General features: G+C 45.8%; 1 protein-coding gene across 1 annotated transcript; it reads left to right on the forward strand.

Moving 5' to 3' along the window:
• Positions 1-5,974: 5,974 nt before the first annotated feature.
• Positions 5,975-60,146, forward strand: LOC120396092 (ovostatin-like). Its single transcript, XM_039521007.1, has 36 exons — positions 5,975-6,092; positions 8,120-8,303; positions 10,146-10,302; positions 16,929-16,981; positions 17,470-17,490; positions 22,157-22,325; positions 23,650-23,734; positions 27,261-27,375; positions 28,761-28,875; positions 29,151-29,260; positions 30,020-30,178; positions 31,547-31,771; positions 32,405-32,462; positions 33,478-33,623; positions 34,082-34,231; positions 35,689-35,859; positions 37,907-38,024; positions 39,337-39,427; positions 41,406-41,634; positions 42,406-42,532; positions 43,834-43,937; positions 44,747-44,798; positions 45,436-45,519; positions 46,632-46,808; positions 47,092-47,173; positions 48,271-48,427; positions 48,912-48,986; positions 52,667-52,832; positions 53,320-53,540; positions 54,139-54,354; positions 54,487-54,611; positions 54,897-54,987; positions 56,589-56,657; positions 57,880-57,982; positions 59,234-59,309; positions 59,765-60,146. Exons 1-36 carry the CDS (start codon positions 6,028-6,030, stop codon positions 59,814-59,816), a joined length of 4,398 nt encoding a protein of 1,465 aa, XP_039376941.1. The 5' UTR covers positions 5,975-6,027; the 3' UTR covers positions 59,817-60,146.
• Positions 60,147-105,258: the final 45,112 nt, after the last annotated feature.

The raw sequence follows: 105,258 nt of genomic DNA on the forward strand, positions 1-105,258 counted from the left end.
CCCCATTCTAATGGGGTTGCCAAGGCTGGTGTTAGACATACTGGGGTCCAGGGCCCAAGCCCCACTGCCTGGGGCTGAAGCCAAAGCCCGAGGCCCTCCCCTCCCCCCACCCAGGGCAGAAGCCCTTGGGCTCCAGCTTTGCCCCCACCCCTCCCCCCACACACACACTCTGGGTGGTGGGGATCAGGCGGGATTAGGCTTTGGTCCCCCTCCTGGGGTCATGTAGTAATTTTTGTTGTCAGAAGGGGATCACAGTGCAATGAAGTTTGAGAACCTGTGGTAGACATATCCCGTGTGCCTGTGCATTCTACCCAAGCTGTTACATCAGAGATGGCATCAATACTGGGTGTTGTTCCAGTCCCTGGGGTGGTTCCCCTGGAACTTATCAGTCACTGACCACAAGTTGTTGAAGCAGTGGTGGTAAAACTGAATTCACACTGGGATATAGATATCTCCCCTGTTCCAGATAAATATGCCCTTTCTGAATACAGCACAGCCTGTAGTCAGGCTTCCTACTGACACCAGTAGATAGCTGGAAAAGGTAACAGAGGGTGAAATGCTAGCTGGAGAAGGGGAAGGAAGTGGTAGGATGGAAGGGGAAATGGTGTCGAGAGAGAGTAAAGGTGGATAGAAAAGATGGTTCTAATATCCTGTGAAGATGTCCGCCATAATTTTCCCTCACAGTTTTTATATCCATTTGCGGAATTAATTTTGTTATGTGCATCAATATGGAGGTGATGTGTGGTGGAGATGGGGCCGAGGGGTTCAGAGTGTGGGAGGGGGCTCAGGGCTGGGGCAGAGGGATGGGGTTCATGAGCGTGAGGGCTCTGGCTGGGGGTACAGGCTCTGGGGTGGGGCCTGGGATGAGGGGTTTGGGGTGCAGTCTGCTCTGCCCTCTCTCTCCACAGCAGCCCGTGTCCAGGGGAGAGAGGTGCCTCTCCCCACCACAGCCCTGCACACCTCAACTTGCTCCCTGCCCACCCCTACCTCTGGCCTCTCCAGGCCCCTGTGACTGTATGCCTGAGTGGCCCTTGATAGCCAGCTGTGTTGCTGTGCGGCCATGCAGTTTAGAGGGAACTTGGGTCCATCCTTTCCTTTAGACTGCTAACCAGGGCTTTGTAACATCCAAAAAAGCTGCTTCCAGAAAATACATTCCAGGTCTTTCTCTGGGTAGGCTATGACAGAAGTTTAATCAGTACTGCCAGGGTACCTGTGCAATGCAGTTGTGATCAATAAAGAACATAAGAACATAAGAACATAAGAAAGCATCCATCTCCATCCTCTGTATTATGTGAATAAGTAAATAACTTTTCCTTATCCACTTTCTCAACATCACTCATGATTTTATATAAGTCTTCTCTTTTCCAAACTGAAGAGTCCTAGCCTCTTTAATCTTTCCTCATATGGGACCTTCTCTAAACCCCTAATCATTTTAGTTGCTCTTTCTAGTGCTAGAATATCAGACCACATCTGTACACAGTATTCGAGATGTGGGCGTACCATGGATTTATATAAGGCAATAATATATTCTCAGTCTTATTCTCTATCCCCTTTTAATGATTCCTAACATCCTGTTTGCTTTTTTGACCGCTCTGCACACTGCGCGAACATCTTCCAAGATCTTTTCCTGACTCGTTGTAGCTAAATTAGCCCCCATCATGTTGTATGTATAGTTCAGATCATTTATGAATAAATTGAATACATTCTGAGAATTTACCATTAATTCCTACCTTGTTCCCTGTCCTTTAAACCAGTTCTCAATCCATGAAAGGACCTTTCCTTTTATCCATGACAGCTTAATTTTACGTAAGAGCTTGGTGAGGACCTTGTCAATTCTTTCAGAACTCTTGGGTGAATGCCATCTGGTCCCGGTGACTGTTAATGTTGAGTTTATCAATTAATTAAGCCCAGAGTGTGATAAATAAATGTCATGTCTCAGTGCTGGAATGCAATGCCATTCTATTAATCAGAAACAAGCTATGGAGAAGAGCAGATGGAGTGATGTGAGCTAAATGGGTTTAGTTCAGATAACCCTGACCTCTGCAGGAATATCTTGCTTTTCTAAGAGAAAGAAGGGGCATAAAGTCATCCTCTCAGCTCCACTGACAGAAGAGTGCAGGACCGGCTCTGGGCACCAGAAAACCAAGCATGTGCTTGGGGAGGCACAATTTTAGGGGCAGCATTCCAGCCACCTTTTTTTTTTTTTTTTTGCTTCGGTAGTCATGCTCTCAATTTTTTTTGTTTTTTTGTTTTTTGCTTGAGGCAGAAAAAAATCTAGAGCCAGCGCCGGAAAAGTGACACTAAAATCACTGATGTTTCCAAAACTGACTCATCCTGCCAATAAATTGAGACTCTGAGATCAACTCCTGAAGTGCTGGCCTTCCCAGAGCCACACTGAGTACCATAGCTAGGGTCAATAGCAAAGCAGCAGGTGTTGTACAACTATTTCATTGGCTTCATCAGGAAGGAGAGACTTTCATTATTTCAAAACTAATTATCATTTCTTGCATCAAAATAACTTTTAATGGGTGCTAACACACCTTGAAATTGTGTAACTGAGGTACTAGCAGAAGGTGTGGCCATTACGCCAGGCATTGAGCAAATTAATAATATTTGCACTGATAACAGGGGATAATCCAGTATCCAGTGGTTACAGCAGAAGAAAGTGACTATATACAAATGGCACCACCTTATTCACTATATTGTGTCTATGCCTGACATGGCTGATTTTACTCTACTTGGTGCTTACAAAGCAAGCTGTGGAAGAGCAAACTGGATGCTTTCCTGGCTCATGCACCATCCTCAAGTGCCAGCTGAGCTCAGCTTGCAGAATCTCTATTTGCAGAGATTGTCGTGAAGCTGGAAAAGCATAGATGGATTTTGAGATCTCTGGTTCATTTTGTGGTAGTTACAGAAATAATCTCTTGACTTTTAAATGGAGTTACACTAGGGCTGATTGTTCCTCAGGGAGGGTAAAGGTGGGACTCCATAATGTGGAATGGGGTGCTGTGTGCTTTAGGGCTGGGTTTTTTGTTGGTTGGTTGGATTCTTTAAGAATGTTGCCCAGGATTAGAGATGGACTCACAATAGATTTCTGAATCCAAACACACCTGAAGTTGGGAGGATACACAAAATCTGAACCTAGATGCAAATTATACACATTACATATCTTTATAACGGATTGAACCCAACACTCTTAATCTGAACACCAAACACTTGTGTTTATGTTGTGTGTTTGAAAGCAAACTCCAGATCCTAATCCTGTGTTTTAACCTCATCTCAAATCACAATATAGCCTCACTATAAAATCAGCTGTTTCAGTTTGCTCATCTCTATGGCCTGTGATAAAGAGGAGGTCAGACTGGATGATCACAATGGTCCCTTCTGGCCTTGGAATCTATGAAATGTATTATGAAAAAGTCACATGGGCACTGTGTTTATTAACTATATGCAACATGCAAGCCTTCTGGTGCATTAAAGACAATTAGAGGGCTCACAAACTATTTAAAGGGATAGTACCCTATTTTTTTAAAATTATAGCCTGTGATTTTGAGTGCCCAATTTGAGAAACATGATTTTTCAGAGGGCCTCAGTACCTGAAACTTCTGTTGAGGTAAGCAGAATTGAGTGTTTAACATCTCTTGAAATCAGGTTTGTAGTCGCAAGTTGGACACCCAGAATGATTGGCCACTCTTGACAATTTTGGCCTTAGAATGAATAAGGCAAAAATTATCCAGCCAGGGTATCTATTTTGGCACCTTCAGATTTCTTTGATTCTGAAAGCCTACTTGTAGGCACCAGCAGCTCTCCAAGCAACCTGCTATTTAGGACACTACCTAAAAAATTCTGGAGCTGCCAGTTACGATAAATATATTTCTTTTCCACACCCCAGCAAAGAAAACAGGATTTTGCTTCAACACAGACTGAGGCTGTATATTGTGTACGAGTCACAGCTCATAGCCATTTCATCACAGACGGAGAATAGACCGATGAATTTTTGGACTCATTACCACATGATTCACAAAAAGCAATCCATTAGAAGGGTGTAGAAAAATATTTTCTGACATATGAAGGGTGCCACTTTGCAGATCTTCCTGGCTGAGTCAGACAAGTTTTGCCTTGAGGTGTAGAAAGTGTTTGCAAGAAAGAAGTTTGCACAAGGCAAGAGTAGAGGGACTTCATTTTTGCCTTAAACCAAGGGATAGGTTTAATCAGTGACCCTCAAAGGCATATTGTCACAAGGAAAAAAATAGTAATTTCTTGAAGAAGGGAAATTCTGAAAAATTTCAATTTGGAAACATTGATAATGTCAAATAATTTTGTTTAAAAAATGTCAAAATATTATAATATAAATTATATATAATAAATTTAAAATTAACATGTAATTATACTATAAAAATTGAAACAAAATTAATCAAAGTGATAAAGTTGAAACAAAACATTTTATCTCATCAAAATGAAACACTAATATTATCAAACTGAAATAAGAAAGTCAACAGTTTGTTCTAACTTTTTCACACTGAACATTTCCTCAACATTCCTGCAAAATGATTCAATCAAAACTGAATTTTCCAACACAAAACTCTATGCTGAAATTTTTTCAAACAGTTTTATTGAATGTGCTCTCAGGCTTCTCTCAGGTTTTTCCAGAGGGTCTGGTTGGAGGAGGGTGTGATGCTGCCAAACCAGGAGCCAGCTCATGCCAATGCCCCAGCCTCACTGAATGTTTGCAAATGCATAGCCAGGCCAATTCACTTGTGTTTTAGTCTAGATCAAAATTATGATTAAATGTATGAGAGTGGTATTTGGTGTTTAATCTTCAAGAAAACTAAAGGGATGTTACTTGCATTGTTTTCATTTTTCTGTATCCCATTATAATGTAATAGCAAACATTTACTCCTGTAAATGAATAATCCATTGGATGAGAAAGAAGCCTTGTGGAATGTAAATGAAGAACTTGAACAGCAAAGTGCTAATTTCAAAGTAGATGGTCATTGTGTGGGATGACTGGAGGTCAAACACTCTAAATTCATCCCTCACTCTTCCTTAAGAGGAAAAGCTCACATGGGTAGTGGCCCTGTCAGTTTGTTTTCTGTGAGAAGAAGCCGTAAGTCTGGATTCAGGGAAAGAACCTTCCTCTCTGGACTGTTTGGACTCTTACAGGGAAATGTACCAGATGCAAAGCAGAGCTCCCCAGAAACACAGGCAATGGGCACTGTTGCATGGTGGTCCCACTTATTCTCTGCCTGTGGCGCATATTAGGTTAGACCCCTGATGGCTGTAATACTTTGGTGTTGTTTCAATTGTTGGGTTCAGTGTGTGGGTGCTGAGTTGTATTGGTGGCCTGTGATGTACAGAAGATCAGACTAGATGATCTGGTGGTCCCTTCTGACCTTAAACTCTATGAAACACCATGGTTGCAAATTCAGTTTGTAGGGCCTTAAAAAGTAAATAAATGAAGAGTTGCCTTTCTTCCATCCTTATGTGTTTGAGCCACCTTTTAAAAAAATGAAGGTCATTTGGGATTTTCTTCCCTTTTCTTGTTGAATTTAACCACACCCCTTGTGCATGTTATCATTATCATCCACCATTCCAGGCCTATGACATAGCAGTGTTGTGGGAGCTTTGTGTTCTGATGGAGCAAACAAGCACTTCAGCAATGAAACATGTTAACAAGCTGGAGCATTAAGGAATCTTCAGCTGATGACAAGCCCTTTTGCAGAGAAAATCAGAGAGGCAAGCACAAGTGAAACATCAAGAGAATCAGGAAGTGGCTTGGCTTGTAAAAATGAATTCAGTGGCAACACAGGAACTTCCCTAAATTACATTTATGAAGCAACACCTGAAAGGGTGTGAAGAAAGGCAGGATAAAGAGAAATTAATCTATGCAAATTTTTTCTTTGTCTTTTCATTGGAATATGAGTGAGGAGGAGGAGACAGCCACGGGCATTTTAAAAGCCAGAACATATGCACTCTCTGTGGGAGAGGTTCACCTTCAACTTTCCCTCTTCATCTCCGTGGACGACGATGTGGTCAAAGATTTTTCTGAGTGTGCTTGTCTTTCATTTGACTTCTGCAAAATCTCATGGGCCGTAAGAGATCACATATTATTTGCTTTTACTATATATATCACATTATTTTTCCATCATTTAATTTGTTCTGGGGGCATTGTTGTATGATGCACTAAGACTTTTGTCTCTGGGAGATTTGGGTTCAAATTGCAGCTGAAGGTGTGGCTGAAATGAATTTGGTGGATGTTTCAGCTCCTTTTCACAAAATTGGTATGAAATCTGATTTGTTTAGTAGAGATCCAGGACTGTAATAACAGGGACTAGTGCAGATGAGAATTGAGGTGCAGCAGCAGAGATTTGGAGGAGGCCTAGGACTAGATAAGCAGACAGCACTGATGGTCAGGTAGGGGGACCAGACGTCCCAACAAAATTGGGACTGTCCCGACTTTGAGGAGTTTGTCCTGCATCCCGACCAGAGTTGGGTCAGGATGGCATTTGTCCCGATATTTTGTTTCCTGGTCTTCGGCGGCAGTTTGGCGGAGAGTCCTTCAGTCACAGACAGTCTTCGGCGGCATTTCAGCGGCGGGTGCTTCTGTCTTTGGTGGCAAGGTTTTTTACCCACCACTGAAATACCACCGAAAACTGTCCACGACTGAAGGGCTCTCCGCTGAATTGCCACCGAACTCCTGGATGGGTGAGTGTAAAAAAAAAAAAAAAAATCAACACCCTGTGAAAGTTCATGGGACTTGGGCTCCTAAGCACTTAAGCATTTTTGAAAATGTTACTCCTGGTCTGTTCTCTGAGGATTGTGCAGTCTAAGCCAGGCAAGCTCAGTGAAAGATGAAATCAAGAAAAGAAGTGGGAGGGAAGGGTGGGACCAGGATTACAACAAAAATATGATGTGATTCATTTTAGGTTGCATGTCCAGTTTCTCAGTTCTGACTTTTATTTTAATGAAAGAACCAAGGGAGCAGGGGAAAGGCTAGCAGCAGAAGCCTAACCAAACAGAGGAGGGGCTTGAAGGGCAAGGGTGAGGATGCCCTGGGAGAGGGAGCCTGTTCTAACCATAAGAGGCAGCATTTAAAAAAAAAGACATAATAGCAGGAGAGAAAGTAAGAGGGGTGGGAAGAGGATAGAATGTGATAGAAACAAAAGCTGAGTTGGGTAGTCTCTCCTCCTGGAATAATCAAGCATTGCATGCCAAGACTGAAGTGCATTTCCTGTGTATTATGGCAAATAAGTTGTGACATTTCAGTTCCTTTCTTGATGGAAATGTGCCCAGATCTACCACCACAATTAGCATTAACTGGTACGTTTGTTGATAGTCTCAGAAAATAAGCTCATGGCTGACTAGGACACAGAAACAGAACTCTCTACCAGGGGATAGTCTGGTGGTTAGGGCACTAGATGCGGACATGGGTTCATTTCCCTGTTCTGCTACAGATTTTCTGTGTGACCTTGGGCAAGTAATTTAGCTTCCCTGTGATTCAGTTCCTCATTTGTAAAATGGATATAACAGCACTTCCTTCCCTCACAGAGGTGTATAAATCCATTGGACAACATGAGGCGCTCAGATACTATGGTGATGAGGGCCAGATAAGTATGGTACATACCACCCCTCAAGCTGGTCCCTCCAGTTCAGGTTTGAGGTGATGGGGTGTGGAGAATCATCTAATAGTGGAATAGCTTGAGGGACCACACATTGTGCTCACTTAGGGCCTGATCCAAAGCCCATTAAACTGGAGTCTTTCCACTGATTTCAACAAGCTTTTGATCAGGATCCCCAGTAGCCACTTATGGAGAGTCTACACTGGCAATGCTAAAGCACTGCTGCGGCAGAACTTTAATATGGCTTGTGTAGTCACGTCAAAGCCCTGGGAGACAGCTCTCCCAGCACTCTAAAAAAACCACCTCCACGAGGGGCGTAGCTACCAGCACTGGAAACGTCCCGCGCTCAAGGGTGTGTTTTTTCACCCCCTGAGCGAGAAAGTTGCAGCGCTGTAAATTGCCTGTGTAGACAAGCCCTAAGTTTTTCTCCAAATGTATGTTGTTGTGGGTCCTCTCCTTTCTGCTGGCTGACCTGGCTGTTTGGCTTCGTTTATCTGTAGTCAATATGTCCTGATGGTCCCTTCGGTGCTGCAGAGCATCTCTCCGCAGAGACTGTGTGTACAGCTCTACAACCTCAGTGAGCCACTGTCCCTGAATGTTCACTTGGAATATCATGGCATCAATACCACGCTGTTTGAGGAATCTGTGACAGAAAATAATTTCTTCCAATGCAGAGAGTTCAAGGTATTTAATATTTTAATTCAACTAGAGAGAGACAAAGGGGGACGCATCCCTCCTGTGGTCCAAACTGATCCTACTCTTGAAGAACAAGAGGAGAAAGGCTCAAGGAGAATGGAGATGGGAAATGAAAAACAAGACACAAAGTATGTCTACACTGGAGCTGGGGGTGTACGTTTCAGCTCAAGGAGACATACACTAATTCTGATCAATCTAACACACTAAAAACAGAAGTGTAGCTACAGCAGTACGAGTCGCAGGAGGCTAGAGCCGCCCATAGCACAATCTTGTCTGAACTCCCAGGTACATACTCAGGTGGCTAGCCCCTCCTGCTCTTCATGCAGCTGCAGCTAAATTGCTCTTTTTAGCATGCTAGAGCTGGAAGTTATACCTCCAGTGTCAATGTAGATGTACGCAAAGACAGACTGCAGGGAAAGGAAAAAAAGATTAGAAAACGAGTCTGAGGAAGAAGAAAAATCGATTAGAGTGGGGATTGAGAGAGAAAGAGAGAGAGAGATCAGGGAGTGTATCAGGGGAAGACATTTGACTTTCATCCCAGGGTGCAGGCGGATTTGGCTCAGTCTAACCTATAACCTGTTGGAACACACTAGTCTCCTTTCTCATTACAGTGCAGGGCTGTGGCTAAAAGCCATAGAAGAGCCCATGGTTAGGTGATCCCATACACAGCAGGAGAAGCACTTCAGAACTTCCTAATAGCCTGACAGCCCTGCACATCAATACTGTCAATACATAGTAGTCTTGCGAAACTAGGAAACATTTATGCTAGTTGTTCTGTGTGAGGATTTGACTTGTGTGTGGAGTCTACAGCCTCGGGACAAAACGAGGACCAATCTATAGCACAGACTGTAAGGGGCCGTGGAGCTGGAGGTAGGTAGACACACACAGGCTAGCTTTGGTTGAGCTAGCACACTAAAAATAGCAGTGAGGCTGCAATGGCATAGGCAACAGCTTGGACTAGGGGCCTGAGTACAATCCCAGCTGAGATTCTAGGTCTGTACTTGGGGCAGCTAGCCCCACCCACTGCTTGTATTGCTGTGGCTACATGATTTCTACTGAAGTAGCTCAATCAAAGCTTGTGGTGTACGTTTGCCAGACCTGGAAATTAGACCTCCAACTGCAGTGTAGACATACTCTTAGAGCTTGTTTTATTGGCAGACAGACAATCTATCTTCAAACTCACCGTAAAAAGAACAGGAGTACTTGTGGCACCTTAGAGACTAACACATTTATTTGGGCATAAGCTTTCATGGGCTAAAGCCCACTTCATAGGATGCATGCAGTGGAAAATACAGTAGGAAGATATATATATATACACACAGAGAACATGAAACAATGGGTGTCACCATACACACTCTAAGAAGAGTGATCAGTTAAGGTGAAGTGGGTATTCACCCACGAAAGCTCATGCTCCACTACGTCTGTTAGTCTATAAGGTGCCACAGGACTCTTTGCTGCTTTTACAGTTAAGGTGAGCTATTACCAGCAGGAGAGAAAAACCACTTTTTGTAGTGGTAATCAAAATGGTCCATTTGCAGCAGTTGACAAGAAGGTGTGAGGAACAGTGTGTGTGGGGGGGAGGGGGAAATAGTTTTATTTTGTGTAATGACCCATCTACTCCCAGTCTTTATTTAAGACTAATTTAATGGTGTCCATTTTGCAAATTAATTCCAATTCAGCAGTCTCTCGTTGGAGTCTGGTTTGAAAGTTTTTTTGTTGTAATATTGTGACTCATCGTGACTCACTTAGAGGTCAGCACCCTCACTTGGGAATCCATCACATAGACGGACCCTAAAAGACTTTCTGTTTTGGTTTTTTGTTCTCTCCCAGGCTCCTCTGGCCACCTCTGACCCTTTGGCTTTCATCACTTTCTCTGCCAAAGGCCACACAGTCCACCTGTCAGAGAGAAGGTCAGTGGCAATTCAGAATGTGGACGGCATTGTCTTCATCCAAACGGACAAACCCATTTACAAACCTGCACAGACAGGTGAATGGGGGCAGGGGTATGAGTTAATTATTGAACTGGGAGTGTCAGGGGGAAAGGGGCAGGAGTTAATTATTGAACTGGGATGTCAGGAGGCAGAGGGGCTAGGATGGAGTATCATTGCTAAGAAGGAGAAGAACTGGAGCAGGATGTCCATAATCAGTCCTTGGGATGGTCTCTGGCTGCAGCCCCAGGTAGGGATCATCAAAAAACTGCGGGGAAAAACGCTCATTCATAGAATTTTAATGCATAAATAGCGTTTATATGTTCCTAATTGAATGAATTTCCTCTGAGAGATCTTGTGGCTTTCTAGATTTACAGAAATCCATCACTTCAGGAATATCCAGATCTTTTGTTGGTTATGCTTATCTGAGTCTGAGATTCTGATTCAGTCATCATTTCTACAGGGTGTACAGTACAAAAATAAATAAAGAATAAAGACAGTGAGATGTGTCCAGAAGAGAAAATCAATTCTTCTTCCTACTCTATGGTTTCTATCATTGAACACATGACTGGGTTTTCTTCTACTCTTTTCTTTTGGGGAATGTTCTGATGAAGAGGTGAGTCTTGGAGCATGACCTGAAGACAGCAAACAGTGAGGGATATTTTTTTCCAATTCATTTAGGAAAGGGTTCCTGTGGTGGGGTTATGACTCACCGGCAAGGCACCTCCTGCTGGTTGTCTCGGGAATTAGCTCTTCCAGCCTGGAGCATCCTCTTCAGGCCAGTGTCTCGCCTGCCGCCGGCCCCCGTGTCCCTCCCAGACCCTGGTGCCCCTTTGCCTTGGGGTTCTGCCCCCTGGCAGTGTCCACACACTTTGGGTCTCCCCACCCAGGGCTAGTCGCCACCTAGCCCCCACTCACTGGGGCAGACTACAGTCTATAAATCACTCATCATCGGCAAGGGGGAGTTGGACCTGCTGCCTTCGCCTGCCCTGGGCTGCACCTCTGCAACCCCAATACTCTTCTCGGCCTTTAGCAAGGCCTGGAGCCTTGGTGGGTTCCAGGCTGGAGCTCCATAGCTCCTCTGGCCTTCCCCCAGCCCTGCTCCACTCTAGGTACCCTGCTCAGCTCCCAGGCAGCCAGGCCTATCTCTCTCCACAGCTAGAGAGAGACTCTTTTACAGCTCCTGGACCTCAGCCCTCTTACAGCACTGGGGCATGACCTCAGCTGTGGCTGCTTCCCCCAATCAGCCTAGCTTTTCCCAGCCACAGCCCTCTCCAGCACTGCTTTTAACCCCTTTTCTGCAGGAGTGGGGTAGCCACCCCACTACATTTCCCGAGCTTTGTGAGTGCTGGAGAGGAAGGATGGTCTACTGGTTAGGGTGCTAGTCCTGGATTTGGAAGATGCAGGTTCAGCTCCCTGCTCTGCAACAGACCTCCTGTGTGACCTTGGGCAAGTCACTCAGTCTAGCTGTGCCTCAGTTCCTCATCATTGGGGATAACAGCACTGCCCTATCTCACAGGGGTGTTGTAAGGATGGATACATTAAAGATTGTAAGGTGCTCTAGTACTATGGTGATTGGGGCCATAGAAGTTCCTAAGGTAGATAGAGAAGGCCCTGCCAGTCCCTCTACATTTCTACCTGGGCTGTTCTTATGGTGATGAAGTTGCTTTCCTCTTTTCAGATGTTTCATATTTTCTGGAAAATACCTTTGGAGCAGAAACCTGTGGTGCTTCTTAATACAAGCATCATTTGTTCTGAAGTTAGAAATAACCTCGTTCAGCCATATTTGAAATATCCAAGCATGATTAACGGCCATGCAGTGTTCTACTCACTGCAGGATGGCACCTCCTGCTGGCCATTCTGGGGATTAGCTCTGCACAGCTGATACCCCTTCATGCATTTGCACCCCATCTCTTCTCCCTCTGTCTGCAGCCTCTCTCTCACGCCAGGAGCAGCTGTTGCCTCTTTGTGACTTGGCCCTCCCTTTCCAGGGTATCACAGTCTCTTTTTATCCACAGGCTTGGGCAGTCTTTCCATTCCCTGCCCAGCCAGTGCCACTTCCACAGTGGCTGGTAGGGGATCCCAGGTCCATGCTCTACTCCGGGTTCCAGCTCAGGGACCCTCTAATCAGCATCTCAGGTCTGTTCCCTCCTGGACCTTGCTGACTCTTTCCCTGAGCCTTTCCTACCTGTCTGACTTCCACCCCTTCTGGGTTTGGCACCCTCTCAAGCCCTTTCCTCTCAGGATCTAACTGTAGGTTGCCTGCCTCTATAGCCTCCAGACACACCTCCCTTCTCACAGGGTGTGACTGCAGCCTACTTCCCTGCAGCCCCTTTCTGCCATCAACTCCCAGGCCTTATAGAAGCCTTGCCTGTTTTCTCACAGGTGAACTTCCTCCTAATTAGCTCCCTCCACACAGCCTGAATCTCCCTTGTTTGCTGCTTAACTGGCTGATTAGGCTTGCCTGGCCTAATTCAGCCCTCTCAGAGCCAGTGTGGGGAGTCCACCCCATCACATTAAGTACAGTTAATTTGTGATTTTATTTCAATGAAGGGTTTTTCATTGTTGCTGTACATCACAATAAAACACATAGCAAATAAAATGATGCATGATAAACAGTTTGAATAGTCCACAATTGATTTAGGGTGGGAAAGTCAATTATTGTCTCTTCTTCCAAATGTTGAATAATTTTATCTTTCCACTGCATCAAGACTTAAGTTCAGGATATACAATAACTAATATGTAGGCTAAAATTACCCCTGGTATAATGGAGCATAAGAACATAAGAAAGGCCGTACCGAGTCAGACCAAAGGTCCATCTAGCCCAGTATCTGTCTACCGACAGTGGCCAATGCCAGGTGCCCCAGAGGGAGTGAACCTAACAGGCAATGATCAAGTGATCTCTCTCCTGCCATCCATCTCCATCCTCTGACCAACAGAGGCTAGGGACACCATTCCTTACCCACCCTGGCTAATAGCCATTTATGGACTTAGCCACCATGAATTTATCCAGTCCCCTTTTAAACATTGTTATAGTCCTAGCCTTCACAACCTCCTCAGGTAAGGAGTTCCACAAGTTGACTGTGCGCTGCGTGAAGAAGAACTTCCTTTTATTTGTTTTAAACCTGCTGCCTATTAATTTCATTTGGTGACCCCTAGTTCTCGTATTATGGGAATAGGTACATAACTTCTCCTTATCCACTTTCTCAACATCACTCATGATTTTATATACCTCTATCATATCCCCCCTTAGTCTCCTCTTTTCCAAGCTGAAGAGTCCTAGCCTCTTTAATCTTTCCTCGTATGGGACCCTCTCCAAACCCCTAATCATTTTAGTTGCCCTTTTCTGAACCTTTTCTAGTGCCAGAATATCTTTTTTGAGGTGAGGAGACCACATCTGTACACAGTATTCGAGATGTGGGCGTACCATGGATTTATATAAGGGCAATAATATATTATCAGTCTTATTCTCTATCCCCTTTTTAATGATTCCTAACATCCTGTTTGCTTTTTTGACCGCCTCTGCACACTGCGTGGACATCTTTAGAGAACTATCCACGATGACGCCAAGATCTTTTTCCTGACTCGTTGTAGCTAAATTAGCCCCCATCATGCTGTATGTATACTTGGGGTTATTTCTTCCAACGTGCATTACTTTACATTTATCCACATTAAATTTCATTTGCCATTTTGTTGCCCAATCACTTAGTTTTGTGAGCTCTTTTTGAAGTTCTTCACAATCTGCTTTGGTCTTAACTATCTTGAGTAGTTTAGTATCATCTGCAAACTTTGCCACCTCACTGTTTACCCCTTTCTCCAGATCATTTATGAATAAATTGAATAGGATTGGTCCTAGGACTGACCCTTGGGGAACACCACTAGTTACCCCTCTCCATTCTGAGAATTTACCATTAATTCCTACCCTTTGTTCCCTGTCCTTTAACCAGTTCTCAATCCATGAAAGGATCTTCCCTTTTATCCCATGACAGCTTAATTTACGTAAGAGCCTTTGGTGAGGGACCTTGTCAAAGGCTTTCTGGAAATCTAAGTACACTATGTCCACCGGATCCCCCTTGTCCACATGTTTGTTGACCCCTTCAAAGAACTCTAATAGATTAGTAAGTTACGATTTCCCTTTACAGAAACCATGTTGACTATTGCTCAAGAGTTTATGTTTTTCTATGTGTCTGACAATTTTATTCTTTACTATTGTTTCAACTAATTTGCCCGGTACCGATGTTAGACTTACCAGTCTGTAATTGCCGGGATCACCCCTAGAGTCCTTTTTAAATATTGGCGTTACATTAGCTAACTTCCAGTCATTGGGTACCGAAGCCGATTTAAAGGACAGGTTACAAACCTTAGTTAATAGTTCTGCAACTTCACATTTGAGTTCTTTCAGAACTCTTGGGTGAATGCCATCTGGTCCCGGTGACTTGTTAATGTTGAGTTTATCTATTAATTCCAAAACCTCCTCTAGTGACACTTCAATCTGTGACAGTTCCTCAGATTTGTCACCTACAAAAGCCAGCTCAGGTTTGGGAATCTCCCTAACATCCTCAGCCGTGAAGACTGAAGCAAAGAATCCATTTAGTTTCTCCGCAGTGACTTTATTGTCTTTAAACGCTCCTTTTGTATTTTGATCATCAAGGGGCCCCACTGGTTGTTTAGCAGGCTTCCTGCTTCTGATGTACTTACATTTTGTTATTACCTTTGGAGTTTTTGGCTAGCCGTTTTTCAAACTCCTCTTTGGCTTTTCTTATTACACTCTTGCACTTAAGTTGGCAGTGTTTGTGCTCCTTTCTATTTGCCTCACTAGGATTTGACTTCCACTTTTTAAAGGAAGTCTTTTTATCTCTCACTGCTTCTTTTACATGGCTGTTAAGCCACAGTGGCTCTTTTTTAGTTCTTTTACTGTTTTTCTTAATTTGGGGTATACATTGAAGTTGCGCCTCTATTATGGTGTCTTTAAAAAGGGCCCATGCAACTTGCAGGGATTTCACTTTAGTCACTGTACCTTTTAACTTTTGTCTAACTAACCCCCTCATTTTTGTATAGTTCCCCCTATTGAAATTAAATGCCACAGTGTTGGGCAGTTGAGGTGTTCTTCCCACCACAGGGATGTTGAATGCTATTGTATTATGGTCACTATTTCCAAGCGGTCCTGCTATAGTTATCTCTTGGACCAGCTCCTGCACTCCACTCAGGATTAAATCTAGAGTTGCCTCTCCCCTTGTGGGTTCCCGTACCAGCTGCTCCATGAAGCAGTCATTTAAAGGATCGAGAAATTTTATCTCTGCATTTCGTCCTGAAGTGAAATGTTCCCAGTCAATATGGGGATAATTGAAATCCCCCACTATTATTGGGTTCTTAATTTTGATAGCCTCTCTAATTTCCCTTAGCATTTCATCATCACTATTACTGTCCTGGTCAGGTGGTCGATAATAGATCCCTAATGTTATATTTTTACTAGCGCATGAAATTTCTATCCATAGAGACTCTATGGAACATGTGGATTCGCTTAAGATTTTTACTTCATTTGAATCTACACTTTCTTTCACATATAGTGCCACTCCTCCCCCTGCACGGCCTGTTCTGTCCTTCCGATATATTTTGTACCCCGGAATGATTGTTTCCCATTGATTGCTCTCAGTCCACCAAGTTTCTGTGATGCCTATTATATCTATATCCTCCTTTATCACAAGGCACTCTAGTTCACCCATCTTATTATTTAGACTTCTGGCATTTGTGTACAAGCACTTTAAAAACTTGTCCCTGTTTATTAGCCTGCCTTTTTCTGATGTGCCAGATTCTTTTTTATGTGACTGTTTATCATCTGATCCGGCCCTTACATTATACTTTTCAGTCCTCTGCTCCTGACTATAACCTGGAGATTCTCTATCATCAGACTCTCCCCTAAGAAAAGTCTGTGTCCGATCCACACGCTCCTCTGCAGCAGTCGGCTTTCCCCCATCTCCTAGTTTAAAAACTGCTCTACAACCTTTTTAATATTTAGTGCCAGCAGTCTGGTTCCACTTTGGTTTAGGTGGAGCCCATCTCTCCTGCATAGGCTCCTCCCATCCCAGAAGTTTCCCCAGTTCCTAATGAACGTGAACCCCTCCTCTCTACACCATCGTCTCATCCATGCATTGAGACTCTGAAGCTCTGCCTGCCTACCTGGCCCTGTGCGTGGAACTGGGAGCATTTCTGAAAATGCCACCATAGAGGTCCTGGATTTCAGTCTCTTCCCTAGCAGCCTAAATTTGGCTTCCAGGACATCTCTCCTACCCTTCCCTATGTCATTGGTACCTACATGTACCACGACCACCGGCTCCTCCCCAGCACTACACATAAGTCTATCTAGATGCCTCGAGAGATCCGCAACCTTCGCACCAGGCAGAAGCTGAGAGATGAATATGACCACGTGTGTTTATTTTTTAGATATATTTGACCCCAGCTGATTCATGTAGGAAATAATTTAGTTGATTTTTTTTTCACCAGTTAAAATAACATTCAAATACTTTTTGCTTCTCCAATAACTCAAAAGACTTCTCTGTAACACTTCAAACTTTCCTTCAATGATGTGTCTGAAGAAACTTAGTTTCAAAACATATCTTAGAAAATGGTATTCTGCTGCTAACAGTGTTCATTTTTTTTCTTTCCCCACCACCTTCTTGCTTTTCAGTGATGTTCCGAGTTGTCTCTTTGGATAACAGTTTCAAACCTGTTCAGGAGACGGTGAGTGTGACTGGGAATCAATATTTTTCAAGGACCTGTTATAGATTCACTTAATCAGACACTATCTCACCTTTATATAGGAAAACGGGCTGAGTAGATCTCCTGATGTCTCTAAAGTGAATATACTCCTTGGATTCACATCACTAGTCCCTGACCCACCTTTACATAGGGGAAAGGGCCTGGGACCTCCCTAGAGAACACAGATCTGAAGGGGGAGAGTCATCTCACCAGTCCCCACACCAAGAGACTGTGGAAATCTGTAAATATTTTAGACTGTCATCTTCACGGGCAGGTGACATTAGGGTTGTATCCTTAACCCACTGAACTTCTGGTCACAAGTTGAGATAGGGCTGAACAGAAAGCTTGTGCCAGACTTGTGCACCCAGAAAAGGAGCAGCCACAGTCTTGCCTTATCGTCCAGTTTATTTCCAAATCAGTAACTAATTTCCTTGAATTCTAATCTGTTTTTTGCCCTTTATCTTTTTCAGTATCCCCTGATCATCCTTCAGGTAAGAGGTTCATGGTACTATAAAACATGACTTACTTAGAAGGACAGAGCTCTCAGCTTTCTGAATCAGAGTGTTTGCTTGAGAAATTGTCACCCTGAAGGCGTATTCCTCCCATGATCCCCATGGGAGATTGGTGCAGATGGATGTCACGGACTCACAGATCGTGCCCACTCTTGGCCCCATGCGGTCCGTGGGGGGTGCCCCTTTCAGTGAGATAGCCCTTCTTGGGGGTCCACTCTCTCTCCGGGTCAGGCCCCTCCACCTCCAGGAGCCGCACCTCTCTGAGCCTTAGCACTCCTGTTTCTCGCCGTGGGCCCCCTCAGGGAGTCCACGCGCTCTGGACCCCCTGGGCCTCCTCACCCCCGAAGGGGTTGATGCAACCCTGTTCTCTAGACCGGAGTGACTCTCAGCCAGCATAAAACAGGAGGGTTTATTGAGAGTTGAACACAGCTCAGGAAACTCTCAGGTCCTCAGGCCTGGCCTCCCTCAGCACAGCATATCCCAGTCCCCCTGCATCCAGGTGGGCTCTGCCTGCTTCCCCTCACCAGCCCCGAGCCCCCCTGCTTCCCAGTTGGGCCTCTGATATCCCCGGCCCCAAGCCCCGCCTCTGTCCATTGTCTTCTCTCCAGATAAACAGGGTCGTAAACAGGAAGGCCTGGGTCTCCTCTCCTCTCAGCCCTCCTCTGGCCCCTCTGGCTGGAACCGGCTGGTCAGGTCACCAGGGTCCTCTCTCTGAGGCCCATTGTCCTCCCACTGGCCAGAACTGGCTGTGTCTCCTGAGCTGGGTCTCCGGGTCACCAGGTCACCAGTCACTGGGGTCTCCATCCTCCAGGCCATCAGCTGGGGTCCTGAGTCCCTCTTCGGTCCTCTGTAACAACAAACTCCCTCTCCCCTCACTTCATTAAACCAGTAACACCCAGGGACATTGAGTCCCACCCCCTGTGCATGCAAACCACTGGAAAACACAGAAAACCCCAAGAAACTCCCCCACTTCGTCACAATGGAACACGTGCAGAATATGTTTAGAATGAGTGTCAGGCACTGAGCATTGCAACAAATTGTCAATAAAGGGTCCCAGGAAGAGAAGAAAAAACAATTTCCCTTCATAGGTGCATTAGTACTATCATGTACATGATGCTTCCTGAATAAGCTAGGCCCCGCTATGGTTTTCTTTTATACAAGAAAATCTGATTAGAATCAAAGAAGGGAGCAGGGTTTTTAATTTATATCATGGTGCATTAGCTTCCTCACTATTATAGGGAGGAGCCCTGGTTATAGCGGATGTGAGTCAGGAAATCTAGATTCTTTTCCCACTTCTGCCACAGACTTTATGTGTAACCGTGGACTGAACACTGGTGACTCAGTTTTCCTATCTGTAAAGTAGGAAATAATAATAATAATTGTCTCCTGGGATTATTTTGAGGCTAAACTTCATGAGTGTTGTAAGGCATTTTGAGATCCCCAGACAGATGGTGCTCTGTAACTACAAAATATAATAATAATAATAATAATAATGAATATATTGTTCCATACACTCTATTATGTTATATAGGAAATAACAACAGAGGGCTAGTTCCTTCTCAGAAGTTTTTGGTGAAGAGTGTAAACTACAATAGTAAAAACTCATGTATTATTTATTGTTAAAACATAGATACTTATTGTAAACTACAGCATTTAAATCCAACACCTATATCACTGTTTATCCCAGTTAACATCCAGCCTTCCCCACCTCTCCTCACTGACCATTAGGACGGGTGTAATTTTCTGTGCTTTCACAGCCAGGAGTACCGCTCCTCAAAAAGGGATTTCCCAGAGTGATGTTAGCATCTAAGTTATGTTGACTCTAATGGCAATGGAATAAAGCAGGGTTGAGTAAATGAAAACTGACTTGCAAACAGTAGAGGGAGCCAGAGGGAAGGAGTCCACAGAACTGAGGCGCATAAGGCAAGTGGTAGTTGTGAGGGGGCTTGAATAAAGAATCCAGTTTAAATTTACCTCAGACTACAGCAGACTGGCTGATGTGATGACATCATTCCCAAGCTTACCATGTATGTGTATGAGTTGTCTTTCCCTGTAAGATCATGTCCTAGAAAGGGCAAATGCGGATAATACATAGCTCTTACACAGTGCTTTTCACTTGTGTATTTCAAAGTACTTTGCCGAGGAGGTCAGTGTTAATATACCCCTTGCACAGATGCGGAAACAGGCACTGAGCAGTGAAGTGATTGCACAAGACTACCCAGCAGGCCAGTGGCAGGACTGGGAATAAAATCCAGATCTCCTGAGTCTCAGTCCTGTGTTGTTTCAGGTAGATTGGCAGTTTGTATATCCAGTATCCAGTGTAGCCTAATCTGAGGGTAGTTTAGTACACAAACAGTCTGATCCTGGGAAGCAACAGGGGTTCTAAGCACTTAGCATCTATAAGACCAAGTCCTTAGTCACATCCTATATGCTAAACCATCCCCCCACCTCCCAGATAGGACCAAGTATAATAAAAAATCCCCCATGCTAACAGATAATGAGGAATGGACCACAGAACAAACAACAATAACAACGAAAAAGTAGCTTAGGTACAAGTGATTATGACTTGATCCAATTTATAATGTGCAAGCAGAATAAAGTCTAGACCAGAAATATGTATACTTAGTGCTTTAATAGGGCCAATTTCAGAAAGCTGAAAACAATTATGAACCAAATAATAATTTGGGAGAAAGTATTTAATAGAAAAATGTGAATAATAAGTGGGAATAATTTAACAACATCTTACTAGATGCTCCAAAAGCCACAATTGAAGAAGAAGACCATGCTGGTTAAAAAGCTGACCTGATTTAGAAGAGAGAAATGGCCAAAAGAGTACAGAACAATAAGAAGGACTTTTTAAAATATATTGGGCACAAAAAAAAAATCCTAACAATCATATTGGTCCATTACTAGATGGAAATGGTAGAATTATCAATAATAATGCAGAAAAGGTGGAGGTGTTCAATAGATATTTCTGTTCCATATTTGGGGAAAAAAGAGATGATATAAGTCTCATTGTATGAAACCACTTTTTCCATTCCACTAATATTTCTTGAGGATGTTAAACAGAAGCTATAAAGTTAGACAATTTTAAATCAGCAGGTCCAGATAACTTGTAATGAAGAGCTTTAAAAGAACTGTCTGGGGATCTTGCTGGATTGTTAATGTCTTGGAGCACTGGGGAAGTTACAGAAGACTGGAAGAAAGCAAATGTTCCAATTTTTATAACGGGTAAAAAGGACAACCTGGGTTATTATAGATCTGTCAGCCTGACATCAATCCCAAACAAAATTATGTGAGGGGTTAATTGAATCCCGGATGTTACTGGACTTGATTAATAAAGAATTAAAGGAGGATAGTAAAATTAATGCAAATCAACATGGACTTATGGATTATAGATTCTGTCAAATGAACTTGATACTTTTTTGATGAGATTAAAAGTTTGGTTGATAAAGGTAATACTGTTTATGTGATATACAGTACTTAGAATTCTGTAAGTTGTTTGACTTGGTACCACATAATATTTTGATTATAAAACTAGAACAAAACAAAATTAACATGGCACACATTAAATGCATTAAAAACTGGCTAACTGATAGGTCTCAAAATGTAATTGTTAATAGGGAATCGACATCTAGCAGGTATGATTCCAATGACATGGAAGACAGCATAATCTCATCACTGGTAAAGTTTGCAAATGACACAAAAATTGTGGGAGTGGTAAATAATGAAGATGAAAGGTCACTGAATCAGAGCAATCATGATCACTTGATAAACTGGGTGCAAGCAAACAATATGTGTTTTAATACAGCTAAATGTAAATATATATGTCTAGGATCAAAGAATGTAGGTCATACTTGCAGGACAGGGGACCTGTCCTGGGAAGCAGTGACTCTGATAAAGATTTGGGAATCGTGGTGGATAATCAGCTGAACATGAGTTTCTAGTGTGATGCTGTGGCAGTAGAGCTAATGCAATCCTAGGATGCATAAACAGAGGAATCTTGAGTAGGAGTAGAAAGATTATTTTATCTCTGTATTTGGCATTTGTATGACCGCTGCTGGAATACTCTGTTAAGTTCTGGTGCCTGCAATTCAAGAAGGAGGTTAGCAACTGGAGAAAGTTCAGAGAAGAGCATCTACAATAATTAGAGGATTAGAAATCCTGCCTTTTAGTGTTAGAGTCAAGGAGCTCGACCTATTCAGCTTAACAAAGAGAAGGTTCAGAGGTGAGTTAATTACAGTCTATAAGTATCAACACAGGGAACAAATATTTAATAATGGGCTCTTCAATCTTGCAGACAAAGATATAACATGATCCAATGGCTGGAAGCTGAAGCTAGATAAATTCAGACTGTAAATAAAGTGTACATTTTTAACCATGTTTGGTCAACTTACCAAGGATCATGGGAGATTCTCCATCACTGGCAATTTTAAAATCAGGATTTGATGTTTTTCTATTTTGGGTATTTTGTGTAAATTCTATGGACTGTATTATACAGGAGGTCAGACTAGATTATCACAATGATCCCTTCCAGCCATGGAATCTGTGAATCTATGAAATGTAAAGGAAGGAAGAAAAAAAAGTGGTAGGGCCTTGAAGAAGATGATAAAAGCATCTGTATTTATCTCCTCACCCCTACTAGGATCCCCAGCGCAATCGGATCTTTCAGTGGCTGGATGTAACATCCAAGAATGCCATTGTCCAACTCTCATTCCCATTAATCCAAGAGCCAATCCTGGGGAGTTATGAAATCATCGTTGAGAAGAAGTCAGGTGACAAAACGTATCATTGGTTCACTGTGGAGGAATATGGTAAGCACCTGCAGTGGATCTCATCTGCACTAGTTAATTATGTCTTATATGGCCAAGTCCCACAGCCTGAGTCTGTGAGGGGCTGTTTGTCAAACACAGGCATGAGGTAGTGCAGACCTTATATACTGTATAACATAATTTTTCTTATTGAATTCACTGGTTAAGACAGATAAGCCAAGACATGAAAGCAGGGAGGAGAGACTGAGGCCATGGGGGAGATGGATAAGTGATGAGTATCCTGATAAATACTGAGGAATGTGGCCTACTGATCAGAGCAGAAGGCCATGAGTCAGAAGTCTGGGTTCTTTTTCTGGCTTTGTCACTAACTTGTAGTGTAACTTTGGTCAAGTCATGCCACCATTTTGTGCCTCAGTTTCTCCATCTGTACAATGGGGAAAATATTAAGTTAAACCTCATATTACCATGTGAGGTTGGTATTGCATGTAAGGCATATACTGTGCTCTAGAAGTCTAAAACTATTATTAAACAGAATATATTAAATTAGAATATATTATTATTTAATAGAATGCTATCTGGCAGCTGTGGTGGACTGCAGGGTAAACAGTGTGGAAGGATACTGTGGGCAGACAGAAAAATAAAAGCTACTAATGCCTGATGAGCTCTCTAGTATCTGTCATTTTACATATGGAACAACTCCATTGATTTATTTTCTTCTTATGAATTTGCCATCCCTCATCTTGTCACTGGGGCTTTCACCTGTCTCCTGTGAGCTCGTTGGGCAGGGCTTTGACAATCCCAAGCTTCCTGTGTTAGCGGGGAGAGCTCCTTTCCCACCCCTCCTTCAGAAAACTCCAACCTACTGGTGTGTCTACTTCCCTTGGGACACTATACTCCTAACCTTCCTAATGGAGTAGTGTGGGCTAATGGATCAGCACTGCCCTAAATACCATGAAATGTTGGTTCTATTCTCAGGTCTGCCACTGTCCTGCTGGGTGACCTTGGGCAAGCCACTTTAATCTTTCTGTGCCCCAGTTTCCATACCTGTAAAATGAGGATAGTGACACTGACCTCATTTGTTAAGTGCTTTGAGATCTACAGATGAATATGCTTTATAAGTATTATAATAACAGTGATAATACAGCTCCTTGTAAAGAATTTTCATACTATTAAACCTAAATTTTCCTTTTCTAAGAACATCACCCCCTTACTCCTAGTTATACCTGTCTGTATCCCTCTTAACAATTAATCTCTCTTTTTGGTGTTCATACCCCTCAAATGCTGGTGCAGTTAGGTTTCCCTGTTTCTTCTTCCCCCCTCACACCTAAGATGTCACTTAGCAATGATATTTACCTTGCATTTTCAGTGTTGCCAAAGTTTGAAGTGACGATCAACGCACCAAAGAGGATCTCTTTCTTGGATCGAGAACTCAAAGTGAATGTTTGCGCTGTGTGAGTACCAAATAGGAAAGAGTGTAAATTCATACAAGCAGCAAGATTTTGTGGGTGGAGCACACAGGGGCGGCTCTAGCCATTTAGCCGTCCCAAGCACAGCGGCACACCACGGGGGGCGCTCTGCCGGTCGCTGGTCCCGCGGCTCCAGTGGACCTCCCGCAGGCGTGCTTGCAGATGCTCCACCGAACCCGTGGGACCAGCGGACCCTCCGCAGGGACACCTGCGGGAGGTCCACTGGAGCCGCCTGCTGCCGTCCCGGCGACCGGCAGAGCGCCCCCCGCAGCATGCCGCCCCAAGCACGCGCTTGGCGTGCTGGGGCCTGGAGCCGCCCCTGGGAGCACAGGACTGGAAGACAGGAACTCTTGAATTCTAATCCTGACTCTGCTAATAATTCTTGTGACCTACAGCAAACCTCTTAACCCCTGCATCTGACTTTCACTCTCTCTTAACAGGATAATAATATTCACCTGCATTATGCATCTGGGGCTGTGAGGATAATGTTTGCACAGTAGGTTGAAGACACAAAGCAATATATATGTACTAGGTGTTTTTATTTATCACTATAGAGACATAGGAAGGGGAGAGAAAGGAAAAAAAGAGGGTAGGAGAGGTACATAGGTTAGTAAATTAGGATGTCTAGCATTAAGGTCCCTGTGTACTTCACTGTCACGGATCCACAGGATCTGTTCTACACTCCATTTTTGAACAGTGTCTTGGAGGAACCCCTTCAGTGTGCACTCTTCCTTCAGGAGAGGCCCTGCAGCCTCACCGCCTCCGAGACTGAGCCTCTGGGCTCCAGCACTCCTGCTTCACACCGTGAGCTCTGTCCAGCGAGTCCAACTGAGACAGACTCCTAGTCAGAGATTTGTACACTCCAGAGACCAGGGCACCTCAGCACGTATCTGCAGTGACACCAGGCAGCCTTTTCAACACAGAGTAGGTTTTATTAGGCAACTGGGACAGAGTATCGGAATTCTTTATATTGGTACAGAGAAATGAAGGCTAAGGCTATATCTACACAAAAGACCTTACAGCAACACAACTGTACCAACGTAGCTTTGCTGCTGTAAGATCGCCCGTGTACCTGCTCTATGCCTACAGGAGAGAGCTCTCCTGCCGGTATAATTAAACCACTCCAATGAGCGGTGATAACTATGTTGGCAGGAGAGTGTCTCCCATTGATGCGGGGGAGGGATAGCTCAGTGGTTTGAGCATTGGCCTGCTAAACCCAGAGTTGGGAGCTCCATCCTTGAGGAGGCCATCTAGGAAACTGGGGTAAAATTCTGCATGGGGATTGGTCCTGCTTTGAGCACAGGGTTGGACTAGATGATCTTCTGAGGTCCCTTCCAATTCTATGATGTAGTGCTGTCCACCCTGTCACATATGGGTGTGTTTTTTACACCCCTGAGTGACATCAGTTTTACCAACAAAAGTGCTAGTGCAGACATAGCATAAGACATAGTTCTTCCGGCCTAGCCAGTGCAATTAGCTAGCCAAGCTGCTGTGGAATCCATTTCTGGCTTTGGCTTTCTGTGCCTTTGTAAGTCCCAGGTGAGAGCAACCCAGCTGCTCCCAAAAATCAACTCTTTATCCCCTGCCTGTCACCTCTCCAGGGGCGGCTCTAGCTTTTTTGCTACCCCAAGCACGGCAGTCAGGCAGCCTTTGGCGGCTTGCCTGCAGGAGGTCCCCGGTCCCACAGATTTGGTGGCACGCTTGCGGGAGGTCCGCCAGTCCCACGGCTTCAGCATACCCGCCGCCAAATTGCCACCAAATCCACGGGACCGGTAGACCTCCTGCAGGCGCACCGCCGAAGGCTGGCTGACTTGGAGCGCTGGTGCCTGAAGCCACCGCTGCACCTCTCAGTCCTTTGTTCTGGAGCTGGCGAGCTGGCCTCTGCTCAGCTTCCCTGTTGAGAGATGTTGGGTTGGGGGAGACCTCTTTCCTCTTGTATTTTGATTGCTAGCTGTCAATGTTCTGGAGGTTTCAGAGTGGTAGCCATGTTAATCTGTATCAGCAAAAACAACGAGGAGTCCTTGTGGCACCTTAGAGACTAACAAATTTATTTGAGCATAAGCTTTCATGGGCTAAACCCACTTCATCAGATGCATGGAGTGGAAATTACAGTAAGCAGTATAAATATTACAGCACAGGAAAAGATGGGAGTTGCCTTACCAAATGGGGGATCAGTGCTAACAAAGCCAATTCAATTAAGGTGGAAGTGGCCTATTCTCAACAGTTGACAAGAAGGGGTGAATATCAAGAGAGGGAAAATTAATTTTTGTAGTGTTAATGAGGCCAATGCAATCAAGGTGAACATCACCCATTTCCAACAGTTGACAAGAAGGTGTGAGTATCAACAGAGGGAAAATTACTTTTTGTAGTGACCCATCCACTCCCAGTCTTTATTCGGGCCTAATTTGATGGTGTCCAGTTTGCAAATTAATTCCAGTTCTGCAGTTTCTCATTGAAGTTTGTTTTTGAAGGCTTTATTGTTGAAGAATTACCACTTTTACATCTGTTATTGAGTGTCCAGGGAGATTGAAGTGTTCTGGAGGTTTCCATTGTCTTCTCCGATTTTCCGTTGATATGGGTTAGCCTCTGCAAGTCCTTTAGTGACCCATACGGTTCATACCAGATGGCTAGGTGACACACACCTCATGTTTCCTGCATTGCTACGAGAATAGACTTAACCCTTTAGCCCCCACTGGGTAGCAATGCCATGTACAGGGGGAAACTATGGCACACATTGGATTAATAAAAAGATATTACAGAAAATTCCCATTTCATCACATGCAGAGCCATGGTAGAAAAGGGACCCTGGCGGCTCCAGTCAGCACCACTGACTGGTCTGTCAAAGTGTAGTTGGCAGTGCAGTGGGGCTGAGACAGGTTTCCTGAGTGCCTTGGCTCCGCTCAACTCCCCGAAGCAGCCAGCATGTCCTTGTGGCCCCTATGCACAGGGACAATCAGGGAAGCTGCACGTTGCACTGTTCTGAGTGCTGCCTCTACAGCTCCCATTGTCTGGGAACCCTGGCCAAGGGGAGCTGTGGGAGTAGCACCTGCAGTCACAGGCAGCACACAGAGCAACCTGACACCCCCTACTTCACCCTGAACCCATTTCTAGCCCCACCCTGGAGCCCTCACCCCTTCCCACACCCCAACCCCTGCCCCAGCCCAGTGGAAGTGAGTGAGGGTGGGGGAGAGCAAGTGACGGAGGGAGGGGGGATGGAGTGAGTGGGGGCGGGGCCTCAGAGAAGGAGCGGGGCAGGGGTGAGGCAGGAGTATTTGGTTTTGTGCGATTAGAAAATTGGTAACCCTAGTCCTGTGTAAGGCAGTAATGACATTTCCATGAGAAGCAGGGAATGAGGAGGGAAAGATGTCTGAAGCCTGAGTCCAGCTGAACTAGCCTTATCTGGATTTTAGCTTTTAGTCCATATTGTGTTACAGCCTTTACTGGTTTCCTGACAGCCCTGGCAACTGTGATCTTGTGAGCTGATTCATTTTTGTGTTTCCTCCTCCTCTAGCTATACCTATGGCCAGCCTGTGCAGGGGAGAGTCCAGCTCAGTGTGTGCAGGAAGCACTATAACGACAAGTGTAATGAGACTCCCAAAGGATTCTGTGAAGCTGTTACTGCACAAGTATGAGATGGGCCTGCACTGCTCTTCTTTTCTTATAAATGTTATCATCCAGGGCATCGCACGGTGCCCGGAGGCTTTATTGGCACCCTTTCCTATTTCTTGGAGTGGGACTAGAGGCACTGTGAGATGAAGGCATGTTTTTCCCAATATCTCAGTGGCATGGTTGGAGGCCTTTGGATGCAAAGGTTTTTTTAATACACTGTGGATGAATTTGGCCCATTATGTATGGGAGCCACAGAGAGGTGGGTTAGACTGGGAGTGCAGTGACTGGGCAGACAAATGCAATGACTATTCTACATTTGCAGCCTCAGACACTATAGCCTATTTATCTGAGTGGGGCACTTTAGCCAGGACACTGGGTTTTTTTCTTCAGCAAAGAGTATGAATCTACAACACCCTATCCCAGGAATAGGAGTGCTAGTAGCTGAATTATGTTTTACCAGATTTAACACCAAAAATGTTAGCCTGTTGATTCAAAGAGAAATAATCCCACTTCAGGGAAGAGGTTAGGAGAAAAGTAGTCACCTCTTCTCTTTGATAAACAGATCTTTATTGCTCTTGTTTATGTATTGAAGACAGCCTGCAAAGGGTATAAACATTGACCTTGTGCCTTTTTGCTTTTTGTTGTATTAACTTCATAATGTATAAGGAAGGCCACCAAGGTGTGATTTTTTTGTTCCTTTTCCCTAAAACATTTTTTTCTGCATCTTCTCTCTTTCTCTTTCTCTTTTTTTTTAAACTTTAGATATTCAGATTTTATCTGCCCTGGGAGATTCCATCAAGAAAGAGCGAACTAATATAATTCTGTCATTACATGAGTCAAGAGAACGAAACTGAGAGTGGAAGGGATTTGCAATCAGACTATTAAAACTTTATGGCCAGATCCTTAACTGGTGTGAATTGTTGTAGCTACATTAAAATCATTTGGGTTTACTCACATGCTTTAAAGTTAAGCATGAGCATAAATACTTTGCTGAATCAGGGCTAGAGTACTCAGCACTTTGCAGGATTTAACTTTTGCTGAGCCAACTAAGGGCTTGTCTATATGGGAAGATATTCCAGAATAGCTATTCCTGATTAACTCTCTGTGGACACCTTTATTCTGGACCATAGCCTGATCTACACTTAAAAGTTAGGTTGACCCAGCTACACTGCTCAGAATGTGAAAAATCCACACTCCTGAGACGCAGGTGGTGAAGGATTGGTTAGGTATGGAGCAAGAGAGGAGCAATAAGACAAGAGCAAAGAGGTAGGTGAGGGAGATGAGAGCAGGGGTGCTAGGGTCTGAAGAGCTTTACAGATGAGGTCAAAGAAAAGTTGTTTGACCATTCAGAGAACTGGGCTCTTTCCCTATATGCTCACTGGGTGGTCCCTTCACTTTTCAGCTGGGGAAGGATGGTTGCATCACGAAGGTCATCAACACCAAAACGTTCAAGCTTTATCATCCCAGGATGTTCTGGTTCCTTGAAGTGGAGGCGATCCTCACAGAGGACGGAACAGGTAACACTGGTGGGAAAGGAAATTAGAATATGGCTGAGGTATGGGCGGGGGTTGCAGGCTAAGTTTGAGAGGCTACTTTGAGATCTGGTAATCTTTGATGGGAATCTCTGATGGCCAAGGATGAGACTCAGTTCACCCTCAAGTACCATTTTATAAGCATAATTATCCCCTCCAGGGTGCTGGAGGCTGCATTTGATCATTCAATGCAGCTTTATTTAAAACCATATGTTCCACCCAGTTCTGATTCTTGTCTCTTCTTCTTCACCCTTCTTCAGGCGTGCAGATTATAGGTGCTGACTACATTTCCATCTACCAGGCAAGGGAGAGAATGTGGTTTAAGAACATGGACACGTACTACAAAAGGGGAATCCCTTACTATGGAGAGGTAGGACAGCAGAGAGAAAATGTCCTGGGCAAACTCTGAAGTCACAAAAGTGATCTTGTGATGCTGTATATGACCATCCCTCTACTCCCAGTGGCAGGTTCCCTCGGTAACACCACATGGCAATAGTCCCCAATACACAGTTCTCTCATTGCATTAGGGGCTTTCAGAGAAGATGAGGAAACCTGTCTGGGCCATGGAACCTTGCGTTATCATGTGTGTGCATGGGGCAAGGGTTTGTACAGTCAAAATGACATGAGCCCCGTGGGGACAAGGAAGAAAGAATTCATACTGGGGGGAAGGGTCTTTGTTAAGGCACCAGATCAGTTCCGAGCCCCCTAAGCACTGCAGGTTTCACAAGCTAGCATCCTGAAAAGAGCACCACCTTTGCAGCCATTCCCAGCAGGCCCAGCAAGCAAGAGTCTGAGGTCAGGATTTGAATGCTGGTTTATACTTAATCCTGTATATAAACCCTTCCTTCTCTCCACAGCAGGGATAGTCCATCTGACTTCCTTTGTCCCTCCTGTGAAGCTCCACAGGGAATTTCCTCTCCCTGCCCTTCGCAGAACATACAAAATACTCTGATGTGTTTTAAATATACTTGACTATTTGATGACACCTGCTGCTATTCACTGTAGCCTCCACACAGGTTGTCTTCAATACCGAAGGCTTTGAAGCCAATCTAACATATTAACGGGAGGAAGTGGGGCTTTACCTGTCCTGTATGTTTGCTGAACATCTTGGACACCTTTATTTATTCAGATTCAGATGGAAAATGAGGATGGCATCCCTGTTGCAAACGAGACCATCAAGCTAGAGCTCAATGAGAAGCATGTCGCTGACTATATCACAAATGAAAATGGCACTGCTCGGTTTTCCATCGACACCTCCGAATTCTTTGAGCCCAGTTTTAAGTTGAGAGTAAGTAAATGTGAGATCTAAGAGGAAAGGCTCTATTCCCCCAGAGGGTCATTCAACTGGGGAAGGAGGGAGAAGCAAGCTGACATTCTGATGGAAAATATTGTTCCTGGTGAGTTACAATGTGTGGGGAAGTAGCTGATCCCTCCAGGAACACCTGCATCCATGGGGAGGATAGTAGAGAAGAAGGAAGGGGAAAAATGTTTTTAGAGGAACTCAATGAGCTTATTTTCATTTGGTCTCCCAGTCCTCATCCAGCAGCAACCTCAGATGTGGTTATCTGAAAGGATGACATGAGGGCAATATATTCATCACTGAAGATGATAATCAACTCATTTTAATATGATGGTTTCAGCTGTTTGCCTCTATCCCCTCATTGTGTATCCATCTTCTAACTGTCTCCTCTCCATGGGCAGAGAGCTCTGCCGTCATTGGGATGAAATCTCCCCTCAATGCCTGCAGCCCTCGCTCCCAGCTCCAATCTTTCCAACTTGCTCTGCAATTTGGTACTGGCCCCTCCTGTGTGGTTGCTGCCTCCACTGATTTTGGTGTTGTCCCCATGGCCCCGCTCCCCTGGCTGGAGCACGAAAAGCAGCAAGACCCTCGGCCCCGCTCCCCAGCTCCCTTGGTTGGAGCTCAGCAAGCCCGCGTCCCAGTTCCCCCAGCCAGAGTGACGGCCAGAGTGTGGCAAGCCCCAAGAATGGCCTGGCTAGGGGGACATCTAGCAGACAGCATCAGTGCTTGGAGAGTGACAGACTACACCACTATGAAGTGCTAGGGCTCAAGCAACCCCCAATTCCTTCCTACCTTCTCCTCCCTCCCTGCCTCTTTGTCTTTCCAGATCCAACCTGGATGCACTGACCTCCAAAACCAACTATTTGTTTTGCTGTTGCCTCTCTCCCTCCCTACTGCTCCAGAGACACATACATCCCTTGGCACGTGCGCACTTTCCCCTGGCATGGGGAGAAGAGAGGAAGCAGCAAATCCAGTCTGTCTGGGACTGGTTCAGTGCTAGCTCTGCAGGGTCCCCTAACAGCTTATGCAGCCATAGCCAGCCCCACAAGGATGTACAGTGACATGTCTGTCTAGGCCCACCAGAAGAGTGGACGTGTTAAGGACGCCAGAGGACTAGCACAGCATGCAGCCTACCTGGACTGGACTTGCTCTGCAGGAATGTTCACACAAGCTCATACACAAAATATTGGTAGAGCTATTAGACTAAATATCCTCTAAAGACCATTTCCCATGGCTTTACGCAGATTATCTTAGAAACAGCTGTGAATAAACATTTCTGCCCCAGCTGCCCTTTGACATTTGAATTTCCTCTTCATGAAATCCTGTGTTTGCTTTTTTCTCCATTTCTCTTGTTAGGCCACATATGCAGTAGATGACTGTAGAGACCTTGTCCGGATGGACACTTACGAACCTGAGACGACCTACTACATCCAGCGCTTCTACTCCCGCACTAATAGCTTTGTGAAGCTCGAGCACATCCCGGAGATGCTGAGCTGTGGCCAGCAGAGGAGGATCATGGTGCACTACATTTTGAACAAAGAGGGATACAAGGATGCCACCAGTGTGAACTTCTACTATATGGTAAATGTTGGGTGGCTGCTCTGCTTCCCTGAAAGCCTCTTTGTTTTTAACCTTGTTTGAGTATTGATCAAGTCAGAAATATATATAACCTAGACAAGTCAGTGGTAAAAAATCAGAACCTAGACATTGTCTTGTCAATGGGTTCCACCAGGGCTCTGCCTGTTTAAACTTGGAGCACATTAAACATTGATCTCTAAAGTCACCCAGGGCACTGTGAGCACCAGGAAGTGGAGATCATAAAATTACCACTGGGGAGACTATATTTCAGTCCCTTGTGCTGCACAACTGCCATGCAGGAGAGGCCAGGACAAGAGTCTCAGGGGATACTGCAGGGCAGGACTGAGGGGCATTGGCAAAGCTGTGTGGGGAGCCCAGCACTGGACTAGCAGAAGGAGGAGAGGAGCTGCAGGGCAGGACAGAGGGGCATTGATACAGTTGTGTGAGAGGAATGGGGGAAACTAGCAGAGGATCTGCCTGCAGCTATGTCCATCTCTCATTAGGCTATCCAGCCCTCATTTTCATGAGCACCAAACATTACAATCCTGATAATCACTAAATAATAGATATTTACTAGCCCACTGAAACAAATTTAACTTTTTCTGATCCCATCTCATGGTATCTTTTTGTGCACAGGTGATGTCAAAAGGCAAAATTGTTCTGAATGGTCAACAGCAAGTCAGCATCACAGATGGTAAGTGCTGAGATGTTAGAAAACAAAGATGTGAACTCCAAAGCATAAGTATCTTGAGTGAAATGGGCTAAAATTGAGTACAGCAGTTGCCTGGAATCTGTTTCCATGTGGTGTTAGTTACTAGACCTATCTCCGACATAAGCCACAATCACAGCATTATTAGCACTGGAAGGGGACTTTAGTGCACCATGTGGTCCATCCCCTGGCATCACAACCAGATTAATCCTGTTGTTCCTCAATTGAATGATTAGCTAGGAGTGATACTTGGTGTGAATTTGTCCCTTTTTTTCTCTTTAATTTCTCCTCAAGGGGCATTTGCAAATTGTTCACTATGACTCCTCATTATTCATAATTTGAAGTATGTGAATGATCACCTAAATCACATGGTATTGTTTCTGATCCCCGACTGGATGACTAACCTGTCCTTAGTAGTTGGTTGTCAACACTAAGTTTGTACATGTTTTACTCCTGGTGTAACAGAAACACCCATGTTATATGTTTCTCACTCCATCCTCTTCCAGGTACTGGTGTAATACACCAGTCTAGTGCAAATAAGGCTCTCTTCCTCTAATGATGATAACAGCCTGCTACTATACTATCTCAGCCAGCTAAAGGACCTCTCCTTTCACTCAGGAGGTAGTGTCCTGGGTTATTTGGTGCTGAAGGTCCTGAGTTCAATCTCTGTGGACAGTATCTCAGTGTGTGCCATGCGTGTAGCACTCACACACACATTTTCCTACCCAGAAGTGAAGCTAGTAGAATTCTTCTCTGACTGCAGCTCACCTCACACTCTGCAAAGTTCCTGGTGCTCAACATCTTAACGTTGGCATCTGCTATCTCACTGAGGGGAGCAATTTGAAGTCTGGTGAGAGCTGGGTCTCCCAATAGCCAACTATCTCATTTTAAAGAAGCTTTTAGCTTACAGGCACAAATGTTAGCTCACCCACTAAAGCCGTGATTCCTCCTGTCTCTTCTCTTGGCTTTTCCTACTACTGGCTTCATGTTCCTCCAGTAGCTCCATATGGAACATTCTTCATCTCACTGACTGGCAGTGAGAAGCTGGCTCCCAGTGCCCGGTTACTGGTCTACACTCTGCACCCTGGTGGCGAGCTGGTGGCCGATAGCACCAGACTCCAGATTGAGAAGTGCTTCAAGAACAAGGTAAGAGCTCTGCTTTCTTTTCGAGGCCCGCCCCAGGTTGCCACAGGCTCAGGGAACCGAGAGGATGTGATTCCAGCCCTGCATTCAGGCTTCCTTTCATGAGCAGAGAGCAAAGAAAGTGCAAACACACCTGAACAAGGGAATGCCAGCGGTGAAGAATAGCAGGGAGACAGGAGATGCTTATGTTAGGGATGTGGATGGATGTTCAAGCAGAGTGAGGACTGCCAGTGAAGGTGGGGCGAGAGAGCAGGAATGCTTTGCAGGGCCTCTGAGGTCATGTCTGGCCCTAAAACAGGGACTTGGGGAGATTCTGTTTGATAGTGAGGCCTTTGTCCCACAAAGAATAGAAGGAGGCTGTGAAGAAGAGTGAGAACCTATTTATCATCTCTCCATGAGATTGATGTTTACACATTAAAATGATTCTCCTAAAGGGCTCTGATTTCTCTGCTCAATTCCAGGTCCAGCTGCAGTTCTCCAAGAAGCAGGGGCTCCCAGCCTCTAACATCAGCCTTCTCCTTGAGGCTGCCGCCAACTCCTACTGCGCCCTGAGGGCTGTGGATCAGAGTGTCCTGCTCCTGAGACCTGAGCAAGAGCTGTCTGCTGACACTGTAAGCCCTGCCGCAAATCGTCTTCTCTCTCTACTCAGAGAAGTGCAGAATATTGTGCTTCTCAAGGGGGTTTATAGCTTAACATGGCAGGGAAGTGCCAAGGAACAATTCTGAGTTCTGCTTCATTACGGTGCTTCCAAAGATCTTCCTCCAGTAGCCACACACTGAGGTATGATAGGATGTAGCTGGAGTACGTACCTCCAGGCACAGAGAGAAATCTTCAATTATGCTGTTGCTAATTGCAATATCTTGGTTACTTCTCTGCAACACATGGCTATCTAGTCTCAGTTCATAGGTGGTCTACTGGATACCGAACTGGACAGGGACCAAGACACCTGAGTTCTCTTCCTGGTCCTGCTATAGGTCTGCTGGGTGACCTTGGGCAAGTCTCAGTGCCTCTGTCTTCCCATCTGAATAATGATACTGACCTCCCTTTGCAAACTATTTTGCGATCTACTTATGAAAAGTGCAATATAAAAGCAAGGTATTATTGTTCTTATATGGGAATACCAGAAACCTGCATCACCAGGGCCACTTAAAGCACTTAACATTGGTATATAGTCTAGGGAAGTAAGTGATTATGTAAAATGGCATTTTCTTACTCAAGTAGGCCTGATCCAACACCGTAGAAGTCATTTGACTCTTTCAGTTAACTTCAGGAGGCTTTGAATCAGGCTCCTTGTGCAGAAACATTCAGGCTCATATCTACACGCTTTAATTAGAAAAATATGTTTGCTGATTTTTGCTCCCATGCACTCTGCAGTGCCAGCACAGCTCAGAGAGAAGGTGATGGAGTCTATTCCTTCTTGTGCATCATCAAGAGAATTGATTACTAAGTTCCAGCCAGTTACAATTATGCAAACCTACTGCAAGTAATAGGATTGCATAGATGTCGCCAAGGGCCTGCACTGTTTGTATTATTGATGAGGATGCTCAAGAAAGAGACAACCCAGCTTGACGCTAAGATCCCAGGGCAAGTCTGTGGAGCTAGAAATTTGAAAAGGAATCTGGAATTGTTGGGAAACCATAAACCTGGAGCCCTGGTACCATTTCTACAGAGTCACTTTTCAGATAACCATACTATAATAGAAGTGGTTTTCTCATAAAGTTGGAGCATACTTGTACTGTGTACATTGGAGGAGATTTCTGAGGTGGCCTCTTAAAGCAGGAGGTTGCATAATAAGGGTGGTCTCTTCTTCACTGTGTTTTCTCTCTTGTGGTGCTCCAAAGCCGCTGTTAGTCCACTCTGTATTAAGAGGCTGAGCATGTGAGTCTAATACAGCCTCAAGTATCCCAGGACAGTTTTCTTACTGAGCTGGAGCACTTCTTGTATCTCTGTTGAAGGGCAAAGGTTCCAGCTTGGAGTTTGCTCATGCCTGGTAAGTGCCAGTGGTGACACAGGATTTTACACCTCTGACGTTTCCTTGTGCTCACCTGATTTCATCCCCTCCCACTAGGTATACAATCAGCTCCGTGTGCAAGAGTATTATGGCTATTACTACAACGGGCTCAACCTGGAAGATGACAATGAAGAGCCGTGCATCCCAGTCACCGACACCTTTTTCAATGGCTTATACTATGTGCCTGTGAACGTTACTCGTGACGGGGATGTCTATGGTGTTTTCAGGGTATGTCTTCTGAATATTTCTCCAATGTTGCTGTCATTGTATTGGCTCCAGAAAAGGTACAGCAGAGGAGGGAAATGTTGTAGAAGGATTATGTCTCAGATTTTAAAGCCCCGCTTAGGCAATGCCTCTCCCCTACTAGGAGGAGGGTGGATTCACTGGAAATGTCTGCCATATCTCAGGGGGTCCTCTGTTCTCCCCCTGCAGTGACTTTTGTTTAGACTGTCCCCTGAATTATGCTCAGTTATATTTATTGTGTTTGAGACCACAGTGTGGTAGCCATTTTCTAAAGAAGTAACAAATCCTGTTCCTAAAAGCGTGCAGTCTCAAAGACAACTGATAACTTCCATTCAGTGTGTAGCAGTTGTCAAAAAGGCTAACAGAATATTAGGAAATTTTGGATAGAAAATAAGACAGAAAATACCATGATGTAACTATATAAATCCATGATCCGCCCAAACCTTGAATACTGTGTCCAGTTCTGGTCACTCCATCTCAAAAAGTATATAACGGAACTGGAAAAGATTCAGAAAAGGACAACAAAGATAACCAAGGATATGGAATGGCTTCTGTCCAAGGAGAGACTAAAAAGATTATGTATGCTCAGCTTAGAAAAGAGATATGACAGACGTCTATAAAATCATGAATGCTGTGGAGAAAGTGAATAGAGAATTATTATTTAGCCCCTTCACACAATTCAAAAAACAGCAGCCCTCTGAGGAAATTAATAGGAAGAAGGTTAAACACAAACAAGAGGAAGTATTTTTTCACACAGCACACACCTAACCTGTGGAACTCATTGTCAAAGGATGTTGTGATGGCCAAAATTCTAACTGCATTCAAAAGAGAACTGGATCAGTTCATGGCGGATAGGTCCATCAATGGCTATTAGCCAAGATGGTCAGGGACACAACTCAGTGCTGGGGGAAAGCCCTAAAACTCTGACTACCAGAAGCTGGGAGTAGAAGACAGGGGAAGATCACACTATAATTGCCCTATTCTATACACTCCCCAATAAGCTCTGGTATAGGCCAATATTGAAGACAGGATACTGGGCAAGATGGACCATGGTGTGACCCAGTATGGCAACTCTTACATTCTTACTAAAAAAATGAAAAATGGCAGGGGAAAGATGTGCAGCACACAAGTGGGATGGAGAGGGAGATAGCTGTTAGTTAGACTTTTAGCTTGTGTTTAGCACACATCAACCACCCGCAGCAGCTCTAACAGTTAGTGATTATGAGCTTGCTAATTCGTTGTTAGCATCATGGTAGCTGTGGGCCTTGAGGAAGGAACTGAATGACAAAAGTAATGACCTGGGCTGAAATCCTAGCCCCACTGAAGTCAGTGGGAGTTTTGCCATTGACTTCAGTGGGGCCGGGATTTCATTCCTGGTATTGGCTAAGCAGGGGTATCCCGTGTCTAGGGGGTGACATGGAGACAGTGTCAGAAAATTGGTCACAGATTATATTAAGGTTCTGTGTATATATGGTTTATAATGATTAATAAATGATTAATCAATATTGTAAGCATGCTATGGACATGAGTAGTATGTTATAGATGGTTATGAGCACATCAGAAGAAGGTGTTTAGGATGGTTATAAGCCATGGTTATAAGCAGTTTACTGACTTGTTGGACTCTGTAACAATCTGTAACAACTGATTAACTTTTTATGAAAACATTTATAAATCATTTATTAACCCAAATGCTTACTAATAGTGAATAAAATGACAGAAGTGTGGAGTGGTTTGGGAATGATTTGTGAACCAAAAAAAGACCTAAGTTCATCAAACTTTTTGCTCATCAACTAATATACAACCAACTCTGTTACTCATATAGCCCCCTAAATCTACATTTATGCCATGCTTCACCATAATATTGAAGTGCCCCCATGGATAGCTCAGCACCAATCCCCTGAGCAGACCAAACTTGTGGTGTTAAATGGGAACCACTGCTAGTAATGAACAGGATTTGGGTGGAATGAAGTTGTTTGGTTGCCTATTAATACACTGAGCAATATAATTAATTGTTTTATTATTTTATTTTAAGAATATGGGTCTAAAGGTTTTCACTAATTCTACAATACGGAAGCCAGTCCTGTGCCCATCTGACAAAGCATGCCTGAAAGAGTCCACGCCCTACGATGGTTTTTTTGGTGGATCTGCTGGTAAAGATAATGTGTAAAAAAAGGGGTGGACTGGATGGCTTGGGAAATGGGGTATGGTCTTTTCACTTCCAGGTGACCAGTTCCAATCTGGCTGCACCTCAGTAGTGTCCCCTGTGTAGAATGAATTGGCCAATCAGTGTGTCCCACAGTTCCTAGTGGGACAAGTCTCCACATCGTGGTTCACCTCAGTTAGTGCTTCCTTTGTAGTTTCTGCAGAATGGCCAAAGGACTGACTGGAGTTGGACTCAGCTTGTGCGCAGGGGAAAATGAGGGAAAGGTTGCAATGCTGCCTCTTCTCAGAGGATGGTAAAGATTTCACTCTCCAGGCTTCATTGATCCAGAGCCTTTCACAAGCTCACAACTGACTTAAAATCTAAACAGGGACATATCAGAACATAGAATGGGGCTACTAATGGTTTAGATGCCATATCCTGTAGTACTTAGCACTCGTGTGGCATTTAACAGCCCTGGATCTCAAAGCATCTTACAGTGGACGATAAGTCTTACAATTCTCCTTCTCTGTAGCCCACGGAGAGGTAGAAGTACCTTGAGCCTCATATTGCAGATGGGAAAGCTGAGGCACAGGGAAGTTCAATGACACAACAAATCCTGCGTCTTGGCAGCGCGTTAGACTAGGTGATCCTTGTGGTCCCTTCTAACCCCCAGGTTCTGTGATTCTGTGACTTGCTCAATATCACAAACAGGTCAATGACAGAACTCTCACTCACTACCCCACCTTTAAATAGGGAACAGAGGATTCCTAGGATAGGACCCCTAGGATCTTTGTAGGGAATGCGGTTCTGGAAGTCACCTTTCCAGCCTTTGCCCCACCTTTGACTATAGAAGGGGGCTTGGGACAGATCACAGGAAACATGTCCCTCCAATTTCTCTAACTAGCCAGTGGACACAGCTGACTTTCCAACAGGAAAAAAAAGTTACAAATAGTCAGAAAGTATAAGATAACGGAGAAAAAATACTTTCACACCTTTTTACTGTTTTTCAACTGGAAACTAGCAACAAAGAGTGGGGGAATGGGGTAAACGTAAGCTGTTACTGTTTTCTAACGTTTCCAATTGGAAAACAAAAAGTCGAGTAGTTCCCTCCCCCTGCCCATAGTTCCTTATTTTTTAGAATTTTCCTGCAAGAAAAACAGAATTTCTTGTTGGGAGAAATCCTTGTTGGGGCAAATCTGTTTCCCTCAGCTCAGACTATGCTCAGTGGAGTTTTCAGGCAGATCCCATTAGATATGTCTAGCCTATGCTCCCTAGTATGACACTTTTACCATATATACAACTTCTCTCTTCACCTCTAGGTGGCAGAAAGATGATGGATCAGTCTTATGTGATCAAGACAGTTCGGAAATTCTTCCCTGAGACCTGGATTTGGGATCTAGTTCACATCGAGTGAGTGCTCTTCTTTTCTGTCCTTGTCTATTATAAGGGTCTCCGAGTCACTTCCCAGTGCTCACCGGAAGTCACAAGGAAGGTGATGGAACATGTAGCTGCTTCCCACACCTCTGTATTCCCACCCTTGTTGTCTTTCTTCCTATTCAGTGACAGATGGGCTCCCATTTGTTACCCATCTCCAAGCCCCTGGAGCCTGACAGGTTCTAAATTGTTCCCTGTTGGAGCTTTACCTGGCCCTTGTTTTCAGTATAATGCAATCTGCTTCCTGCTGGGCATAAAGGTACCCCCCCCCCCCCCAGTCCTCTCAAGTCTATAACATCAAAAGTTTGTTTAAAGGACCAAAAAAAAAAAAAAAAGGCCAGGAAACTATTTTTGATTTTCAACAGCCAGGTTGCTTTCAGTATTCTCCCTAGGCTGCCGATAGCATCTGCAACAAGAAGGCAAGGGAAAGCGCCTCAAAAAGATATGATCGTAATTATGAATTTCCATGGTTTAATCTATTTGGAATGTCAACCATAATGTATCATGTCCAATTTGTGGTTTGGGTTTTTTTTTTTATTTTGTATTACAAAACTACAGCATTCTTTTTTAAACCCAGGGTTTTTTTAAACCTCTGAAGTCCCTACTTTTCTAATTACAAAAAAAAAAAAAAGAGAGAGAGAGAGAAAGAGCAATTCCAACATCCTGGCAAGGGATTTAACATTCCGATCACTGATGTGAACCTTCAGCTCTACCTCCAGCTTAACAACATTTTCTGAATATGGAAGGTGTCACAGGGTCACTCACCACACTGGCACCTCCTGCTGGCCATTTCAGGAACTATCTCTGGTCAGTGGGTGTGCCCTCTGGTGATGGTGGCTTTCCTGTCCTTGTCTCCGCCTGCAGACCCACTGCAGTTCCAGTCTCACTGTCTCTGCTTTGTGGCCAGGGGCGGCTCTAGACCCCCAGCGCCAAGCGCAGGCGGCTTCCGCGTTTCCCGGGGCGGCATTTGGCTCGGTGGAGCCCGGCGCGCCTGCGGCGGCCCCGGTCGAGGAGCGAGACAGGGGACCGGACCGCGGGCATGACTGCGCGCGGTCCCGCGGCTCCGCTCGATTGAGCGAGCTCCGCGCCGGGCGGCGGCGGCAGTCCGTTCTGTCCGGGCGCGGTGGGCAGCCCGCAGGGCGGCACAGAGCTCCACGGGCCGCGGGACCACGGGGGGGGGGACGGAAGGCGGCGCGGCGGCGGCCCGCCGCTTGCTGCGGGCCGCCCAGCCGAGCTGTTTGTGGCAAAGCCTTCCGGCCGTGTCACAGTCTGGGTTCCCCCCTTGCGGGGGACTCTTTCCTCAACAGTCTAGCTGCTCCTTGCAGCAGCTTGGCAGTCCATAGCCTGGCCGTGTCTTCAGCAGCGAGTCGAGGTGTGGAGAGAGACCCAGGCCCACTCAATACTCTAGTTCCCAGCCCAGGATCCCTGCAAACAGCTTCCTAATGGCCCTCCTTTCTTTCTGCACCAGTCTGTGTCAACTCCGTGGGCCATTTCCACGCAGCCCCTGCACCTTTGGCTCCTGCCTCTGGCTCCTTCACCCTCTTCCCAGGGCCTTGGCCTGCAAGTTCTAGCAGTCTTGTTCACGGTGCTAGTTCTGCAGCACTCTAGGAAGCCAGTCCCCTCCCTTGGGCTTCCTGCAGCTGACTGAATTTCTCTGGCCTACACTTTCTTTTTATATGGGCTGGCTGGGCCCTGATTGGCTGATCCAGCCACTGCCCTAATTGGCTGCAGCCACTGCCCTAATAGACTGTTTCCCTGCAGCCCTCCAGGCTGGGTTTTAACCCTATCAGGGCCAGTGCAGGGCAGACGGCCCGTCACAGCGGGGGTAAATCCTATGGAACCTAAGTGGGAAAGGAGAATATTATTTCAGCTTGGGAGTCTCTCCTATTGATTAGCTGGAAAATACCCTTTGAATGATCAGTTTCTTTTTTCACTTTGTCTCTTGTACCTTTAGTTCTAATGGAAAGGCCAGTGTTTCATTCACCATCCCTGATACCATCACAGAATGGAAAGCCAGCGCCTTCTGCCTGGAAGAGGAGGCTGGGTTTGGCATATCCCCATCTACCTCCTTGACAGCCTTCCAGCCCTTCTTCGTTGATATGACCCTACCCTACTCTATTGTCCGAGGGGAAAAGTTTCATTTAATAGCCAATGTCTTCAACTACCTGAACAAATGCATTGAGGTACAGTATGTCCTTTCCATTTCCTTTCTGAGCCTCTCTTAGCAGTGTTTCCAACAAGGCTCTACCTTTGCAGCTAGAGCAGAATGCAGCAGCAATGCAAAACGAAACATTCACAATCCCATTCCAGCCACTCGGCCTTCTTTACACTGGCTTCTTACACAGCAGTGGAGTGATTTCTTTTAAGCTGGGCCTTTCTACTGGACGCTGGTCTATCCTTTAATGTAGAAAGAACTTATTATAACTGAGAACTCATTCTGTCAGGTATCTACATCCTGATATAACCTTCCTTTCAGGGGTCTATCCTTTGGCATTTGGTGTTCTTTGACATATCGCTGTTTGAAATAGGAGTACATCAAAGCGCAATACAGAACTTTTCATGGTAGCATGGTCCACACAGACAATTAGTACACGGCATGCTAGTGCGTTGTAGATTCATACCATGGCTTGCCATGTACTACCTTGCCATATAGACAAGCCCTCAGAGAGGATATTGGCCAGGATATTGGAATAAGTCATTTTGCAAAGTACAATTTGCTTTCTACTTGAATGGCCACTATAGATGGTCATAAGGGTCAGGGTTTATTATCTCCTCTGAAGAATGCCCCATGCCTCCTACCTGTGTTGTACCTCTCTACCCCAGGACAGCTCTAAGGTGACGTCAGTGGGTACACAGCAGAATCAGTCTCTGGAGGAGATCAACAAACCCTGCTTTTGTCCTCCAGCCTGGCATTAGGAACAGCCTGGCAATATTATTTTGTCTCCCTCTCTCAGATCAGTACCGTACTGCAAGAGTCCAGGGATTACAAGATAGAGCCCCTTTCCGAAGAGGGCAACACTGCAAGGGTGTGTGCCAACGAGAGGAAAACCTCCTCCTGGACTATTATTCCTCAAAAACTGGGTAAGTTTCTCTGCCTTTGTTATTCTCATGGCACATTGCTGGTTGGTCCAGTCTCATTCTGGAATTCTCTGTCACACGATACCCTGCCTGCTAACCTACAGACAGGAACTGCTGCTATCTGTACCAGACTTCACTGAAGCAGCTCTGCTGAACTCCCCTGCCACAATCTCTGCAGGCACAGGGCAGTGAAGTAGGACCCCGTGTTCTGTTTCTTTCTTGTTCCTGACAGTTCATTCCTCTCATGTCTCAGAAAGGACCGTTCAGATCATCTGGTTTTATGTGAAACATTTGCAGGAGTCCACTTGTCTAAGATATTTCTTTGCATAATCCCCAACTCTGCCCAAGCTTGGGAACTTGCGCCTTGTCAACAGAGATTTTTAAATGCCAGAGTCTTGCTCTTAGCTCACGGAAACCCACAGATTTCTAAAGCTTTAATCACCAGGGCCTGAACATTGAAAATTTACACATCAGCAACCAAGATCAGAAATCATTCAATAGGAATATTGGACCAGATCATGGTGTAAATTGTCATAGCTATATTTACTTCAGTAAGGTTCCAGTGAGGATCTGGCACTAAGTTTTCAATACTTTCTTTTCAAAAGTAGCCTTTGTGTGAAATGGTTTGGAGATTTGTATGTGCAGAAAGATGGAAGTACAACATTATGTTTTAACTTACAAAGACTTCCCCCAAAGAGTTTGCCATTGTGGTTCAAATTTCATAATGGGGTCATTGTTAAAGTTCAGAAATAAAAACAACAGATTGATTTACTTCAAACTGGCATTCAAAAAGCCTGACATGTAAACAATTTTACTGAACCTAGAGAGTAATCATGAACTCTTAGAAGCCAAAATAATTTTTCTGTCCAAAATTATAGCACAGTAAAGAGCAGGCTTATAATATATTCCTGGCTGCAAAGTTAACAATAGAAAAGCTACTATGTCTCCAGAGTAATTGAATTTTTGTTAGGTTACATTTTGTAGTGATTAAAAAGGTCTGGGCATCTTCTTCCCATTTCCATGGTGCTGGTACTTGCAAGGGGTTAAGAGACGTTCTGCCAAGCTGCCCTGTAAGTGTCAGGTGGGCAGGATTTACCAGTAGTTGTCTCTTCATTGGTGAATTCTGTCTGTGATGAGATGTATTCAACAATTACCAGAATTCGTTCACACTGCTGGCTGACTTGGAAGAGAGGGAATTTCCCAGAGTTCCTTCAGGCCATGCTAGGAGGAGTGAATTCATGCCAGTGTAATTCTAGGCTTTCAGGATTAATTTTCTTTCTTGGGCTGGGGGGGGCTTCTTTCAGGTAATGTGAGCTTCACCGTTACTGCTGAGACAAAGTCGAGTGATGCATCTCAGGAGCAGGGGATAGAACGTGTGGACACTGTCATACAGCTGCTGTTAGTTGAGGTATGATAAAAAATCCCAACTCTCTCTGAGAGAGAAATGGTCTCTCTGGAGTGTGTGTCTCTTTTAATTTGATTTCCAAAACATCCTGCAAGAGCATCAACTCAGGGTCTGAGGCAAGTTCTATTTTTTCCCACCTGTCTTGGGGTAGACTAGCTGGCTGATCTGTTGAACAATGACCCTGAGACTCTTACCAAAATGCTGTCCTGGGATGCCCATGGGATACATGTGATCCTTGGAGGAACTAGTGAGCCAGGCTGCAACCCACAGAGCAGTTATAGCATCAAAGTTCAAGCCATATATGGAACCAGCCACTCGTGGGGTCAACATTTGCCTTCATTTACACCTGTGGAAGGCCAGTGAAGTCAGTGGGGAAGAGGTGATCTCAGACTTTGGGGCAGTTCTTCTGCACACATTTGGTGCCTTTGGCCCATTTCTAAAGGGATGCTGCAGGGGTGCAGATAAAGCGGCAGGATTTGTCCTATGATCTCTAGGGCAACTGCTGCACCAAAGGAAGTTGTAACTGTGACCAGCTCTCCTCAGCTGTGAATTTCTCCTGCTCATCTCCCAACTGCCTTCCTGGAGGAGAGGAATGGTACACAAAGAGCAAACGCTGCTGGGTGCCAAGATGGGGAGGGAGTGATGCCTCTGGAATGTATGGGCAGTCACCTTCACTCAGTAGTCTGGGGGCAGCCTGTTTACAATGCTGCACGTTACAAAGATGCACTTTCCAGCATTATTTTGTTCCTGGTTTCATTGTTATGTCTGTTCCTCTCCTCTTCCTCCTTCTCCACTTCCCTGCTGCCAACCAGCCTGAAGGCATCAAAAAGGAGGTGACCCAGAGCTCCCTCATCTGCACAAAAGGTAAGGGCGTCTCTACAAATTCCCTCCTGTAGCTACAAATTCAGCAAGAGATTTCCAGATTAAAACACTTTTCAACCAGGGTCCTTTCCTGCCCCAATTAATAGCCCCTTAGTTCTTTGACATTGAACTAGTTGTAGCAATATGTTTCACTCTGTGGTTGGTTGTTTGCTTTTCACTTGTCAGTCCTTTTGGATCATTAAAATAATGTGTTTGGTTTCACTTCCAAGCCCTCAGGCAGGAGCACAACTCTATTCTATCCTAATTCTATTCATGGGAGGTAATGGCTAATGTATATGTGCACAGCTACCCTCCAATGAATAGAATTAAAACCACTCAACTATGTATCATAAGGTGTGTCTACATTGCAATCAGAGGTATCAATGTAGCATATGTAGATTTACCCGAGCTTGTTTAATCTAGCTACAGCAAATAACAATAATAGAGAAGCCATGGCAGCACTGGCTAACCGCTCGAGTACGTATCCAGGTTCACAGGCTTAATTTGTATGACCATTGTTGGAAAGAAGCTACCATAGAAGGGAAAGTTAGTAGTTGAAAAAAAGATTATTTTTATTATTATTATTATTATTATTATTATTATTATTATTATTATTATTTTATTTATATTTTACCAACAGACAGAACTGTCTCTGAAATGGTGTCTCCGAAGCTGCCAGAGAACCTTGTGCAGGGATCAGCCAGAGCTTCTTTTTCTGTCCTCGGTAAGTTTAATGTTTATACTAAGAATAAAGGTTTTGATTCTCCCCTGGCCTTAACCTTGTGTTTTCACTGACGCCAGTGCAAAACAAGTGTAGAGTGGGTGTACAACACTGCCATTCTGAGTTGTTAGCATTTCACATCCACTTTTCAAAGCTGTGAATAACTATACAAGCTGGTCCAAATTTTTCCAAAAAATGTATTGTTTTCCATTGGAAGAAGTTGATTCAACTAAATTAAAACATTATGCAGGAACATATAATTTTGATGACAAAAAATGTCAAAACATTTAGTTTCAATAAAGATCAGCCTTATTGAAATGAAAAGAATGTTTTGATAAGGTTGAAATAAAATGTCATTTAGATTTTTTCTGAAGCAAAACTTTGGAGTTTCATTTTGCGGGAAATCTTGAAATTTCATTTTTTCATTCCAATTTGGAATGAAAAGAAAATTGATATTTCAGAATTTCCCATTGAATGGGAATTCCAGGATCTGAGCAGCTCCAATAACTACACAAGGTGCAAAACAGTGGAAATACTGAACTATGGAAACTGTTGATCTGAAATTAGTGAGCATAATTTTGAACTGAGTCTGGTTCTTTAAAAAAAGTGTCTTTCTGACTCAATGTGAGATGCAGTGTGTTTGGCCCCAGTGACCACACTGGAGAAATGAATCCTAAAAATGACATATCCACAGGCCAAATGCTGGTCTCAGCTAAGCAACTCACTGAAAGTCAATCACTTTGAAATTGCAGCATGGGCAGAATGTGGCTTCCAGAACACGGCCTGTTTTTTAAAAGGGTAACCGCTATTTCTCAGCTCCCAACTCAATACTGATGCTCAGATGTTCTTTACTCTTGATTCCTATTTCCTTAAATCTTCCCTATTTTTCTTATTTGTCTGCAGCTCTATATTTTAAAAAAAATAGTAATGGCCTAAGAAACCACCCATGTGGAGAGATGTGGCAATTTCTCTTTTTTGTGTTCTGTACTGTAATTTCTCTGTCAGTCAGTATCTGTCTGCAAATTCATAATCTGGTAAAATAAAACAGTGTATGCTGTAATGTATTAAATACCAACTCCGAACTCCACTGACTCCCTCTGTCTCCCAATCCTCAGGGGACCTTCTGGGCATGGCCATGAGGAACATGGAGAATCTTCTCCAGATGCCCTATGGCTGCGGGGAACAGAACATGGTCCTGTTTGCTCCCAACATCTACATCCTGGACTATCTGAATAAGACGGGGCAGCTGACTAAAGAGATTGAATCCAAGGGTGTTGGATACTTAACGAGTGGTGAGAAGCTTAAGATTCCTCCATCTAATCCTGTGGCCAATTTTGCTGAAATGCCATTCTTGTTCCAGTGTACATGCAATAGTTATTGATGGCTTAGCTAGCCCCAGAGGTGTGCATGATGATACATTACAGGACACAAGCCATTAGAATTCATAGCCAGTGAAATCACTCATTAAAACTGTTTTTATTCTTCAGTCCAAAACTCTTCAGCCTCAATTTATCAGAGAACAAAACAGGTCCATTACTGGGATTAGAAAATATGTTCTTCTTGTTTTGGTTCCAGGGTACCAGAAGCAGCTGTCGTACAAACACCCGGATGGATCCTACAGTTCATTTGGGACCAGAGATGCGGAAGGGAGCACCTGGTGAGAGCTGGGAAGCTGTTTAGGGTCCTGGGATAGGAAGGAAGCTGTTTATGGTGTAGTACGGGAATACCTCAACAATCTGGTTCTGTAGCCAGGGAGAGAAGTACCAGCAGGCAGGCTGCTGACTCAGGGAGAGTATGGAGCCTTCCACTTCTATGGCACTGGTTACAGTCCATCCCCAGGATGGGGAGAAATGGATGGCCCAGGACTAGGGAATGGGAGATAGAGCCTTTTACCTCTAGGGCATTATTGAAGTACAGGTGGCAGGGGCGGCTCTAGACATTTTGCTGCCCCAAGCACGGAGGGTTCGCTGGTCCCGCGGCTTTGGCAGACCTCCCGCAGGTCCACCGAAGCCGCGGGACCAGTGGACCTTCTGCAGGCAAGCTGCCGAAGGCACCCTGTCTGCTGCCCTAGCGGCGACTGGCAGAGCACCCCCTGCGGCTTGCCACCCCAGGCACGTGCTTGGGGCGCTGGTGCCTGGAGCCGCCCCTGACAGATGGACTGGATTGCTTAAGGGAATAGGGCAATGGCAAAGGGAACCTTTTACCTCCAGATTTTGATGCAGATTTTGGTGTGCAGGGTAGATGAGGGGAATGACTAGCTTGGTGAAGCTTACACCACTGCAGTGTGAATTGTACCTGTTCTGTGCATGAACACAGAACATCATTCTTTAGGGTTTGTCAGTCTAGTCTGTAGGGCTGCCTGTCAGTCATGCAGCTTTCACTGCTAAGTGTTTGGGGGCATACTGCCCTTCTGTGTGTGGGGTGTGGCACACTGCCCCAGCAGGAATCATACAGGTGTTCGTGCCCTTTCTCTAGGAATTGCTCTGCTGATGGAGAGTTCTATGGGTCAGGAAAAAGAGTCTCGAAATATGGTGCCTCTACTCAAAGTTCTCTCAGTCCCACCTGTGTGTCTAGTGTGCAGACTTCTCCAACTAGCACTGCTGGGATGGTCATGGGGAAAATCATGGAGTGGAGGTTTAAATTAGACCAGATTGGGCTCTGGATTCTGCCTCCTCCAGCCACCCCTGTGGTAGGTGGTAGCAGGATCAAGAGATATTCCCTGTTCCTCACTCCTGATGTGTGGTTCCCTTACAGGCTCACTGCTTTCGTATACAAGTCTTTTTCACAATCCAAACGCTACATCTATATTGATGACGACGTCCAAACTCAAACCCTGATCTGGCTGGCAAGTAAACAGAAGCCAGATGGCTGCTTCCAAAATGCTGGGAACCATTTCAACAATGCCTTGGAGGTGAGTGATCTTAGCTTTCTCCCAAGTTTCCAGTCCTGCCATAGGGATAGAACTGTCCAACCACTGCCAGCTGCTGTCCTTATCCCCAAATGTTCAACCCTGTCATTGGAATAAGCTGCCCTCTAGCAGCTGTCCCATGGACAGAATATAATTCCTACTAGTACTGATAGACAATGCAATAGAAATGGGTGTGTTTATGAGGGTTTTATTCCTCAATGCTGCATATATGCATTTATAACTAAGGACCACGGGGCCATATTCTGCTGTATTATGCAAGTGTAAGCTCTGAGTAAACCTACTGAAGTCCTTCTGCCTTTATATTGATGTAACTGAGAGTAGAATTTGTGCCCTTGTTTTTTGTATGTGCACCCAACGCATAGATTCCTTATAATGTCTAGTCTGGCTGGTAGTTGAGTATTTCACTTGTAAACATTTTGGTTTAGCCAGGACATATTGACCTCCTTTTTCCTTGTGTTCTGCTCAGGGTGGAGCAGAAGATGGAATTTCACTCACAGCCTATGTCACTGCAGCATTGCTTGAGGCCGGACTACCCAGCTCGGTATGAATTAAGTGCTACTCTGCCTTATTAGACTGATCAGTCATATGTCACAAACAGCATGGAAGTGAGAATCTGTGCCTCATCTCTACTCTTCAGTGAGGTCTTAAATACTGGCTTTTGCACACTGAGTTTCTCTATGGCCATATCAAGAGGTCTGTACCCAATTATGTAACAGAATTATTATGTGTAAATGGCCTCACAAATGCACTGGATACTTAATGCATCACATGGGCAGCAGGTTTGTAGAAATTTTGGTGGTGCCCAGAACCCACCCCTGCCCAAACTCTGCCCCCCAAAAACTCCACCCCCCACATCCCCAAGGCTCTGAGAGGGAGTTTGGGTGAGGGATGAGGTCTGGGGTGCAGGAAGGGTGCAGGGTGCAGGTGCTGGGAGTGAGTTTGGGGATGGGAGGGGGTGGGGATGGGAGGGGGTGTGGAGGGAGGGGGTGCAGGCTCTGGGAGGGAGTTTGGGGAGAGAGGGTATGCAGGGGTGGAGCTGGGTTTGGGCTGGGGCTGGGGATGAGAGGTTTGGGGTGTGGGAGGGAGCTCAGGGCTATGGCAGAGGGGTGGGGTGTGGGGTGGGGCTGTGGATGAGGGGTTCATGATGTAGGAGGGGGCTCAGGGTTGAGGCAGATGGTTAGGGTACAGGGGGATGAGGGCTCTGTCTGGGGCTGGGAATGAGGGGTTTGGGTGTGGGAGGGGCTCAAGGCGAGAATAGGAGTGTTGGGCGTGAGGTCTCTGGCTGGGGATGAGGGGTTTGGGGTGTTGAAGAGGCTCAGGGCTAGAGCAGAGGGTTAGGGTGCGGCAGAATAAGGGCTCTGTCTGGGACAGGGATAAGATGTTTGGGGTGTGGGAGGGACTCAGGGCTTGGGCAGAGGGTCAGGGTGCGGGGGGATGAGGGCTCTGGCTGGGATTGGTGATAAGGCATTTGGGGTGTGGGAGGGGTAAAAGCTCTTACTGGGGATATGGACTATGGGGTGGGGAGGGCTGGAGATGAGTTGAGGGTGCAGGCAGGCTTCTCCAGGACAGGGGCCAGAGAGGAGGACTCCCCCCAGCCCTTTTCCTGCCAGCAGCAGCAAGCTCTGCGGGAGAAGCCCCCCTTTCCCACCCCCCGGCAGCACACTCACCCCCACCACTGTCACTGCATGTGCTCCTAGGGCCCCTCTCAGGTCCAGGAATCTCGCTTGCCTCCGCTGTGGTGGGTGCCGGGGGGTGCTGCGTGCGCCTCCTCCCCTGCTGTTGCCACTGACTGTAGCCTCACTGGGGGTGGGGCATGGGGCAGGAGCGGTGACTGTTGGCAGGGGGAGAGGGGGCTGTGCTGATGGAGGGTCCTGCCAGAAAAGGGAAGGGTCTGAGGTGGAAGGGCAGGCTCAGAGTCAGTCTGCCATGGCAGTCTATATGGGGGGCACTAGAACCCTGCAGCAGCAGTTGCTGCGGGGAGGCAGCATGGAGCTGCACAGAAGAGGCAGAGACGTTCTGCTCCCTCTGGGGCTGGGGGACGTGCATAGGGCCAGCTAGGAGGGGCCGGTGGACGCTTGGGGGAGGCGCAGTGGGTGGCAGGTGGGGCCGAGTTCCTCGGCTCTGAACATTGCTGGTGCCTGGGCACCACATTGGTATATAACTTGCCGTCCACGAAATGCATGATATCAGTTAGTCATGTCTTGTGTCCCCAGTTTAACTGCAGTTCACACATAGGTAGAAAATCTTAGCTCTCAACAACAGTCCAGTTGTGTTAGAAAACAGAGTTCCTTAAAGGCAGAATCCAACTAATTTTTTTTGTAGTGTACACTATACAGCTGTTCTAGCTTCTAGCCTTGCAAACTCATTCTAGGACCTTAGCCTCAAGCTATGTTTTCATTTTTCAACGTCATGATTGCAATGGAGAGGAAAGATGTGGTCTGGGTGCTAGCCTGGGACATGGGAGGCCTGAGTTCAATGCCCTGCTCTGCTACAGACTTCCTGCAAATCACTTCATCTCTCTGTTTCTGTTCTAAAATGGGGATGATGATGATGACATAAAAATGGCTAGACTGGGGCAGACCAATGGTTGCTCTAGTGCAGGATCCTGTCTCCGAACAGTGGCTAGTTCCAGGTGCTTCAAAGGGAATGAACAGAACAGGGCTATTTTCAAGTGATCCATCTCCTGACATCCAGTCCCAGCTTCTGGCAGTCAGAGGTTTAGGAACACTTAGAGCATGGGGTTGCATCCCTGACCATCTTGGCTAATAGCCACTGATGGACCTTTCTTCTGTGAAGTGATCTAATCTATTAATTTTATTGGGTGACCCCTGATTCTTGTGTTATGTGAAGGGGTAAATAACACTTCCTTATTCACTTTCTCCACACCAGTCATGATTTTATAGACATCTATCATATCCCCCCTTAGTTGTCTCTTTTCCAAGCTGAACAGTCCTTTTAATCTATCCTCATATGGAAGCTGTTCTACACCGCTAATCATTTTTGTTGCCTTTGTCTGTACTTTTTTGTGATGGGGCAACCAGAACTGCACGCTGTATGCAAGACGTGGGCATACCATGGCTTTGTATAGTGGCATTAAGATATTTTTGGTCTTATTAACTATCCTTTTCCTAATGGTTCCGAATGTTTTGTTGGCTTTTTTGACTGCCACTCACATTGAGCAGATGTTTTCAGAGAACTATTCATGATGATTCCAAGATCTCTTTCTTGAGTGGTAATAGCTAATTTAGACCCCATTGTTTTGTATTTATAGTTGGGATTGTGTTTTCCCAAGTGCAATACTTTGCATTTGTAAACACTGAATTTCATCTGCCATTTTTTTTTTTTTCATTCATTTTTTTTTTTTTTTTTTTAATAATATATTATATATGGTTGGGTCCCAGTACAGACAGAGGACACCACTATTTACCTTTTACTTTCTTCCAAAACTAAATATATATATTGTATTACTTGTTTTTTTTTTTTTTTTTTCTTACTGATCCACCTTCCTTTTTTCCTTTGATGTGGTTGTAAAAGAACAAAAAATTTAAAAAGGCAAGAGACTCAGGGATGGTGAGAGTAGGATAGGATAGGGACCAAGAGAGAGAAGTAAATAAAACAGTCTCCAGGACTAAGTTGTTTCTTTAGTTACACCTGTGCAATACCATTATCACCATATACAGCATATAAGTCTCTTGTTGATATATGAGCCGGAATAGAGTCCAGTTCATTCATCCAGAGTTGGAATAATTCTGCAAGTCTGACAGAAGTGAAAATTTATTTTTGTCACTAAAGTTAGCAAATAAATAAATACATAATGCCTCTAGTATCCATCCTTTTCATCGGTTGATCTCAACTATTTTACAAAGAGGGCACTATCATTATCCTCCTTCTACAGATGTGAAAACTGAGGCACAGAAAAACAAAGTGACTTAGTCATCAAGCTGGCAAGAGGCAGAGCTGGGAATAAAACCCAGGTCTCCCTAGGCCTAGTCCAGCATGTGTGTTGGTAAGAAGGTGCCATTTCTTCATGGTCACTTTTCAGAAAAGACCTCCTCTTTAAGAGATCTTCCTGCACTCTGCAGCCCCTTTGGAAGTGAACATGCCATATGCTCAGCATGAGATTCCAGTGATGGATGATTAAAGAACTGTTGAAATCTTTAAGGAGAAGCTGATGCACTAAACTGAATACCAAACAAACCTAAAACACATTTTTATTGATAGCACACAGTGGTCCAGAATGGACTGTCCTGCTTGGACGCTGCATCTGTCAGGAATGTGGACAATGTTTATTACCAAGCTCTCCTGGCTTACACTTATGGCTTAGCCGGTAACAAGGAAAAATGGAGATTCTTCTTGAAGGAGCTGGACAAATCGGCTACAAAAGTCGGTGAGTGTCATTGAGTTTTCCCATGAGATAGCCATTGAGAGCGGTTTCAGAGCGGAATAGCCGGTGGTATGAAAAACGTCAATCTTTGATGTCCGACCCCTGTTACCTTCCCATTCCACAGCAACCTGGGTTGGGCTTATCTCCAAAGTGAAATATGAATTCTGTGAATATCTCTTTACCTTGTGAAGAATGGGAAACTAAGGCTTGATGTTCTTGCAGTTTCATTTTCCTTTCTTTGTATAGATCCCAGTTTGCACTCCTCCCCTTCTACCACCCCCTCTCTCTGGAAATAGATCCTGGGTCACTTGCGGTTCAGAATTCTAGCTACTGGGAAATGAGGTTGCCCTCTACAACCTCCCAGACCTGAAAGAGGGATGGGAGCGAGGGGCCAGCATTGGGAATCAAGCTGTGTCTCCCACATGGCAGCATTGCACATTAACCACTAGATTACTGTTCAAGCTCCTCATAATCTCCTTTCTGTTCTCAGGTGGCTCAGTGCACTGGGAGCGGAAAGACAAGCCCTTGGCAGAAAAATTCCCCTCCTTCAACTCCCGTGCTGCCTCTGCTGAGATTGAGATGACCTGCTATGTGATACTGGCGCTGCTCCAGAGACCGACCCTGACTCAACAGGAGTTATCATACGTAGCTCAGATCGTGCAGTGGGTTGCTAAACAGCAAAATCCATATGGAGGCTTCTCCTCCACACAGGTGAATATTGCTTCTGTTCAAAGGAATAGACCCTGAAAATAGTCAGCCTCTCAAGTTGGATCCCCTTGCCCTCCATTGCTGGGAGGGTGTTCCCAGAGAGGACCCAGGGATTCTGAAACTTCCTTCTCCCATTGTTGTAAAATAGCCCAAATCTGGTGCAAAAGCCATTTATCTAACAGGGGTTTTGGAGCAGGTGGAGAGTATGGTCCTGGTAGCGGGGGAGTGGGATGCTTTTAAGGAAATGATTCACCATCTGGCTGGGCTAATTTGTTCCATTGTCTTTAATGCTGCTGGGTGTCTTGTGCTCCTGTCAGGGCACAGAGAGCTCTGCTATACATGTCTTGGTAACCACTATTTAAAATCTAAGGAAATGATGATTTGCCTGAGTTCTCACAACAAGTCAGTGGCAATCAGCAATAGAATGCAGGTGTCCTAATTCAGTTCAAGCCACAAAACTACCTTCTCTCCCACGCTACTCCTTCCATTATATCCCAGAACAGGAGGTGACAGGCTCTCTGGGGTGTATAGGAGCTGTACCAATTTTATGCATTATAACCCGGTTGAGACTCTTTCTAATGAGGGGTCATGTACTTTACAGGACACTGTTGTCGCTCTCCAAGCACTAGCCCAATATGGGTATCTCACCTTCTCAAAGGATGGTAAAAACACTGTTGAGATCAGCTCTAAAGAACTTCCAAAGAAGGTTTTCCAGGTGGATAACAGGAACCGCTTACTGCTGCAGCAAGTGTCCCTGCCCAGTCTCCCAGGGAATTACAATGTGGAAGTAAAAGGCAGTGGCTGTGTCTATCTGCAGGTAAACAAGGCTTCCAGCCCTTTCAGCTGATAACTCAGGAGATCTCCTCTCCTTTTCCTTCAGCAGGACTGTAGCATTACAGCAGGTGATGCAGGGGCTGCTTTGCTACATGACAGTTTCTATCTCTTCTAGACAACCCTGAGATACAACATCTACCTTCCTCAAAAGGCCTCTGGGTTCTCTCTCTCCGTGGAGACAGTGAATGACTCCTGTGCAGGCAGCTTCCTGCCAAAGTTTGACCTTGTCCTCTCAGCCAGGTAACCCCTTCCCACTGCCCTGGCTCCCTGGATGCCACATAGGGTAATGTGTCGGGGGAGGGATTTAAAAAGAGCACACTGTGGCATACCATTGTGTAGCTGCAGTAAGACATGCAGGACCTTCTGCTGAATGACACTGACTCCTATTGCTTACCTTTCCATCCACTGATATAACTGGATGGGCAAGAAGGGCCCTACAGTTCAGTGAGATTTCACAGGCAATTTGTGAGTGTCGTGTTTCCTCCCCAAACATGATCCAGACTGACTCGGTCTCTCTCATTTCAGTTATGCTGGGAAGCGCAGTATCTCCAACATGGCCATTATTGATGTCAAGATGCTCTCGGGCTTCGTCCCTGTCAGATCGTCCCTGCAGAAGGTACAGGAAGGGAATGTTGTCAGTAAGGCACCCAAAGGGCAATGGGGGTTAGAGGATATTACACCAGGGACTGGTTAAGAAGAGGAGCTAAGTAGCAAACTGGTGTCCTGAGCCATGTGGAGAATTCAGTTAAACCACTTGGGCCAGGGATATAGCCACATCCCCTGTGCTTTAGCTGCTCATTTGATGAAGTGAGATTTACACAGTAACTACTCCTGGAGAAGTTAAATGTGCTTGGTCTTTGCCACTGTGCTTCATTAGCCATGTGATGTATGTGATTCCCCATGTCTACCTGGACACCTTGCCATGTGATGTTGCCAATATCTGTGCAGCACAGTTTAACAAACATGGAAGAATTTATATTTCCCTTTTCCCCCTCTGTCTTATACTATCTAACCCCCCAGGTTATGATTCATAGATTACAGTACCACCATGATCATCTAGTCTGACCTCCTGCATAACACAGGCCAGAGGATTTCACCTAGTATTCCTGTATCAAGGCCATATCTTGTGGTTAAGCTAAAGCTTATTTCTTAGAAAAACACCCGATCTCACGTTAAAGACTTCACGTGATGGAGGATGCAACACATGCTTTGGTAAACTGTCCCAGTGGTTAATATGCCTCACTGTTAAAAATGTGCACCCTATTGCTAGCCTGGATTTATCTACTTGCAGCTTCCCGCAGAGGACTCTAAGGGAGTGTTTCTCAACCTTTCTGATACCAAGGAGTGGGTTGCTGCCTTCCTAAACTGTCTCAGGGAAATCTCAGGGATCCCTTACCCTGGTCCTTGAGAAACACTGCTCTGAGGCATCAAAGGGATTTACACCTTAATGTAATAGGCTCAAATCCCCAGATCAAACACTCTCAAATCTGAGCTGGGAGTGGGGTTTCAATCTCAAACTCATCTCCAGATAGGCATCTTTCAACAGCAGCTGTGGCTGGCATATACCACAGAAATATTGTGAATGACAAACTATGTTAACTGCTAGGGAAGTGATAGAAAGCATTTCTTCTCAGAGCCTGTTCATTCCGTCTGCTTTTCTCTGTGTATGTGTGTGCTTTTAGACCACATTTATCAATTATTGGCTTTATCCTTTCGGTCTGGAGTTGTATGAAATCCAGAACTTGTCTTTGGCAGTACTTTGCGTGGAATTTTTTTGCACACTCCACATTTTCCATTTGGGAGCAGTTAAAACAAAATTGTTATTTTTTAGCATTTTTTTGCCTTTTTTTTTTTTGCCTATTTTCATAGTGGAACTATTTTGCTAAAACAACTACCGTGTTAAAGACATTGCACTTTTGACTAGAAAATCAGTCAGATTGAGCTGAAAAAATGGTAACATGCAAAATTTTCCATTCAAATGGGTCCAATTTTGAATTTATAATAATATTAAAAAAAAGAAAAGTTGAATTTTGAGAAGTCCTGTGTTTCATTATGGTGATTATTTAATACTCCTCTTAGGATTTCTGCAATAAATTCCACTGTTTGTATTATCAATCATGACCACTAGACCTCACTGTGGCACCACAGACATGCTGTTTGTGTAGGTTTGGGGATGTCTCTTGTGTTTAAAGTTGGTATCATTTGTCTTATTTACAGCTTCAGGATGATCGCAAGGTGATGCAGGTGGATACCAGGAACAACCATATTTTCTTCTACTTGGCAAATGTAAGTTTGGGGAAGAATGTGCCTTATTTTTTTAGTTTCTGTAAAATTTAGAACTTAAAATTCACTTGCATCTGAAGAAGTGGGTATTCACCCACGAAAGCTCATGCTGCAGAACGTCTGTTAGTCTATAAGGTGCCACAGGATTCTTTGTTGCTTTTATAGAACTTAAAATGCTCTCCTAAATAAATGAAACAACACATCTTAAGCCAGCCTGTGTTCATTGTTTTCTGCAGAGAGACTTAAGGGTCTGTTGCCATCTAATATAATTATGAGAAAAACGATTATGAAAAATTATGACATTTATGAAAATTGTGAAAAATTATGACTAATTATGAAAAATGATCAGGGGGCTGGGGCACATGATTTACGAGGAGAGGCACAGGGAACTGGGCTTGTTTAGTCTGCAGAAGAGAAGAATGAGGGGGGATTTGACAGCAGCCTTCAACTACCTGAAGGCGGGTTCCAAAGAGGATGGAGCTCGGCTGTTCTCAGTGCTGGCAGATGACAGAACAATGGTTTAAAGTTGTAGTCAGGGAGGTCTAGGTTGGATATTAGGTAAAACTATTTCACTAGGAGAGTGGTGAAGCACTGGAATGGGTTCCATAGGCAGGTGGGGGAATATCCATCCTTAGAGGTGTTTAAGGCCCGACTTGACAAAGCCCTGGCTGGGATGATTTAGTTGGTGTTGGTCCTGCTTTGAGCAGGGGGTTGGACTAGATGACCTCCTGAGGTCCCTTCCAACCCTGATATTCTATGACTCTATGATTCTAATTGGTAAGGTGGGCTGTTCAGATGACTTAGTCACACTATATAAATCCATTTTGAATAATGGCAACTAAGTTATGCACATTTTTCTGTTGTCCCTGAGACCTACAAATGAGTACAGTGTAATGCAAAATACTAGAGCAATATAGTGCCATTGAAAGGGAGCTCTGTGCATTTATTTATTAATCTTTATGGAAGAGCTGCACATTTCCACAGCATTTTACACACATAGATAAACCTCCATCCCTGCCCCTAAGAGCTGATGGTATAAATAAAACACAGCACTTTAAAGTGTGATTTGAAAAATTAGAAAGAGGGCAGCTGGCAGAAACTAGACATTGTTTATGGGGGATGGGGAAAGGGAGAGAAAGGCTTAGAAATTTCTGCTCAGAGCAGTTCAGTGAAGTAAATATTAAATGAAACAAAGTCTGATGCATTTTTTCTGTCCCATTTCCAGGTGTCTCAGGAGGAAATCAGATTCTCTTTCTCGGTTGAGCAAAACCTTCCTGTGTCTGATATCAAACCTGCTTCAGTGCACCTCTATGACTACTATGAAACAGGTGAGCCTCCTTGAACCTGAGAAGAGATCTAGTGAATCAAGCATTAGCCTGACCCAGGCTGCTGAATAACTGTAAAATCTGATGCATTTCCCCAGCTGCTCAGATGCAGGCCTCTCTTTCCATTTCTGCATTTGCCCTTTTTTCTCTCTCCAAGCAACAGTGAGTGGAAAGTGAGGCTTCTATTTTTACTGATTTTATCAGCATTTACTGGTTCTACCAATTCTTGGAGGTTATGATACAGCACACTGAGACCAAGAGGGGTCATTGAGAGTTCTCTCTCTCCCCTTCTTGTTTAAATTGAATACAAAGAAGGATGAACAGTGACACTCCCAAGAACTACTTATTAAAGCCACTACAGGGACGTTTGCCCTTTACCTGATTTAATATGTGGCTTGGCCCTTGTGCCACAGATTTGGCATGATGGTAAAAATAAATGACCTGGGGTCCGCATTTCTCTCTTGTCTAGTCTGGCCTGGTTCACCCACCCACCGTATCATTGCCATAATAGCTAGCAGCTAAGTAATCATGCTTGTATCAGAGAGACAAGGTGGGTGAAGTAATAGCTTTTATTGGACGAACTTCTGTTGTATCAGTCATCATAGAGTACCAAAGCTATAGTTACCATTACACGTTAAGGTCCCATGTTGTTTGCCCAGTTTTGGGAAAAACAATGGGAACTGTCTCTGCCCGAATCAGTAGAGATGTCCAGAGGCTGGGAGGGTATATTCTGCTTCCTGTGATTGTGCACATCACCATCTGATTATCATAATTAGCACCAGAAATGGCTCCTGTGGTCACTGATAGTTGTCCCTTCTGAACATTGTCAGTGGGCCCAGTGGAATGCATTGGGCACTGACTGTGTATTCTAAATCAGCCATTGAAACATGTCCCTAGACCAGGGGTTCTCAGAATTTTGTACTGGTGACCCCTTTCTCACAGCAAGCCTCTCAGTGCGACCCCCTTTATACATTTAAAACACTTTTTAATATATTTAATACCATTATAAATGCTGGATACAAGGCAGGGTTCGGGGTGGAGGCTGACAGCTCGTGACCCCCCATGTAATAACCTCATAACCCCCTGAGGGTTCCCAACCCTCAGTTTGAGAACCCCTGGTCTAGACAGCTGGAGAGGCCACAACAAGATCCATTGGATGCTGGTGTATCTGGAATATGTGTTAACCACAGCTGTGCATGCACTGGGGTTGGAGCGATTTGTCATTGGAATATGGATGTTTTCTTTCTTTTCCAGACGAGTACGCTCTTGCTGAATACAATACACCCTGCAGTCAGGCTTCAAGCGAAAACCTGCTAGGAGTCAGGAAAAGGTAACTGAGAGCAATAGACACTTGATAGGTGCGAATGGGGAAATAAGAGCATAAGAGAGTTGGTTCTTTATGGAGAGGAAAATGGAAAGCAGAGAGCTGGATGTGGGATAAATCCACACACACTGCTGTGGATCAGGAAAGCCTGATCTCTGCCAATACTCCCAAAGATCCATCCTGGATTTTACATTCATTCCCTGAAGATCATTGCCACAGTTGCTGGTCTGTCCTAACAAAGTTGAGACTATGTGCTTAGTCATGGAAACCCTCTCCCACCCTGGTACCCAGGTGCACACTATACGTAGGTGTTTCTTTTAGAAGACTGGATTCCTGGAAATCACATTTCTGTCAAAAAATTCCTCCCAAAATTATAATTTTTAGAGAGAAAAATAATTTCTGCATGAAAAAAAATAATCAATAGATTTTAATCACTCTCTTTTTTTTTTCCTGTTCACCAGGAGAAATGACAGCTGTGAAAATGGGATGTTAGATCCTCACTGCCCTGAGTGATTGAGTTTGGACAGGGCCATTTCAATAAATATCACATTCCTAATCACAGCGTGTGTGTGGACTGGTTAATTTTAATGAAGTGACGCTGACACCCCTTCTCAAATGTTGTTGATTCAGGTAGGGGAGAGTTCTGTTCACACAGATAATTGTCCATCCACAGCCAACAGGGCCCCTGGGCTGGCAGTTGCTTCTTAGCTGGTTTGCCTTCAGCTCAGAACATCGATTTCTTAGGTGCCCAGAAGAGTTTCATTGATTTTTGGGTTCCTCACCCCTTTTAGGGGAATTGAAAGAGGAATTGCTTCACTGCTGCTGCTCAATTTTATGCCTTTCTGTTTCTATTTCCCTTTCCCCAAAAAAGCAAACAGAAAATAAATAAATAAAAAAACTTGAAACCTTTTCTTTACTGTTTCCAGCCACCACCCTTAAATTTATCACTTAAAATCACTACACCAGTATCTGAACTATAAACCACACTCAGAATAAGTTGTGCTCACTGTGCCATTCCCCAGGGTACAACCTGAATTGCTGTGTTCCCTGAGCTCTCCAGCCCAGGGTGCTTTTTATAGTGCTTTGCTAGGCAAAAACAGACCTCTCCAGACTCTGATCACTCCCAGCCACTAGCCTGCTAAATCACTCCCAGCTGAGTACATGAATGCTATTCACAGCCATCCATGACTAGATATAGGGTGACACCTGCATATTCCGCAGTGCCAGCCTTGCCCCCCCAAAATGTGTGTATTGTACCATTCGGGGCCTGCTGGACCACACAAGCTTATAAATTAGTTTGTCATTCCAACAAAGGGTAATGAATATGCACCAGCCCCATTGACCTGAGTAGAGATTTCACAAACACTTAATCAAACACGCTGGTTTAGATAAAACAGTAAAACAAGTTTATTGACTAGAACAAGATAGGTTTTAAGTGATAGGACATATACATCAAAGTTGTTTATGAGAGAAATGGATAAACACACAAACTAATGCCTAAACTTTACCAAGGCTAATAAATAAAAAGGTTTCTCTGACCCAAAAGATTTCTACAGTCTGTACTGCCTGGAAAACCTCCAGGCCAGGACCTCTCCCCTCAGTTTAGTGATGCTTCTATTGTCTTTCAAGCAATCTTGCTGCCATGAGTAGAGATGGGGGAGGAGAGGTGATGAGGAGGTCACTGTCTTTTTGTACTGGAAAAGTCTTTGCTGGGTCATGGGGTCAGGCAGTTCCATGGCGACAGGAGCTGCCAACTGTCCTTCAGGTGAATTGAAAAATTCTTGTTTAAACAACTCCCCTGCTGGTGAATTTCTGATTAAGCAGGTAATGGGTTTTTAGCACCTAGCAACATAAATGTGCCACTGTAGCACTTTTGTGTAGCTGCTACCTACACTGACGAGAGGGGTTCGCCTGGCCACATAGGTAATCCACCTCCCTGAGAGGTGATAGCTAGGTCAACACAAGAATTGTTCTATCGACCTAGCGCTGGCTGAACCGGGGGTTGCGTTGACTTCACTATGTTGCTCGGGGAAGTGGGGGATACCCCCAATGGATGTAGTGAAACCAACCCAATTTTCTACAGTAGACTAGGCCTGGGAAATAGGTGCTCAACTCCCACTGAAAGTCTACAGGAGGTGAGCACCTAACTCCCTTCAGAGCTGCTCCTTCAGGACTGCAGTCCTTCTACCACGGCAGCTGGAGATAGGAGAATCCCACTAGCTCCTCTCATTCATCTACCTACATGTCAGCCCTTCACAATGGTATCTGAGTGTCACAGTTTGTCCAGTTTTACCTTCTATTTGCTTCCTCTGCTACTAAGTGCAGGACTCTGCTTCACACTCTATTTTGCTGCATTTGTCAAGTTGAGGTTTAAAAGTATCAAGTGATGCTCCCATCACTTTTTAGGGAAGACTATCTGTGACAGGATCCCCAGGGTGTAACCTGAATTGTGTGACTGCTGAGCCCACTGTCCCACTGGTCTCTCACATTGATCCCTCTCACAGTGAGACTGTTGTCAAGCTACAAACCTCTGATTGGCACCGCACTTACACAGACATGGACACACCCAACTGAATGAATGATGAATGAATGATCGTCCATCCACAAACCAACAATAGAGAAGCTCCTGCCATTACCCGCAACTCCCTAGTCTTGCACCCCACAACTGTATTGTCTTGCCTTGGTCAACTCCCTGACCAGTGTAAGTTCATTATCCATTATTGCGCTCCAGCCAGGGGAGCAGGGCTTACCGCGCTCCAGCTGGTGCTCCAGCCGGGGGAGAAGGGCTGGAGGATTGATGCACTCCAGCCAGTGCTTTGGCCAGAGGAGCAGTGCCGCGGGGCTTGCTGGGCTCCGGCCGGGGTAGTGGAGCTGCAGGCTTGCTGCACTCCGTCCTGCGCTCCTCCGGCCTGAGCACGGCGAGCTGTTAGCGAGCTTATTCCTTCACTTTCACCTTTCCCTGGTCCTTCTCGCATGAACAGAGAGCAACAATACCTGAAGTCCGAAGGTGCAAACAGTTCAATGTTTATTGGGGTGAACTTCCAGCAAGCTTAAATTCAAGTTCCTTTTCCTTAGTTTCAAATCCCAACTTACTTCCTGTTTGCCCCTAATTTATATGGTAATATTCTTAGCTATACCTTAACCAATCATTCTACTAAAATTTACCTAACTAATTCTAACATATTGTAACATGATTGGCTAACCAATTATGTCTCACCAGCTTAATTAGTTTACACCCAGCAAAATTAATTATACAGCAGACAGAAACAATCACAGAACCAGACAGAGACCATGCAAATAAACATACAAAACAATACAGAAGTGAGGATTTTACAACTACATCTATACAGACATAAGGGTTCTCCAGCCGTGTCTATTGATAAGTGAGTTCTTACCAGACAGAAAACTATCAAACTAAATGTCTAGGCTCTTCCCTTTTTCTGGAGGTGATAGATCGAATCACCTTCCTAACAGCCCCAGGTTGTCGTATTTTAATATGACTAGTTTGGAATGTGAGGACATGACCATACATTTCCCAGTTTATGGCTGCTTAGCTAAAGAACCAGGCCTCAGACTGTCACAGTAAGAGAAGGCCATTACAAAGACAGTGATTTTTTATTCTTTCTTTTATACCTATATAACTAGTTAAATGATAAGAATACACCTAAATTCTTAAAGTATAGGCCTTTGCAGATAGGCCTGAATATCTGTATCCTAACACTCCACCCCCTTTTTTTTTTTTTTTCTTTTGGGATCCTCCTGCCCAGGTATCCCTGGAAAAGCACAGGACCATACGGGGACACATCTCTCGATAGGGCCAGGCCTCAAGGGTGGAAGGTGTCGATATTCCATTTGTCCCACTGCCCCTTGTGTAGTACCGTGCCCTGCACCTTCTCTCGTACGGGCATATACCACACCTATTTCAATTAGTGTTCCAGACTTTCCATTATAGTGGGCCCAAGAAGGTTGGGTCCGGGTTGTCTAGTGCACTGAGGGGGAGGGCTTACTACATTACATATAGGTTATAATTAGTGGCTGTTCCCTTCGGGGCTGTGCCCCCCTTAATTGTTTCCATATACAGCATAATACAAATACAGTTAACAATACATCAGCTGCTATGATAATCCACAGCAACACTGAGAGTCCTGACCACTGCAGTGTGGTCCAACATCCTGGCCACCACCAAAAACACTGCTTCTCCTCCTTTGATAGGGTTAAAATTTTGTTAGTGCCATCCTGTAGTGTGTATTGTAAGTGTGTCCAACTGTTGGCGCTTGCAGCAAGTTGCTCTTGTAATCTTTGTGTACTTTTGTCCATATTGTGTGTCCATTGAACATCCACAGTGAAATTTGGTATTGTCCAAACCAGTTTGACTACTTGGTACGGTATGGGGTAGTAAGTGCTGGTTTGATTGTTTACAACGATTAAGTCCACTGATCCATTGGTGCATCATAGTCCAGGTGGCAGTGTACAGAAGTTCATAATTTGGTCATATATTGGAAGAATTTTGCCTCCTAGTGTTATATTGCAGGATTGCATACATTCCCAACAGAATACACCGTACCCCATATACATTACCCCTAAATGTCCCCCCTTTGCAATAGACCATTGAGCCTGCTCCTCCATAGTCATAGGAGAGGGGCACATCTATATTCCTCCTCTGGATATACAAGTTTAATGTGATGACAGTCCAATTTACTCCATTCCACCCCCACCACCACCTATTTCCTACTGGCTCCCAACGTGATCCCCCTTTCCTAGTTACTCCCATAGGGTTCAAGGGGACCACCTTATTTGCATTTCCTTCCCATGGTATCATACTAACAATTACACAAGAACTCTCCTCACAGGTGAGGGATGTTATTTTCCAGGTAGATGGGTATGTTTTTGCAATTGTGGATAAATATGGGCTAGCCTCATGATTTAATACTGAAGGCCATTGTTCTGACCAAGCATCTCTCATAATATCCATTAACATTATCAACTGAGCATTTTGAATACCCACACACACTTCTCCCCACGTTAATCTTCTGAAGCCATCCCCAACTCTTGTCACCAGGTCTCCTGCCCAATGAATTAACTGCAAGTTTACCTTTACTGCTGTCCTCCACCCTGTGGCAACTGCTGATAGTTGCTGTGCTATCAATTCATTAATTTGTTGTTGAAATTTTACATTTTGGCTTACTAATTGTTTGGTTACCCTCTCGTCCCCCAGATTCCATGTACCCAGCATAGTGTTCCCCACTGGCCACAGTCCCCTTTTCCGACGATTCCAGGTGTGTCCCCTCACCCACCAATTAAATTGTTGTTTCAACCCTTTTATGTGCATACTACAATTAGGATGAATTTGGTCCCCCCCCTTTCCTTGGGGTGTACCACCCATGTAACAGAGTGAAAGGACACATTAAAAAGTGCTGGTTGCACTTGCTCCCACAATGGCTCCCATACATTTGCTCTTCGGGGAATATTTTTGGCTCCAGGCTGTGGCCACTTTAAATTTGAATTCTTCCAACTTGGCATCCATAGGGGTTACATTCTGTAAAACGGTTAACTCAGCATACACCCAGCGTTCCAAAGGGGATTTTACGCCCAATGTAATATGTACATAACAATCACACCTTTGGGGATTATCTTCCATGGAAGTACCATTGTGGTTACATATGGTAACATCACACCCTAAATGTTGGGCCCTATTTTCCCCAGAGGGTTCATTTGCTCCAGGAGACCAGAGGGTTATATTTTTTGGACCCTCTGTAACAAACCACATAGCTGAGTAATTGTGTTTCTCACTATCATTAATCATGGCAGCACCCAGGGAGTACCATGCAATATTTCCTGATACATTTGATATTCTCCACTGGGTTGGGATTCCCCCATCTAAGCCATAAACCATGTACCGATGCTGCCAAATTCCTGTTGGAATATTAGTGGCACATCTTTCTATGGGGAGATTCTCATAGTCTTCATTAGCTTTATTACCACAGGTTGCATGTGTAACCGTCCATGTGTTTCCTCCTTTTGACACTTCACATCGCTGGATCTGAATAGAATTTGTAAATGTGACAATTGTGGTTAGCACTAGTAATCGTTCCATCCACGGACAGGGAATTTTCATCCTTTTCGAATTAACCTGTAATACACACACAAAATGTACATGTCCCCTTTTCCAATCCCCTGTTTATACCTTTTTATTTGCGTGCAGTGAACCCACTCCCGTCCTCCATTCTCTGTACCCAATAATAGCAGACTGGGCCCTAGTTGGTCAAGGACAAGATAGGGGCCCTTTCATTTAGGAGCTGGGAATGGATGGTGTTGACTTGGAATCTTGTACATCACTAGGTCTCCCACCATGGGTAAATCATGCTCCCTGGGCAGGTCATACCATGCTTTGACTTTTGCTTCTCCTTGCTCGTCTCGGCAGGCCACTGCCTGCTGTACCTGTTTTACATGGTCGATTGGAGTTAAAATCCATTCTTGTGTTAAGCCGTGTGTAGTGACTTCCCCAGGTACTGGGGTAAGTAGATTTTCCCACCGTTCCATGGGTCTTCCCATGAGAGCCTCATATGGAGAAAATCCTGTGCCTTTGATTCTCGGGCCCTTATTCTCATTAAGACAAAGGGCAGTAACTGTGACCAGTTTTTTCCTCCCATTTCCACTCCCTTTCTTAGCTCACTTTTAATGGTGCGATTCATGCGTTCCACCTGCCCGGCAGCCTGTCGGTGATAAGCAATATGGAACAATTGTGTGATTCCAGTGAGGGCTGATAGGTCCCCTAACAGATCTGACTGGAAAGCAGCTCCTTGGTCTGAGTCAATCACCTTTGGGACCCCCCCAGAGTGTGAATACCTCATATACCAGTATTCCAGCAGTTACCAGGGCAGTTTGATACTTTGTGGGGAAAGCTTCCACCCACATGCTGAAAGCATCCACTACCACCAACATGAACTGGTTTTTCCTGTGATCTGGTGGTAGGGGTCCTGTGTAATCAATTTGTATCCTTTCCCAAGGTCCCATTGGGGCTTGTCTCATTAATTCTCCCCTTAGCATTCTGTGAGGTGGGTTGTGCCTGACGCAGTCCAAACAGTGTTCCAGATGTGATTTTAAATCAGCTGCCATTCCTGGCCACCAGCACAACCTTTTTAAAGTTCCCAGTGCCTCCTCAAACCCGGGGTGTCCCCCTGCCAAGCTTCCATGCACCCAGCTTAAGAAAGCCGTCCAGCTTCCCTGGGGGCACAGCATTACTGGTCCCTCAGCTGTTAAGACACACCAAATCCCTTCCATTAGTTTTACCTTTGGCAATGTCTGTCCCCAAGTTTTATGATGCCTGCCAGTCCTGGGTCAGATTCTTGCAACTCCTGAATTCGCCCTCCCCGATCTGTATCCACCCCACTTCTTGTTATCACTGCTACAGGCACACTCTCTTCTGGGTCCCAGGGCCATGGGGGTGCCTCTGTTGCAGCCCGCAACAGTGACTGAGCTCCTCCACTCGCTTCCACCAGTTAGCATGCTTGATTGTGGAGCCATCTGTTGCCCTGAAATGATTATCCGCCCACCATCTCAGCATTAATGTAGCCCCACAAAATACTTAATCTGAATCTACCACCACCCAGCATTCTGGCTCAAATTTGGGATCCGCTTCATTTAAAGCTGTTGGCAAGGCTTCCAGTTCTGCCTCCTGAGCTGACTTTGCTTCTAGTGAGAAATCCATGGTGCTGACTGTCTCATTTCCTCTGATTCCCACAACAGCTAAACCTGCAGTTTTCTGTCCCCCCTGATACTTACAACTTCCATCTAAAAAACATACCAGTGTCCCCTCCTTTACCTGATTGGGGTTAGCTCCCCGAAACACCTGATGTTGGGTTTTACCTGGGCTGGCTTCACATTGGTGTGGGGTGCCAGCCAGATGTAATCCAGCTACCCAGACTGTGGGTTCCTTTAATACTTCTGCTTTAATGTTTCCTGCCTGTAGAGCCAGCAACCATTTGGCAATACGCTGCCCACTCACTTGTCCCTGTAAGATAGTATGCATGTTTAACAGCCGCAGGGGGTCATGATGAGATCGGACTATTAGTTTCTGCATCCCCGTGAGGTATTTGAATTTCCCTACCCCCCCAATAGGTGCATAACAGAACCTTTTCACACCATCCATACTTCAGTTCCACAGCACTCAAAAGTCAAGAGGCAAAGGCCACAGGTCGGTCCTTTGCTCCATACTCCTGTGTTAATGCACAATCAATGGTAGTGTCAGATACCAAAGGGTACAAATAAAAGAGTTTCTCCCCATCCAGGGAGGCCAGCACTTGAGCACTGGCCAGGTTTTCCTTTAGTACTCTCGCTGCCTCAGTACACTTTTCTGACCATTCCCAAGTTAAGGCTCGGGTTAGGTCAAATAGAGGCTGGGATATTTCTGCATAATTGGCCACAAAATCCCTGCAAAATCCAGTTAGACCCAGAAAACATTGCAAGCTTTCAACATCCGTAGGCAGTGGCAGGGACTGGATCAGTTGCAGCTGATCGCAGCGGCCCAGGAGCCGGCCAACAGGGTGGCTAACAGGGGAGTTTTGAGTGGGAGTTCCCATTGGAGGAGCCAGGTATCTTGTGTTTGCGTCTGTCTTTGGGGTGCTTGTGTCTCTCTCTGTCGGGGCAGACTGCTGAGCCCTGATTAGGGGGCGGAGCTAGGCGGAGGAGGGGGCCTATAAAAGCGGCCGCCCAGCCAGGCAGCGGCACAGCTGATCGCAGCGGCCCAGGAGCCGGCCAACAGGGCGGCTAACAGGGGAGTTTTGAGTGGGAGTTTGGAGGGGGAGGTGGAAGGGGGCGGCACCGTGTCCCCTGTGCTCCCCAGGTAAGAACACCAAGCGAGGCCGAGACAGCAGCAGCCAGCAGCCATGAGCCAAGCAGCAGAGGACACACTGAGGATGAGAGCATGCAGCAGCTGCGGTATGTACCTGGTCCTAGCGGGGGACCCAGAACAGTACTATGTATGCATGAAGTGTTGCCTAATAGAGCTGCTGGAGGAAAAGATCCAGGGCCTAGAGCTGCAGGTAGAAACCCTGATAGAGAATAGAAGGGGGTTCGAGCAGCTGATGGAGCAATGGCAAGCAGTAACTGAGGGGGAACGCCCAGGGGCACTGGGGGGAGCAGGGGCTGAGGCCACTGAGGGGGGACCACCAGATGAGGAAGATGGGCGGTGGAAGCATGTGACCGTGAGAAGCAGGCCAAGGAAAAGGAGAGCCAGTGAGGGGGAAATTGAGCTAAAGAACAGGTTTGAAGGTTTGGAGAATGAGGAAGGGGTAAAGCAGATGGTCACTGACAGTGGGAGGCCAAGAAAAAAGAGACGAGCGGCCAGTCCCATAGAAAAAGGGGAGGAGTCTATGGAAGTAGCACCAAGTTTGGGCCCAGGAGGATGCAGGATGGCTTAAGGGGAACCACAAGGGATGATAGGAATGGAAGGAGCTTGCAACCAGGGGGGACGGAGGATAGGTTAGAGGACCGCACTGTCCCCAGGCGAAGGCAGGTCTACGTGATTGGGGATTCCATACTGAGAAGGTTGGACAGGCCTGTGACCAGGGCCGATCCGGAGAACAGAAGGGTGTGCTGTCTACCGGGTGCTAAAATACGGGATGTGGACCTGAGGTTGAAAAGGATCCTAAGAGGAGCAGGTAAGAACCCTTTGGTCATCCTTCATGTGGGAACGAATGACACTGCTAGATTCTCGCTAGAAAGGATCAAGGGAGACTATGCTAGGTTGGGTAAGACGCTCAAGGAAATTGAGGCTCAGGTGATCTTCAGTGGGATCCTACCTGTCCCTAGGGAAGGGCGCCAAAGGGGTGACAGGATCGTGACGATTAATAGTTGGCTGAGGGAGTGGTGTTACAAGGAGGGCTTTGGGATGTATGGGCACTGGGAGGCTTTTGGGGACAGACAACTGTTCTCACGGGATGGGCTCCACCTAAGTAGGGAAGGAAGTAGACTTCTAGGAGGGAGGCTGGCTCATCTGATTAAAAGAGCTTTAAACTAGACACTGGGGGGAGACGGTTGGGAGAGGTCCTGGCGCTCTCACGCCAAATTTATACATTGGGAGTGAGAACAACAAGATAACAACAGATATAGCCAGAGGGGGACGGTTAGGTGTAAGGAAGAGGGGGGGGACGGATACTAGATCTACAAGTCATACTGGAAGTACTGTGTCCCTACCGAGTTGGGTGAAAAGAGTGAGAGGAGCCCAACAGGAAAAATTAGGATGTTTGTTCACCAATGCAAGAAGCTTAGGTAACAAAATGGAGGAACTGGAGCTCCTGGTCCGAGAATTGAAACCGGATATCGTAGGAATAACCGAAACATGGTGGAACGGTAGCCATGACTGGAGTACAGGTATGGAAGGGTATGTGCTGTTTAGGAAAGACCGATGCAAAGGTAAAGGTGGGGGAGTAGCATTGTATATCAATAATGAGGTGAAATGTAATGAGATAACTAGCAATGCAATGGATAATACAGAGTCTGTCTGGGCAATGGTCACATTGGGGAAAAATACTACCAGAGCCTCACCTGGGATAGTGATTGGGGTGTGCTATAGACCGCCGGGATCTAGCTTGGAGACAGATAGAGAGCTCTTTAATGTTTTTAAGGAGGTAAATACTAATAGGAACTGCTTGATCATGGGGGACTTTAACTTCCCGGATATAGATTGGGAAACAAATGCTAGTAATAATAATAGGGCTCAGCTTTTCCTAGACATGATAGCTAATGAATTCCTTCATCAAGTGGTTGCTGAACCGACGAGGGGGGATGCCATTTTAGATTTGATTTTGGTGAGTAACGAGGACCTTGTTGAGGAAATTGTTGTAGGGGACAACCTTGGCTCGAGTGATCATGAGCTAATTCGTTTCAAAATAAATGGGAGGATAATCAATAGTGCATCTGAGACTAGGGTTTACGATTTCAAAAGGGCTAACTTTACTAAATTAAGGCGAATAGTTAGGGAAGTGGACTGGACTAACATATTTAGGGATCTAAAGGCAGATGACGCCTGGGGTTACTTCAGGTTGAAGTTGCAAGAGTTGTCAGAGGCATGATTCCCGAGAAGGGGAAAACGGCTCGTAGGTAGCAGTTTTAGACTGAGCTGGATGAGCAAGCGTCTTAGAGGGGTTATTAAGAAAAAACAGAAAGCGTACCAGGAGTGGAAAATGGGAGGGATCAGCAAAGAAACCTACCTTATTGAGGTCAGAGGTGTAGGAAGCAGTGAGAAAGGCAAAGCGACGGGTGGAGATGGACCTAGCGAAGGGGATTAAAACCAACAGCAAACGGTTTTTTAGCCATATAAATAGGAAGAAAACCAAGAAAGAAGAAGTGGGACCGCTTAAAACTTTAAACGGAGTGGAGATTAGGGATAATCTTGGAATGGCACAATATCTAAACGAATATTTTGCCTCGGTCTTTAATGAGGCTAATGAAGGGCTAAGGAATAGTGATAGAGGGACCGATGGGAATGAAGATATGGGGGTAGACATTATGGTATCTGAGGTAGAAGCCAAACTTGAACAACTTAACGGAAGTAAATCGGGGGGCCCGGATAATCTTCATCCTAGAATATTAAAGGAATTGGCGAGTGATATTGCTAGCCCGTTAGCGATAATTTTTAATAAGTCTCTAAATTCGGGGGTTGTACCGTTTGACTGGAGATTAGCTAATGTAGTTCCTATATTCAAGAAGGGGAAAAAAAGTGACCCGGGTAACTACAGGCCTGTTAGTTTAACATCTGTAGTATGCAAAGTCATGGAAAAAATCTTAAAAGAGAGTGGTTCCGGAGCATGAGGCCGATGGCAACTGGGATAGATTACAGCATGGATTTACGAAGGTAGATCGTGCCAAACCAACCTGATCTCCTTCTTTGAGAAAGTAACAGATTTTTTAGACAAGGGAAATGCGGTGGATCTAATATATCTGGATTTCAGTAAGGCGTTTGATACGGTACCGCATGAAGAATTACTGGTTAAATTGGAAAAGATGGGGATCGAAATGAAAATCCAGAGGTGGATAAGGAGCTGGTTAAAGGGGAGACTTCAGAGGGTAGTATTGAAGGGGGAACTGTCAGGTTGGAGGGGGTTTACCAGTGGAGTTCCTCAACGTTCGGTTTTGGGTCCGATTTTATTTAATCTATTTATTGCTGACCTGGGAACCAAGAGTAGGAGTGGGCTGATAAAGTTTGCGGATGACACCAAGTTGGGAGGTATTGCCAATTCGGAAAAGGATCGGGATATCCTCCAGGGAGATTTGGATGACCTTGTAAACTGGAGTATTAGTAACAGGATGAAATTCAATAGTGAGAAGTGTAAGGTTATGCATTTAGGGATGACTAACAAGAATTTTAGTTATAAGCTGGGGAATGAACCAGTTGGAAGTAACGGAGGAGGAGAAGGACCTAGGAGTCCTGGTTGATCGTAGGATGACTATGAGTAGGCAATGTGATGTGGCTGTTAAAAAAGCTAATGCGGTCTTGGGATGCATTAGGCGAGGTATTTCTAGTAGGGATAAGGAGGTGCTAGTCCCGTTATATAAGGCGTTGGTGAGACCTCATTTGGAGTATTGTGTGCAGTTTTGGTCTCCCATGTTTAAGAAGGATGAATTCAAACTGGAACGGGTACAAAGAAGGGCCACTAGAATGATCCGAGGAATGGAAGGCCTGTCGTATGAAAGGAGACTTGAGGAGCTCGGTTTGTTTTCCTTAACCAAAAGAAGGATAAGAGGAGATATGATTGCACTCTTTAAATATATCAGAGGGATAAATACCAGGGAAGGAGAGGAATTATTTCAGCTCAGTGCTAATGTGGACACGAGGACAAACGGATATAAATTGTCAGTCAGGAAATTCAGGCTTGAAATTAGACGAAGGTTTCTAACCATCAGGGGAGTGCAATACTGGAACAGCCTACCGAGGGAAACAGTGGGGGCGAAGGACCTCCACGACTTTAAGATTAAGCTAGATAAGTTTATGGAGGAGATGGTATGATAGGATAACGGGCTTAGTCAATAGGTCAATTAAGTGCCACACTGGTAAATAGTACAATGGGTCAATGATATGATATAACCTTTTTCCAGAGGGTATGGCTGGAGAGTCTTGCCCGCATGCTCGGGGTTCAGCTGACCGCCATATTTGGGGTCGGGAAGGAATTTTCCTCCAGGGAAGATTGGCAGTGGCCCTGGAGGTTTTTCGCCTTCCTCCGAAGCATGGGGCAGGGGTCGCTTGCTAAAGGAGTGGGTGGATCGGCTTATGTGGCCTGCATCTAGCAGGAAGTCAGACTAGATGATCATAATGGTCCCTTCTGATCTTGAATTCTATGATTCTATGATATTTCTGCATAATTGGCCACAAAATCCCTGCAAAATCCAGTTAGACCCAGAAAACATTGCAAGCTTTCAACATCCGTAGGCAGTGGCAGGGACTGGATCAGTTGCACCCGTCCCTTATCGATTTCCCTTCCCATTTGGGACACTTCCAGTCTTAAGTAGGTCACTCTTGTCTGTCCCATCTGAGCCTTTTCCCCATTGACCTTTAGCCCTGCTCTTGCCAAAGCTTGCAAGACCTGCTTGGTTAGTTCCCTGTCTTCCTCTTCTGTCTTTGACATTAGCAACAGGTTGTCCACATATTGTATGCACCTTGCTGAATCCACCCCCTCCAGAGCCTGTTTCATGTATCTGTGAAAAATTGCAGGGGAGTCCCGATATCCCTGGGGTAGGATTGTCCAGCAGAATTGTCTGCCCTCCCATGTGAATGCAGTTTTATACTGATACGAGGTAGCTAGTGGCAGAGACCAAAACCCATTTGCTATGTCCAACACAGTGAAAATTCGAAATTGGGGTCCAATGCGGGCTAGCATTTCAGGGTACACTGCCACTACTGAGGCTGGTGAATTGGCCAGAGCATTTAGTGCCCTGTAATCCACAGTGAGGTGCCAGGTGCCGTTTGGCTTTCTCACTGGCCACACAGCAGCATTACAAGGGGATGCAACTGCTCTAATCAGCCCCTTTGTTCCAATTCCCCAGTAGTTGCCCCCACCTCTGCCAATGCCTCCCGAGGAATAAGATATTGTTTCTGTGAGGGAGGGTCCCCTCCCTCTAGCAGTACCTCCATGCTGCCCCTACCACAATCCAGGTTATCTGTGGCCCACACAGGGCTGTGTTCCCACCCAGCCGGTGGTGGTGGGAGGGCATGTGCTGCTTTAATGGTCATAGTGGCTATCCCCATAGGAATGGTATAGCCCTGACCGTCCTGCGTCTGCCCCAGTAAACACACCCAATTGGCTCAGTCCAGTACAAGTCCCATCTTGTGTAAATCTCCTGCCCCCAACAGATTTAGCACATCATTACAACCCCTCATAATCTCCCCCTCCCCACAGATTCCGTTGATTTGTCTCTGCCTCAGGGTTATCTGTGTCTCCCCTCCCGTTGCCCCTACAATTGTCACAATTCCTTCTGAGGGCCTCCCCTGCCCCCATGTGGTTAAGCTGATGGCTGCTTCAGTGTCTATCAAAAAATCCCTCATGGGAGTCCCTTCGATTGCCCCCTGGAGCATGGGGCGACCAGATGCATCCTGTCCTAAACTGAGAACATGGACAGGACACCTCCCAAGGCACCCCTAAATCTCAGCACCCACCTCTGTCCCTCCCACTGGTTCACGGGGGGGGTGGGGGTCCTGGCACTGAAGACATTCCTTGCTCCCAATCAGCCACCCCAGTTTCTGGAACAGGCAGATGTGTGGAGGTAGATGCATCATGGGGGAGAGCCAGTCCATGTTATTAATGAAGGGGATCAGTACAAGATGGAAAGAGGTGGGTCAGCCCGGAGGGGAGGAGGTAGAGGGCGAGGTCGTGGCTTTGTGGGGGTAGTCAGAGATGAGCGGGCAGCTATAGAGCAACAGATCCAAAGACTGCAGGCTAGACTGACTACCCAGGATCTTACCAGATCAGGGGGAATGTGGCCCCAGAGGCCAGGGGACTGGGACTGCCTGAAATGCCAGACACACAATTTTGCTTGGAGACAGGAATGCTAATAATCACTAACTGTTAGAGCTGCTGTGGGTGGTTGATGTGTGCTAAACAGAAGCTAAAAGTCAAACTAACAGCTATCTCGCTCTCCATTCCACTTGTGTGCAGCACACCTTTCCCATGCCATTTTTCATTTTTTTAGTAAGAATGTAAGAGTTGCCATACTGGGTCACACCATGGTCCATTTTACCCAGTATCCTGTCTCCAATATTGACCTATACCAGAGCTTATTGGGGAGTGTATAGAATAGGGCAATTATAGTGTGATCTTCCCCTGTCTTCTACTTCCAGCTTCTGGTAGTCGGAGTTTTAGGGCTTTCCCCCAGCACTGAGTTGAGTCCCTGATCATCTTGGCTAACAGCCATTGATGGACCTATCCTCCATGAACTGAGCTAATTCTCTTTTGAATACAGTTAGACTTTTGTCCATCGCAACATCTTTTGACAATGAGTTCCACAGGTTAGGTGTGTGCTGTGTGAAAAAATATGTCCTCTTGTTTGTATTAAACCTGCTGCCTATTAATTTTCTCAGAGGGCTGCTGTTTTTTGTATTGTGTGAAGGGGCTAAATAACACTTCTCTATTCACTTTCTCCACCCCATTCATGATTTTATCGACTTCTGTCATATCTCTTTTCTAAGCTGAGCATACATAATCTTTTTAGTCTCTCCTTGGACAGAAGCCATTCCATACCCTGGGTTATCCTTGTTGTCCTTTTCTGAATCTTTTCCAGTTCCAAGGGATGGGTGTGTCTCTGGAGCAGCCCAATAGGGAGGGAGAGAGGCAACAGCAAAACAAATAGTTGGTTTTGGAGGTCAGTGAATCCAGGTTGGATGTGAAAAGACAAAGAGGCAGAGGGGGTTCTCCACTGAGGAGAAGGCAGGAAGGAACTGGGGTTGCTTGAGCCCCAGCACTTCAGAGTGGTGTAGTCTGTCACTCTCTAAGCACTGATGCTGTCTGCTAGTTGTCCCCCAAACCGGGCCGTTCTTGGGGCTTGCTGTGCTCCAGCCATCATTCCTGCCGGGGGATCAGGGCCGTGGGTACTCCGGGGAATGGGGCCGAGGGCTTGCTGCATTCCAGGGGCTTGTGAGCTCCGGCCAGGGAATGGGGCCAGGGCAGAGTTGCTGTGCTCCATCCGGGGGAGCGAGCCAGAGGCTTTTTGCACTCCAGTGGGGGAGCGGGGCCATAGGGTTGCCGCGCTCCAGCCAGGGGAGTGGAGCCACGGGTTTGCTGTGTTTTGGTCAGGAGAGCAGGGTCACAAGGCTTGCTACACTCTGGCCAGCACTGTGGCTGGGGGAATGGGTCTGCGGGCTTGCCCCGCTCGGGCTGGCTCTCTGGACGGCGTAGCGGGGTCACAGGGCTTGCCTCTCTCAGGCCCGGGGACCGGAGTCGCGGGGCTTGCCGCACTCCAGCCGGCACTCGAGCCTGGGGAGCAGGGCCAGAGGGTTTTCATGCACCGTCCGGCGGAGCAGTGCCACAGGGCTTGTCGCGCTCTGGCCGGGGGAGCACAAGAATTACAATTGGAGCTCATTGATCTCCAGTGCGATTCCACCTTGAAGGAAAAGTACAATTCAGAAAAACTGGATGAGTTTTATGCCTCCCTGAGTGAAACAAAGTTCCCAAATATTCGCCGGGTGGCACAGAAAATCCTTGTTTTGTTTGGATCCACCTATGTGTATGAACAAACATTTTCCCTACTGAATTACAACAAATCTCGCTACAGATCCCAGTTAACTGATCAGCATCTCAGCTCAGTATTGCGGATTTCCACAACAAGAATGACACCGGACTCTGATGCCATTGTAAAAAAGGGTGAGCAGCTGCATTGTTCACATGAATCAAAGAGTGTGTGGAAAGGGGTTAAGTTTGGTTTAATTATTGTAATATGTTGTTATGATGTTATATTTATAATAATAAGTAAGGTTTTATGTTTATTTCCACTAAAATGTATCTTTATTAAATAGAGTTTATTTGACTATCTCTGAATTGTTAATTTCATGAGCATTCAAGGCCCACCATGAGGCAGTCAGGGAGTAGGAAGTGGAAGGGGGCAGGGGCCAGGCTACCCGGCCCTCCATACAGTTTCACAATGCCAATGTCGCCCTCACGCCAAAACGTTTGCCTACTCCTGGGGTAGAGCATATGCTTTTCAGATTTGTAGGTGACACCCAGCGGGTAAGAGTTGCAAGCACTTGGAGGACAGGATTAGAATTCAAAATGACCTTTCCAAGTTGGAGAACTGGTTTGAAAGCAAGGCAAAATTCAATAAAGACAAGTGCAAAATACTACACTTGGGAAGGAAAAATCCAATACAACTCTACAAAATGGGGAATAACTGCTGAAAAGGATCTAGGAGTAACAGTGAATCACAAATTGCATAACACTGTTGACTCATGTTCAATTGTGGAAAAGGCTAATATCATTCTGAGGTGTAGAACATGAGTGTCATATGTAAAACACGGGACATAATTGTCCTGCTTAACTTGCACTGGTGAGGCCCCAACTGAAGTACTGTGTCTAGTTCTGGGTGCCACATTTTAGAAAAGATGTGGACAAATTGGAGACAGTCCAGAGGAGAACAACAAAAATGATAAAAGATTCAGAAAACCTGACCTATGAGGAGAAGTTACACAAAACTAGGTATGTTAAGTCTAGAGAAAAGTAGACTGAGGGGGAACGTGATAACAGTCTTCAAATATATGAAGGGCTGTTATAAAGAGAACCAGGATGTGTTGTTCTTCCTGTCCACTGAAGGTAGGACACAAAGTAATGGGCTTAATCTGCAGCAAGGGAGATTTAAGTTCGATATTAGGGAAAACGTTCCAACTATAAGTGTAGGTAAATTCTGGAATAGGCTGTCAAGGGAAGTTGTGGGATTCACATCACTGGAGCATCTGTGGGGTAAGTGACTGTCTGTAGTGTGTGGTTGTTTGTGTTTGGGGGTTACTTGCTGTGTGCTGAGCTTGTGTTTGTCAGTCTGTTTGTTTGTTTGGTTGTTTGAGGGACCGTGTGCTCTGGCTGGCAATTGGAGGCAGGTTTGAAAGCTCGAAGCCTCTGGTAATTGGCTGAGCCTTAATCAGTGGGCGGGGCATTCACTCAGGCCAGGGCTTTATAAAGCCGCGCACAAGCGACCAGGGGCTGCTAACAGGGAGTTTCGCAAGGGAGTGGGAAGGGAGTGGGAGCCCCTCGCCAGCCCTAACCCCTTCCCCGTAGCCCCCCCTAAAACCTATAAACCGAACCACATTCCAAAACTACTTTCCGTAAACCACCCTTTCACTAACTAGGAGACAATGCAGGCAGAAGCCCAGCAGCAGTGTGGGATCTATCCAGTTTATTGCGCTGACTGTCGCATGTATGATTACCTGCCCTGTGGGCGGGTGGCGTATGTAAGCAGTCGGTGCAAGGAGCTCCTGACCCTCAGAGACCATGTACGGACTTTGGAGGCCAGGGTGGCGGAACTGGAAGAGCTGAGAGAGGCAGAGAGGTATGTTGATGAGGCTTTCCGGGACACTGTAGAATTGTCCCACCTCCGCTCAGACAGCTCCTGTGCTGTTGAGGAGGAAGAAGGGCCCAGGGAAGTAGAGCAGTCAATGGGAGCAGAGGGAAACCTTCCCGTAGTTGGGACCCTCCTTCCAGATGGTGCTGGGGTTGCCTCTCGCACTGAGGTTTCCTCTCCGGGGGAGGGAACTCCAGTTTCTAGGAAAAGACAGGTGTTAGTAATGGGAGATTCGATTATTAGAAATGTAGATAGCTGGGTCTGTGATGACCGGGAGAACCGTATGGAGACTTGCCTCCCTGGTGCAAAGGTTGCGGATCTCTCGAGGCATCTAGATAGACTTATGTGTAGTGCTGGGGAGGAGCCGGTGGTCGTGGTACATGTAGGTACCAATGACATAGGGAAGGGTAGGAGAGATGTCCTGGAAGCCAAATTTAGGCTGCTAGGGAAGAGATTGAAATCCAGGACCTCTATGGTGGCATTTTCAGAAATGCTCCCAGTTCCACGCGCAGGGCCGGGTAGGCAGGCAGAGCTTCAGAGTCTCAATGCGTGGATGAGACGATGGTGTAGAGAGGAGGGGTTCATGTTCAATAGGAACTGGGGAAACTTCTGGGATGGGAGGAGCCTATACAGGAGAGATGGGCTCCACCTAAACCAAAGTGGAACCAGACTGCTGGCACTAAACATTAAAAAGGTTGTAGAGCAGTTTTTAAACTAGGAGATGGGGGAAAGCCGACTGCTGCAGAGGAGCGTGTGGATCGGACACAGACTTCTCTTAGGGGAGAGTCTGATGATAGAGAATCTCCAGGTTATAGTCAGGAGCAGAGGAATGAGAAGTATAATGTAAGGGCCGGATCAGATGATAAACAGTCACATAAAAAAGAATCTGGCACATCAGAAAAAGGCAGGCTAATAAACAGGGACAAGTTTTTAAAGTGCTTGTACACAAATGCCGGAAGTCTAAATAATAAGATGGGTGAACTAGAGTGCCTTGTGATAAAGGAGGATATAGATATAATAGGCATCACAGAAACCTGGTGGACTGAGAGCAATCAATGGGACACAATCATTCCGGGGTACAAAATATATCGGAAGGACAGAACAGGCCATGCAGGGGGAGGAGTGGCACTATATGTTAAAGAAAGTGTAGATTCAAATGAAGTAAAAATCTTAAGCGAATCCACAGGTTCCATAGAGTCTCTATGGATAGAAATGTCATGCTCTAGTAAAAATATAACAGTAGGGATCTATTATCGACCACCTGACCAGGACAGTAATAGTGATGATGAAATGCTAAGGGAAATTAGAGAGGCTATCAAAATTAAGAACCCAATAATAGTGGGGGATTTCAATTATCCCCATATTGACTGGGAACATTTCACTTCAGGACGAAATGCAGAGATAAAATTTCTCGATACTTTAAATGACTGCTTCATGGAGCAGCTGGTACGGGAACCCACAAGGGGAGAGGCGACTCTAGATTTAATCCTGAGTGGAGCGCAGGAGCTGGTCCAAGAGGTAACTATAGCAGGACGACTTGGAAATAGTGACCATAATACAATAGCATTCAACATCCCTGTGGTGGGAAGAACATCTCAACTGCCCAACACTGTGGCCTTTAATTTCAAAAGGGGGAACTATACAAAAATGAGGGGGTTAGTTAGACAAAAGTTAAAAGGTACCGTGACTAAAGTGAAATCCCTGCAAGTTGCGTGGGCCCTTTTTAAAGACACCATAATAGAGGCCCAACTTCAATGTATACCCCAAATTAAGAAAAACAGTAAAAGAACTAAAAAAGAGCCACCGTGGCTTAACAACCATGTAAAAGAAGCAGTGAGAGATAAAAAGACTTCCTTTAAAAAGTGGAAGTCAAATCCTAGTGAGGCAAATAGAAAGGAGCACAAACACTGCCAACTTAAGTGCAAGAGTGTAATAAGAAAAGCCAAAGAGGAGTTTGAAGAACGGCTAGCCAAAAACTCCAAAGGTAATAACAAAATGTTTTTTAAGTACATCAGAAGCAGGAAGCCTGCTAAACAACCAGTGGGGCCCCTTGACGATGAAAATACAAAAGGAGCGCTTAAAGATGATAAAGTCATTGCGGAGAAACTAAATGGATTCTTTGCTTCAGTCTTCATGGCTGAGGATGTTAGGGAGATTCCCAAACCTGAGCTGGCTTTTGTAGGTGACAAATCTGAGGAACTGTCACAGATTGAAGTATCACTAGAGGAGGTTTTGGAATTAATTGATAAACTCAACATTAACAAGTCACCGGGACCAGATGGCATTCACCCAAGAGTTCTGAAAGAGCTCAAATGTGAAGTTGCGGAACTATTAACTAAGGTTTGTAACCTGTCCTTTAAATCGGCTTCGGTACCCAAAGACTGTAAGGGTACGTCTACACTACGGGACTATTCCGAATTTGCATAAACCGGTTTTGTAAAACAGATTGTATAAAATCGAGTGCGCACGGCCACACTAAACACATTAAATCGGTGGTGTGCGTCCACGGTCCGTGGCTAGAATCGACTTCTGGAGCGTTGCACTGTGGGTAGCTATTCCGTAGCTATCCCATAGTTCCCGCAGCCTCCCCCGCCCCTTGGAATTTCCGGGTTGAGATCCCAGTGCCTGATGGGGCAAAAATCATTGTCGCGGGTGGTTCTGGGTAAATGTCGTCAGTCACTCCTTCCTCTGGGAAAGCAACGGCAGACAAGCATTTCGCGCCTTTTTTCCCTGGATTGCCCTGGCAGATGCCATAGCATGGCAATCATGGAGCCTGTTTTGCCTTTTGTGACTGTCACCGTATGTGTACTAGATGCCGCTGACAGAGGCGATTCAGCAGCGCTACACAGCAGCATGCTTTTGCTTTTGCATGACAGCAGAGATGGTTATCAGCCATACTGTACCATCTACCAATCCATAAATTGGTAAAAAGATGAGCATGGTTACCAGTCATTTTGCACCATTTGCTGCTGTCATAAGTGCCCCTGGCTGCTCTTAGCCAGGGGCGCAAAAGCCAAAATTGGGAATGACTCCCAGAGTCAATCCCTCCTTTTTGGTATCTAAAAATAGAATCAATCCTGGCTAGAATATGGGCAAGTGTACTAGAGAACCACTGTATCAGAGAGTGCAGCTGCTCTGTGTCAGATCCTGCAGAAATTATGAGCTGTATGCTATTCACAGGGGGTGCGCATGCAACAACCCCACCTGTTGATTCCGTTCTTCCCCCAGCCTTCCTGGGCTACCGTAGCATTGTCCCCCAACTTGTGTGATGAAGTAATAAAGAATGCAGGAATAAGACACACTGACTTGTTAGTGAGAAATGAGTGGAAGGCAGCCTCCAGCTGCTATGATAGTCCAGACAGGACAGTAAGGAGTGCGGAGCAGAGGAGCCCAGCATCCCTCTGCTAGTCCAGGGGCCATTGAATCTTTTTTTTATACATGAAGGGTGGAGGCTGACAGAGCTCAGCCCCCTGTTGCTATGACGACAATGGTTATCAGCCATACTGTACCATCTACCAGGAAAAATTAGGGCCAGGCACCCTTGATAGACCTCACCGATGCTAGTCAGCATGGTTACCAGTCCTTTTACACTGCCCCATGTGCCAATAGGCTGATGATGAGGACGGATACCAGTCGTATTGCACCATCAGCCACCCATGGCAGGGGGGAAGCAAGGATGTTGGTGTTGAGTGCTGCAGCATCGGGTCTATCTGCAGCATTCAGTAAAGATAGGGTGACATATTAAAGAGTCAAGAGAGGATTGTTTTCCCTTTCACTTCTGGGGGTGGGCGGGGGGGTGCGTAAATTGCCGAGCTATGCCCTGACCCACCGCGGACACTGTGTTTGACCCTAGAAGCATTTGGAGCTCAGCCAAGAATGCAAATACTTTTTGGAGACTGCAGGAACTGTGGGATAGCTTGAGTCCTCCAGTCCATGAGCGTCCATTTGATTCTTGGGCTTTCCGTTACGTTTGTCACGCAGCAGTGCGCTGAGCCCCTGCTATGGCGTCTCTCTGGAGATTTTTTAAAAATGATTTTGAATTTCGTCTTCTGTAACGGAGAGCTGATAGAACAGATTTGCCTGCCCTTACAGCGATCACGTCCGCATCGTCCATGCGGGAGCTCTTTCTTTATCTTGATTTTTAACTGCATCACCACACGTGCTGATCGGAGCTCCACGCTGGGCAAACAGGAAATATTCAAAAGTTCGCGGGGCTTTTCCTGTCTACCTGGCCACTGCATACGAGTTCAGATTGCTGTCCAGAGCGGACAGTGGTACACTGTGGGATACCGCCCGGAGGCCAATACCCTCGATCTGCAGCCACACTAACCCTAATCCGATATGGCAATTCCGATATTAGCGCTACTCCTCTCGTTAGGGAGGAGTACAGAAACCAGTTTAAAGAGCCCTTTATACCGATATAAAGGGCCTCTTAGTGTGGACGGGTGGCGTTAAATCGGTTTTACGCTCCTAAAACCGGTTTAAACGCCTAGTGTAGACCAGGCTGAAGTTAGCTAATGTAACGCCAATATTTAAAAAGGTCTCTAGGGGTGATCCCGGCAATTACAGACCAGTAAGTCTAACGTCAGTACCGGGCAAATTAGTTGAAACAATAGTAAAGAATAAAATTGTCAGACACATAGAAAAACATAAACTCTTGAGCAATAGTCAACATGGTTTCTGTAAAGGGAAATCTTGTCTTACTAATCTATTAGAGTTCTTTGAAGGGGTCAACAAACATGTGGACAAGGGGGATCCGGTGGACATAGTGTACTTAGATTTCCAGAAAGCCTTTGACAAGGTCCCTCACCAAAGGCTCTTACGTAAATTAAGCTGTCATGGGATAAAAGGAAAGGTCCTTTCATGGATTGAGAACTGGTTAAAGGACAGGGAACAAAGGGTAGGAATTAATGGTAAATTCTCAGAATGGAGAGGGGTAACTAGTGGTGTTCCCCAAGGATCAGTCCTAGGACCAATCCTATTCAATTTATTCATAAATGATCTGGAGAAAGGGGTAAACAGTGAGGTGGCAAAGTTTGCAGATGATACTAAACTACTCAAGATAGTTAAGACCAAAGCAGATTGTGAAGAACTTCAAAAAGATCTCACAAAACTAAGTGATTGGGCAACAAAATGGCAAATGACATTTAATGTGGATAAATGTAAAGTAATGCACATTGGAAAAAATAACCCCAACTATACATACAACATGATGGGGGCTAATTTAGCTACAACGAGTCAGGAAAAAGATCTTGGAGTCATCGTGGATAATTCTCTGAAGATGTCCACGCAGTGTGCAGAGGCGGTCAAAAAAGCAAACAGGATGTTAGGAATCATTAAAAAGGGGATAGAGAATAAGACTGAGAATATATTATTGCCCTTATATAAATCCATGGTATGCCCGCATCTCGAATACTGTGTACAGATGTGGTCTCCTCACCTCAAAAAAGATATTCTAGCACTAGAAAAGGTTCAGAAAAGAGCAACTAAAATGATTAGGGGTTTAGAGAGGGTCCCATATGAGGAAAGATTAAAGAGGCTAGGACTCTTCAGTTTGGAAAAGAGAAGACTAAGGGGGGACATGATAGAGGTATATAAAATCATGAGTGATGTTGAGAAAGTGGATAAGGAAAAGTTATTTACTTATTCCCATAATACAAGAACTAGGGATCACCAAATGAAATTAATAGGCAGCAGGTTTAAAACAAATAAAAGGAAGTTCTTCTTCACGCAGCGCACAGTCAACTTGTGGAACTCCTTACCTGAGGAGGTTGTGAAGGCTAGGACTATAACAATGTTTAAAAGGGGACTGGATAAATTCATGATGGCTAAGTCCATAAATGGCTATTAGCCAGGATGGATAAGAATGGTGTCCCTAGCCTCTGTTGGTCAGAGGATGGAGATGGATGGCAGGAGAGAGATCACTTGATCATTGCCTGTTAGGTTCACTCCCTCAGGGGCACCTGGCATTGGCCACTGTCGGTAGACAGATACTGGGCTAGATGGACCTTTGGTCTGACCCGGTACGGCCTTTCTTATGTTCTTATGTTCTTATGGTTTGTAAGAACAGGTTGGGAAAACATCTGTCTAGGTTTAATTGGTCTTACCACAGTGCCAGGGGCTGGACTTGATAACCTCATGAGGACTTTTCCAGCCCCACATTTCTATGATTCTTTTCAGCTACTTCACCACTCTCTGCCTCAGTTTCCCCATCTATAAAATGGGGATAATGAGGTACATTCTTCGAGAGCTACTGATGAAAAGCACTAAATAAAAACTAGTTATTTTTATTATTACATCGTCACAATAGCATATCAGTTGCAAACCTAGGTGACAACTACAACTGTTTAAATAACTATTAACTCCTACCAACAAACATTTCTTTTTCCATTTGAAAAACTAGTAAATGAAATGGCAAAAATCTTTGTTAATGCAGAGTTAAGGTTGCCTGTTGATAGTTCATGCACTTCCAGAACTTTGACTTCAGCAAAACTCAAACTTCTGAAAGCTAGGAAATACACAGTTTAGATAAATGCCCACACAATGTTAACTCTGCCCTCTTCAAGCAATGCCTCACAACACCCATAACACACACACTCCCACTTTGCTTTTCAGTGTTATGGGACAGACACTACCAGGGTGGATTTGATTTAAATCACTAGTCTGGAAGACTCACAACTCAGAGATAGATGTAGGTTTAATTTTGGGAAGGTACACACTATACATTTTTTAAGTGATTTATTTTGAAAACTTTTCAGATTAGTTTTACAGCTATATCAGAAAATGAATAATTGTTTGGCTATTTCATTTACCAAAGGTAATTGAAGCAGATATTTATGAAGTCATTGGGACTATATCCGTTTCAACAGGTTAATCATTAATATTTGGAGGATTTTCTTGCCATGCTGTATTAGGAGGAGAACATCACCAACAGACATTTAAATTGTTTTATTTAAGTAAAACAACAACGTTATGTATTCTGGATTTTTTTCTCCAACAGCAAACATATAATATTTTAACAAAACAAGCATATGAATTTTTGAATTTAGTTAAACATTCAAGTTTTTTTTTAAATCAGGTTTGTTTTTGTTAAAATTGTTTTTAACTACAATAGTTAAATTAATTTTTTTTTAAAAACCCAAAAATTAAAAATTGACTATGTCAGCCAGGTCAACATGAGAAACTTAAAGTATTGGCTTCTGCAGCTAACTCAGACATCTTCACTTTCATTTTACTGTTTGTTCATAATCTGGAAAAGAAAAACAAGCTTTCCTGCTTTTTCATGTCCCAAATGATTTCTCAATTTGGAATGAATTAGTCCAAAGGAAGAAAATATTCTTTCTACACTGGCAGAAGAAGCTACTGCTGTTAAAAGTGAGATTATCACTTCAACAGTCTCTGAATCCAAGTGCTCAAGTGACTTCCACCAGTTCACTGGTTTGACTTTCTTTAAACATCATCAGCAAATGTACAATTCCTTATAGTGTTAATACAGACATTTCATAGACTTTCATAAAATATTTCATTCAATACACATTCAAAACACAGTAATATTGCGCAGACTCAGTTAATTCAATTGCTTATTGCTTGAGATTCAGCTCCCCTGTCTTTATAGTCCAGTAAACCTTTGCAATGTACTCTGTGAGAAGTAAAACTCAGACACAGCTTCTCTCGCCTGCTGGGTGTAAATGTCATGCTGTCTCCTCCTGCACTGGTTAGATTAATACTTTTGTTAGGTAGGCTCTGCCTCAGGACCCAGCTGGTCAGAGAGGCAAACAAATGCCTTCTTGTCGGGCAGACCTGTTTGCTAACTCTCTATTTCATGCATGGCTTAAACACATTTTAATCATAATTCCAGCCTATACCTATGTACACACTTCACACATGTGCAAGAATATTAATGATCAGTGAATTATCAGTTTTTCAATATTGTACATAACACGTATCAGACAAAGGTTATGACATCTGTGAAATGGGGTACACTGAATTGGTCAGGGCAGCTGAAACTCATTACCTGTGAGCCCCTTGACCTCTGGCATTAGGATTCTCTTAGGGTATGTCTACACTACAAGAGTAGTTCGAATCAACTTAAGTCGAATTTGTAGAATCGACCTTACAAAGTCAAATTTGTGTGTCCACAGTAAGGACACTAATTCCACTTTGTGAGTCCACACTAACGGGGCAAGCGTCGACTTTGGAAGTGGTGCACTGTGGGAAGCTATCCCACAGTTCCCGCACTCCCCGCTGCCCATTGGAATTCTGGGATTTCCCCCCAATGCATGCAGGGGGGAAACTGTGTCGAGGGTGGTCTTGGGTAACTGTCAGCATTCAACCGCCACTCCCGCCGGCGGGAAATCAGTTCGCACACCTTTCCTGTTAGTGACAGCGCGGACGCCACAGCACTCCACTGTGATCATGGAGCCCGCTGCGATCATCGCTGCACTTATGGCCGTTGTCAACTCCTCGCACCTTATCGTCCACCTCTTCAACAGTCAGATGCTGAGAAATCGGGCGAGGGGGCTCCGGCAGCTTGGTGAGGACATGAAGTGTGAGAGTGGCACAGACCTCTCAGAAAGCATAGTATGCCGCGCTGTGGAGATCATGGTGGCAATGGGTCATGTTCATGCTATGGGACGGCAATTCTGGGCCTGGGAAACAAGCACGGACTGGTGGGACCGCATAGTGCTGCAGGTCTGGGATGAATCACAGTGGCTGTGAAACTTCAGGATGCGTAAGGGCACTTTCCATGAACTGTGTGACTTGCTGTCCTCTGCCCTGAAGTGCAAGGACACCCGGATGCGAGCAGCCCTGTCTGCGCAGAAGCGAGTGGCCATAGCCCTCTGGAAACTTTCAACGCCAGACAGCTACCGGTCAGTAGCGAACCACTTTGGCGTGGGCAAATCTACCGTGGGGGTAGCTGTGATGCAAGTAGCCAACGCAATCGTTGAGCTACTGCTCTCAAAGGTAGTGACCCTGGGAAACGTCAAGGTCGTCATAGATGGCTTTGCCGCGATGGGATTCCCAAACTGCGGTGGGGCTATAGATGGGACTCACATCCCTTTCCTGGGACCAGCCCACCAGGCCAGCCAGTATATTAACCGAAAGGGCTACTTTTCAATGGTGCTGCAAGCACTGGTGGACCATAGGGGACGTTTTACTAACATCAACGTCGGGTGGCCAGGCAAGGTTCATGACACACGTGTTTTCAGGAACTCTGGTCTGTTTAGACGCCTGCAGGAAGGTAGTTTCTTCCCAGACCACAAAATAACTGTTGGGGATGTGCAGATGCCTATAGTGATCCTCGGGGACCCAGCCTACCCACTAATGCCCTGGCTCATGAAGCCCTATACAGGCGCCTTGGACAGTGACAAGGAGCTCTTCAACTACCAGCTGAGCAAGTGCAGAATGGTGGTGGAGTGTGCTTTCGGACGTCTCAAGGAGAGATGGTGAAGCTTACTGACTCGCTCGGATCTCAGTGAAAGCAATATCCCCATTGTTATTGCTGCTTGCTGTGTGCTCCACAATCTCTGTGAGAGCAAGGGGGAGACCTTTATGGCGGGATGGAAGGTTGAGGCAAATCGCCTGGCTGCTGATTACGCTTAGCCAGACACCCGTGCAATTAGAAGAGCCCAGCGGGAAGCGCTGTGCATCCGGGAGGCTTTGAAAGCTAGGTTCCTCAGCGAGCGGGGTAACCTGTGACTGTTCAGTTTCTTTACAGAGAAGCTGAACCTGCCCCTGCTTCAGTTACTGTAGACTTTCTTCTGGGGTGACATACCCCGTTCACCACGTTTCCCCCCTTCCAACACACGTTTAAAAATAAAGAAATAAAGTTAATGGAATATTTTTAATTAGCAACGTTTCCTTTACTAATGATTTTGCGTTAAAGGGTTGAAACAGGGACGTTTCAACAGGCTTGAAACTGTGGTGGGTAGGGTGTGCAGTGATGTACAGACCGCTTCTACACTCTAGGAATGACAGGCTCCTGCCCCTAGTACGGTCTGCACTGCCGGACTGGTTGTTTCAACGGAGACTGCCATCCCTCCTTTTCGGGACTCTCTGTGCGGGGGCTATGTGGCCTTGTGGCGGGGGAGGACTGTGGGTAGGATGTTTACAGGTGGGTGTGAAGGAAGGGGTGAGGGGTGCAGGCTCTGGGGTGGGGGTGGGGGCGTAGGAAGGGGTGAGGGGTGTGTGGGAAGGGGGAGGAGGTGCAGGGGGATGAGGGCTCTGGCTGGGGCTGAGGGTTTGGGGCATTGGAGAGGCTCAGGGCTATGGTGGAAGGGCAGGGTAAGGGCAGCCTGCCTTGCCATTTGTGTATGGCAGGGACTAGGACCCTGGGGCACCAGACAGCATTTCTGCGGGGAGCCGCTCTACTGTCAGGCAGGTACGGAGCGCGGAGGGGCGGGGGGAGACCCGTGGGGTCCAGGGCCCGATCCAGGTAGGAGCCGGGGAGAGACCCAGTTCCAAATATAGCTGGAGCAGGGCACCTTCTGCCTATGCACAGAACATGAAAAACACCTCCCAGACTGACCAGGGTGCCTAGTGACTGCACTATGTGTGTGTGACCTGCTGTAGATCCTGCCCCCGTGTATGTATGCAGGTAATGGTGACCGTCCTATGCAATTACCAAACCCCTCCCCCCCCCTTCACACAAAGTCTTCTGTAAAGAAACATGATGGAAACAGTAATGAACAGCAAACTATTTTTAATAATCAACTACACAGTGAGGGAACGAAACTGGGATTTGGGCTTGGGTGATCCAGGAAGGGAAGGACTTCTCAAAATTTAGCGAATGAGAGCTTTTTGGTACTTGAGCACTCTGCTGGGGTGGAGTGACAGTTTTCACGGCCCCTGGTGCACCTCCTTCTTGTTATTTTGGGTGAGGGGGGTATGGGACTTTGTGGCGGGGGAGGGCGGTTGCAGATACACTTCAGGGGGGCTCTGTCCTCCTGCCTGCGGTCCTGCAGAACATCCACAAGGCGCCTGAGCATGTCCGTTTGCTCCCTCATTAGTCCAAGCAGCGTTTGAGTCGCCTGCTGGTCTTCCTGCCGCCATCTGTCCTCCCGTTCGCTGTGTGAGCGCTGCTGCTGAGAGAGGTTCTCCCTCCACTGGCTCTGCTGGGCCGCCTCGGCTCGGGAGCAGCCCACAAGTTCTGCGAACATCTCGTCCCGTGTCTTTTTCTTGCGCTGCCTAATCTGTGCCAGCCTCTCTGAGGGGCATGCTGGAGCAGGTTGGGATACAGGTGCAGCTGTGTGATGGGAAAAAGGGATTGACTTCCTTATAAAGATACATTTCCGCAAAGAGGAAACATAGTCTAGTCAGTCTCTGTGAACAAGACCATGCACAGCACTCACTCAGGGAAAGTTCGAATTTTCGGAATTCGCTTTCATTGCCTGGGGGATTGCACTGCAGACCAGACAAGCGGGGCGGGACAGCAGAATCCGTGGAGCAGCCAGGCATGGTTAGCCAAAAACTTTTGGCTGCTTAAAAGTCAATGTATACCTCAGTCCTCTTGCTACAGGCAATCCTGAAAGCATAAACTCTGCCACTGTTGCACCCCCTCGCGTCTGTTCCCTGGGAAAGATCCCTGTATAATGCCACTCTGCAGCCTCCACCATGTGGCTGTAAAGTGACGCTCATTGTTATGCAAAGGAACAGTGAAGCACTCCCAATACTAATAGTACACAAATTACTGTAATTAAATGCAGGAGTCTCCGAGCGAGATCACCCTGAGGAGGGTCACTGAGGCAGATAGAGAGCGCATACTGCGTGAAAGCCAGCACAAACCAGGGGCCTATGCGACCATGCTCGTGGAGGCAATGCTCCCGGAGTACCTGATGATAGCCTGGCGTGGAAAAGTGTGCTACCACGGAGCACCCAATAAGGCAGCTCTCCCCAGGAACCTCATGCGGAGGCTTTTCGATTACCTGCAGGAGAGCTTCTCGGAAATCTCCCAAGAGGATTTCTGTTCCATCCCCATATATATTGACCTTCTTTTTGCATAGTTAATATTCCTGTTCTGTTAAAAAGTTTTTTTGCATGTTTAAAGCACTTACCGACTGATCCTTCCCCTGATTCAGGGTCCGGGTACGCTGGGGGGGGGTTTTGGTAGGGGATCTCAGTGAGGGTGATGAAGAGATCCTGGCTGTCGGGGAAATCAGCATTGTAAGCGCTGTCGACTGCCTCGTCCTCCTCATCTTCCCCATCCGCGAAGATCTCCGAGGAACAGTCCGTCGACAGTATCCCATCCTCAGAGTCCACGCACACTGGTGGGGCAGTGGTGGCAGACCCACCGAGAATGGCATGCAGTGCCTCGTAGAACCAGCATGTCTGGGGCTGGGCTCCAGAGCATCCGTTTGCCGCTCTGAGTTTTTGGTAGCCTTGTCTCAGCTCCTTGACTTTCACGCAGCACTGCGTTGCATCCCGGCTGGATCCTCCGTCTGTCATGGCTTTGGAGAACTTCTCGTAGGTCTTTGCATTCCGTTTGTTGGAGCGCAGCTCCAAAAGCACACACTCCTCGCCCCACACAGTGATCAGATCCAAGACTTCCTGGTCAGTCCATGCTGGGGCCCTCTTTCTAGTCTGAGATTGCATGGACTCCTCTGCTGGAGAGCTCTGCATCGCTGCCAGTGCTGCTGAGGACGTCCACACAGGAAATGAGATTCAAACTGGCCAGACAGGAAAAGGTATTCAAATTTCCACGGGGCCTTTCCTGTGTGGCTGGTCAGAGCATCCAAGCTCGGACTGCTGTCCAGAGCGTCAACAGAGTGGTGCACTGTGGGATAGCTCCCGGAGCTACTAAGGTCGATTTGCATCCACACCTAGCCTAATTTGACATGGCCATGTCCCAAACCTCTCCACCTCCACGCCATCCTCACCACTGCCTCCATCCCTCTCCTGTCACCACTCCTAGCTACAGCCAAGCCAGTAACTGTTGTTTTGGTTCAGACAGCAAACTGAGAAATCAGAAAAAAAAATTGGTTCAGCCCTGAAACTGTTCTGATCTGCTGACAAGTTCCAAAGAGTCCATTGTGGGTCATACAGAAATGGTGTGTGCTCCCCCGTATAAACTTTAGCCCCGTGATTAAGGCACTTGTCTGGGGCATGAGAGTTTTGAATCCCTGCTCAGAAGCAGAGGCTTGAATTCAGGTAGTCCATCCCTATGCCACAGGCAAGTGCACTAATCACCAGGCCGTGAATGATTCTAGGTGAGAATGCCTCCTGTTGAAGGTCAATGCCTCCTGTTGAAGCTGTTCCACTTTACATGTTCCACCTCTGAAACTGAGGAAATGATTAGTGAAGGTACATGCCACTATTGGGTGGGTGAGTGCGGGGGGGAGCAGTTTGTAGCGGGGGGGGGCGGGGACTGAGTTGATCTAGGGCATGGCTGGGGAAACCTGGCTGAAGCAGGGGCAGGAGTCCCATCTAGGAGTGGGTAGCGGGAGTGAGGGGCCAAGCTCAGTGTGCGGCTTGAGTTTCATAACCAAGGTACGGTGCAGCCCTCCAATGATCTGCTGCTGAGATGTTTATGCAGCGGCATAGGGAAGGAGATAGCAAGGAGCAACTTCTTACATGCTTGAGTCTGAACATTTCTCCATCTATGATGGCTATGCCCTCCTCAGAAATACTTCAGAAGGAATCCTCCCTTTGCTGTTTGACCTGCAAGTTGGATGACCCCAATAGCTTCCCTACACCTTCAAGCTCTTGTTTGGGGTCCTAGGGCACATGTCTCAGCAGGGTCATTGGCTTAACATAGGCAACAATTCTGACTCCCCCAACCCGGAGCAGCCTGCCTGCACCCAAACTCATTCCCAGACCTGCCCCACCCCAGAGCCCATACCCCCAGCCAGAGCTTTCACCCCCCCCACCCTCAACCTTCTACCCTAGCCCTGAGCCCCTCCAGCACCCCAACACTTTATCCCTGTCCCAGACAGAGCCCTCACATCCCCTGCACCCCATCCCTTTGCCATAGCCCTGAGCCCCCTCCCACACCCCAAACCTCTCATCCCCAGACCCACCCCAAACCCCGCCCCACCCCTGCACCTCCTCCCTCCCCAAACTCCCTCCCAGAGCCTGCACCCCGTCCCTCCATATCCTCTCCCATCCCCAAACTCCCTACCAGCGCCTGCATCCCTCCTGCACCCCAGACCTCCTCCCCCACCCAAACTCCCTCCCAGAGCCTTGGGCAGGTGGGGGGGGGGATTTTTGGGGGGGCGGAGTTTGGGCAGGGGCGGGTTCTGGGCACCACCAAAATTTCTACAAACCTGCTGCCCATGTTTCAGTTCTGTGGGGCTGGGATACCCACTTCTAGTATCACGTGTGAGTTGGTGCATCGGTTCAACAGTGTCCCTCCTGGCCAAGCAGGGCATGGTGCCAGCTCCCTCAGCTCAGCTGGCCCGCCAGTCTATTCCTGGTACCCTGGAATCTGAAAAACCCTCTGTAATGATGCTGGTTCTAGCAGGACCCAACTGAGAGTGCCAATTCAGGAAAAAATGCTTAAAGCAGGGCAGTTAGAGCCCAAGGCTGGGGTTTTTCCACCTCTAAGGCAAACCAAACCAGTCAGACAGAGAGGACTTTGGTCTCACCTCACTGGCTAACCACAAGTCACACAAGCAATTCCCTTAGACACTCCAGTTTCCCAGTATCACCACCAGTGACACTCATTATGGGAACAAATGGTTATGAAAACCAATACTCCACTAAAAGAAAACCAAGAACCAGACCCAGGTCAATATACAAATCAGATCTTACCCACAAATCACGCTGTTGCCAATCCTTCAGAATCTAAAAACTAAAAGTTTATTCATAAAAGGAAAAAGATATAGATGAGAGCAAGAATTGGTTAAATGGAATTAATTACATACAGTAATGGCAAAGTTCTTGGTTCAGGCTTGTAGCAGTGATGGAATAAACTGCAGGTTCAAATCAAGTCTCTGGAGTACATTCCCAGTTGGGATGGCTCATCAGTCCTTTGTGTAGAGCTTCCATTTTTAGCAAAGGCTCTCCAGAGGTAAGAAGTAGGATTGAAGACAAGATGAGAGATGACAAATCAGTCTTTTAAAGTCTTTTCCAGGTGTAAGAACTCCTCTTTGTCCTTACTGTGGAAAATTACAGCAAAATGGAGTCTGGAGTCACATGGGCAAGTCCCTGCATACTTTGCTGAGTCACAAGGCATATCTGCCTTCTCTCAATGGGTCAATTGTATAGCTAATGGTCCTTAATGGGCCATCAATGAGGGTAGGCACAGCTGACACCAACTTGTGGGATGTTACCCAGAAGCATAGCATAAGTTTGAAATACAGACAGTATACAGCCAATATTCATAACTTCAACTACAAAAATGATACACACATATTGACACCATAATCATAAACAGCAAACCATAACCTTGTCTTAGATACCTTATCTGACCCCCTTTATACAAGATTTGGTAACACTACAGGACCTTGGTGGCAACCATGTTCTTTATGGTCCCAGTTCAAGTCAATAATGTGACACCCTCTTAGATCTCAGGTCTCTCAGCGGGTTGGTAGGGGAACCCAGGCCAATTCACTCCACTGGGTCCCAGCTCAGGGCCCTCAAGCTAGACATGCAGGATGAGGGTTTGCCAACTCTGACAGTGCCGTGAATGCCTTCCTACCTTCCACAAGGCCTCTGCAGGCTTCTTCTCCACTCTGCTCACTCCTCTGGTAGCCTGCCTGCCCCTCTGCTTCCCAGCCCTTTTATCCTACCAATTGCTGTGTGACCAGAAGTGTCTGTATTAACCTTTTGGTTGTTGGGTGAGCGTGGAGTACATACACCCAATGACAGGCATCTGGGATTCTACTGGAGTCCATTTGGACGTGCCCACTCTTCCAAAGACTGCAAAATGTAACCTGCCCCCTTGAGGTTCAGAGAACCCGGTCTTGCTGCTTCTGAACATGAGATCAGAAAGATGACCTCAGACTGTCCATGGGGCAAACTGAACTGAGCTAAGGGCACCCCAAACTGTGCCCTTTGGGCTCCAGAACTTTCCCTAGACAAGAGAGTCCCAAATGACACCTAAATTTAGCTCATGACATGTGAACAAGATAGATATGCCTAGGGCAAGTGGCCTCTTCATGGATCCAGTAGTGGTTAGGAGAATCCATGGGAATCGCAGCCTCCGGGTGGGATCCTGTGTTTACAGCAGCTCACATCAGATTGGTCAAAAACCTGATTGAAAGTTGTTGAGACAAGGTCTTAGAAAGTGCTCTGACACTCATTGCTCTGCCCAGGGTTTCAGCTGAGTTATGGGTGTCTGAACTCTGCCTTAAAGCTTGTTTATTGCCCATGAAATGTTGGTCATCCCCCATTAGGATGCCATGGTCACTGAGTTTTGTGTCCATTCTCATTACTTGACTCTGGCCTATTAACTCTCCTCTGTTCCTGGTGACCAAAAATCACATTAAAAAGGGGAAAAATGTGTGTTTGGTGAATGTGAAACTTGTCAGACAAAGAAAAAGTTATTTAATAAATTGATTCAATCAAGAATATTGTATTGGTGGGGAAATGCCATATTTCCTTTCTTGCTCAGAGTTGCTGTGTGCAGTTGATTGTTTCTTCCTGAATGGAGCACTTTGTATTTGTCCTTATTGAATTTAATTTTTGTTATTTTTCTTAAAAATTTGAAAACTAAAATTTCCTCTTGCCCTATCTTCCTTGCCCCTTGGGGATCTCTGTGGAAGGAGAGAATGGAGCCATTTCAAGCAGCATCCTGCACCCTGCCTTAGCATGCAGACCATCCACAAAACAAATGTTAGGGATGTCAGACGTTGATGGCAGATCTAAGCGAGCCAGCACAGCTAGGAGGAGATCATCAAACAACGCAATTGGAGAAGTTTCCGTGCCATGCCCAGGATTTGTCCTGACCAATACAACTCAGGTACAGCAAGAGACCTCAGGTGACAAGAGTAGCTTCCTCGCAACCTGCTCAATGAAATTATCAGAACATGGAGAGTAAAGGCAGGGCAATGGCAGCTTGAAGTCATGGCTTCTTGTGCATTGATCTAACAGTGGATCATTTGAGCAAAGATGGATCTGTGCTCTTCCATAGCAAGGCATTAATAGTCTCAGCCAGTAGTGGACACAATGATCCTCTCTCACATACAAGGTTTTGGTCTAACATGGAAGTTTCAGGCTACAGATCCCCAGCACAGCCAGTGCCATCATGACATGAGTTACAGTAATCAAAACCCAGTGTGAGGAGATGGGGCTTTTGCCACCTGCTGACATGGCACAGATCCCCATGGATGCAGCCAAACCAGTCTGGAGCCCATCAGCCCCGTGTCTGAAGTAGTAGATAGATGTTTCTCATTATGAGAACCATCCAAATCTGCTGCTGAGGGCAAATAGTCTGGGTTCACATGGATCCACCACCCCGAGCAATTCCTCGGGCAAGGACTTCTCAGGAATGGTTGTGGAAGAAATTAGTCCCAGCCTTGGCATAACATGGTATCAAATGCTCCTCACTTCCTTACAGCCACAGAAGTCTGTACCAGGGCCGGCTCCAGGCACCAGCTTAGCAAGCAGGTGCTTGGGGCAGCCACTCCAGAGAGGGGTGGCATGTGCAGCTATTTGGCGGCAATTCAGCAGAGGATCCCTCACTCCCGGTCAGAGTGAAGGACCTCCCGCTGAATTGCCACAGATTGCGATTGTGGCTTTTTTTTTTTTTGGCTGCTTGGGGCAGAAAAACCCCTGGAGCCGGCCCTGTTTGTACAGCTCTCAGTTGGGAATGATAAGAGGTTTTCTGCCTATGGCTATGGGGAATGTAGGTCAGTTCCTAATTTGTAGAGTACAGTCACTGATTAAACATTAATAATAATGAATATTATTGCAAGTCTGCAGTGATTTGGCTGGATTTAATCTGCAAAGCACAGGATCCAGGTAAAAGCTGATCAATCAGAGCAGTCTCACCCATTCTACAGACACATGACCTCCACAGCTGCCTTTTTGAAAGTGCCTGCAGTGTTGTGGGTCATGGTGGGCTACTGTATCTGGGCAGAACAGGAGTGTTTGGGATGAACCCCAGTGACATCCTAGGGAAGATGTAGGCCCCTGTCGTATGTCTTCTGGGCTCCTGCAAACAGAACTCTAGGGTGGGTGCCATGAATATGTTGTGTTTGTTCATTACTGGTGTCCTCACTGCTGTGTGGGGGAATCATGGGGTGTGTGTCTACTAGCTGACTTTGGCCATGTCTTCTCTTCCTTCCCTCTCCACTCCCAACAGATTCTGTGTCAATGCCTCAGACACCCCTGGGGGAATGTGCTTGCAGTTATATGGGGTGACACAGAGACCCTTTGGTGGTTCACGTCTCTGTTTTAACAACTCTTGTCAGATCTGACACACTCACTACACCTGACACACTGTTGTTATAATCTGGATCTGAAGGTGTCATGTAAGATATCATATACAAGCTGGTAACATCTTGGTGCCAAAAATCATTGGGTGATATATGTACGGGGTGTGTACACAGAGTTATAGATACATACTAGTGATCTAGAATTATGTTCTTAACATGTGTTTGGCAAGCACTACATAAGCCCAGTCTACCCTAGACAAAGGAATGTGTGTTTGCTTGTCTGACCAGCCTGGTTGTCAGGCTGAGACAATGAAGGTAAACTTACATGTAAGATAAACAAAGCTAGAAGTAAGGATCAGTACGACTTGAAGCCTGGCCAGTAGGGCTAGCAGGCAACCAACAACCCACGCTCCCACCCAGCAGCAGTAATTGGGCTACTTCCTGTGATCCACAATTCACAGAGGGTGAACACCACAGGAAATTCCATCTGACTGACAGTGGTTTTAGCAAACCCTGATTGGGTCATTGATACTATATAAACCCCTGCAATAGAAAATAAGACGGAGAATATCTTATTGCCCCTATATAACTCAATGGTATGCCCACATGTTAAATATTGCATACAGATGTGGTCTCCTCATCTCAAAAAAGATATACTGGCATTAGAAAAGGTTCAGAGAAGGGCAACTAAAATTATTAGGGGCTTGGAATGGGTCCCATATGAGGAGAGATTACAGATGCTAGGACTTTTCAGCTTGGAAAAGAGGAGACTAAAAGAAGATATGATAGAAGTACATAAAATCATGAGTGGTGTGGAGAAAGTGAATAAGGAAACATTATTTACTTGTTCCCATAATATAAGAACTAGGGGCCTCTGAATGAAATTAATGGTCAGCAGGTTTAAAACAAATAAAAGGAAGTTCTTCTTCACATAGCGCACAGTCAACTTGTGGAACTCCTTGCCTGAGGAGGCTGTGAAGGCAAGAACTATAACAGCGTTTAAAAGAGAACTAGATAAATTCATGGAGGTTAAGTCCATTAATGGCTATTAGCCAGGATGGGTAAGGAATGGTGTCCCTAGCCTCTGTTTGTCACAGGGTGGAGATGGGTGCTGTAGTCTTATTGGAAAACCTGGGAGGCCCCTCCCTGAACCTCGCAGGAGGGACCACTGGACACAGGGACCACGTGATTACAGGGGACAGCTAATAAAAAACAGGGAGCGAAGAGAAGGTCATAGGTTCGAAATGAGGGTACCAGATGGGGACACCGAGCAGGGAACCCTGGACAGCACCCACTGCTCCTCGAAGGTGTCAAGGGAGCCAGTGGACACTGACCAGCAGGGCCGCCGGGTGGGGGCAATTGGGGTAATTTGCCCCAGGCTAGCTTTGAGAGGGAAGGACGTGGCTGCAGGGAGCTGAGAGAACATACCTGGAGTGGAGTGGAGTGGAGTGGAGCAGGGCTAGGGGAAGGCCAGGGGAGCTGGGGAGCTCCAGCCTAGAAACCCCCTGGCTGTAGCCTAGTAGAAGGCCAATTAGGTACTGGGGTTTTAGGGGGCAGCCCATGGGTAGGCAGAGGCAGCATGTCCAACCCCCCCTTGCCAATGATGAGTGGCTTTTACACTGCAGTCTTTCCTCAATGAGTGGGGATTAGATGGTAGTAACCCATGACTGAGGCAAGGTGGGGATAGATGGTTGGGGATTCCCCTGGGTGGAGAGACCCTGAGACTGGGGGCGGGGTATTGCCAGGGGGCAGCATCCCTAAGACAAGGGGCACCAGGTCCTGGGAGGGACATGGGGGCTAGTGGCAGTGGGACACTGGCCTGGAGATGGTGCTCTGGAGGGTGGAAATGCTAATTCCCTGAGATGACCAGCAGGAGGTGCTGCAGGGTGAGGCATCACACCATGACACATGGCTGGAGAGAGATCACTTATAGACTCATAGACTTTAAGGTCCGAAGGGATCATTATGATCATCTAGTCTGACCTCCTGCACAATGCAGGCCACAGAATCTCACCCATCCACTCCTGTAACAAACCCCTAATCTATGTCTGAGTTATTGAAGTCCTCAAATTGTGGTTTGAAGACCTCAAGCTGCAGAGAATCCTCCACTTCATCATTACCTGTTAGGTTCACTCCTTCTGGGGCACCTGGCATTGATCACTGTTGGTAGACTGGATACTGGGCTGGATGGACCTTTGGTCTGACCCAGTATGGCTGTTCTTATGTTCTTATGGCATACCAGGAAGTGTCCAGGCAGGAATGTGGCGTTTTACCTAGTTGTCATAACTTGCTTCTCTGTTCCTCGACCCCTGGAACTGACCTTGTCTCTGACTTGGATTCTGACTTCCAATTGACCCATGGGTCCCCAACATGGGCCCTGATACCTGGTATTGCCCCTCAGCCTGATTCCTGACTCTGACTCCAGTTTGACTCTTGACCCCGATACTGGCTCTGACCCCTGGCTTCAGTTCTGAGATCCCAAGCTCCTGCCATTAGTCTTGTCTATCTTTGCCCAGGATCCTGACACTACTAAGCTAACCAGTGGGGAGAAGCCTGTATATCATCTACCCCCAGCAGAGGAAAGAATATACTTTTGGGGATATACTTCAGATGAATACATACCAAAGCTTTATTAGACTATAAAGAGAAGGGGAGAGAACCCCTAAGTTATTCCTCATCTGAGGAGCCAAAGAAACCAAGCACTTTCAGCTCTGTGTGTTGGGCCCTGGCTAAAGAATGAATCAGTCATACTAGATGGGTGTGATGAGAGAAACTTCTTTGAACAAGACACTCAAGTTTCTAAAGCTGAGTTTTAGTCTTTGAAGTGTCTTTCCACTTCCATTTGCTTGTAACTGTTTCTTTCCTTATTCCTTATTCCTTGGTATCACTTAAACCTATGTCCTTCTGTTATTTCACTCTGCCCATAAACCATCTCAGTGCTTTGATTGAAGTGGAGAGTTTGTCAAACCCAGTTAACCTGATAAGCTCTTGTGTACTGTCTCTTTCAAGGAGCCGCAAACTTGACAAGGTTTTGTAGGCACTCCAGTAAGAGAGACTGAGCAGTGCATAGAGAGAGGTTTATTGGGGAGAACTGGGGGCTAGAAGCATTGCTGATGTCACCCTGCAACGAGTAACTGGGTGGAGCAAACCAGGGTGTGAACTTCAGGCTTGTCTGCTGGCTGTTGGTTTCAGGGCTGTGAGCCAAAGCAGCAAAGCATTTAAGGAACCCAGAGATGCAAGGCAGGTGTTGACTCTACCCCTTACTGGCCTGGGTGAACCCTGAAGTTCATGAACATATGGCTAAGTTACCCACTTCTCTGTGGCTCAACTCCTCACCTGTACACTGGGGATAATGATATTTATGTGACTCACAGGGTTGTTGTGAGGGAAAACTGATGAATGTCTGGGAGATTCTCCAATAGTACAGTGATGGTGGCTGTATGAGTACCTAGATCATTCAGTTGCTCGATATTGTGAAACTCCACCAGGATGCTTATTTACTTGTGTATACATCTGTTGAGGGGTGTAGCAGGGTGGTCCCCTGCTCCTGCTCCTGCCCTGAAGGGCTTAAAACAGCCCAGGAGAGGGCTATGGCTGGGACAAGAAGCCTGGGCTGACTGGGGAAAGTAGGCTCAGCTGTGGCCATGCCCCAATCAAGCCCAGCTGGTCCCTATAAGAGGCTGTGAGCCAGAAGCCCAAGGAGTCTCTCAATGTTTGTAGAGGGAGATGGACCTGGCTGCAGGGAGCTAGAGACAGGGTACCTGAGTGGAGCAGGGCTGGGGAAAGGCAGTGGAGCTGGGGAAATCTAGCCTGGAAAGCCCCAGGCTGTGGCCTAGCATTGGGCTAATAGGTACTGGGGGTTGCAGAGGGCAGCCTAGGGGTAGGCCAAGGCAGCAGGTCCAAACCCTCCTTGCCAGTGATGAATAGGCTGATACTGCAGTCTGCCCCAGGGCGTGGGACTCGATGATGACTGGCAGTAGCCGTATTCTGAGGCAGCACCCCAAGTTAAAGGGGCACTAGGGTCCAGGGAGGGACACAGGGGCCAGAGGACAGGCGGATCACTGGCCTGTAGAGGGCGCTCCAGAGCTGGAATGAGCTAATTCCCCAAAGTCACCAGCAGGAGGCGCCACAGGGGTGAGTCAGCTTGTCTACAAGGAGGTGTGTACCTTGATGGGTTATCTCACAAGAGAGATTCATATTTGACTTTTAAGGCTTAGAAAGGACCATTATGATCATCTAGTCTGACTTCTTGAATAACACAGAATTCTGACATCAAGCCCATAATTTCTGGTCCAACTAAAGCACATCTTTTAGGAAAGCACGTTGCAATTTTTTCCAATGGAATTTTTTTTTCCATCAGAAAATGCTTATTCCACAAAATGAAAATACTTTAAAGGAAGTATTGATTTTGTGAACATCTCTGAGAGGAAATTTATTCAAATATTTCATTTTACTTTTTTTACTTTTAAATTGCAGTATCACACCACACAACATATCATATCGACAGTCACACATGGACACTCAACACAATCCTTTACCACACATCATCTGCAACATACAAACACCACACTATCACATGCAATGCCCCACTATCACAACCCCATTCAGAACACATAACACACCACCACCACGCAGATACTCTCAGACACCACCACTATGTGCCACACCCACAATGACATGCACCATGCAATGTAAGAGTGAACATGGTACAAAGATGCCTTCTTTAAGCAAAGGTGAGTGAATCTAACATTATCTAAAACAAAGCATTTCAATCTTCTCTTAGAATATCATGTCTCAGTCCTTAACTTCAAGGTACTTAGGCCCAGGTCCACAGAGGTATTTAAGCTCCATTGAAATCAATGGACATTAGGGGGCTAAATGCCACTGAGGATCTGAGCTTTTAGGATTGAGGGGGAGGGATAGTTCAGTGGTTTAAGCATTGGTCTGCTAAACCCAAGGTTATGAACTCAATCCTTGAGAAGGCCACTTAGGGATCTAAAAAAAAAAAAAAAAATCTGCCTGCTAGGGCAGGGGGACTACTTATTAACCTTCTTTCAGGGTCCTTCTAGGTTCTTTGGTATGTCTATTAACTTAACTTATTTGGGCCTGTGACAAAGGAAAGAAAGATTGTCCCTCAGGCACAGTGGAGCTGTCTCCTGCCAGAGGAAGCTCATTTGTTCAGGAGACCATTTTCTTGCTGCTGGATTCAAGACTCTAGACCAGGGGTAGGCAACCTATGGCACACATGCTGAAGGTGGCACGCGAGCTGATTTTCAGTGGCACTCACACTGCCCGGGTCCTGGCCACCGGTCCGGGGGGCTCTGCATTTTAATTTAATTTTAAATGAAGCATCTTAAACATTTTAAAAACCTTATTTACTTTACATACAACAATAGTTTAGTTATATATTATAGACTTATAGAAAGAGGCCTTCTAAAAACGTTAAAATGTATTACTGGCATGTGAAACCTTAAATTAGAGTGACTAAATGAAGACTCGGCACACCACTTCTAAAAGGTTGCCGACCCCTGCCCTAGACCCAACTCCCACAGGATCACAAATCACCTGAACTCTCTTTCTGTTTCACTTGAAAATGACCTTCTAAAACCTGCCTTCACTAATGTATGACCTGCTATGAGCTTACAATAAAACCACAAATAACCCTCCATAAGAATCCATATGCACTTTCTCCAGGGGGAAGGATGGAGAACGAACCACATGTGATGGAAGAAAATCATGTCACTTAATGCACCTCTTTAAGATGCTCTGGTGCTACAATGATGGGCGTAGTATCAGAATTTGTAGGGCAGAGAAGAGGTTAGGAGCCTCTTTTCACTAAATATGTATGTGCATGCGCGTATTAAGGTACCTGTAAATAACCTCCCATTTATCCTCCTGGATTTCAGAGGAGAGTCTGGATTGGTGGCTAGGGCCCTCTCTGGTGTTAGGAATATTTTGTTTTCGGGTTTCTCACTGTTACCACATCCCTGATAGAACATTCACTCTCAGTGCAGTGCCCCATCCTGGAGCCGGTGATACCAGAGAAGTGACATTTTAACATTATTACTTTTTGGTGATTCAGTCTCCATCTCTCTCCCTGTTGGTCCCCATGGAGCCACCCAACAGACCTCACGAGAAAAACATCAACCCTGGAACAGATCTTCAAAAAGGGTTTAATAAGAAAAAGCAAATATTCACAATGAAGAAATGTTAGGAACACAAAAGCAGGGAAGTTCGAGACTGTCTGATCAATGGGAAGTTACAGGGGACAATCACAGTCCCGTCTCAATCATACTTACATTTCTTGCATCTAAACAAACTGCAATAAAAAAAAGCTGATTCAAGTAGTTCCCAGGCAGAGATTTTCTCTGATACCCCCATAGGTGAATGAACATTTGGGACAGGAAGAGTCTAACCATACAGCATTTACATCCTCACAGGATATTTGATCTGAACCCAGCCGTTCTTATATTCATGTCCCAGAGGCACCATCATCAACATCATCATAACCCTGGTCATGAGGAGGTGGGGACAGAGCATCCCTCTCCGCCCCAGAGGCCCGTTCACTTCTTAGTGAGTGCAGACTCCAGCCTGAAAATAGCAAGGAGGTCACATTACAGTCAATGTATCCATTCTCTACCCATGTGCACTCACATAATGGATGGGCAACATACAGTATGGGCTGTGAATCAGCCCCCGCCCACAGTTTCCCTGAGTGGGCCTCTGACACGTTTAATCCATTATCTCTTTCTGTTCTTCGAAGAAAACATGTGGGAGCAGATTCTCTCTGTGTTGAGACCTCCCTGGTGCAGGAGAAGTGTGGGGATGGCAGTGAGCAGACAACTCCCGATAGGCCACTGGGAGCTGCTGTAACTGCTGACCGCTGGTATAGTCCCTAAGGGACCACATGTCAGCAGAGACCTGGTGGCTGGAGTAGGGTGGGGGCCCTAGCCTGTGGGACATGCCTGGACCTCCTAGATCTCACCTGCCCACTCAATGCTTGTTTGCCATCAAGACCAAAGAAATGCACATTTCATCTCTGGGCCCCAGGTCTGATTCTATCCTAAAAGGGACATTTACATATAAAAGAGAGTGATTTCAAACCTGAAGCCGGGCCAGTAACCAACCCCACAGCAGGGCCCTGCTCTTCCCATTACCATCCAGGGCACTGACACCTGGTTTGGGGAAAGGAACTTTGGCCCTGATCCTGCCAATGGTCAGATATAACTTTGCTGATTTGGACAGTCCCACTAAAGTCAGTGAGACTATTCACGTGAGTAGTGAAAGATGGGATCTAGTATTTGTAGGATCAAGGATCTTATCTAGGAAATCTTCTCTTTCTTGGTTTAAGTCCATTTTACTCTGCTTAGTAAAGGTTAGGGTGGGCATACACCTAGCAGTTTACCAATAACTGTATTGCAGTGCACTGACAGTGACCTCTAGTGGCCAGTAAAGGCTCTTCCAGGTGAGTTGCCAACAAAAGAGGTCCCAATACACAGGCCTAACAATCCCATCTGGAATTCCAATTTCAAACGTTTCGGCTCACAAAGACCGGGAAAGGAGACTCCTTTCAGCCATTGCTTTGGCCAAGGTCGCTTCCTTGCTGTATAAACCACATTCCCAACTGGAGACTGTTCCTGTGGACCAATCACCAGGAAACACAGAACTTTCCAGCATTTCCAACCTCAAGTGTTCAGAAATGAGGGGTCAGGGCTGAAATATCTTGAGTTTGGCCTACAAATAATGAGTTTTAAACATTTTTTGGTGCATTTCTCAGTTTTGTCTTGTGGTTTCTGAGGCTTTAGGTTAAACTCCAGAAACTGAAACTTTTAGAAAAACAAATATCATGGGACTAATGAAAAAATTGTGACAATTGGCAACACTGCATTTCCATACTCACCAGTCTGATCATCTCTGTTCCTGTCGCTGTCCCCATGGGCCACAGAGACTTCATGGGCACTCGGTCCAGAAGCAGGGTCATCTTCAGTGTAAGAAACTTCTCTGGCATCTCTGGCATCATCATAACCATCCCATGGGGCACCTCCAGACCGGGCAGGGACCTCTTAATAGAGAAATAAACTATATGTCAGGTGTGAAGAATGAGGGATTTATGTATATTATTTCTTATGAATGTAATATACACCTCAGTTTACCTGTTTGATATTATCCTGCCAGACTGCATAGAGTTTAGAGTGCAAGGGACTATTTCATCAGGCCCTGGCAACTGGAAGACATCTAACTTGTCTAAGTAACTTTTAACTTGTTCCCTATTTTTAGCCTCTCATCCTACCTCATTTTCACTGGCATTTACTATGTTAAATTTGTATAATGTTGTCTTGTTACCCTTTATGTCTCTAGTTAGTTTAATCTCGTTTTGAGCCTCAGACTTTCAAATTTTGCCCCTACATACTTGTGTTATTTGAGGGGTGCTGTTAATTGTGGAATGCCCATCTCTGGCTCCAACCAGGCTAGTCTGGTTAATTCTTCCCAGCCCTGAGCTCAGGATCAAAGGGCAGATTAGAAAATGAAGTGGGGGTGGAGCAGCAGTAGCCATGGAGTAATTTTTTCAGGAGATGGATTCACTGCTCACCTTGACCATCTGGAGTCTGGGGGATGTTGCTTGATGCAGGTTCCTCCACATTATTGTAATCCAACTGAGAACCACCAAGGAAAGCTCCTTCTGGAACAGCAAACAGCACACTCAGCATTTGCTGAACATACTTATTTCTCCAGTAGGTTTTTAGTTTCCCCATTAAAGGCCTGTTGCCTTGGAGTTTGGGCTGTTTATCATGGAGTTTGTAGGAGAAATAACAGGGTGAGTCAGGGTCAGTCATGGACAGTGTATAAAACAGGAATTTTGCCACCTTTAGTTCCTCATAAATAACAAGGGCTCAGCCCTGTCCCACTGTATCCAATAGCAACTTTGTCATGCCCTTCAATAGGATCAAGATCTATGCTGGTGAGGCACTAACCCTGGACATATTGGAAGATAAAAGCTGACACACCAGACACAACAGTTGTGAATAAAACTGAACTCTATAAAGGCATGCTTTAAAGTCTCTACTCCTGGGGGAATTCTGTGCTCCTGCGAGAGCGCAGAAAAA

Source organism: Mauremys reevesii, linkage group 1 (genome assembly GCF_016161935.1).
Source record: "Mauremys reevesii isolate NIE-2019 linkage group 1, ASM1616193v1, whole genome shotgun sequence".
NCBI lineage: Eukaryota > Metazoa > Chordata > Testudines > Geoemydidae > Mauremys > Mauremys reevesii.

Bases quoted from the DNA above. Each gene is read 5' to 3' on its own strand.
- LOC120396092 (XM_039521007.1), top strand. From the start codon at position 6,028: ATGTGGTCAAAGATTTTTCTGAGTGTGCTTGTCTTTCATTTGACTTCT. The intron at 47,174-48,270 runs GTGAGAGCTGGG...GTTCCCTTACAG, and splicing joins GATGCGGAAGGGAGCACCTG to GCTCACTGCTTTCGTATACA. The intron at 53,541-54,138 runs GTGAATATTGCT...TGTACTTTACAG, and splicing joins GAGGCTTCTCCTCCACACAG to GACACTGTTGTCGCTCTCCA.